At 45.8% G+C, this 106502-nt stretch overlaps 4 protein-coding genes across 45 annotated transcripts; 2 read left to right on the top strand and 2 right to left on the bottom strand.

The window, feature by feature from the left end:
• Positions 1 to 5951: 5951 nt before the first annotated feature.
• Positions 5952 to 8108, bottom strand: LOC135973096 (uncharacterized). Its single transcript, XM_065554635.1, has 2 exons — positions 7181 to 8108; positions 5952 to 6579 (listed from the first exon to the last, which is right to left on the bottom strand). The coding sequence occupies exons 1-2, from the start codon at positions 7719 to 7721 to the stop codon at positions 6077 to 6079; spliced, it is 1044 nt and encodes a 347-aa protein (XP_065410707.1). The 5' UTR covers positions 7722 to 8108; the 3' UTR covers positions 5952 to 6076.
• Positions 8109 to 13205: 5097 nt separating this feature from the next.
• SCYL3 (SCY1 like pseudokinase 3) lies at positions 13206 to 44929 on the top strand. Of its 34 annotated transcripts, none has more exons than XM_065554606.1 (16): positions 13262 to 13401; positions 18905 to 18980; positions 19635 to 19694; positions 19939 to 20227; positions 20722 to 20907; positions 21736 to 21849; positions 22936 to 22992; positions 24751 to 24853; positions 29247 to 29358; positions 30210 to 30287; positions 31992 to 32131; positions 32984 to 33171; positions 34057 to 34228; positions 36904 to 37062; positions 38023 to 38747; positions 43999 to 44125. In XM_065554606.1, exons 4-16 carry the CDS (start codon positions 20063 to 20065, stop codon positions 44059 to 44061), a joined length of 2262 nt encoding a protein of 753 aa, XP_065410678.1. In that variant the 5' UTR covers positions 13262 to 13401; positions 18905 to 18980; positions 19635 to 19694; positions 19939 to 20062; the 3' UTR covers positions 44062 to 44125. The 34 variants fall into 34 exon arrangements, with proteins under 34 accessions (XP_042707309.2, XP_023965857.2, XP_065410700.1 ...); XM_065554605.1 differs by having other exon boundaries at positions 19632 to 19694; XM_065554620.1 differs by lacking the exon at positions 43999 to 44125 and adding an exon at positions 41737 to 42358.
• FIRRM (FIGNL1 interacting regulator of recombination and mitosis) lies at positions 42073 to 80774 on the bottom strand. Of its 6 annotated transcripts, none has more exons than XM_065554599.1 (24): positions 80597 to 80774; positions 77947 to 77987; positions 76714 to 76802; positions 75301 to 75405; positions 74205 to 74345; positions 69531 to 69639; positions 69314 to 69398; positions 68603 to 68741; positions 67978 to 68058; positions 65848 to 65912; positions 59564 to 59712; positions 58335 to 58464; positions 56994 to 57180; positions 55392 to 55474; positions 53981 to 54032; positions 53111 to 53200; positions 51650 to 51835; positions 50184 to 50306; positions 46403 to 46498; positions 45778 to 45891; positions 45241 to 45345; positions 44759 to 44839; positions 43741 to 43860; positions 42073 to 42967 (listed from the first exon to the last, which is right to left on the bottom strand). In XM_065554599.1, the coding sequence occupies exons 1-24, from the start codon at positions 80692 to 80694 to the stop codon at positions 42782 to 42784; spliced, it is 2655 nt and encodes an 884-aa protein (XP_065410671.1). In that variant the 5' UTR covers positions 80695 to 80774; the 3' UTR covers positions 42073 to 42781. The 6 variants fall into 6 exon arrangements, with proteins under 6 accessions (XP_065410671.1, XP_065410670.1, XP_065410674.1 ...); XM_065554598.1 differs by lacking the exon at positions 69531 to 69639 and adding an exon at positions 70888 to 71050 and having other exon boundaries at positions 80597 to 80773; XM_065554602.1 differs by having other exon boundaries at positions 69531 to 69656; positions 77947 to 77986; positions 80596 to 80710.
• On the top strand, positions 80727 to 83782 carry METTL18 (methyltransferase 18, RPL3 N3(tau)-histidine). Of its 4 annotated transcripts, none has more exons than XM_065554634.1 (2): positions 80727 to 80845; positions 82362 to 83782. In XM_065554634.1, the coding sequence occupies exon 2, from the start codon at positions 82621 to 82623 to the stop codon at positions 83722 to 83724; it is 1104 nt and encodes a 367-aa protein (XP_065410706.1). In that variant the 5' UTR covers positions 80727 to 80845; positions 82362 to 82620; the 3' UTR covers positions 83725 to 83782. The 4 variants fall into 4 exon arrangements, with proteins under 4 accessions (XP_065410706.1, XP_065410703.1, XP_065410704.1 ...); XM_065554631.1 differs by having other exon boundaries at positions 80758 to 80899; XM_065554632.1 differs by having other exon boundaries at positions 80773 to 80956.
• Positions 83783 to 106502: the final 22720 nt, after the last annotated feature.

Genomic DNA, 106502 nt, shown 5'->3' with positions numbered 1-106502 from the left:
GTCCCTTTGCAAAATCAAACACTGACAAATAAGAGAGCATGATTTCTAGAGCTGATATAGGGCAATTTGTTCAGCAGAGTGATGTAAGCTTCGTTATGATTGCATCATCCATGACTAGGAATAACATGATGCAATTCATATCATGTATGCCGCAATACCAGCTTCAGATTGCATCATTCATTGTTTTGCCTAAAAAGCAAGTACTGTCCAAACCCAGTCATAGATTTATTCATAGATCCAGTCAAAGATGTATTTTAGTCATTTCTGGTTTAAATTGAGATCCCTTCCCTTTATAACTCACTTATCCTCCGCCATTCCCAAGTCAAGGGTCGTATATACTGACCCAATAGCATATCTTGAAAACTAGAGCCAATCAACAATTTTAAGCATCATTTTCATTCTCAGTGACCCAGAATTAGTAAAGTTTGACTACATTTATTTCAGAAGCATTTTGGCTGTAGAGCAGTGTAACAGGTAAATAAATAAATGAACCTAGAACCCAGCTGGTTCATACAGATCTATGCTTTCTAACAGCTCTGCTTTTATAGATTATAGCACATAGGGCTGTTCTCTAAATGCCAATCAGATCAACCCCTAAGACTAGGGGCCACTGTTGTTTTCCTGTACCAATATCCCTCCAGTAAAGGTAAAGTTGTGGCTCAAGAACATTCTCATTGCATGATTGATGTCTCTTCCTTCTAAAATAAATGCCTGAGTTTCATTTGACCACTTCTGTAACAGAGGGTTTTTATGCCTGGTCTACACTTGAAACTTTTGTCAAGTGGCTTAAGGGTCTGATATTTTCACACCATTTCTATGCTGGCAAAAAGCCTAGCATAGATGCAGTTATACTGGGGAAAAAAATTGCTGGTACAGCTTTTTTGTTTGGGGAACGTATGAGTTTTATTGTAAAAGCACTCTCGCTGGGATAAGCTGAGTCTACACTAGAAAGCAACAGAGGGTCCTGTGGCACCTTTAAGACTAACAGAAGTATTGGGAGCATACGCTTTCGTGGGTAAGAACCTCACTTCTTCAGATGCAAGTAATGGAAATCCCGGAATGGATTTCCATTACTTGCATCTGAAGAACCCACGAAAGCTTATGCTCCCAATACTTCTGTTAGTCTTAAAGGTGCCACAGGACCCTCTTTTGCTTTTTACAGATTCAGACTAACACGGCTATCCCTCTGATATACTAGCAAACCTTTCTAGTGTAACTATATTGGCTAAACAAAACTCTACCTTGAGACAATATTCTTCTATAATGAACCTTAGTGGCCTCATCTGCTCCCTAAAATTTTAACTTAGAGCTTGTCTTCACGTACAGCACTACAGCAGTGCAACTGTATCACTTTAGTGAAGATGCTCCTATGCCAACACGGTAGCTATGTTGATGGGAGAAGCTCTCCTGTTGACATAGCACTGTCTACAAAGGGGGTTAGGTCAGTATACGTCACTCGAGTATGGATTTTTCACATCCCTGAGCTATACCAATTTAGGTGTGTAGTGTAGACCTGGCCTCAGAGTTGCTCAACTGCACTCCTTACCAATACTAACACTACAAATCCAGGAAGGCACCAATTATGCTACAATTCCCGTCTACGTTCATGTTCCATACCAGCCAAATACTGTAAATACCCAAACATGCTCACAGACTCCTCAGCTCCACCACACACTCCCTTCTGGTTTGATCACAATATAGATTTCCGATTGTATCTTTTCTAGGTTTGCACAGTGCTCAGAAAAATGGGGCTGTGATATTGTCTGTGGTCTGTGCATACCCCCATAATAGAAATATTTATTTAACCAGCCACAATGCACACATCCAGTTCCTCACAAACATTCATATGCATAGCCTGAATTCCAAACTCAGGTGGAGTTAAATTACCTATATATAAATTTGTGTATATGTTAGGGCTGTCAAGCAATTTAAAAAAATTGTGATTAATTATGTGATTTTAAAAATTGTGATTAATCGTGCTGTTAAACAATAATAGAATACCATTTATTTAAATATTTTTGCATGTTTTCTACATTTTCAAACACTGATTTATATTTATTTTAATTACAAATATTTGCACTGTAAAAAATGAAAGAAATAATATTTTTCAATTCCTCTATTTCGAGTACTGTAGTGCAAACTTTTTACCATGAAAGTCAAACTTACAAATGTAGAATTATGTACAAAAAAACCTGCATTCAAAAATAAAACAATGTAAAACTTGAGAGCCTACAAGTCCACTCAGTCCTACTTCTTGTTCAGTCAATTGCTCAGACAAACAAGTTGTTTATATTTGCAGGAGATAACACTGCCTGCTTTTTATTTACAATGTCACCTGAAAATGAAAACAAGCATTTGCATGGCACTGTTGTAGCTGGTGTTTTAAGATATTTACGAGCCAGATGTGTTAAAGATTCATATCTCCCTTCATGCTTCGACCACCATTCCATAGGACATACGCCCCTGCTGATGAGAGGTTCTGCCCAATAATGATCCAAAGTAGTGCAGACCGACGCATATTCATTTTCATCATCTGAGTCAGGGTACGTCTACACTACGAAATTAGTTCGAATTTATAGAAGCCGGTTTTATTGAAATCGGTTGTATACAGCCGATTGTGTGTGTCCACACAATAAAATGCTCTAGGTGCTCTAGTCGGCGGACCGCGTCCACAGTACAAGGCTAGCGTCGACTTCCGGAGCATTGCACTATGGGTAGCTATCCCACAGCTATCCCACAGTTCCCGCAGTCTCCGCCGCCCCTTTGAATTCTGGGTTGAGATCCCAATGCCCGGATGATGCAAAACAGTGTCGCGGGCGGTTCTGGGTACATGTCGTCAGGCCCCTCCCTCCCCCGTCACAGCAACGGCAGACAATAGATTCGCGCCTCTTTACCTGGGTTACCTGGGTTACCTGTGCAGACAACATGGAGCCCGCTCAGCTCAGCTCACCGTCACCATATGTCCTCTGGGTGCCGGCAGACGTGGGACTGCATTGCTACACAGCAGCAGCTGCTAACTGCCTTTTGGCGGTAGACGGTGCAGTAGACTGGTAGCCTTCATCGGCGATCTGGGTGCTGGCAGCCGTGGGGCTTGCCTTTTGGCAGTAAATGGTGTATTACGACTATTAGCCGTCCTATTACAAGTCGGGTCATCGCACGTTAGCAGAGTCTTCCCCGAGCAGCCGATTGTGCAATAGGCCTGAAGACCATCGTCATACGCCGCCCCGTATTTGCTGCCAAGCACCCAGAAAGATGCCGAGGGCTATCAGTCACGCTGCACCGTCGTCTTAAGATGTAAAAAATAGATTTGCTCTGTATTCATTTGCTTCCCCCTCCCTCCGTCAAATCAACGGCCTGCTAAGCCCAGGGTTTTCAGTTTAATCTTTGGGGGGAACATTCTGTGTGACAGTTGTTTGTGTTTCTCCCTGATGCACAGCCACTGTTCTTGATTTTAATTCCCTGTGCCTGTACGCCATGTCGTCACTCGGCCCACCCTCCCTCCTTCCCCTAGTCCGTCAGATACTACGTTTGCGCCACAGCTCATAGAGCCGAGAAGCGCCTTTCGCGCCTTTTCTTTGAATTCTGGGTTGAGATCCCAATGCCCGGATGATGCAAAACAGTGTCGCGGGCGGTTCTGGGTACATGTCGTCAGGCCCCTCCCCCCTCGTCACAGCAACGGCAGACAATAGATTCGCGCCTTTTTACCTGGGTTACCTGTGCAGACAACATACCACGGCAAGCATGGAGCCCGCTCAGCTCAGCTGAGCTCACCGTCACCATATGTCCTCTGGGTGCTGGCAGACGTGGGACTGCATTGCTACACAGCAGCAGCTGCTAACTGCCTTTTGGCGGTAGACGGTGTAGCATGAGTGATAGCCATGGGGCTGGCAGCTGTAGGGCTGCATTGCACCAGCCCCTTGCAGGCGATGGTATATTATGATTGGTACCCATCGTCGTCATACTGGTATGGCTGTCAATCATGGCCACCTGGGCAGACATGCTACTGTTTTGATGATGATGGTTACCAGTCGTAATATACTATTTTCTGCCAATTGCCCAGTATTGTCTGCTAAGCACCCAGAAGAGGCCGAGGGCGATGCTGGGTGCTGGCGGACGTGGGGCTGGCAGACGTGGGGCTGCATTGCTATACAGCAGCAGCCCCTTGCCTTTTGGCAGATGATGGTATTTTATGATTGGTATCCATCGTCATCGTACTGGAGAGGCTATCACTCATGCTGCACCGTCGGCTGCCACCTTAAGATGTAAAAAATAGATTTGTTCTGTATTCATTTGCTTCCCCTTCCTCCGTGAAATCAATGGCCTGCTAAGCCCAGGGTTTTCAGTTTAATCTTTGGGGGGACCATTCTGTGTGACAGTTGTTTGTGTTTCCCCCTGTTCCTGTACCTGTACGCCATGTCGTCACTCGGCCCTCCCTCCCTCCCGCCCTCCCTCCTTCTCCTGGTCCATCAGATACTACTTTCGCGCCTTTTTTCTGACCAGGCGCCATAGCTAGCACTGGGATCATGGAGCCCGCTCAGATCACCGCGGCAATTATGAGCACTATGAACACCACGCGCATTGTCCTGGAGTATATGCAGAGCCACGACATGCCAAGGCGAAACCCGGACCAGGCGAGGAGGCAATTGCAGCACGGCGACGAGAGTGATGAGGAAATTGACATGGACATAGACCTCTCACAAGGCACAGGCCCCAGCAATGTGGAAATCATGGTGTCACTGGGGCAGGTTGATGCCGTGGAACGCCGATTCTGGGCCCGGGAAACAAGCACAGACTGGTGGGACCGCATCGTGCTGCAGGTATGGGACGATTCCCAGTGGCTGCGAAACTTTCGCATGCGTAAGGGCACTTTCATGGAACTTTGTGACTTGCTTTCCCCTGCCCTGAAACGCCAGGATACCAAGATGAGAGCAGCCCTCACAGTTGAGAAGCGAGTGTCGATAGCCCTGTGGAAGCTTGCAACGCCAGACAGCTACCGGTCAGTCGGGAATCAATTTGGAGTGGGCAAATCTACGGTGGGGGCTGCTGTGATCCAATTTGCCAGGGCAATGAAAGACCTGGTGATAGCAAGGGTAGTGACTCTGGGCAACGTGCAGTCAATAGTGGATGGTTTTGCTGAAATGGGATTCCCAAACTGTGGCGGGGCCATAGACGGAACCCATATCCCTATCTTGTCACCGGAGCACCAAGCCACCGACTACGTAAACCGCAAGGGGTACTTTTCAATGCTGCTGCAAGCCCTGGTGGATCACAAGGGATGTTTCACCAACATCAACGTGGGATGGCCGGGAAAGGTACATGATGCTCGCGTCTTCAGGAACTCTGCTCTGTTTCGAAAGCTGGAGGAAGGGACTTTCTTCCCGGACCAGAAAGTGACCATTGGGGATGTTAAAATGCCTATCGTGATCCTTGGGGACCCAGCCTACCCCTTAATGCCATGGCTCATGAAGCCGTACACAGGCAGCCTGGACAGTAGTCAGGACCTGTTCAACTATAGGCTGAGCAAGTGCCGAATGGTGGTGGAATGTGCATTTGGACGTTTAAAAGCGCGCTGACGCAGCTTACTGACTCGCTCAGACCTCAGCGAAACCAATATCCCCATTGTTATTGCTGCTTGCTGTGCGCTCCACAATATCTGTGAGAGTAAGGGGGAGACCTTTATGGCAGGGTGGGAGGTTGAGGCAACTCGCCTGGCCGCTGATTACGCGCAGCCAGACACCAGGGCGGTTAGAGGAGCACAGCAGGGCGTGGTGCGCATCAGAGAAGCTTTGAAAACGAGTTTTGTGACTGGCCAGGCTACTGTGTGAAACTTCTGTTTGTTTCTCCTTGATGAACCCTCCAAACCCCCCCCCCCGACCCGGTTCACTCTACTTCCCTGTAAACCAACCACCCCACCCCACCCTCCCCTCCCGCTTGCAGAGGCAATAAAGTCATTTTTTTTTTTTAACATTCATGCATTCTTTATTAGTTCCTTACAGAGGTAGGGGGATAATTGCCAAGGTAGCCTGGGATGGGTGGGGGAGGAGGGATGGAAAAGGACACACTGCATTTTAAAACTTTAAGTCTTATTGAAGGCCAGCCTTCTGATGCTTGGGCGATCATCTGGGGTGGAGTGACTGGGTGGACGGAGGCCCCCCCACCGTGTTCTTGGGCGTCTTGGTGAGGAGGCTATGGAACTTGGGGAGGAGGGCTGTTGGTTACACAGGGGCTGTAGCGGCGGTCTCTGCTCCTGCTGCCTTTCCTGCAACTCAACCATACGCTCGAGCATATCAGTTTGATGCTCCAGCAGACGGAGCATTGCCTCTTGCCGTCTGTCTGCAAGCTGACGCCACCTATCGTCTTCAGCCCGCCACTTGCTCTGCTCTTCCTGCGATTCAGCCCGCCACCTCTCCTCTCGTTCATATTGGGCTTTTCTCATCTCCGACATTGACTGCCTCCACGCATTCTGCTGTGCTCTATCAGCCTGGGTGGACATCTGCAGCTCCGTGAACATCTCGTCCCTCGTCCTACGTTTTCTCTTTCTAATGTTCACGAGCCTCTGCGAAGGAGAAACATTTGCAGCTGGCGGAGGAGAAGGGAGAGGTTGTTAAAAAAGACACATTTTAGAGAACAATGGGTACACTCTTTCATTACAAGGTCGCATATTTCGGCTTGCAGGCAGCCATCGTAGGCCACAGTGTTTTGGCTTTTTTAACCTTCTTAACATGCGGGAAAGGTTGCAAACAGCAGCGCATTTCCCATATCAAGGATGAATTGGGTTGTCCATTTAAAATGGGGTTTCAATGTAAAAGGAGGGGGCTGCGGTTTCCCGGTTAACATGCGGCACAAACACAAGTAAACCACTCCCCCCGCCACACACACACACACGATTCTCTGGGATGATCACTTCACCCCTCCCCCCCACCGCGTGGTTAACAGCGGGGAACATTTCTGGTCAGAAGAGCAGGAACGGGCGCCTCTGAATGTCCCCTTAATAAAATCACCCCATTTCAACCAGGAGAGCTTTCTGGAGATGTCCCTGGAGGATTTCCGCTCCATCCCCATACACGTTAACAGACTTTTCCAGTAGATGTACTGGCCGCGATTGCCAGGGCAAAGTAATCATTAAACACGCTTGCTTTTTTTTTGTAATGTTTACAAATAGTTACAAAGTTACACTCACCAGAGGTCTCCTGTGTGCCCTGAGGGTCTTGGGTGAGTTCGGGGGTTACTGGTTCCAGGTCCAGGGTCACAAACATATCCTGGCTGTTGGGGAAACCGGTTTCTCCGCTTCCTTGCTGCTGTGAGCTACCTACAGTACCTCCATCGTCATCTTCCTCGTTCCCCGAACCGTCTTCCCTGTGTGTTTCTCCAGTGAGAGAGTCATAGCACACGGTTGGGGTAGTGGTGGCTGCACCCCCTAGGATCGCATGCAGCTCCGCGTAGTAGCGGCAAGTTTGCGGCTCTGCCCCGGACCTTCCGTTTGCTTCTCTGGCTTTGTGGTAAGCTTGCCGTAGCTCCTTAATTTTCACGCGGCACTGCTGTGTGTCCCTGTTATGGCCTCGGTCCTTCATGGCCTTGGAGATCTTTTCTAATACTTTTCCATTTCTTTTACTGCTACGGAGTTCAGCTATCACTGCTTCATCTCCCCATATGGCGAGCAGATCTCGTACCTCCCGTTCGGTCCATGCTGGAGCTCTTTTGCGATCCTGGGAGGACTCCATCACGGTTACCTGTGCTGATGAGCTCTGCGGGGTCACCTGTGCTCTCCACGCTGGGCAAACAGGAAATGAAATTCAAACCTTCGCGGGTCTTTTCCTGTCTACCTGGTCAGTGCATCTGAGTTGAGAGTGCTGTCCAGAGCGGTCACAATGAAGCACTGTGGGATAGCTCCCGGAGGCCAATAACGTCTAATTCCGTCCACACTACCCCAATTCCGACCCGCAAAGACCGGTTTTATCGCTAATCCCCTCGTCAGAGGTGGTGTAAAGAAACCGGTTTAAAGGACCCTTTAAGTCGAAAGAAAGGGCTTCGTTGTGTGGACGTGTCCAGGCTTAATTCGGTTTAACGCTGCTAAAGTCGACCTAAACCCGTAGTGTAGACCAGGCCTCAGATGCCACCAGCAGAAGGTTGCTTTTCTTTTTTGGTGGTTCAGGTTCTATGGTGTTGCTATTTTAAGATTTCTGAAAACATGCTCCATACCTTGTCCCTCTCAGATTTTGGAAGGCACTTCAGATTCTTAAACCTTGGGTTGAGTGCTGTATCTATTTTTAGAAACTTCACATTGGTACCTTCTTTGCATTTTGTCAAATCTGCAGTGAAAGTGTTCTTAAAATGAACAACGTGCAGGGTCATCATCTGAGACTGCTATAACATGAAATACATGGCAGAATGCGGGTAAAACCGAGCAGGGGGCATACAATTCTCCCCCAAGGAATTCAGTCACAAATTTAATTAACGCATTTTTTTTTAACAAGCATCATCAGCATGGAAGCATGTCCTCTGGAATGGTGGCCAAAGCATAAAGGCAAGTATCAGGGGGTAGCCGTGTTAGTCTGTATCTACAAAAACAACAAGGAGTCTGGTGGCACCTTAAAGACTAACAGATTTATTTGGGCATAAGCTTTCGTGAGTAAAAACCTCACTTCTTCAGATGCATGAAGGGGCATACAATGTTTTAGCATATCTGGCGCATAAATACATTGCAATGCTGGCTACAAAAGTGCCATGCGAACGCCTGTTCTCACTTTCAGGTGACATTGTATATAAGAAGGAGGCAGCATTATCTCCCGCAAATGTAAACAAACTTGTTTGTCTTAGCAATTGGCTGAACAGAAGTAGGACTGAGTGTACTTGCAGGCTCTAAAGTTTTACATTATTTTGTTTTTGAGTGCAGTTATGTAACAAAAAAATCTGCATTTGTAAGTTGCACTTTTACGATAAATAGATTGTACTAGAGTACGTGTATGAAGTGAACTGAAAAATACTATTTCTTTTATTTATTATTTTTACAGTGCAAATATTTGTAATGTAAGCAGAGTCAGAATGAGCTCTGGTGGTGAACTGTGGAAAAGGACTTCAGGGGCTGATCTCGTTTGCATGGGCACACCCACCCTGCCTGGCATGATGGGACTACTTGCCCATATGTTCACTTTGGCTGCTGTGGGATCCCCAGTCTCTTTGTTATTGGGGCAGGAGTAATAAAGTGTTGTAATCCTGGTTATGTGAATCAAGGACAGTAGAACTATACTTGGCATTTTATGATGGAGGGACTTGTCCTCAACTAAGTAGCACTCGCTAGGCAAGGGACATGGGTTCCAAAGCCCAGTGAATTGAGAGAGGTTGGGGGCACTGGCATATGTACCTGGCAGCTTGGGCACCAAACACCACTTTTAGCCCAGCCCAGCCCAGCCCATTCCTCCCTCCCTCTGGTGTAATAACAGGGCTAATTACGACTCCATTAGGAGTCTTGTTATGTGCTGCAGAGCTGAAATCACTGATTCCTAGGTCTAAGCTGTGACGGGTTGGATCACAGAAACCCCCTTGGGAGCTGCCACCAGATGTGCAAAGACTACCCCTGCTTCTGTTTTCCCTGCCAGCTCAGGACTCCAGCACCCTGTCTTGCTGAGCCAGCCACTCCTGTCTGGCTCTAACACAGATCCAGGGTCTGAATCACTTGTCCCAAAGCTGCAGGTTTACCTGAAGACAGCTCACAGTAGTGTGCTTGTCTTTAGCACTCAGATTCCCAACTCCCAATGGGGTCTAAACCCAAATAAATCCATTTTACCCTGCATAAAGCTTATGCAGGGCAAACTCATAAATTGTTCGCCCTCTATAACACTGATAGAGAGATATGCACAGTTGTTTGCTCCCTCAGGTATTAATACATACTCTGAGTAAATTACTAAATAAAAAGTGATTTTATTAAATACAAACAGTAGGATTTAAGTGGTTCAAAGTAGTAACAGACAGAACAAAGTAAGTCACCAAGCAAAATAAAATAAAATGCGCAAATATATGCCTAATCAAACTGAATACAGATAATTTCCTCACCAGTTCCAGAGTGCTCCCTTTTACAGGCTAATCTCCTTTTAGCCTGGGTCCAGCAATCACTCACACCCCCTGTAGTTACTGTCCTTTGTTTCAGTCTCCTTCAAGTATGGGGGAGGGGGGGTGGAGAGGCTCCTTCTTTAGCCAGCTGAAGACCAAAATGGAGGGGTCTCCCACAGGTTTAAATAGACTCTCTCTTGTGGGTGGAGACCCCCCCCTCCTCCCTCCTATGCAAAGTCCAGCTCCAAGATGGAGTTTTGGAGTCACCTGGGCAAATCACATGCCCCTGCATGACTCAGTCTTTGCAGGCCGACACCATTGTCCACATGGCATCTTGCATGTCTCCAGGAAGACTTCTCATGTGGATTGGAGCATTCCAAGATGCATTGTTCCCCAAGTGTCTCCTGATCAGGTACTTAACCTGGCGAATTCCTTCCTAAAGAAGCTGACCAAATGCCTCACAAAGCTTACTTAGAAATCAAGCAAGCATACAGCCCATATTCTTAACCTTGAGTAGAAAATGATATATATGTACAAATAGGCTGAATAGATATAGTAGACCATAACCTTTACGGAGATATGTTACATGGCACAGGCAGCACAAAACATATTCCAGTTATGTCATACATACATTTATAAGCACCCCCTACCCATAAAGCCTTATGGGGTACACTGTCACATAAGCATTAAACCTAATTTGGGCTAGTGGTTCTGAGTGTGTCAGCACTGAGGCTCCCCTACTAACAGCTGACATCACTAAAGAGCTGAAGTTACTGAGAGCTGTGTTAAGCGGGGATGGGCCTGAAGACATGTTGGTGAGTGGCTAGTAGGATGGCCGGTGGAGAAGTGCGGCTGGTGGTAAAGACTGCAGCAGAACTCCACAGAGAGGCATGGCAATTGGCCGTTGACCGGAGCAGTGGAGCATGTAAGGTGCCCGTTTACCTCCCCAGCCTTTCCACTCAAGCTGGAAGGTAAGCTCTGCAGATGAATTTCTGAACTCTGGGGCTGCACTGACCAAGGGCAGAAACTGTGGGTGGGGTAACTGTTGGGTTGCTGGACTTAAGACCCTGATGGGAAAAGGACACTGCCAAACTTACTTGGAGGTGGGTCTTTTGCTCTTGGTTTGTGTTATGCATCCTGTTTGTGGGGTTTCCCTCGTTTATTAAAAGGCTTTTGCTGCACTCAGACTCTGTGCTTGCGAGGAGAAATATTGCCTTTTAGAGGTGCCCCGGGGGGTGGTATGTAATTGTCCCAGGTCACTGGGTGGGTGCTTGAGCCGGTTTTGCATTGTGTTATTGAAAAGGAACCCCTAGATACTGAACCCGGCCCTGGTTGCTGCTAACTCTGATGGGCAGAAGGGTTACAGTAATAAAAAAATATATAAAGTGAACACTGTATACTTTGTATTGTGTTGTAATTGAAATCAATATATTTGAAAATGTAGAAACATCCAAAAAGATTTAATAAATTTCAATTGATATTCTATTAACAGTGCAATTAACTGTGATTAATCACGATTAATTTTTTGAGTTAATTGTGTGAGTGAACTGATTAATCAACAGCCCTAATATATATTTAATTGGCTATTTATTAGCTGTGGAGGTGAATTCTATAATCTGTCACAAGATCAGAGAGAGTTCAGATTCTGCATTTGAGTGTAACAGCAAGGAAGTGGATATCTGCATTATTGCTAGCTCTATGCTGATCTGTGTATCCTGCATTTTCAAGGCTCTGCCTTCTTCTGAGTTTGCTTTAGGAACCACTGTCAGCCTTCTCCTATCCTCGTTCCCTTCACCTCCAACCAACTGTACTGAAGCCAGGTCAGCCCCCTTCTTCCCTTGGCAGTTCCCCTCTAGTAGGTGTTTGTTTTCTGCATTTGCAGGTAGAATGGTGCTCACTGCTAACACCCTTTCAGATGTCTGGGTAAGGGAGTTGGTCCACAACCGATAATCAGAATTCCTAGGGAGTCATATCTCAGCCTTCCAGAAGAATGAAGGACAGTGTCTGGAACATAAACTACTGCCCTGCCTCACAGGCAGGTTGTGAAGATTATAAACATTAAAGGTAGAGAGATGTTCAAATACTATAGTAATGGGGGACTTGTAAATTCATGGAACACCAGATTTACTATATAAAACTTTACAGTTAACCAAAGGGAACCCCTTGACCTTGCCACTATAGTTCAAAGCTTCCTGACAGAAGCCAGATATGCTGGACACTATGGAATGTCCCTTATAAAACCTCTGGAAATGAAGACGTTAGACAACAACGTTAAATCTCATAGGGCATGTGAAAGCCTAGGCCCAGACAGATTTTAGGTGGATTGCTACAAAACCTGACTCAAAACAGCACAGCAGTGCTACAGGCCAACAGTTTTCTGCTACTGCTCTCCTCTTCAATGAGGATTCAGGTGACACCATTTGCTCATGTGAGGCCACCCCAGAGGTGGAACAATGGATGCAAAATTCACGTCCTGATCATGATGTCAAACAAATTTGTTGCCATGACAGCTGTTGTTGGCCCACCAAACTGCTCTCCTGCACCCAAGGCTGACGAGAGTGGACTCTAGTCCTGGGGGCCTGAGGTCAGTTCACCCACTAATGTCTGCGTAAATGGGGTGAAACGGGAGGTGGTGGGGCCCAGTGAACATGATGTACTAATTTCTCTCATCAGACCTGCCCAGCCCACCCCTGCAGAGTGTGGGGCCCATCCCCGCCCTGGCGTCACTGGGCACTAAAGCAAAGGTGCTGGTTTAGCTCTGCTGTGAGTGGCTGGTGCTGGGGGCGCAGATGTGTCCCAGGACCCTGGGCAGGGGCTGCTGTGGGGGCGCCGCCTTTGAAGCCACATTGCGGGGGGGGGGGGTGACGTCACCCCGGGGGAAGTGCAGGGCATTGCTGCCCCCTCCAGCTCATGGCCAGCAGGCACTGCGGTCTCCCCGCATGGTGACCATAGCGACCCCTGAGGGGATGCTGAGGTCGGGGGAGCGGGGCTGCCTACGTCACTCAGGAGCTGGGTGCAGCCCTGAAGCCGGCCGTACACCCCCCCGCCCGCTTCCCTGCCCCTATCCAAACTGGCCGCCTCCAGCCTCAGGCGCTGGCAGGGCTCCGCACTTCCGCCCGCAGCCTCAACTTCGCCCTGTGCCTCCGCCGCCCTACCCCGGCCCAAGATGGCCGCTGCCGCTCTGCCTGTCCGGGAGGCGTTCCTGCCGCCGGCGGAGTGACTCTATGGTGCGGCGCGGGGCCGGAAGCCGGAGAGGCGGGCGGCGGCTCTGTGGGGAGAGGTGGCGGCTGTCGGCGGGGCTGAGGCCGGCGTGGAAACTCGAGCCCCGACCCCTCCCCCAGCGGAGCGGGCAAGGCAGGTGAGGGGAGCTCCGTGTCCCCTCCCACCACGGGGCCAGTGGGGCCGGGGAGGGGGGCCGTTGGTGGCAGGGGGTAATGGGGGCAGGGATAGGGAGTGGGTGAATGGGGGCGTTATTGATGAGGCAGGCAGAGGGTAATGGGGAGTGGAAATGTGGGGGGGAGGGGCAGGTGGGGGTAATGGGGGCAGGGTTAAGGAGAGGTAATGTGGGGGAGAGGCAGGGGTTATCGGTGGGGCAGGTGGGGGTAATGGGGGCAGGGTTAAGGAGAGGTAATGTGGGGGAGAGGCAGGGGTTATCGGTGGGGCAGGTGGGGGTAATGGGGGCAGGGTTAAGGAGGGGTAATGTGGGGGAGAGGCAGGGGTTATCGGTGGGGCAGGTGGGGGTAATGAGGGCAGGGTTAAGGAGGGGTAATGTGGGGGAGAGGCAGGGGTTATCGGTGGGGCAGGTGGGGGTAATGGGGGCAGGGTTAAGGAGGGGTAGTGTGGGGGAGAGGCAGGGGTTATCGGTGGGAGAGGTAGCGGGTGTGTGATAGGAGGTAGATCCTTTCCTCGCTCAGGGCTAGGGTTCTGCCTGGCAGCTCACCGGCTCGCTGCCCCCAGAGGTCACTAATCTCTCCCTGGGCTATCCCAGTGGCAGCTTGCCAGGGCCCACGAGTCTATCAGGTGACTTTGGGGCACAGGGTGGGATATTGTCCCATGTCCCTGTGATGGCACCGAGGCAAGATCACGGGAGCCAGGTGCACTGACCTCCTTCCCAAGGGCACCTGCTGGGTCTGAGCAACTTTGTCAGGAGATCTCAATGGATGTTTATTTCTTGTCATGGGGTTTCAATGGGTGTTTATTTCTAATGCAAATATGACATTGCAGTTCAGTCACCCTGTGGGAGTTTTGTGCTTTGTGGGGACAAATATGCTTGGGCTGTGATACAACTCCCCTTGACTTCACCAGGCCCCTGGATGACTAAAGTTATTTATAACTTGGCAGCACAGATATTTGATCTCCTGGTACCAAAAATCCAGTCTGGGGAACAATACTTCCCCGGTATACATTCACTCGGTACCCTGGAATTGTTATGGGTGACTTGTCAATAAATAATTTGTAATTTGAAACTGGGTAAGGGGCAGACCGGATGCTTTCAAAGTACCTTTCATAACTTTAAAACATATCTTTTCCAATCCCCAACCTCCAAAGTTTCAGCTGTCCTCAAGGAAGGCTGAAATGGAAATTTCCTTTCTTGCCAAAAGATGCCATTTTCCATTGTTCACATACTATATTTGGTTGTAAGATTGTTCATGAGCTGTCTGTGCAAACTGCAGGATGGCAAGTATCAGGGGGTAGCCGTGTTAGTCTGTATCTACAAAAACAACAAGGAGTCTGGTGGCACCTTAAAGACTAACAAATTTATTTGGGCATAAGCTTTTGTGGGTAACAACCTCACTTCTTCAGATGCAGGATGGCCGTTTGACCCATGCAGTGAGTGATAAGTTTAGAAATTCACTCTGTGCACTACACCCAAAAGAGGCACTGGGATGATTGCTGTTGGGAAACACTGCACTAGCCTGGGCAGGGCATCAGACTAGTTTAAGAAGTTGCAGGGTGGAGGACGGGATGAATGGAAAGCTGCATAATGTTGGATGAGTGGAGATAAAGTTGCATGACGCCTTACTCATCTGCTCCCAAGGCAGCACTGAATGCATCTTTGATTGTGGTGGTAGTTCATATGTAGAGGGCTACAGACTCAGGCAGCAGCCTACTCTTTACTTGGCTCCACCACAAGAGGGCATGATGCCCACCTCCATGGATCTACAAATCAACCTTCAATCCCAAGGATTATACAGCCTTCTGGTGAAAAGGGAAAGGCGGGAAGCAAGCAGGGAATAGGGAGCGAGGAAAGGGGAAAGAAGGTGAGGAGGAAAAAAGATGGAAAAGAGCCAGAATGAGTGAATGGGCAGAGGAAAATGGAGAGGTTGTAGTTGTGCCAGGATATGATATGGGTAAAGCAGTGTGAACGGGCACCGAATCCATCAAAGGGGGATGGGGACCTTCACCAGAAAAAGGTTGGTTAGCTTCTGTTTCAGTATCTCTATCTTGGGGTGCGAGAGAATGTTCCATGGGGCAATTATATGTTTGGAATTCCTTGCATGAAAGGTGATGACATTCTATGTCACTATTTCTGGTTTGAATTGATTTGTTGAAGATGGTCGTCTCTTTCTATGGTAAACTGATCGGTGAAACCAAGATATGAAATATCCTGTTTTTTCCACTCATTCATCCCCTACTATGCTTAGTCTCAAAAGTGCTTTTTGCTTAGATGAAGGGAGGTGATCTTTACACATATGACTTTTTTCCTAAAACTCCATGCCAAGCATTTTTGTCTAAGACCATGAAGTGAGCTTGGTGTTTAGTCAGGTGAGAGAAGAGCTCTCCTGACTCTGGTGGCAGTGACATGAAGCACATGCAGCCTGTTGTATCACCTGCCAGGAGACAATTGGCTGGAGGGACATGTAATAAAATGAGATCTGTCCAAAAGCAAGAATTTCAAGAAGCTGGATTCACTGGGCAATCCCCTTCTACCACAAAGGTAGAAAGTTAAGGGTACTCAAAGTGGTTCTGGCTTTGCAGCTAAAGGATGAACACACAGCTTGCTAGCTGCAGGTTTTTAGTTATGAAGGACTCAAACAAAAAAGAAATGTCTTTAGTGCTTGTAAAAGATGCTCCTTTGACAGTCCTGGAGAAAGAAATGTGTTTATCTGCCTCTTTTGTGTTGAAGTGTGGGGTATTATCAGCATGAATTTGAAATGTCTGCATTACTCTTAAATGGCAAAGCCACACATGACTTACACAGGTTATCTTAAATTTGTGCCGTGTGGGGAGCATAGACTTTTTGTGGAGAATTGGTCAGCCGTTAGGATGATCAGCTGGTATCCACCACCCCATGATCTCCAAGGTGGTTCTGAAGCCGACATTGCTTATTGAAAGAAATAATCAATATGTAATCAACTGTCCTTCAAAAGGTAACTGTTTTTGTTCAGGCACCAGTTACAAGAGGACTATAGAGCAGTTGTGTGGACCACCAGTAGCTGGGCCACAGAGATGCCTCTTGTATTTATCCCTCAGGTCCAGAATCTTGAAGTCTTTGAGGATAAAAAAATCCAAACCACACAGATTTCCAATTGTATCTATTTTATTAACTAAGGCCTAGATATTTTTGCCCCCTTAACATGTTAATGCCTAACTGATTTAGGAGCCTAAGTCTCACTTTCAAAAGTGACCTTAGGCACTAAATCTCTTCGTATCCTAAGTGCTTAAGTTACTTTTGAAAATGAGACTTAGGCTCCTAGGTCAGTTAGGTGTTGAAACGCTGAATGGAGCAATGACTAAATACCTTTTAAAAAAATCTAGGCCCAACTACTTAAGCAAAAACATAAAATAAAGTAGATATAAGCAAATTCAATTTGAACAAAGTGGGTTAATATAAAATCAGTCAGGGTAATAAAATCAAGTCATTATCAGATTGAATAAACTGTTTCAAATAAATCAACAATTTTTGATAAGCTCTCTGTAATGATTTGATATGGTAGCAGTCTTGTTTGACAATGGCCCTATTACTTTGGGATCTGATTGCTAATCTGGATGCCAAGTGATTCAGGTGATCCAGGGAGGGACATATCACTCCCAAGTTGAAGCTAATGTTGAGACTGGCAGCTCCGATGACAATTAAGACAGTGTGCTCAAATTATTTGTGGTTAGGTAATAGAAATCTGTCCATTCCCCCGCCCCCAATAAAGGGTTACATGAAACATTCCAACACAATTCAAGATGACCACAGCTTGTTACCTGTTAATGTTCAAATGTCAAATTTAGGTAAAAACATAATTTCTCAGGATTAAACCTACAAGTCTGGACCCATGAAATGTGTGCAAGAGATCTTTTAGACAGTGAGGTTGTTTAACTGAGGACTGTTTAGGTATTTGAGGAGCTATTCTATAGGCACCATTCTTGAATTCTATGGACTCAGTCCCCACGCTCTCCTGTGCATGCGCACGTACACACTACCAGCCATCTGCTGAAGGTAACAAGTGTCCTCAATTACTTGATTCCCCCATTAAAAGAAGTACTTTCCTGTTTGAAAGTGAATTTTTCTGTTTCTGTAGAAAGTGTTTCACTCTCTTTAATGTCAGATATAAGCATGGTCTGAAATTTGCCCCCTTTCTGCATATAAAGTGACCTTTCAGTCCATCTCCTTCATGCCATCCTGCATCCATTTAGTTGCTACAAGCTGGTAGGCTGTGTGTCAGAGAAGAGAGATAAGAAGCTGTACTACATTCCAGTTTTCAAAGAGACACGAACAGTTCAGTCCCCACATTTGACCTTTATTAAAATAGATACATCCTACTGGGAAGCATATGCAGGATTCTATCTGTTAATTATAGAACAGCCATCTCTCCATTGCTGTCCAGGCATAAAAAGATGATAGTGTTTATGTAAGATTTGTATAAAATCAATACCCCACTATTGTGGGTGCCCCTTGCTGGGCTTCTAGTTTCGGATGACACACTTTCATATCTAGCTACATCTGTTTAAAAAAAAAAAAAAATTCATTCCCAAAGTTCACACTGACTATATGGATTGCTCAACTGGTTTATTGCATAATTAATAAGAATTTATCCATTTAATATGAAACATTTAGACTGTAATGCACCATATTTTTCAAGGCGACCAGTTAGATAACTAATTTTTAATTAAGACAATAAGTGAGAAGAAAACCAAGAACCTATAACCGAAAAATCTCCCAAAACATATCCAGACTAATAGAGAGAAGCCAGAATGGAAGCTTTGCCTTATAAAAATCAGACCAAGAGGTCAAGAAGTGTGTTATATTGCTTTCAGCAATAGTCTGTGTCTCATGCTTCAGAGGAAGGCGAAAACTACCATAATGCAATCATCCAGCTGTGCAAAATAATATACATGGGGTGGGGCAAGAATTCCTTTCTGATCCCCACAGTGCCGAGCAGATGCCCTTGAAGATGAGACATGATTTCCCTTCCCTTAGCCTGCATTTCTACATATTTTAGTTTTTGATAATTTAAGAGAGGCCAAAGTTTTGGGTATATCATGGAGAAAGGTTTGCTCATAGCCTGAGGTAGCCTGCCAGCACAACACTGATTATAGAGCACAGGCCTATCCTACCAATGCTTTTAAAAGGGCTTCTGCCCCCAGAAGAATATTGCGTGTGTTCCACTGTTATCTTCTGGAGCTGGTTCACAAGCAATGAAGTAAAACAAAAATTCTGGTTAACTTTATCTCCACTATAAATATGGTGGTGGTGGGAGGGGGGTTAGGTTTGCCTGCCTGCCAACATTAGCCAGATGGAGAGAAGGCAGTCGGGAGGAAAATACATTCAGTTCTAAGGCGTGTCAGAGCAAGCTACAAATACAAAAAGATGCAAATGGTGGTGGTGGTGGTAGAAACTAAAAGTTGTGTCCAATCAATCCTTCAGTGCTGGTGTCTCCTGCGACTGCCGTTCTAGCAACACTTCGTGATGATGCACCTGCCACAGCTGAGCAGCAGTGGAGGTGAATTTTGCTTGATATACCAAGTATATAAGGCAACACTAAAGAGATTAAGGAACTCCTTCATTTGTCAGTACTGCACCAGCAGGGTGGTGTAGCAGACCTTTCTAATTCCATTTAATTTTCATTGTAGCTTTACCTAATGAAATATTTAGATCTAGGGAGATAGTTGGCTCAGGGGATTTGGTGATGGAAAGAGGAGCCCCTCACCTTGAGATTCCTGATTTGTTTTGTTTTTTTTTTAAATCAGGTTTAGATCAGTGGGGACCAAAAGTCATGACTGTCAGATGACTTAAAGCTATGTCAGTTGTTGCCTTTGGTGAAGATCCAATAGGCAGTTAGTCACATGACAGATCACCATCACCAGGGGGCCACCTTTTGGCAGAGACTCCAAAGATTAAATGGAAACTGAATTACCCTGTAGGGTGAGATTGAGACATAGGCCTTGTCTACACTACTGGGGTAAGTCGACTTAAGTTACACTACTCTAGCTACGTGAATAACATAGCTGGAGTCAACATAGCTTAGGTCATCTTACTGCGGTGTCTCCGCCGCACTGTGTCGATGGGAGACACTCTCCCATCAATTTACCTTAATCTTCTCATTCTGGTGGAGTATCAGAGTTGACCAAAGAGTGCTCTGCATTTGATTTAGCAGGTCTTCGCTAGATCGCTAAATCGACCCCCACTGCATCGATCGCAGCAGCATCAATCCTTGGTAAGTGTAGATATGGCCATATTTGCAGTATCTTGTGGTATAGCTTGCACTGAGCTGTTTGTGCTTTACCTGTTCCATAGCTAAAGTCTCTTATCTCTAGAGCTGTCCAAGCCCTTTATTACCTTTACAACAGAAATGACTGAGTTTTAGATTTTTATCTACTGAAACTCCAGGGAGAGAACTGTTGACTCAAGTACATCAACAAGATGAGTGTTTTTCTGATGTTTTGTTTCACACTTTTCAGAAAATGTTCTGAAGAATAAATTGGACGGTGCCAGTTGGAATTAAATTGTCTGAAAAAACCTCTGTTCACCCTAAGGCCTATTTGACACCGAGAGAGCTTCCACAACGGCCTAATTCTGCAAGTGATGGGCTCGGAGAACAGTGCTTTAAAGAGCTACAAACTGGAAGAGGCGCCGTATACCTTACCAACTGGACTCACAATTTACCCAGCTGTACTGCAAGATGGCAAGCTTGCCTCGGTCTTTGTGTATAAAACAGAGAATGAAGACACAGTTAATAAAGCTGCCAAGGTAGAGAACATGGCCTTGCTGAATAACAGGCTTCTTTCTAATTCTCTCTGCCTTTTCTAGTATCAAAGTCAAGCTATCAGTTCCTGTACATGAATGTCCTCAAAGCCCCTTGGGAGGGAGGAGGAAGAAACAGGTTAATTCAGAATACATTTGAAGGATAATGATCCCTTCTAGCAGATCTCCTTAATTACAGGGACACTCTCACAGGTCCCAAATACAAGTTTTGTTTTATTTTTTTATAAGATTTTGATATGACAAGAAACATTCTACAGTGTGATCAAAATAAGAGCAGTGTGTGGTGGTAGGCATTCTGGTAGGGAGTGGGATTGGAATTTATAATTCCCTCCAGAAAACTCACTTAAAAGGACATTAAGGCTGTGTGGTTAAGCACTTTCATGTGAGGAGATGCCAAAGTGATGAATCCCCACTAAACCCCCTGCCTATAAAGGATGTGGGATATATACCAACTTGTTTCCTCCTTGTCATTTTTGAAGCACCTGAAAACCTTGCGCCACCCTTGCCTTTTGCGCTTCCTCTCTTGTACCGTGGAAACAGATGGGATTCACCTGGTTACAGAGCGTGTAAAGCCTTTGGAGATGGCGCTGGAGATGCTGTCCTCAGATGAGATCTGTGCAGGGATCTATGACTTATTGCTAGCTCTTATCTTCCTTCATGACAGGGTAAGTTCTCAACAGAAACAGGTGTGAATGTGTAAGGTTTGGGCTCCCAGCAGGAACAGGTTTATGTGAGCAGAGGGAAGGCTTTATCAGTGGGCTTACATGGATGATTGTGAGGTATTGGACCTTAAAATCTCACGTTTCTTGTTCCCTGCCTGCTTTTTATTTCACTTCACTTGTGACATGGCATTAGCAGCTATCTCAGACTGATAGAGAATAGTGCTTTATACCATCTGGCAGCTGGTGTTCCAGACTGCTTTTAGGCGCTACAAAGAATTCTCACTAACTGTTTTTGAGGCAATGAATAATGATAAAATGTATCTGAAGAGCCAGAACAGGGAAGATAATTATGAAAATGTCATGACTTTATGGCCTGAGATCGCATGACTTGTCAGAGCTTTGAACAAATGCTGCTGGAAAACGGATTCTCAGCATAACATATTTGTTTATCATCCTGGTGGTACATAAGATATCAGACTTTGTCCCTAGGTCTAGCAGTGCTTTTTAGGCATGTGTTCAGGATTGAATTAGCAAATCCCAGATCTGAAGCCAGTGTAACTTTAAGTCTTTGTGCTCAGATATGGAGGGCCTCTTGTAACTTGCAATTAGAGTAAAAGGACTGTGATAGTTAAACTTGGCCTCCTTTAAAGCCTCAGTCCTTGTGAAAGGTGCCGTTTGGCCTACAAAAACCATTAAGGAACCTGCAGTATAAATGCTGATCTGTGTATTTTTCAACAGCTTTTTCTCAGATCATCAGGGCACCTAATTAGTGCTAACAAGGATTTAATGCCTTCATCGATCCCCAGGTCTTTTGTTTATTTTATATTTTAGGGAAACCTAACGCATAACAACATCTGTTTATCATCTGTATTTGTAAGTGAGGATGGGCACTGGAAACTAGGAGGAATGGAAACAGTCTGCAACCTTAATGAAGCCACCCCAGAGGTAAGAGCCAAACAACCCACTCACAATGCTTGGAACAAGGGTTTCTGGCTTGTTGAGGATCCATCATTAGAAAGCTTTGCTCAAATTTAAAGTGTATCCAATTGCCTAAATTGAAAATTAATATTAAAAGTGTATCAGCCTGCTTCCCAGATCCGTGGCCTGAATGCTTGCTCTAAGGACACAGTTACCATAAATGACCATGTGTGGATAAAGTCAACTAGTCATTCAAGGGGACTAGAAGTGGCTGCAAGGAGGTGTTAGGGTTGGGGAGAGGGAAGGTGGGAACAAGCTTGAAGTCTGTCCTCTTTACTACTGCTGCTACTGGTTAGTAAAAGAGTTTGCTTTCTTTCCCGGAAGCAGAAAAGCTGAATCCAGATTAAAACAGGTTAACATCCTCACTCATTTAAAGGGCACTTTGGTTCTCCTGCTGGCATCTCTGTTGGACATTAGGGAGGAAAATGTCTGTCTTGAACTCAGCTGCATCCTGTGCAGAGTCAATGCTGCAGTGAGACACTACTCAAATACATTCTGGCTTTCATTCCAAAGGATCCCCAAATTCTTCATAAACTGTACCCACATAGCATCGCTAGCAGTTTTACCACCTCCTGGAGAGGGACAGCTGGCCAGGCAATTGGCACCTTGCGTGATGCACAACATTACAAGAGGTGAAATTTTGACCAAGAGCATTGGAGTAAAATCCCACTATTATTAAAGATCCAGAGGTCCAGGTACAGCATATAGGGATATGATTTTAAGACTGAAGGCAGAATTGACTCTAGTAAGATTCAGCAACTGCAGGGCATCTCGGTGTTTTACCCTTGATGCTTAGACCCCAGAGCTATCCCTCCAGGTTGGTAAGGTAATGAGGCATATCCTATACTGAATGTGAAAGGGGGGAACCCACTGTTGTGCATTCAGCCAGTCTTGACTGGCCATGGAGAGAGAGAGGAGCGGCGAGAGAGGGAGAAGGGAAAAAAAAGGGCAAAAAAAGCTGGGTTTCATCCACTGCTGCTTGGTGCCAACTCACCAAGCGATAAATGATTAGCTCAAAACATTTAACATGAAGTTTTCCTTTCCTCTTTCTAGTTCCTGTGTGGTATCAAGTCAGTGAGAGACAAGGCAGCCATCCCTCCTGAAGAGAGGGTGAGTAGCATTGCTGTACTCCGGGTTGATCAGAAGTTAATCTGTTTTTGCTGCAGGATTTTTTGGTTTTCGATATTGAAGCGAAAAAGCCCAGAAAGTAGTTTCAGCCCATATATATCTATAAATGGTGTATTTCTTTAGATTTATATAAAATAGAACATGCTTAGATGTGGAGGGATATGTCCATCTAGATAACTTCAGAATTGTGTTGTACTGTCCATAACTTGTATATTGTGAAAGGGGGAGATGACTCAGCGGAATAAGTTAATGACAGAGCAACAGCCCTAACAGCGAATATTTTTTTACATTTGTGTCCCAGCCGTAATATTTACAACGACCGTGCCCAAAATTTTTCCACCCGAACACTTGCAATTTTTCATATACGCTTACATAATTAATTTTTAAAATAGTGAAATGACAGTATTTGCTTCTATCTGTCTCTTGATAAATAAATACAAAAATACTTTCCCCAACAATAAATATCCACAGTTGAGGAGCTATGCAGTTACAGAGGAGGGCGGTTGTCGGATGAACAAATGCTCAGAGATCTGCCAGAGATTCTTTTGTTTTGATGCTCCTTTTTTTTTTTTTTTTTTTTTTTAACTCTTCTTTATCGGGATGGATCTACATGGAATGTGATAGAACATGTCTTTATTTTATATCTCCAGAACTAGTTCATATCTCCAAGGAAGATCCCAAGTTAGGCATAATTTTCCATTTTCAAAAAAGCATTCTGTACTCTTGCTAGGTACTGGTTCTGTTTCTCTTATGAAGTCTTAAAGTAAATGGCCTGCTATATTATTTACTATTTCTGTTAAAGTGCCAGAGGACCACACAGCTAAATAGCCATAAAAAGACTGGCCAATAATCTTCCAGAACCAACGTCGGCCAAATAAGACTTTGGTATTTTTAATTATTCTAAAGCTGAGCAAATTTTTTTGCACTAAGTTTTATAAGATAAAATTGGGCAGAAGAACAGGCCAGTTCAAGTATTTAAAAGGTTGCTTGGCATGTATAGAAACTGATTATTGAACACCCCTTGTGGCCATTTGAAGGTTGTGGTTGTTTATGTAAATGTTATACTCCCAAGAGCAATCCAGTTACATGTATTCTAAGAATTTAGAAAGTGCCAGTTCTGAAACTGAAGCCAATTTTTGTGCTATGCAGAAAGTCAAACTTGAAGAAGCTGGTAAGCTGCACTCAGAAAAGAAAGTCGTCATCATCTTGAACCTTTGTATTTTAAAACTCACCAATTTCGTTCTGTAAAACTTGGTGCAAACAATATGCTCATCTTTAAACTATAAAGAACCTAAAGCTTCATTCCGCTAACATTTGCTGTGAGAAGTTGTTGATCCTTTTAAAGCTACATAGTTTTGTGTCGCTGTTGCATTTAATGTCCACGTGTTTCCCTTATTAACCAACTGTCATGTCTATAGTGTAATGCAGACTGCTTACAGACTAGAAGAGAGTGAATTCTCTCCCTGGTTAACATTGGTTTCCACAGAAATGTAGAAAGCTTCTGGCTTACAGTTGCTGGATGAACTCATGGGGCGCTGTTTAACTGTGGTGTTCTTGTTTGTGTGTCTAGGCTGTAAGTTCTTTAAGGCTCTAGAGAGGCTTTTGAGTTTTGCATAATATTCCACTTGTAATGCACTGAGTGGAGTAATGGTACTATACAAAGAATCAGAGGGTGTAAGGATAGAGTAGGGACTCATGGAGACTGTATAGCAGGCTCCTGCTTTATGATTATTTTTTCAGTCTGCAGATTTCAAAATTCTTCCTGAGAGCCACGGACATGCCCGGGATGCCTATTCATTTGGAACAATGGTTGAAAATCTGCTGACATTCTTAAATGATCAGGGTGAGAGTCCTCAAAGACAAGGAATAAAATTACTTTATTTTGCTACCTCCCATGCATGAATGACCCAAAGTATTCATTTTCCAATAGGAAAGAGTCTCTCAGAAGAAGCATGACGAAACTTTTATTGCAGAGAAGTGATTGTCCATTTCACTCTCCACGTATTTCAGAAATGAGAAATTTTCCCATAAGAGCTCTTCCTGTTCCATGCTGTCCTTCACAGGACAGGAGACTTCTTGGTGGTTGCTTTTTCTGTATAGCTTGCATAGTGACTGGGAGTCCAATCCAGGCGTCAGTGACTGGGGTGGGAATTTTTTTGTAATGGAAACTAGGGTACAGTGGTGTTAAGGAGGATTGTCCAGCAGCTGGCATCCTGGTTTGGCTGTTGGGATGCTATGTCTGATTCCAAAATCTCACTTCCCCTGTGCATGACTTTGGTAAATTGCATAATCTCTGTCAGCTTTCCCTATCTACAAAATTTAAATAATGGATTTATCTTTTGTAAACAACTTTGCGATGCTCAATCAAAGAAACTATGTAAATGCAAATTACTATTAAGATTGATCCTTCCCTGCAATTAGAAGGTAGAAATGACACAGATTCATGGATTCTAAGGCTAGAAGGGACCACGTTGATCACCTAGTCTGACCTCCTGTATAATACAGGGCATAAAACTTCCCCAAAATAATTCAGAGAGCATATTTTTTAGAAAAACATCCCATTTTGATTTTAAAATGATCAGTGATGGAGAATCCACCACAACTCTTATGAATTGTTCCAGTTGTGAATTATTCTCAGTTAAAAATGTACACCTAATTTCCAGTCTGAATTTGTCTAGTTTCAATGTCTGGTAATTGGATCATGTTTTATCTTTCTCTGCTAGATTGAAGAGCCCATCATTATATATTTGTTCCCCATGGGGGTACTTTATAGACTGTGATCAGGTCACCTGTTAAACTTCTCTTTGTTAAACTAAATAGATTGAGCTCTTTGAGTCTATCACTAGAAGCAGGTCTGCCGACAGCAATTCCAGGCCCCCGAGGCAGAACAGTCAATGGGCTCCAGCCTGCACAGATGCGGTCCACCTGACATTTGGGCGATGCTGCCGGCTGCACAGGCTGATGCCCAGCGAGCTGCCGCCGACTGCCTTCGCCGCTGCCGGTACCACCCTGCACGTGCCTAGGAGCCCTGCCCTGCAGCCTGCCCAGGCAATTCCACATGAAATCCTTTGAAATTGCCCGAGCTCTTGGGCAATTGCCCTCTTTGCCACCCACTGACCCCATTTACAGTTACATTTTGCAACCTATCAGTTAGCCAGTTTTTAATCCATGTAATGTATGCCATGTTCATTTTATATCATTTTAGTTTCTTAATCAAAATGTCATGCATTACCAAGTCAAACCCCTTACAGAAGTCTAAGTAGATTACATTAACTCTATTACCTTTACCAACCGGGCTTGTAATTTCATCAAAAAAATATATCTAGTTTGTCAGAATTTATTTTCAATAACCTATATTGATTTGCACTGATTACATTATCTTCCTTTAGATCTTTATTAATCAAGTCCCGTATCAGCTGCTCCGTTATCTTTCCCTGGATTGGCCTCAGGCTGACAGGCCTATAGTTACCTGGGTCATCCCTTTTATCCTTTTTAAAAATTGGCACAACCTTAGCTTTCTTCTTGGTGCTCCAAGACTTATTGAAAAGCAATGTTAATGGTCCAGCAAGCTGCTCGGTCAGCTCTTTTTAAAACTCTTGGGTGCAAGTAATCTGGACCTGCTGATCTAAAAATATCTAACTTTAGTAGCTTCTGTTCAGCATCCTCTAGAAATACCAGTGGACTAGAAAGTGTGTTATCACTGTATGGTGAGACTGTCATCTGTTTTTCCTCAAATATAGAACAGAAATATTTACTGAACACCTTTGCCTTTTCTGCATTATTACTGCTAATTCTATCATTTCCATCTAGTAATCAACCAATACCATGGTCAAGGATTTTTTGTTCCTAATTAGGGCTGTCGATTAATTGCAGTTAACGAATGCAATTAACTAAAAAAATTAATTGCAATTAATTGCAGTTTTAATCGCATTGTTAAACAGAATACCAATTGAAATTTATTAAATATTTTGGATGTTTTTCTACATTTTCAAATATATTGATTTCAATTACAACACAGAATACAAAGTGTACAATGCTCCCTTTATATTAATATTTTTTATTACAAATATTTGCACCGTAAAAATGATAAACAAAAGAAACAGTATTTGTCAATTCCCCTCATACAAGTACTGTAGTGCAATATCTGTATCCTGAAAGTGTAACTTACAAATATAATTTTTTTTGTTAAATAACTGCACTCAAAACCAAAACAAAGCAAAGGTTTAGTCCACTCAGTCCTACTTCTCAGTCAGTGTTTTCAGCTTTTTGCAGTTGGTCCTTTTAAAACACCAAGTATTACTGGTCTGGATATTCTTCTTCTTGCATATTATAAATCTGAGCAAGTCATGATCACTTGTACCTACCATTAACTTTTAGTTCTGTGATCAGTTCCTCCTTTATAGTTAGGACTAAGTCCAATATAGAATTCCCCCATGTTGGCAGCAACACTTTTTGAGTTAGGAAATTATAGATGACAATGTTTAGAAATCCCAAGGATGTTTTAGTCCTGGCAGCATGAGACCTCCAGCATATGTCACTCAGATTGATGTCTTGTCCCACCCCCTCTCTCTCCAATCACCCAGGTTTCTTTCCTACGAATTATAGACAGGTGTGTATGGAGGTGGTCATCCAGTTCCCTAGTGTGATTTGATGGTCTGTAGCAGACATCAACTAATAATCCTATCTTGTGCTTTATCTGTTAGGACATTGATCCATAAGCATTAAATATCGTTTTCTTCTGAGTTATCAATGACTTGGAAACAGGTAATGCCATTTTTGACATAGAGTGCCATGCCCCTTTCCCTTTTGCCCACTCAGTCCTTCCTAAATGTGTTATAACCTTTGATTTTAACATTCCAATCATGTGACTCATCCCACCCGGTTTTAGTAATCCCAATTAGATTGAATTTATGCTCATAAATGAGCAATTCCAGTTCATTTTGTTTGTTACCCATGTTCCTAGCATTGGTGTATAGGCAATTCAAGAATTTCTTCTTTTCATGTCCTTTGGTTTCTTGATTAATTTTGTTCTCAACATCTTGATTTTGTGCTATGTGCCTGTATCGTCTTTTTTTCCCCTCCCCTTTTGCTATTAGCTTAAGGCTTCCTGAGTACTCCAGCCAGCCTGTCTCCAAGGAGATTGGTCCCCCTTCTACTGAGGTGGAGGCCATCTGAGCTATACAGCCCCTTCTTTCCATAGAAGGTGGACCAATGTTCCACAAAACCAAAACCCTCCACCACTTACCTAGCTTGAAGAATGAAGTTTGATATCCCTTCATTTTTATCCTAGCTACTGTAGCCATGGATGTCAAATAATCCTGAATCGTATTAAACTCTTTGCCTCAAAAGTAATTATTTAGGCACAGTAGGTGTGTGAGGGAAAAAATGATTCTTTAGTGTTAAATTTGCTGCCTTTTGTCATTGTGAGCGCCCTTGTTCTTAACAATAAACTCTTACGTAGTGCTTATCTGTAGCTCTCAAAGCCTTTTAGAAAGGGGGTGAATATCATTATTCCCATTATATAGATGGAGAAACCAAGGCAGACAAAACTGCAGTGACTTGACCTGGTCTCCCAGGGAGGAGTCAGTGACAGACCCAAGTGTTCTGGCTCCCTGGACAATGCTCGATCCACTGGACCATTGTGCCTCTTATCCTATTTACACTCTCTCACAGCACAAGATCATGATTTCACTTCTTTGTAACGCTCCCTATTTTATATACCTCTATCATGTCACCTTTTTCATCTGTTTCCTGAAGAATCCATTTTTATTATCTCTTCACATGGAAGTCTGTCCATGCCTATAATTGTCCAGCTGACTTTAATTATAATGACACCAAATAGAGCTCTTAGTTGAGGTCCTGCCTGTCTTCTCTAATAGGATGTTTGCAGTTGCTGCAGTGGGAATGTGATGTGTGAGGTGTCCTCTTCACCAAGCTTAGGAGAAAGTGTTCCCTTTAGAACTGGCTTTTTATACATTGTATTGTCCATGCTTCCTCCCTAAACTCATCAGCACTTAGTGGCTAGATGGGTCAGGTAGGGAGGAGGTTGATGGAAAATGGCCTTTCTAAAAAAGGTAGAGGCTTATGACAGCTACTAAGCAATAGCAGCGGCTCTGGACTATTTTGCTACCCATCAGCACTTAAACAATAGTAAGTTTGCAGCAGAGGAAGGGGCAGTCTGAGTGTAGTCTGGACCCGGTGCTGGGAATGAAATCTAATGCTCGTTCTGGCTTCAGTTTCAGCGGATATTCTCTCCAGTTTTCAACAGACCTTGCACTGTACGCTGCTGAATCCAGATCCGAAGTGTCGTCCACCACTGTCCAGCTTACTGTCTCATGAGTTCTTCAGGTGAGGGAATGAATGCTTTGTCTGTTTGGCTATAGCTCCCTGTTCCTCACTTCTGTGTTGTTGACATCACTCATTTCATTTTGAAAGGTTGTTGGTGGTTCTTTGATGCATGAAGTGCAAACATAATTACCAAGCTCACAGGCATGTTGTCATGTGGGATCTTTGACAAGGAGACTCCTTAAATTCAGAAGTCCTCATAGCGGGCTGTTGAATTACCAGCAAGATGGTTGAAAGAGTGACACTCCCATGCATCACAAATGTTATCTCCCCTACTTCATACTAGGTGCTGATGGAGGGCATAGAAGACTAGGCTGTTAGAGGTACCTCTATCTTAGATCCATCTTGACTTCCAGTCTCTACAGACCTACAGTTGCCATCACCTAAACATGTTGCTGCCTTGGGATAGTGTTATTGGCCTGTTGTGGGAATTTCCTTTTCTCACCATAATTTGGGTATCCTGCTCAAGAGATTGCAAATGTACTATTGCTCAGTTCATACTGTATATAGCTGCATCATTCAATTCCAGTTGTAGACCTGCAGATTGAGGAAATTACTCTTGGTTTCAGTCCAGCTTCTAATGGACAGATGTCCAAATCACATAATTGCTTTCACCAGCCTCCTTGATAGCCTCAAGAGAGGCTAAGAATGGAATGGAGTGGTTGCAATGGGAGCTGAAGCGCACAGATGCAGTGAGGAATGCAAGAAGCCCAAACTGTCATTCTGATGTTCCCAGTCCAATGTCATGTGACTTGTTACTCCCCTTTCCTCCTCCATGTGCCTGATTAATGCAGGATGTGGCTTTCTTGAATCTCAAGTTCCTGATTCTTAGCCTTCTTTCTTTTTATGGTCAGAAATGATTTTCTAGAAGTTGTGAACTTTCTGAAAAGTTTAACCTTAAAGACGGAGGAGGAGAAAACTGAATTTTTCAAGTAAGTGAAAAGTTTTAAGAGCTTTAACCTTTGTGGAGAGCATTTATTGCGGTGGGAGGGGGGGATGACTTTGTCATGTTCAAAATGGGATCTCAGCAAGACTTTAAAAGGTTTATAGCTGGGATGATCCTTCCTCCTATCTGTGGATCTCCGTCTCTTACACAGAACATCACTGATGTGTTCTGATTTTAATGTAATCTTATACAAACTCCAAGAAGATCCATTGTTAGCGTTGAATAGGATATACCTGCCATCATCTTTGCTGTGTGGTTTGATTCCGAACAACTAATTTTTCTTGGAAATGGTATCTACACAATTTTCTATGTGCTGATCACTGTGGTTGTCACTCCAAGAAAAGTAAAAACCATGTGTAAACTAGGTGAGTAGCAAGTACTTTCATTGCAGAGATAATTGGTCCCGTTGTTCCCTGGGAATGAGCTAGAAAATTTGGACTGTGGTGGACATGGTTGTCTGAAATCTCAGGTGTATTTTAGAGGTCTGATTGGATTCTCTATGGAAACTTAGGCAAAACCAAGGACAGAAGCTTTCCCTTGGGTGGTAGGCTGTTAAGACAAACCAGGTTGTATATTGTCCACTAGCCACAATGGGAAATTTAGTTTAGTTTGTTCAGTACAGACAAGGAGAAGCATGACTAATTTAGCAGAAGGTTTTTTATTTAGATCCCACTTGGTCTACATGGCAGAACTACCCATTTCCCCTTATTTCTGCATCAGCCATGGTGTCACTTTCAGGATATTATTATGCTGTAGCATCATGTTGCCATCGTGTGTGGTGGTGAGGGAAGAAGGGGTGTGATATCATTGTAATGCTGCTCATTTGATGAACTGAATCCAAGACCCTCCTCCCGTAACTAACACTTTTGGCACAACTAGAGCTTCTGGAAGATAAGACTGTCAGAATTTTTTTATTATGGTAAAATGTATTTTTCCCTGGCCTCACTCTTGGAAACAGCTGAACTCTTCTGGCTGAAATTTTCCAAAATCCAGCGGCTTTCAGACCCACTTTATACATGGTAAAGAACCATTTAAAAATAATCCTGTACAGATCACTTCTGAAATACTTTTTGCCTTAGATTAAGGGAAGGTCTTCCTGAGTTGATGTCCTTCCTTGCACGGGAAGCAATCTTGTTCAGGCAATGTCCTGCTGAATAAACATGCTTGTCTGTTACCGAGTGGCAGAAGGGCGACCCTTGTAATGTGTATGGGGGTTGGGATGTAAGTGCATTTTAACTCTAGGGCTTTAACACTGTGATAGTTCATGTGAGCTCCTTGCTCTGAAACACAGACACAAACTGTGGTGATGGACAGTTTTATAAAAGACAGAAATATTCATAGTCTGGCTACAGAATTTGATTGGGGCTTGCTTGGCTGGCTGGCTCTGTCTGGTGTAATCCTTGCCAGCCAGTAGCTTGGCTATGAGGTTTCACAGGATGTATCCATTTCTTTATTATTTATGATTTTGTTTGGGGAATATAGGCCCTACCTCAAATCAGGATTGGGGCTCCATTGTTGTAGGCACTGTACATACACCATGAGATAACCCCTGCCCCGAAAAGCCCACAGTCTAAATAGAGAGGGAGGGGAAAGGGATATTTAATGGAAACTCATTCTGAAACCAAGTCATAATCAAATTTAAGAAAATAAAAAAAGTTACCCTCATACTAACTGCTCTCTCTCAAAACAGATTCCTGATGGATAGAGTGGCCTGTTTGTCAGAGAAGCTGATAGCTTCACGGCTGGTGCCTCTCTTACTCAATCAGCTTGTGTTTGCTGAGCCAGTAGCTGTCAAGAGTTTCCTTCCACATCTGCTAGGTCCAAAGAAAGGTGACTTTGAATATTCTCTCTTCAGAGCAAACACTTCCTCATTTGGAGTGAAATCAGAGGGGTTAGTTAATTTGAACAGAGGTTTTAATAGTGGTGTTTGTTTAAGCCAAGCAAGTACTGTAAGGTAAAGTACCAAAGATTCTGTCATTCCAGATACAGAATAATGGGAGTACCCCCGTCCACCAAACTTTTCATTGTTCCTTTGTCACATGCCTCCTGCGGTTGTTGAAAAGAAGATTAGCAATTGTCTGGCCACCTTCCATGCAGCTATAAATGGCCCTCCCCAGGACTGTGGGGCAAGGGGCATTTCTTAGAGCAGCAGCTGTGTATACCCCCTCCCCTCCCCTCCCCTCCCTTAGCATTCTTGCAGATAACAAGGCTGCCCCCTAGCTTGAGTGTGGGAAGGCAGCAGGTTACTCTGCCACCTCGCTGGCATGGGGCAACTTCTTTCCCCCCAGGAGGCATTCACTCTCCCTTCTTTCCCCTGCTGGAGTGCTTTGTCTCTCTCCCTCAGTAGTTCCTGTGCCCTTTCTTTGCTCCCCCTCCTTCACAATTTTGCCTAAGCAGCCACAGGGACTTGTGTGCCCTTAGCTGCCCAGAGGGGTCACTGTCAAGCAATGCAAATCATTCCTGCCCCACCCTTCTGATGTCCTGAGCATGCTAGCTCTGCAGCACTTCTGGCTCCTGCTGACCAAGAGAGCGTGGCATTAGGACTATGATTCAAACTGGGCTCCTCAGTGATAGACCTAAGCCCATAGGCTGCTGGCCGTGGTGACTGAGAGTAGCGTTAACTTGCAGAGAGTTGTCTTTGGTCTGGGGGGTAGCCTGTCCCATGTTTCAACTCTTCCCTAGATAAAACTGGAGAAAGTGAGACCACCTGCCTGCTGTCACCAGCCCTCTTCCAGACGCACGTCACTCCTGTGTTGCTGAAGCTGTTTGAGGTCCACGAAGAGCATGTGCGAGTGGTGCTGCTGTCTCATATTGACGCCTACGCAGAACTGTTCACGCAGGAAGAGTTGAAAAACATCATATTGCCACAGGTTAATGATGAGGCAGACAACGGGACTGGACATGGCGTATCAAGAGTGTGGGGATTCTGCTGCTGGGATGGCCTCTGTTGCTTATTACACATAAAGATCTCCTAGTCCTGGCAACAGTGAAGCACAGTGCAGGCAAATTGTGTAAGCTTTCCCCAAACACCCAACTCTGCCAAATGCAGCTCAGCCCTGACATGCAGCTCCCTTCACTTATTCCAGGCCTGGCACCCATGCACCTCCTCACAGCTCAGTCAGTTCACCTCCATCCTGAGCTAGAGCCTTCCTTGCTAACCCAGTCCTGCCCCCTCACCCTAGCTACGCCAGGGTACCTCAGTCCTGATCTGGAGCACCCCTTGATATTCCAGTCCTGCCCCCTAACCCTAGCTATGCCAGTGTTCCTGGAATATATAGATATTCCAGTGCTAAGATACCCCTTCTTCCTCCCCTCCCACAACTCATACACATCAAGCTTGATTTATGACCTCCCGCTTATGACAATACACTGCCTCTCCATCCTATGCCACTCCAGTATCTCAGTTGTGGGAGTCTTTTGAGCAGAGATGACTGGTCATTCTGAATTGTGCCAAATGATTTGCAAAGTGGTCCAGTGTTCACAAGGAGCTAGTATGGGTGACCCTTTTTAACTGGTAACATGAATCAGGTTTTGAACCCTAGTGAGGAGTAAGGCTACTTTCCTACCCAGGGAAGTGATATACATATTGAATTTTGTTTGTCAGAGAGAAGATGACACTAATAGTGAGTTTCATAAGTGGTTATCCACATGATTGTCTAGATGAAAGAACGCTGTAAACATCTTTAATGGAAGAGCTAAAGAAAGAATTGCTCAGATTCTTTGCTGTTTCTGATAGCTTTCTGGTCTTGTCCTAGGTGCTACTGGGCCTTCGAGATACCAGTGACTCTATTGTTGCAATAACGCTGCATGGCTTAGCGGTTCTGGTCTCTCTGCTTGGACCTGAAGTGGTTGTGGGGGGTGGAAGAACTAAGATTTTCAAATGCTCCGCACCGAGTTTCACTAAAACTACGGATCTTTCGCCAGCAGGTAGGTAAATGCAAAAAGAGTTTGGGATTGCAGCACAGTGAGATTGGTTTGTGCTGTCCAATCTTTGCCTGTGCTGCTTGGATAGGGACTCTAGGAAGATTCCCTCATGTGGATAAGCCTGTTAAGTGAGGGCCTCTTGCCCTCAATAGTGGAAAAAATGATCTGCAAAGACAGAACTGGGGTAATGTATTTAGCAACAGATTGTTCCTGCCACAAGCTGCTCCAGTGAGATGTAGAGGAATAAACCACCAGTGACAAAGGCACTGTTGAAAGACCACACTGGGAACAGCCATATATAAACAAAACCACAACTTTCCGTTTTGTTAAAGGGACACAGCGAGGAGTATTAGTATTGTAACCAATCCCTCCTAAATAGTTAAAATTTCAGTCAGCTCTATGACTTAGTACGACATGGTATTAAATGGAGCAGTGGACCTTGTGTCTGGCATCTTGTGACATTTTAACTGTTTGTAATTGATCTGTTTCCCCCTTGATGTGGGAGAAATAAAAGCAGAAGCTAATTGGTTTGTCTTGATGTTAGCTGTAGGCCTTGTCTATAACTGTATTTCAGCCTTGCATAGCTACATTAATACAACCCCTCCGGCAGTAGGCAGTTTACACTAGCACAATTTACACTGGTGCAGCTTACCTGGCTTGGAAACGGGGGTAAGTCATGTGACACCCTGGCACCCCACTATTCGCCACTGTCATGTAATTAGGATATGTTTTGCACAAAGTATGACTTGTGAGGTATCATCATTCTAAAAGTCTTGATCTGCTAGACAGTAATATCTTGTTTGATTGTATGTGCTATCGTCATATGTCAAGTTATGAAGTTTGGCTATGTATGTGTTGAAACATGTTGTGAGGTTGAAAACGCCCACAAGCAGCCTTTCAGGTACAACAGTAAAAAGGCCAAACAATGTTAATGGCTCGTTGAGAAAATGCACACAAGCACAAGGATTACCCCAGGAACTGTGTACAATAGAAACCTCTCAGAGATAGCACTACACAATGGGAACCCAGGTCACAGCAAAAGAGCTTTCCAGCAAGTGGGAAGAAGATATAAAAGGGGGACAATGATATCATGATGGTACCTCACTCCCCCTACAACAACACATCTGGAAACACCAGAGGGGCAAGGACTGAACTGGGGGAAATGATGGTCCCAGGCTAGAGGGATTTTTAGCCTGTGTATGAAAACCTGGGAAAGCCAAGGAAGCTTGTGCCTTAAGAATCTGCCAGCCTGTTTATCACTCAGGGTGAGCATTTGCTAATTCATATCCTACCTATTTAGTGTGTTAAACAAAACCACAAACTGAGCTTATTTACTAAAGTAATCTGCTTTGATCTGTTTGCTATCACTTAAAATCTATCTTTTGTAGTTAATAAACTTGTTTTGTTTTGTCTAAAACCAGTGTGTGTGGAAATTGTAACTTCGGGCAGAAAGCTGTTGCATATGTCTCTCCACATTGAGGGAGGGGGTGAATTTTATGAGCTTACGCTGTACAGTTGCCTGTGCAGCGCAAGACAGTATAATTTTGGGTTTGCACTCCAGAAGGGGGTACGTGCCTTAGCAACTGGGAGGTGCCTTACGTGAGCCTTCCCACGCAGAGCTGATCTGAAGCTGCAGCTGGGTGTGTCCCTATCTGTATGCTGATGAAAGAGCAAAGTTGAAGAGCTTGGCAACTTATCACAGCACCACAGTTTGAAAGGGAGCCCAGGCTGGTGGGTCAGGCGAGCTCAGTGGTACCCCAGTTCCAGGTGGCACCCCGGAAGGAATCTGTCACAAGCCACACTGATACAAATCACCCTGTACTGGTGTAAAGTGTGTTACATTAGGGGACTGCATTTGTGCAGATACATAAGGTGACAGAAATCACAGTATGGCGCTCTGCCACCTTGAGTGGTGGCTGGACCTTAGATAGAGGTTGTTGAGCCTGCTATAGCCTTGGCAAATAGACCGGACTCAGGCAGAAGAGACTCCAGCTTTTAAGATCTAGGGCTCCAAGGCCCAGTCCCCGCTGCTGCTGATCCAGTCAGGGTTTAGTGTTACACAGGCAATGCCATAGGGACTGGCTTCATTTGCACCAGTGCTGGCTGCCTGTTGCTGTGTGTGCTGAAACACCTCAATCAGTTGGTTCCTGTACTGAACAGCAGACTGGTTTACGTCACAGCCTATGAGAGGCAGCTGAGAGTTTGTTTTGCATGTGTATGGCAGCGAAAGAGGCGTCAAGGGAGGAGATAACAGGAGAATCCCTGTGGAACCTTGTGACTGTCTGACCTGCAGAGCAGAAGCTTGTGTTGGGGAGACAGATGGTTGAATAAACACTGTTCGCCATCTTAGATGCATAGTAATAGGATGTGAATGGGGCTCATATTACTTTCACTTCATTAAAGTGCGGTGATGGCTGCTGCATTCACCCAGGGGTCTGCAAAGCACCCAGGCCTCAAATGTAGAGCCCAAGTACGTTTTGCTGATTCAAGGGCTGCCTTAGCAAGTTGCCAGGAATCTGAAGACCCAGCAAATTGCAGAAAATGGAGTAGATTGTGGGCCATCTTGGGTTTCATCCTAGCAATTGAATGTAATGAAGATCTCTATTGTGCCTTTGTTCTGAGCAGAGCAGCAGCTATTGAGTGAGTGTCCTTTGTGTTTTTGCTTTGTATCCCTGCAGACTCCCCAACTCACATTAGCAACCAGAGAAGTCAGCTCTCCCAGCCCCTGCAGAACAACTCTTCCAGTGTGTTCCCCAAGTGCCCCATCGCTGGAAACGTGTCCCTCAGCAGCGAGAAACATGTGCCAAGAAAAGACTCTCAGGTGGCCTTAAAGACAGGTAAACCTCCAGAGCTTTCTTACTGGAGCAGTCCTTGCTACTAAACACTAATGACTAATATCCTTTTTGGTGGTAGCACAACAGCGCTGCCTCCTGCTGATTTGAAATGGCTACAGAGGTGCCATTTTCAGTTGAGTGACTCACTGCCATATGTACCTGACAGGTAAAGGAGCTAGGAAATGTGGGGAGTGGAGAGTACAGAGGAAGAACATAACACAATGTTTAGGAGAACAGTTTGTATGTTTAACCTCTGGAAAGCTAAGTACTGGAGGGGGGGCTCTCACTGCTTGATTTGCACGGGAATGGATAGAAGATAATTGAGAAGACTGAAGTAAACAATGACACTGCTGGCAAACTGAGCAACATAGATATGTACCCATAATGGCATGTCTGTTTGCCTTTGCGCCCTGGCCCTTTTATGTGCCCTAACCTTCCCACCTCATAGCTAGGTAGGTGAGCAGCTCCAGCAATGAGCTGAAAGCTGTCATGACTCACTAGCTAGTTGCAATTGGCACCATTCATATACTTGCTGCTTCCCTGTCTTCAGCAAGCTGATCCAAAATGTCCATCTGTTTGTTCTCCTTTGCCTTTGTCCAGTAGCAGCTCAGCAGCCCCTGGGCACTTGCTGGTTAGATGTTCCAAGCTTAGTAACCCTCCCACTGTAGGCAGGAAGCTGGTCACTGCTTCTGAGGCAGAGGCATTTCTGCCCTGCCTTCTCTTCTCCTTTAGCAGCACTTTGAAGCATCAGTATAGATCACTGGTGGAGACAAGGCACTGGGCTATGTGGAGCACTGTTCTGATCTAGTGTGACTGTTCCTGAGCAGGCTGGTGTGGTGTTTCCTTAGTGATCGAGTTAGGGCATCGTGGGAGTTCTAGGTATAACTTACATTCCCAGTTTTATGGGAAAGGCACAATTTAGCACCATCCAAAACAGGTGTGTAATTCCTATGTCTTCCACAGTTGAACAAGACCCTCAGCTATCCCTGAATGGAGATCCTGCTGCGATGAATACTGTGGGAAGCAGCAGGAGCCCTTTGAATACTTCTGAAAAGCCAACAGAGGAATGGCCAGACTGGAGCGAGTCCGAAGAGCCCGAGACTCAGAAAATTGTGAACGTACAGCTCCGGCCTATGGAGCCACATGGCAGCACTGGGCCCTATGTTGTTGATCATAATGTGGACAAGGAACCCTTGGACAACTTTGAGCCCAGCAGCCCTGCTCCTAAACTGTTCTCAGGAAACAGCCTCAATGCTACGAGAGCTGATGGAGTCCAAGTGCAGAGGCCACTCCCTGGTGCCCTTCAGCCGAGCAAAGAATCCAAAAGCTTCAAACCCAGTCCTCCCCCAATGTCCAGCCCTGTGAATTGCTGGAGCAATGACAGCTGGGACCACCCAGACCAGCTGAGAGAAACAGCATTCCTGGAAAGGTCTCCCAAGTCTCCATGGGAGTCTGGCTTAGGAGAAGAGTTCACAATCCAAGTGAAGAGGAAACCAGGGCGAGATCCTGAGTTGGACTGGTTTGCTGACATGACCCCAGATATTAAACCATCTGCAGCTTTCCTGATTTTACCGGAAGTGAGGACAGACTCGGTTGTTCTTAGTCACTTAAGTGCAGTTTCCAGTGGAGAGGATACCTCCCAGATAGTGCAATTTTCATCCAAATTTGCAGCAGCTGAAGTCAATGAGGTGAGAATACGGGGAGTTGGGGGGATTATATTGAGTGATGTGGTAAATTGTAGAAGGAAAAATGCATTTCAAGGAATGCAAAATGCAAGCAGGTCCTGCACAAACCTGCCACTATGCCTCAGTCCTTAGCAGCTGGGTGTCATCTGTGCAGTGCTGGCACAGTGCATGCTGCCTCAGCAGCTTCATCTAGACAGTGGATAACATGGGGGAGAGGAAGGAGTCTTTGCAGGTGAGGAAACAGGTGGACATCAGTTGACTGCTGTAGAGGTGCTGAATGATGCATCTTATCAGGCACTATTGTTAGTTTGATCAGCTCTTGTAGCTGCAGATGTGTGATAAGAGGCACATGAAACTGATTAGTACAGTTTGGGTAAACCTGTGGCCTTTAAAACAATTAGGCACAGTGGCTTGAGGACTAGGAAGGGGATATAAACTTTTCCTTCTAGTTCTTGAGTTCAGATCCAGATAGGGGCTGTTTAGTGGCCTGTGTGAAATATGATTGTCCTAGCCCAGCTTCTACTAGACAGATACTTTCAACGCAAGTGTGACCTTGTAGATTCAGTGGAGTGGCCAAAGATTTGAAGAGTTGGGAGTCTAAATTCCACTCAGCTGTAGCAGTCCTGCTAAAACAGCTGAGGCACATTGTGGGGTCCAGCATGAACCACATGGCATTAAATGGGATGTTTTGCTTCTGGGACTTTCTCATTAGTTATGTAATCCCTTTTAAAAGATAAACGTACTATAAAATAGGATGGGTGGGGAGATCTATGCACCTTGCAAATGAACTCCTTTTAAATGGTTTGTACGATCTGAAAAGAGGAAAGAAACAGCTTGTCCACGACAGCCAGTGGTGCTAGAAACCTGCACATTTTCTGTAGGGAGTTGTAGAGTGGTGTGTAATTCTGGTTTCTGTCATCACGTGCCTGTATAATGTACCAGATAGATCAAAACAAAGTCCTAGGCTGCTTATTGAACTGGGCACGTGACTTGGAGGTTCTGATGGATTGTCACAGAGTCCAAGGACTGCTGCTATGTTCTGCAGCAGTGAGGGACAGGGTTATGGCTCTGCACATGGAACAGTCTGCTTATCTGACTGAGTCCTGGGCTGTGGGTGCTCCTAAGAAGGGGAGAAGCAGGAAAGGCTATTCTCCCTCCCCAAACAGCCTCTGTCTCTGAAATGGAACAGGGTGACCTGTCACAGCCAGTGGTAGTGCTATCGGAGCTGAGGGACTGAGAGGCTGCCTTGCAGGACAAAGCACAATCACTGTCAGTGCTAGCAGGAAAGGGAACATCCCCTGCTTGCCACTAGAGCATGCAGGGTAGGAAGAGAGAGAGGTGTATAGAGACCCCTTCCTCTACAGCCTTTTGGAAGGGAGGAGCCCTCACCTCCCTTAGAGATAACAGTTCCTGTGTTAAGAGCATGTGTTCCTCTGCTGAGTGATGTGGCTAAGAACAGGGGGACTGCTGCTTTTACCCCACCTTGCTGCCATAGTACTTTACTCCCATTTGAGAGTCAAGGCAGGGACAGAGACTGGTTTTAAACCATTGTCTGACTGCAAAATACCTAACTCACCTATCTGTGTTAAATAATTGGTCCAGTGCTAGCTTAACGCACACCACCTTGGAAACCACTGCTATCTAATGTACTGATATGGTGTCCCCGTCCCCCCCCCCCCCCACCATAGTATCTGAGCACCTAATGCATTTATCTGCACAACACCCCTGGGAGGTAGGGAAGTGTTATCAGATAGAGGTTAGTGACTTGCCTGGGTCACGCAGGGAGTTGATGCTTGATCTCCTGTGTCTCAGGCCAGTGAGTGGCTGAACCACATGCAGCACAAGGATTTTATTTCAGTCAGGGGGAACAGTCTAAAAGCTGACCTAACTAGGACAGGGAGAACAGGCTTCACGGGGAGGGCTATTTTAATCTTAGTGCTGAGCTCCATGGTGGCTCCTCACAAAACTGCAGGGAAGGGATGTATTTATGGCCAGGCATGGCCATTGCATCTGCTGCACAGCCTGGCTCAATGGGCTAACCCTAGTGCCTGTCTATAGCGTATAAGTTCCTACTTCTGGGGTGGGAGGTTTCAGGTTCTTAGAAATGATGCACAGAACCTCTCTGCAAACCTGTTTTACCAGGGGGGATTGAAACCTCACCCAAAGTGACATTTTAAAGCAGCTGATGTCTTAACTGCCTACCAACAGTTCCCCCTTAATGCAGTGTTTCAAGTGCTTCGTTTGAATTGTTCTGGAAGGAAGAGATGGCTTGTTTCTAAAATAGCACATGATATTTGCTTATTTTCTGGTACCACAGGGAGTAAATTATTAGAAGTGGGACAGCTGAGCTCTGCTCAGAAAAAATATTGTCACTACAAGTACCTCTGGGTGCTCAGTGTAGGCAAAGTACAGACAGGTCTGGTCACTGATCTAGGTAAGTAGGAGCTGGTGACCCCTTTTTATTTTCAGCCCTAGTAATATTTTATTTAGGCCACTTACCGCTTCATCTACTATGTCTATATAAAGATTTAATGGGGGATGCTGGATTTGGAAACTGCCTGGGGTTTAGGGTGAGAGCTGGTGATAGCCCAGCACACCTGACACTCTTGTTGAGTCTGCTGAGGTGGTTTCTAGTACTAGTGGCCTTGGGGCAAGGACTGTCTCTCTCTCCCCTTTACCAGGCCCTCACAGAAGGGGTGCATGGCATTACAGCACATTCATTTTGCTGCTGCTCCAGCCAGTAACTGACCAGCTGTGCAGTTTACTCAAAGGCCAGAGGATTGCCAAAAACCTGGGTCAGGGAGGTAGAACTCCAACAACTCTCAGCCAGCTGTGAACTAAACAGGAATTCCCCAGGAACAGGGGGCCCCATTGATGTCTGGCGTAGTTATCAGGGGTTGGGTTAATGTATCTATTTTACGTGGCTGGATGTAGCTCTGCATGACTGTCATCTGGTGTGTTCTTACTGACACAGTTTATGTAATTATTCTAGGCTGAAACTGCAGGCTGGGGTGAAGAGGAAGAGGTGAACTGGGAAGATACTAATTGGTGATGGATGGGGAAAAAACAAGGGTGGTCTATGGCCTATTGCTTCCAGGATGTGTTAATTATTACCTCACCAACACGGCAGGCGAGAGCCCAATGCAGCCTAATCTTCCTATACCAGGATGCTCAAGCCATATGTACAAGTGAGGTGCATAGCCCTGGCTAGTGGAAATTGGAACAGCTTGAATGGTTTGTGTGTTGGAGCTGAGAGAGTGATTTATACTTTTCTGTTTCACAAATCATCACTGCTCTGGAAAACTCTTGAAAATAAATGAAAATTGCATTAGTTCAGATAAATTTTATTAATGTTTGTGCCATTTCTTTTTATTAGAAAAATAAGCCACACGGGAGGGGCTCCTTTTAACTTTTTAGATGCAAACTGCAATGATTTTAGACTGTACAGTTTACTTGGATGACCTATTTATTGCTGTTCTACCAGAATGAATGGCTGGGTGGGTGCAGTGTGCTAGGAGACCATTACAAGGAAAGTGTGTTTAACACAAATTGTATCATAGCTCTAAATTCACTGTTCTTTAACCTGACCAATAAAGATTATTTTCAAAAGATCAGTACAGTGTCTGAGTGAAACAGCAGCTCAGGTGCCTGACTTCAATTTAATACAAAAGTGTCTGTCTCTGTAGATGTAACGGGGACAATTACATTCCATTTTCTCTTAGAAAAGATTCAAATACCTTACTACACAAGCCTGTTAAGCTTTCCCTGGTCCAAGTTAGAGCAGCATATGAAATCAGCTCCTTTACACAGCATGGAGTCAGTTAAATTCAACATCTTAAGGCAGAAGGCCTGTGTTCCAAAAAAGTTAACACATTCAGGCACATTAAACAAAACACTATTTACAGTGGGTGAATCAAAATCAGGGTGTTTTGTAGAAGGGTATCACTGGTAACGCCCCTTATTTTCAGTTTGTTCGTTTTCCAGCTGTGAACTCCCCCGGTGTTAGACACTGAACAGCTCAGCACTGGCTTAACACCTTATTGTACAGTGTTTCTTAAGATGGCTACTGCTGTCTGTAGAGCCTCTAATTTCACTGCAAGCCAAGCAGGAGACGGTCCTTTCTGCAGCAGCAGTTTCACAGCTTCCAGTGCTCTCTCGGCAGTGTCTATAGCAGACTTGTACTGCTCCTCACAGGGTGAGTGACAAGCTCTCTTTGCTAAGGGCTGAAGATTAAAACGTGAGATGTTAAACCTCTACTATTTACTTACAATCCCACTGATACAGGCCAAATCCTCAACCTCTTAGATGAAAAATTACCAGGCCATGTAGTCACACACACAAGCCGCTTCAGCTGGGATGTTTCATGCAGGTTTCAACCTCTCAGTTTAAAGCCAGTGCTTAAAGCTGTGAGAATTTCTCTTAACAGTTTTATATGTCTCACTCACTGGTTCAATATCCCAATTAACACAGGGCATGGGGGCTCCTTTCAGTGTTGTAAGGCTGAGGGCCAACAGGTTCCCCTTTAAATGCTCCTCGAGTGAGTACAGGGCAATAGGGCACTTCTAACCCCCCCCCCCCTCTAGTAACAATGGGGGGAGAAGGGAGAGAAATGAATCCTCCCTCAGCAGAAGTGAAATCACATAGCCCTTGCTTATGACAGTCTAACAGGTTGGATAGGACTACCAGAGGCTAATGAAATGGGGTGGGCCAGGACTCCTGACTGGCACAGCTTTTCTCAGCTCCTCTGAGGTGCCTTCCCCCCTTGCTCTCTCCCTCAGCCCAGAAAGAGGAGAGAGTTTGTGGCAGTTGCAAGGGCAGTACAGAGCCCAGCACTGAAGTGCAGCAGGTGGATGAGAGCAAGACTCCCTGTCAGCTCAGGATGGTGTGCCCTCTTCACAGCAAGTGCTGGGAGGAGGACAGTGCCATTCCCCATGGATGAGGGCACGTCTAAGGACTAATACAAACCTAGTCCAGCTGCTTTCAAAGAGACACCTACCTCTAATGCTGAGCCCCATTCTCCATCCATTTTCATTTTAAGCAAGTGTGCACTGCAGACGGCCTTTTCCTGTTTCACTCGTTCTGCCCTTGCTTCTGCAGTCTCCTCTCCCTGCCTTGCCTGAGGGAAAAGCCACAGGAGCGGTAACAACAAACCCAAACACAGCAGCATTTCCAGCCTCCCTGACTCCACCCCTTGACTATTACACTGTGGCAATGGAAATACTCTTTAATCTGTTTTTTATTTTTTAAACTGCAGCTCTTCAGCAAGGCTTCAACCAGCAAACGTATGGCACGAGGCTGGGAGAACAGCTCAGTCTAATGTGGGCTACAACAACTATGCTGGAGCATCATTTCGTGTCTGACATTCGCAGTAGCAGTTGCTTTGCTGCCTCTCCCCTATGCAATACAGTGAGCAAAAACTCCTGTGCTGTCCCCTCTGAAGTGCTGCTGTCCAGTGGAAAGCTGGCACATCAAAGGAGGCAAGGGTTGTTAACAGCAGAGACAACTCTTCACCTTTTAATGGTCATGAGTTCAGTGCATTTACTAGGAAGTACAAAATACTCTTTCATTAGTTTTTTCTCAATGCACTCTGCTAGTCACTTATTTTCATTGAGGTGCCCATTAACTGGTACACACACAAAAATGACACACAGAGCAAAGGGGCTTGAGAATCCGGCCTTTTGCCTCTGAACAGGGGAGCTGCAATCTGTCATCTCACTAATGGATGCCTCTTCACCTTACCCGAAGCACCAGCCAATTTAGTCGCCTTGTACTCAGGAAGGGAATAGCAGGGAATGTTAAATCAGAGTTGAGGCGCACTGGGAAAGTCTGTGGTGGAAACTTACACAGCATTTGCCATCACTGTTCCTCATTCTAGCCAACTTTAGCAAGCATGAAAAGGCTCGAGAAAACAAATATTCAGATTCCAGTTACAGAGCAGTCTTGTGTCACTTTACTGTGGGCAAGAGCCCCTCTTCTATCAAGCAAGACAACAGTAAAATAATTCAATAAGATACCTTGGCCAGAAAGCAAACAACTTTGTTTTTAGTTTCTTCAGAATTAAGGCACTGAGGAACTACATCTTCATGCTTTGTTGTCTGTCAAAGGTTTTGAGCAAGAAAAAGTTGGTTAGTATATTAACGTTCAATGCAGCCATAATAAAAATGAACCGTAGAGCATCTACAAAACAATCTGGAAAATGTTCTGTGTTGAGGATGTGGGTGGGGGGGTATTTAAAACAATATTGGAAATCTGTTCTTCCTTCACTTTTGCTTCCTAGGGCCACTGTATTTCTCTTGCATTTTGTTAATCCTTTTATTTTCGTGCAATAGCACATGGAATACGGAGGTCAGTTTCAAGCATTTTGCTCCAGGATAGATATTGACAAAGTGGAGGGAGTTCAGAGAAGAGCAACAAAAATTAAGATGCTAGAGGAACTGATGTACATATTTAGCTCTGTTAATATTTCCTTGTATATCCAATGTGGTGTCATTCTTACCTCTGCAAACTGAGTGAATGCCTCCAGTGCATGTTGGTAAATCAGCCAAGTCTTGTCAGCCAACAGAGAGGCAAAGAGATATGACAGCTTGGGTATAACTTGCCCCTGAAAGGGGAGCACACACTAGTCAGAGAGCTAATCGGCATATCCTGCCCCCCTGATTCATCATTAAAGAAATATTTCTGTCAGAAGCCTAGAGTCTACAGGTCGAGAGAGTCTGCAACAGCCTTGGCTGGCAAAAAACAGAGAGAACATGTACACAAAACCCATTCCTTCCCATCTGGAGCTCATACATCAGCCCTTCTGTCAAGCTCCTGGGAAATAATATACAAATGATTGCACCCAGCATCCTACGGGCAATGCGAGTAACAGAAACCGTCTCACTAGAATATAAAACTGCCATAGAAGTAGTATGTCCTGGTTTGAAAATAAATGTCTCCAAGAACCAGTGGCACTATACTACATACTCCATGAACACAACCCATTAATAATATATACGAATGGCTCAGGACAAAATGTTGCCTCCAGTGCATTTACCTGAATTTCTTGTGGCATAAACAATTTCCCCATGGAAGAGAGAAGATCGAGTGCTGCCAAGCGAACATGATCTGGGGGATCCAACTCAAGGAGGGAAGCCTGCATTGCAAACACCTGCAGGAAAATAGATCTGGATGAAGCCCCATCAAATAAGAAACAAATACGACAAAAACTCTGTTCAATTGGGGATTGCAATGACCATCAAGTCTGAGTTCATTCAAAGCTAGAGAGAGTTAGATCAGGACAATAGATGCATCAATGGAACAAAAGCAAGTATCCCAGAGCTTTTCAAAATGTTACCCCCCCCCCAATAAAAAAATGGAATCCTTACATAAAAGCCCAAAGTGCATCTGAAAGAGAAACATACATCATACACCATCACTGCCCTAAGCCCAGCGAAAAAAATGAGACTGAGAGTCCCAAAAGTGATGTGAACCAATGTGTAGCAAATACCATAGCAAAGCCATCAAAACAGTGTAGGAAGGAATCAAAATAAAAGTTAAGAATTCTTCATTCTTGCTAAGTGGTAGAAATCAGACCATGAAACAACTCATTAGATGTGATCTCATTTAATAACAAAGATCCAGCATGCACGAGGTAGACTGCATAAAAAGATGTCTTTTACCTGAGTTATCAGTTGAGGGTCTAATGTTTGGATGAAAAATTCCAGTAGTGGAAGGAGCAAGCAAAGTGTCTGCTGGAGGCATGGCTGACTTGAGACCTGCACCAGATCAGAAGAGCATATTATTTAGCATCATAGCACTTCTGTTTACAAGGCAATTTAACTGGTTTATAAAAGGCACGAGACTGCAAATATTGTGCCCAAAGCATTTAACTTCAGACAAATACAGTATAACCACAGATACAATTCCCATGAGAAGCAGTGAGGAAGGCTAGAAGTCTAAATACTAAGAGGGGCAAACTAGAGTGCCTGGTGTTAAGTGAGGACATTGATATATTAGGTATTGTAGAACCTCAGTGGAATGAGGAACATCAATGGGATGTGGTAATACCAGGGTACAAAATACATAGGAATGACAGAGTAGGTCATGCTGGTGGGGGAGTGACGTTATATTGAAAAAAAGCACAGAGTCAAATGAAGTAAAAGTCTTTAAATGAATCAAACTGTACCATAGACTCTCTATGGATAGAAATTCCATGCTTGAACAACAAGAGTATAGCAGTAGGAAAGTACTATCAACCACCTGACCAGGATGGTGACAGTGACTGTGAAACGTTCAGGACAATTAGGCTACAAAGGCAGAAAATGTAATAATAATGGAGGATTTCGACTATCCGCATACTGACTGGGTGCATGTCACCTCAGGACAAGATGCAGAGATCAAATTTCTAGACACCAACAATGACTGCTTCATGGAGCAGCTAGTCCTGGAACTCGCAAGAGGAGAGACAATTGCTGATTTAGTCCTAAGTGGAGCACAGGATTTGGTCCAAGAGGTGAATATAGCTGAACCGCTCAGTAACAGTGACCATAATGTAATTAAATTTATCATCTTTGTAAGATGAAAATTACCAATGAAACTCGCCTCAGTAGCATTTAACTTCAAAATGGAGAGCTATACAAAAATGACAACGCTAGTTAAATGAAAATTAAAAGGAAGAGTCAGAAGGGTGAAATGGCTGCAAATTGTATGGAGACTATTTAAAAACATCGTATTAGAGGCTCAAACTAAATGTATACCCCATATTAAAAAACAGTAGACGGAACCAAAAAAATGCCAGCATTGCTAAACAGCAGAGTAAAAGAGGCAGTTAGAGACAAAAAGCCATTCTTTAAAAATTGGAAGTAAAATCCTACTGAGGAAAATAGAAGCATAAACTCTGGCAAGTCCAGCATAAAAGCATAACTGGGTTAAAAGAAGAATTAGGTAAGTTCCTGCAGGATAGGTCCATCGATGGACCCAATCCTCTAGGTGTCCCTAAACCTCCAACTGCCAGAAGCTGCAACTGGACGACGGGATGGATCACTCGATAATTGCCCTTTTCTGTTCGTTCCCTCTGAAACATCTGGCACTGACCACTGTCAAAAGACTGATACTGGGTGAGATGGATCATTGGTCTGACCCAGTATGGCCACTCTTATGTTCATGATAATCAAAGAGAAGGAAAAAAGAATTGTTTAGGATGGTTGCATATTATAGGATGCTCTACTAGTGATATTTTTATTTAAAATCTATGGCATTTGTATCCCGCCCCTCGCACAGAAACCAAACAAGTAAGATGTGTCTCAACCTATTTTCTCCATAACCATTTGGCAAATAGTTATTCTCCTCCTTCCCCCACCACCCACATCTGAGCACAAACGATGACGACTCCCCTGACTGCACCTTCAAAAGCAGCAAGATATACACTGTTTGTGGGAAGTGTTGGTTAGTAACCTTCTGCTGCAGACCAATAGGAGGCCCTGGGTTTTGGTGTGCTACTCCAGATGGCAATGGTTTTCATTCTGGCTCTGTGGATGAGGGGAAAGCAGTGGACGTGTTATTCCTTGACTTTAGCAAAGCTTTTGATACAGTCTCCCACAGTATTCTTGACGGCAAGTTAAAGAAGTATGGGCTGGATGAATGGACTATACGGTGGATAGAAAGCTGGCAAGATCGTCGGGCTCAACGGGTAGTGATCAATGGCTCCATGTCTAGTTGGCAGCCAGTATCAAGTGGAGTGCCCCAAGGACTCCTCCCTCAGCAAGTTTGCAGATGACACTAAACTGGGAGGAGTGGTAGATATGCTGGAGGATAGGGATAGCATACAGAGGGACCTAGACAAATTAGAGGATTGGGCCAAAAGAAATCTGATGAGGTTCAACAAGGACAAGTGCAGAGTCCTGCACTTGGGACGGAAGAATCCCATGCACTGCTACAGACTAGGGACCGAGAGGCTAGGCAGCAGTTCTGCAGAAAAGGACCTAGGGGTCACAGTGGACGAGAAGCTGGATATGAGTCAACAGTGTGTCCTTGTTGCCAAAAAGGCTAATGGCATTTTGGGTGTATAAGTTGGGGCATTGCCAGCAGATCGAGGGACGTGATCATTCCCCTCTATTTGGCATTGGTGAGGCCTCATCTGGAGTACTGTGTCCAGTTTTGGGCCCCACACTACAAGAAGGAAAAATTGGAAAGAGTCCAGCGGAGGGCAACGAAAATGATTAGGGGGCTGGAGCACATGACTTATGCACAGAGGCTGAGGGAACTGGGATTATTTAGTCTGCAGAAGAGAAGAATGAGGGGGGATTTGATAGTTGCTTTCAACTACCTGAAAGGGGGTTCCAAAGAGGATGGATCTAGACTGTTCTCAGTGGTAGCAGATGACAGAACAAGGAGTAATGGTCTCAAGTTGCAGTGGGGGAGGTTTAGGTTGGATATTAGGAAAAACTTTTTCACTCGGAGGGTGGTGAAGCATTGGAATGGGTTACCTAGGGAGGTGGCGGAATCTCCTTCCTTAGAGGTTTTTAAGGTCAGGCTTGACGAAGCCCTGGCTGGGATGATTTAGTTGGGGATTGATCCTGCTTTGAGCAGGGGTTGAACTAGATGATCTCCTGAGGTTCCTTCCAACCCTGATAGTCTATGATTCACATTAGTAATGGGTTAAAAAAACATGGGCCAGCTCCTTAACTGGTATAAACTGGAATAACTCCACTGAAGTCATAGTCTTCCCACAGTTCAAATAAAGTCAATGGAGTTACACTGATTTACAACAGCCGTGGATCTGGCCTTATACATTTAGATCTTGGAAGAAAGAACAGTAATCACTAGATTTGAACACTGTAAAGGAAATTCTGACTTTATCAAATGTCTCTATGTTCTTTTTTCACCAGTGCAAGGAGTTAAACACATGTTGTTTCTACAGAAGATGGTTATGTTCTGTTTTCTGCACAACCACATCCCTCGCCTGAGCTCAGAATACTGCTTTTGCAGGCAGTTCAGTGCCAAACAGGGCCAGAATTAATCCAATTCTCATCACAAGGAAATCCTATATTACCTTTGTTTGTTCTTGTAAAATAAGGTCATTAAGTTATCCCCAGTGGCTGGTTCATCTGGTTCTATTAATTTGTTTTTTCCCCATTTCTGGGGCTCAATCCCCTTTCTAGACTCGTTTTAGACAACAGTCCATCTAAAACTGATGTGGGGTAATATACGACTCATCACTATATGTACAGTTCCAGCTACATATCACTGGGGGAAAACGTGCTTGTGGGAAGAATTCAATCCCCAAAGCACTGGCAATGGCTCAGACACCATGATGTTTGAAGTTCAGGGACTCAGCTGCACTGCGCTTTAGAGAGCTGCTCCAACCCCAGTTAAATGCCTTGGTAACACACAAATGGTGGAATATCATGAGCCCTTCAGGGTAGCGATGCCTTACATTGTTGGAACAGTGAATTCCCTCACCTGCTTGCCCTTGAGGAGAGCCCAGAGCTGACTAGTAGCTCCCAACACTGCTGCCTGTAGTCCTGCCTCCAGAGTGTCGCCAGCAGAATTGCACACAGACAGCAAGACAGAGAGAGCAACGTTCTAGCAGAGATGGAGAGAAGGGTCAGGAGCAAGGTAAATACCTGGCCTACTGGATTCAGCTGCTAAAGCCTCACAAGAGGCCCAATGTGTCAGTAATGTAATTCTGCTAGTCCACCAGGCTATAAGCCAACTCATGCCACCTTCACAGAGCAAACTCCCACTGACTTCAGTAGGAGTTCTGCACAAATAAGGAGGGGAGGGTTTAGCAGTCTTATTAATCACCACAGAAACATAGGAAGCAGAACCCTGAATTGCTGGCCTTTTAGGTGGAGGTGTCCAGTCACACTCAAATCTCCTTAGGTTGTCAAGGAAAACCAGTGCTTGTCTTTCAGGTATGCCAGCCTCCGAGAACAGCAGAGACTTTATTACTTAAAAGAAATCTTCTAGCCGAAACCACACCAGAAATCTAAGTGAGAACACTGTATGTATGCTCGGCAAGAGATCAAAAAATAATTAAAATAATTATTGATCCGCAGAGCTTTCGCTAACTATTGTTAGCGGACACATGAGACGTGAACACAGCATTGCAAGAGAGGCACTATATGCCCAAAGATGAGCTCTTTCTGATCCAAAAGATTTTCAAAAATAGGAGTCTAAAGTTAGGTTCCTAATTCCATATTTGGGCACCTAAATGAGCAACCTGCCTTTCAAAAATGCCAAATAGCCAGTAGCTCCCATTGTGGCTGCCAGAGCTGTTCAGTAATCAGCCCTCTGGAAAGTTGGTCAAAAGTTGAAACTTAGCTCTCCCTTTGACACAGGAGTTATCTGACATTTTTGCTACTAAGAATTATTAGCCTGCATTTACTGGGGGAGAGGGGAGAAGATAGCTCTCTTCATAATATTGTACTGCAGTGACTCCTAGAGGCCTAGATCAGGGCCTCACTGTGCTACACCCTGTACACATACATAGGCCAGGTCTACACTACACACTTACTTCGCTATAACTACGTCAATCAGGGGTGTGAAAAATCCACACCCTTGAGCGACGTAGTTACACCAATCTTAGCCCGCCCGTAGACAGTACTATATTGGCAGGAGAGCTTCTCCTACCGATATAGTTACTGCCTCTTGGGGAGGTGGAGTTAGTAAGCCAACCGGAGAGCTCTCTCCAATCGGCTTTAGAGTGTCTTCACCAGAAGCATTACAGCAGCGCAGTTGAATCGGTGCAGCTGTGCCATGCAAGTTTGTAGTGTAGACCTGCCCATAATGAAATGACACTCCCTAGTCCAGAGAGCTTGCAATCTAGACATATTGTAAGGGTGCACAATAGGGGAAGAGTAACAATAGGCTCCTTATCGCTTAGGAGCTCTAGGTTTAATGAACAGAGTCACACCTTCCCTTACCACAGGTGGGAGTTCTCCCAGAGTGCACCTGCCGCTCAGCCACTGCCTGCATTGTGTGAGCCCCACCGCACAGAGCTGGTGCGCCACTTGTTTCCTAAGATCGGGAGTTAGGGCCTTGAGAGAAATATGCTGCCACAGGAGCAGGTTCTCTGCTTCTTTGGGAGGAAACTTTTGGGTAAACTCCACCTGCAAGTCAAAGTAAATGTTAATTAAAGAGATCAGGACAGAACCTGGAAGTGATGAGTTGCAAAACCTACAAACTGTACCTTGATTTGTGCTACTCTTGACAGTTGACAAGGAGCCACACATGAGGTGTGTGAGAATGATCTACTGAGGCAGTGTGATTCAGCAAATGGTACTCTCAACCATATGGGGGGACAGCAACAGAGAACAGGGGCCAGATCCTCAGGAAGCATAAATCTGCTTTGCTCCACTGAAGTCACTGGAGCAATGACAACTGATGATCTGGCCACAGAAGTTTGGGGAACAATTCCCCATGGAAAGCAGTCTGATGTTGGGCTCCCCATCACTAATCAATCTCCCTACTACTGAAGAGCCCATTCCTGCTTACATTTACTCACTGAGTAACTTTATCCATGTGAGCAGACCAATGGATTTCACCAAGAGTTCTAAAAGTGCCTCAGGGTTCTCAGGGTCAGCCCTTTAACTCCTAGGCCAAAAGTTTGCAGCAACCAAGGTTGATCCCCTTTGACTTTTTTACAGATTTGCAACTCAGCAGGGAAATGCCACCACTCCCACACTGGACACTTGCTTTTGTAAAGCTTGGTGCATAGAGGAGCATACTAATATAAAACACTGACAAAATCATAAATGTTTTGCTATTCAGCCTTTTCTTATGAAGCATGTAGAGGCTGATTCCCAAGCAACTAAACAACTTAGCTGAGTATCCTTTTTACCCTAGTGATTTCCTGTGCACCATTTATTAATTTACCTCAGCATTGTTGTTTTTTGTTATTACTATTTAACTGTCATTTATTTGCAACCAACACGCCTATTGTGCCTTTAAACATTATATGTACAGCTATGGTCTCCCTTTATACTGTGACTCAAAAGTGATCTAGTCATTATTAGAATAAGCAGAGTTAACTCTCACCATCTCTCAACTGGGAAACAATCTAAAACACAGGGAAAATAGCACAACAAACTCAAAGTAAAGCTGGATCGATAATAAGGAAAAACTAAAGTGGTAAGAGAAGGCACTTCTGGGACAGCACAGGGGCTGAGTTAGTTATTAAGGTAACCCCCTGTGTCCTTTCTGTATTGGTATGTTATCTTTTGCTCTGCTTTATCATCTCACAACATCAGGATGGCAAGAAACCACTGTTTGCTCCACCCTCCTGTTTCTAGTGAACTGAAAATGGATGTCTTGTGTTTTAATGGAGGCCAATTGGATTTCTATCTGGCTTAGCAGAAGACCGGAGAAATTGGTGCGATACTTGCCTGGTGGTCTGGAGCCATCAAGAACAGCATACGCCTCAGCAGGACCCCCAAGACAGAGAGCTGGTAACACTCGCCAGGGCAAGACTTTATCTGAATTAGGATAACAGGGAATTGATCTAATCAAATTAAGAAAAATACACTGCTCCCAGCACATGAATCCCACAGGCTGGCATTTTCAAAGACTCAAAGACTTTTGTGACTCAGGAAAATGACCTAAAAAATTAATATTGAGCCTCTGTTTAGGCAGCAACAAATTCTCCTCTTACACCAAAGATTACATTTCCCTTTTTAATCAAAACATCCCAATGAGTGATCACTGGTAGTTCATCACCATTACAATCAGGTCTTTCCCTGCATTACATGCCATCTATTGGTTTACTGTTTTCTACTTCACTATGCTATTTTTAATGGATATGTATGCTACTTTGCTCTTATTTATCCTTGGGGCATCTAATTGAATTCTTCTCTGTCCATTCCTCTAATTTATCATATAGGATCACTATAGTAACTTCTAAATTAGCAGCTCTTGCATCAGTTTTGCAGTGTCTGTATATTTCTCACCCCTTCCTTCAGATTGTTTACCTACATCACCACTAAATATATTTATAGTGTTACAAGTGCTAATTATTAGTCCTCGGGAGGGAGGGATTTTCCCGAGGGAGGGAGGGATTTGCTGATAGCAAAGATGGAGCACAGAAAGGATGAGAAAATTGTCCAAGGTCACTTACGAAGTTTGCAGGAGAGCTGGAGTTAGAACTCAGGTCTCCTTACTCCCTATCCCTTGCATGATCTGTTCGAAAAAAGCAGAAAACCTGTCTGCCCAAACACACACATGTACATGCATACACTAGACTCTGCCACGCTACTCACCAAATGGGCTATCACAAAGACGTGATGAGCACACAATTCAGCCGTTCCATACCTGGGATGCAACAGAGAGAGGTCAGTAAGCCAATTAGCACAGCTGCCCTGTTCTGCTGGGTCAGAGAGAGTAGTTTGCACTCAGCCACACAAAGCAGAGAAATGGTTTTTCCTAAGGGCCTCTGTATATTTCCTTTGCCAGGAGAAAATTCCAAAGCCATTCTGTGGCCAGAGAATCAAGGAATATAGAGGATGTGCATTAACAGGAGGAAATATGACCCACCTTTTGCGGATCAAAATACAGGACCACTATACGACCAGTGTAGCATTAACCATGATTGCAATGCAAGAAGAAAAAAAAAAGACATGTATACCCAAGTGCACAGTACATGGATGATAAATGCACACTGTTGATGTTAATCATATAAATAATAAACTAAAGTAAGTGTTGTAGAGTGAAGAGAACTTGTATAAAATTTGTAAATTGATACAGATACACTGGACCATTATAACAATGAAATTAATGTAAATATATGGAAATGAAAGTTACATGATACTAGTGAAATATATCTAAGGTTGGTGAAAAATGTTATGTTAATATACTATTTGAGAAACGGTCTGTGATCTTGTCTTTAAACACTAATGCACAATGCATGTGCACCAGGGGGCAAAGTTTTAAGTGGCAAGTGCATCCTTAGTAGCGGCGTATTGTGACTTGGGTGCTCAGCTGCACAACATTAACGTCCTTTAGCTGGAGATTTTTTGGTATGGAATTTCCTAAGGCTGGGTTGTTTTTCAAAGAAAAAATACCCCTAAAAGCAGCAGCACCTCCACATTACAGGATTTTGAAGCTCTGTTGACTTGCCAAAATTTGCCAGTCCCACATGGAAATTCAATAGTTCGGCCAGATCCCACCAGAATGTCCTGTCGCACACACTTTGCAAGGATTGTAACAGAAAGACCCTTTCCTGAGAGACTTAGCAGCTGCACAGCTGAGGAGGTGCATTGCAAGAGCCCTCCCTCAAGCCTTTCTCATCCCTTTCCTTCAGCCCAAGTCAAAATAAAGCCTCATGGAGCATTAAAGGTTCTCTCTCCTCAGAGATGGCCATTTCCATGCCACATTTAAACTTGCTACCTACAGGCCTCCACTGTAGAGCTGTTAGAAAAAAAATGTCAAGAAATCTTTTACAAGAGTATGTTTTCCCCTCATGCTGGAAAAACACCTGAATCATTTCTGCTCATGTTTTTCAAAATAAGCTACACTTTTGAGCAGAGACCAACCCTGGAACATGGCTGCTCTACAAGTTAAACTTTCTGAGAATTATGAGCAATTCAAACCATGCAGTTAGGAAGCCAATGCTCATGCAGCCTGAACAATACTGTGCATCGCTCCTCCCCCTACAATAATTGGGTATCTTACCGGGCCAGGAAGCACCATGAATCCATAGCCAGTAGAGAGGTGATCATACTAGAACCAAGGACTGCATCCAGCAGAGCATGCTCCTGAGGAAAGAATAGAGAAGGCACTTATGAACAGATTGCAATTCTACTCTCTACTGTTAATCCACTTACTAGTGTGACACATAATTAGACTAACAAGGTGGGTGAGGTAATATCTTTTATTGGACCAACTTCTGTTGGTGGGAGAGAGAAGTTTTTGAGCCACTCAGAGCTCTTCTTCAGATCAAGCTTGTCTCTCTCACCAACAGAAGTTGATCCAATATAAGATATTACCCCACCCACCTTGTCTCTCTAATATCCTGGGACCAACATGGCTACAACTACACTGCATATAGAATTAGACTTGTCAGTTTGTGCAGTTAAAATGCCTAGGAGCAAACTGGCTTTAATATCGCATGTTCAGTTATAAAGGCAAGCAAGCAACACTAGGTTTATTTTTAACATTGGCCATGTGTGAAAATTTACTACAGCTGGTTGAAAATTTTCAAATTTCAAAAATTTTCAATGAAAAATAGGGTTAATTTTTTTGCTAGAATTTTGGACAAAAAAGAGGGACAAATTTTTCATGAAAATTTTATCCTTTTTGGGGGGCAGATCTAAATTTAACTTAAGACCAAACGCTATCCTTATTCAGTGCTTAGGCAGGCAAAACATCTGATTGCCTCGGTAGGAGTTTACTCTGAGTGAGGAATTCAGGAGTCAGTCCTAATTTTTGTCTGAAAAGATTTTTTTGTATTATTTATAGAAACATACACACACAAGACTATGCCTTCCTGGACTTATTAATACTTTGCATTTATATAGTGTCCTTTATTCTGTCTACCTGTATATACTGTCCCAAACATAGGGGAATTTCATAAGATCTCAAAGCACTATAAAAACATTAATGACTTAAGCCTCAGAACCCTCCTACAAAGTAGATAACTACTTATTTCCCTTTTATGGCACAGGATTGAACTGGATCACAAAAATACAGTGGTAGACTAGTAGGCCACTGCTCTGATCACTAGATAACACTTCCTCATTTATATGCACTGTGAATGAGTAAAACACTGACAAACTTAATACCCTTGGCTCATGGAATTGTAAATTTCCAGCCAGATGGCCCCAAATTGAAGGTGGAGAACCAAAAGACTTTCAGCCTATGTTACAGTAGTTGTGATGGTCTATCCTCTAGGAGATAAAATCTGAAGCTGGAATTTCTCAGTCTTAGGGAGGTGATCACCTTCAGAACTTGTATTAAAAGAAAGTACTAAACAGCTTTTTTTAAAGAAGCTGGATTTTTGCACTCCTTTTGTGGTTTTACAAACAGATTTCTAATACAACTGAGGTCTCCAACCATGATTATACAGTTGTTTTTGGTAAATGACATTTGCTGCACATTTGCAGTCTTACTTGCCTTGTTTTTGCCTTCTGAAGTAAAGCGAAACCAATTCATGCCTGGACACATCACCTTTAGAGCTCGGTGTGTGAGGAAGGGGACACTTTTTGAAAAAGTTAAAATCCACCAGAAGGAAACAGCTGAAAAGGTGATCAATGGCTAAACCAAAAATCAACCTACCAGCTGAGGAAAGTGTGATGGGGGTGTGGATGCAATGAAGGCACACAAGTGGACACAGAAGTGGTGATACAGACTGACAGGAACCTCAGCTTGTCCATTATCCATCACTCCAGGCAAACAAACAGGAAGAGAGAGCTCACCAGAGCACTGCTGGAAACCGAGAAAAAGGGCTGAGAACAAAGAGAGCCTGCAGAACAATGAAAGAGTGGGGTTACTGCTGTCCACACCTCACACCCCAAGGACAAACATCTGAGCTAGGGGAACTCCTTCTTGTCTCCTGTTGGGAGCTGTGGCAATAACACCAATATATTTACAGTAACAAATTTACAACTCTGATTAACTTTCTGTTTATAAACTCAGGTGATTAGCAGAGGCTTTTGGGGCTGTAACAGGGTACGCTGGCCCTTTACAATTAGAAGGGGCCAGGAGATCCTGTTCCAGGGACACTAGAATAAACAGAGGCCCTGGAAATGGCCTTGTAGCAAGAAGAGAGGAAGCAATCCTGGGGAATTAGTACTTGGTTAGGAAAAATCCAGTCACTGTCCCTTTAAGGGCCTGGATGAGAAGCCCTGTAGTATAGGATTGGGCAGGCTCCCCTCTCCCCTAACCAATCAGGGGGAAGATCTCCGAAGGAGCACAGTATATATATTACTCTCACTCTCTCAGAACAGAGAGTGAGTTGACAGGGAGAAGGAAGCCAGAGCCAGGAGACTGAGTTCCCGCTAGGAAGGACAGGACTGGCAACTCTGTGAACAACAGTCTGGGGTAGAATAAGAGCTCTGCGTACAGCAAAAGAGCGGGAAGTGAGCATGAACTTTTGTGTTGCTGTAATTAACTTTATTCTGGGGACACTGAGAATTACTCTGAACTGCTTTCATCTATTCACACAAACCCAGGTGGCGGGTGAAGGCATCCTGAGAAAAACTGTGGGGAGTTCCCAAAGGGACCCAGGGTAAGCACAGAGTCAGGGCACTGTTGAGGCACCTCTGGCCATGAGGGGGCGCTCAGTAAATGGCATGCCTGCTACAGGGAAATAAATAAACACGCTGACTTGAGGGAAAGTTGACCAATGTTGGAGATAAAAACAAATTCGACCCTGAGGGCCCTCCACATCCTTGCATGAGCCCAAAGGCCATCCCTTCCCTCAACTGACCAGTGCATCTCTGCTTTGTACTGTGCACCCTTGAGGAGTTACATCACATCCACCAGCACATCTGGCCAAGGATCAGACAGTGCGCCCTCAGAGCCTGCTAATGCTACTGATTTGCCAGCTTGAGGGGCCTCTTGAACCTGAACCCCCATGTCTGCCTGTGCAGCTTGACTGCTGTAGGCAAAAATTACCTGGGAACCTCTGCTGAGAACTGGCTTCCTGTGGTCCAGAGAGCCTGCACAGCCTCAGACTGAGAGGGCAGCTTGTCCATTATGGTAACCAGAAGATGACACTGCGGCAGATGCAACTCAGGAGAAAGATCTGCAGGGAATTTTTTTTTTAAATGTGAAGTACATTTGCATTTGTAGGGGACATTTTTGATGGAATCAAAACTAAGCTAGGGCGAGTGATTAACAACAGAAGACTGAGTGAAAAGTACATTAATGCTGCTAATGAAGCTCAAAAGTCACTCAGAGATGGAGCTGGTTGGAAAATGGAGGGGAGGTGGAGTCCCAGAGAAAATTTTATGTTTTCAGCAAAAAATAACTAATCACAATATTTTATCCAGAAAAAAAAAGAATTTTGATTCAGAAATGCTACTGTAGTGCCTCATGAGAGTTGTGGTTAGAGTGCATCAGGCTCCCATGCTCCTTTATGGCCCTGACTCTATGGTCAGACTACATTTCCCATGATGCACCATACTCTCCCCCTTGATGAGAGCCTCATGAGAGTCACATGGCCACAGTGTGCATCAGGGAAGATGAAGGCTGGCTGGGGTAGCCCAGTATAGCACATAGAGGAGAACAGGAGCATGAGGCCCCTGAACTACAACTGCCAGGATGCACTGTGGCAGCATTTCAGAGATATTTTATTTTCTGGTTGAAATATTTTGGGTTTGGCTGAAAAACGGGGGCTGGGGGGACACATGCAATTTTTGGATTTAAAAATTTCCATAGAAAAGACACGGGGGGGGGGGGGGTCAAAAACCCAATGTTTCCATCAAAAACAGTTTTGGCAGAAATTTTTCAGCCAGCCCACTTTTGCGTCGACTTGTGTGTCAGAAGGGCATCTTAACTAAAAATATAACTTGTTCAATATAATAAATCAGTGTTTTAATGCAATTTTCTCACTGCACGCAGAACAACAGTCATAGAGTTAAAGAACCTTTTATGTTGTTTTATGAGGTGTGCAATGTTCACCCCACCTAGTGCTGTAATTGCCTGAAGATCCTTTAGTACCTGAAAGTATTACTTAGGATCCATTATTAAAACTACTCCACAGAAATAAGATACCACATTTTTGACATATGCAGAAGTGTTGTATAGCGAGTGAAGCACAAAAAATCAAGACACCTTGTTCTATTCCTGAGAGATGGCACAACTGTACTATTAAACACAGGCAGTAATATTTTTAAACCTACCTAATTTTTCACTTAATACCTGCTCCAGAAAAGGCCTGAAGGGAAGAAGCTGGTGAATGAGAGGGTCCAGTGCCACCAGAAAAACCCTGGCTATTTCATCTTGATGGGCCTCTGAAATCACCGGAGCATACAGACTAGGAGGAAATTTGCTGGAGGGGAAAAAATACAAAGCTACTCATTAGCACTGCATTTCAAATAAGCATGCAGAGACAAAAATGTGAGTTACTATTATTGTGGAGTAACAGATCTTTCAATACGAGCAAAGGGAAGCATAATTTTCATATCTAACAATGTATTTTAAAATGGAGAGCACGTGTCTATATTCTGCCTTTAAACCAACTACTGAAGGCCTATACTTTATTAACCACAGTACGAAAAACTCTCTAATCTGCTTCTGCTGAAAAACAGTAAAAGTGCATACAAAGAGGAATTTACTCAATAGGTGCACGAGTGGAAAACTTCAAAGGGAAACATTTGTAGGTTCAATTTGTTCCAGATGATGAGAGTACCAACATGCTGGCCTGCAGGTTAGTGAGAACAGGTTAACGCCATTTTGCTTTGCAGGAAATGAAAACTTAGGAAGATTCAGTGAGAAACAAAATATTAAAAAAAGATTGAGTCCAAAAATAAGAAGAGGAAACAGAATGAGGGAAAGCAGCAGAGAGGGAGAGGGCATCAAGTGAAAACCTACTTGTCACATTCTGGGGTGCAATCCAGACCAGTGCGGGGTTCTCTCACCACCTGACCTGCAAATTTGGGTGCCTCACAATGCTTTGCTGTTGTAGCTCCCAACCTGGGCCACTCACAAACAGCAGGCAGGTCACCTCCTGAGTATCTGTGTGGAGCTGCAGTCCTGGTCCAGCATCTGACACCAGCAGCTTGTCAGCAAACACCAGCCACACACTGGCTTCCAGCAGTACTTGGTTACTACTTGCAGTGACCCCAACACACTCCCAGTCCTGGATTGTCCCCAAAATGGGTGTTCTGCACTGTCCAGCCTCTCCAGGACAGTTCAGATATTATCCAATAGTTTGCTACTTTAACTGGAGTTACCCAAACAGTTCAGTTTAAAGACAACACTGGATTACGTTTGGTTAAAAGATAAAAAGTTTATTTATCTACAAGTATAAATATTAAAGTCAGAAATGGTTACAAGAGAAATACAGATAAAATGCTCTCTAGTAGCTAAAACTAAACTAGTCTTGGTTCAAGGTAAAATCCTTATCCCAAGTTCCCAGCAACAGGGCTGACCAGATTCTCAGGTCACGATGCCCTCACCAAGTCAAAGGGCTGGTTCCTTTGTCTTCTTGGGTGAAAGAGAGAGTAAGAGAGAGATAGGAAGAGAAAGCAAGCTATCCAGGGCCGGCTCTAGGATTTTTGCTGCCCAAAGCAAAAACAATTTTGGCTGCCCCCCCCCACCCCCCCCGGTTCTTTAATTACCCCACCCCCGGCCCCGCCTCAACTCTGCCCCTTCCCCAAATCCCCAGCCCTGCCTCCTCCCCCCAGGCTCTCAAGCCTAGGAGGGAGGGAGGGAGGGGGAGAAGCGGCGCCGCGCCGCGGCCACTCGGAGTCTCCCCCTCCCTCCCAGGTTTGAGAGCCTGGGAGGGAGGGGGAGACTCCGAGTGGCCACGGCACAGGAGCCGCTTCTCCCCCTCCCTCCCAGGCTCTCAAGTCTCCCTCCCAGGCTCTCAAGTCTGGGAGGGAGGGGGAGCAGCGGCGCGCGAAACAGCCGTTTCACGTGCCGCAGCCGCTCGGGATCTCCCCCTCCCTCCCAGGTTTGAGAGCCTGGGAGGGAGGGGGAGACTCCGAGTGGCCGCGGTGCGGGCGCCGCTTCTCCACCTCCCTCCCTCCCAGGCTCCCAAGCCGCCGCGGCACGCGAAACAGCTGATTCACGCGCCGCTGCTCCTCCTCCCTCCCAGGCTTGAGAGCCTGGGAGGGAGGGCGAGTAGCGACGCGCGAATCAGCTGTTTCGCGCGCCGTGGCAGCAGCAGCGGAGGTGAGCTAGGGCGGCCGGGGCACATTTTTAGGGGCGGCATTCTGGCGCCGGCCATGCCGCCCCTAAAAATGTGCCACCCCAAGCACCAGCTTGTTTTGCTGGTGCCTAGAGCCGGCCCTGAAGCTATCTCTGGGGTGGTTTTGCTCCTCACTTTTATAGTCCAGTCACCCTCTGAGATGCATTTTCCGGAGGGTTACCCCTAGATCAGGGGTCTCAAACACACGGCCCGCGGTGTTCTTTCATGCGGCCCGCCAAGCTCCCCCCCGCCCACGTGCCCCCTTGCCCCTCTGTCTACCCCGTGGCGCCGCGAGCCCTGCACCGCTCCCTGGAGCGGCTGGAACTATGTCCCTGCAGCCCCCGGCGAGGGAAGTAGAGAGCTCCGTGCTCTCGCTTCCAGGCACTGCCCCCCCCCACAGCTCCCATTGGCCGGGAATGGGGAACCGTGGCCAATGGGAGCTTTGGGGGAGGTACCTGGAGGAGCAAGAGCGGCACATGGCGCCGTCCCCCGCCCCGGGACTTCCTGGAGCGGAGCAGAGCGGGGCTAGGGCAGGCAGGGAAGGCAAGGAGGGCAGGCAGGTAAGGAGCCTGCCCTAACCACGGTGCGCGGTGCTACCACCCCAGAGCCGCTCTAGGTAAACAGCGCAGGGCCGGAGCCCACACCCCGCACCCCAACTCCCTGCCCTGAGCCCCCTGCCACACCCTGCACCCCAACTCCCTGCTGCACCCCTCCTGCACCCCACACCACCACTCCCTGCCCTGAGCCCCCTGCTGCACCCTGCACCCCGACCCCCTGCCACACCCTTCACCCCTCCTGCACCCCACACCCCAATTCCCGGCCCTGAGCCCCACCATACCTTGCACATCTCCTGCACCTCAACTCCCTGCCCTGAGCCCTCATCACACCCCGCACCCCTCCTGCACCCCCTGGGGGCAAGGAGGGGGCAGAGTTGGGGTGAGGACTTCGGGGAAGGGGTTGGAATGGGGGCAGGGAAGGGGTGGGGCCTCATGGAAGGCGTGGAGTTGGCGGGGCCGGGGGCAGCAAGGGGTGGGTGTCAGTGATGCGGCCCTCGGGCCAATGCACTAGTCCTCATGCGGCCCTCGGGGTCATTTGAGTTTGAGACCCCTGCCCTAGATAAAGTTCCTTCCCGCTGTGAGGATAGAGACATGGCATCTTGTGGTGTAAGAGGTTCCATGTTGTTGCTTGTTAAAACGCAGAGCAGGTCTACACTTAAAGCACTGCACCAGTGCAGCTGCGCCACTATAGCGCTTTGGTGATGACACTACTATGCCATCGGGAGAGCTTCTCCTGGCAGCATAGTTAATCCACCTCCACGAAAGGCGGTATCTATGTTGACAGGAGAAGCCCTCCCATCGACATGGCTCTGTCTACATTGGTGTATAACTAACTGCATCGCTCCGGGGTGTGGCTTTTTCACACCCCTGAGTGATGTAGTTATACCAATCCAAATTCATAGTTATACCTGGCCGCAGATCAATCTGTTCCTGCCTCCCATTCACTGCCAAATGGCCACTTGATGGGTGATTTGCCAATCAACTTTGATGACACCAGGCTAGAGGTGTTAGCTTGTCCGTTGTCTCTAAGGAACAGGTTACCACCTTCCCAGATTTGTCTGGTGAAAACATTTCAGTCATAATTTCAGCTTATGTTCACTACTTTACATATTATGTTGCTACACACATTTCACCATGATCTTTTGTACAAAGATTATTACAGTAGTGTGTAGGGTGTGAATACAGAGGTGCATTCGGTCACCCTACTAGTCTAAGAACAGGTTTACGTTACAGACCTGTATCTGGATAACTACGTCTCTCAGGAGTGCGAAAAATCTACACCCTGAGCAACAGTTATACCAATCTAACCCCCCATGTAGACAGCACTATGTTGATGGGAGAGCTTCTCGCGTCAACATAGCTACTGCCTCTCGGGGAGGCGGATTAACTACACCAACAGGAGAAGCTGTCCTGTCAACGTAGGAGCATCTTCACTTAAGCGCTACAGCTGCACCAATGCAGCGTTTTAAGTGTAGGCCTGCCTAAGAAGTAGGCCTAAAGTGTTTTGGGGTGGAGTTTTGTTTTGTTTTTTTTTAAGTTATGAATTTCTGCATCTCCCAGGACTGAAAGAACAGGTTTAACCAGCATCTCCCTGAGTGATTTTTTTTATAATGGTAGATGTTAAATTTTATTTCCACTTTGAAATTGGCATGGGCGTGGCAGTTTTCAGTGTTTCGGTTAAAACTTTTATGTATAAAAAATAAGAATTGCAAAGATATGTTTTTCAAAACTAGAATGGCATAAAGGTGTTGGAAGTATAGGAAGGACTTTAGGGCTATTTGACACAGAGCTATCTACCAGCATAATTATACCAGTATAATTCCCCACGTGCACACTCTTGCTCCCCCACCCCATATCTGTCTGCTCTGATTAGATTGTATGCTCTTCTGGGTGGGAACTGACTACTACTCTGTGTTTGTACAGTGCCTAGCACAATTGGGCCCCATTCTTCGCTAGCCTTTAGGCACTATCATACTAAACATGATTAATAACTATAGCGATATAATTGTACCATTAAATTTCCCCATGCAGACAAGCCCTTAGATACTACTAAAATGAGCATTATAGAAACAGATTACATAGAAACTATGTAAAAATGGCATCTTCTTACTCAATACATTTGCTCAGTTTTTAACACTTTCACTCCTGTAAGCCCTGCCAAGTCAGCACATGCAGAAGAGAGAGCGCATCATCAAAAAAAATGATTAACTGAGAACGTGACCTTGCAATGAAATGTGCACAAGAGTCCATCTGCACCCAACTCACTGAAGAATCTGGGCTTAAATTCCAAGTGCAGCATCAAAATGTGCCCTCAATTACGCCTACATTATGCTATTTTCCTCATTGCCAGGGCAAACTGAATAAGTATCCTATCTCAGAGAAAAGTGACAAGCAATTTAAAGTCCATGATATTATGTATTGTCTGCAGAGCTGCAGCAAAGTGTGTTTCAGCAAGGATTAACCAGCCTGGCATCTTCCCTTTTTACAAGATTACAGTATAATACACGGGTTGGCAACCTTTCAGAAGTGGTGTGCCGAGTCTTCATTTATTCACTCTAATTTAAGGTTTCACGTGCCAGTAATACATTTTAATGTTTTTAGAAGGTCTCTTTCTATAAGTCTATAATATATAACTAAACTATTGTTGTATGTAAAGTAAATAAGGTTTTTTAAATGTTTAAGAAGCTTCATTTAAAATTAAATTAAAATGCAGAGCCCCCCGAACCGGTGGCTAGGACCCAGGCAGTGTGAGTGCCACTGAAAATCAGCTCGTGTGCAGCCTTCGGCATGCGTGCCATAGGTTGCCTACCCCTAGTATAATTCTAAGGCCTGAATGTTCTTTAGTGAAATTCTATTTTCAATCCCTCATTAAATTTGTTAAATAAATAAAAAAATCTGCTCAGGCAGAATATTTCCATGTTCGATCATAGTGAAAGAACTATTTTACAAAATAACTGTTGCTGAGGTGCATAAAATGTGGTTTATGTTTTCACCAGAATGCAACTAAAATAAACTAACTGTCCCACCACACACGTACTTTCAATTAAAAGGAGAAAAAGCAGGTCTCATTGTTAAGTGATTACGTAATAACAAACTCTGTCACAGTGCAAGCACCAAGCAGAACAGAACTATGGTTATTGTGGGACAATAATTATTTCCTAGCCTTTGTGGGGTTTAATTTAACCTTAATAGTGCATTAAATTTCTTTTGCACTTAACTTTTTTTAAAACAAAATGTTGCCTCGTTATTTCATTGCAGAGGCCCTGTAGAGTGAGTAATCGCAAGAAAATCAGTAGTTAAGGGCTCCATCTGCACCGTAAGGTCTACCCAGGTAGATCCACTGATAGGACCTATTAGAAGAAAATGCAACAGAATGAGGAGTTTGGTAATCATGGCACTGATTCCTTTTCTGGTGGCATTTGGCGGATAGGTTAAAATGACTAGTAGCTACACAGACAAACAGACCACACTAAAGCACCCAAAATAAGTTTCCCATGAGGAAATACAAATTTCTCTGACCTCCATACACCAAAGAAATTCTATACACTATTGCTATTTTACATATAACAAATCAAAGAGTGACTGCTGCAATCTTTTATTTTTGCAAGTCTTGTAACGTTTGGAACTGCTGTAACTACGACAGACACTTTCAGAGCTGATACAGAGATATTCCACTGCAGTGGAATCAAAGAGCTATTCTTTGTGGTTCACTTACCTATATATCTGAAGATACAGCTGGTGTAATCGACAGCAGGAATCAGAGAGGAAAGGAATAAATTCCTGCAAAAGCCACCAATTTTTAATGGTATTTTCAAAATGAAATAACGATTAAATATATTTTTCTTCTGCTTACTTGAATTTATTTGTAAATGCTTTATTATGAAGTCTAATTTTTAAAAGTTGTAGCCTGCTGTGATGCATAGTGCAAAAGAAATGCAAAATGCACAACACATGACAAATTATCAAGTAAAATTATCATATGTTTCTCCTCTTTAGGAAGCTAAATGAATAAGCTAAGGGTTTTCTTAAACTTCTTTTACAGGAGCAATAACCACAGTCAATCACAAACAAACAAAAATGCACTCTTCACATATTTTAAAGACTATTGATTCTATCCCATGCATAAACAAAAAGATAACTGACATTAACACAACAGACAAGGTGATTATATACCTGATTATCTACTCTGCATTTGTTATTGCTATTTGGTGTGTTACTTAAATGGGTACCAAGAGGTTAAAATAAGAATATCAGAAGAAAGAGGTGGGGGGAGAAGGAAAGGACAGAGAGAAAGAGTAGGAAAGAGGAAAGTGGTTTTCTGTAGTTATCCCTAGGTAGGTGATAGGAGCTTGCAGAAAATCCCAGGAGAAGAAGAGTCCAGCCAGATTATTTATTTTTAAATCTCCTGCTCACATTTGCTTTAAGAGGGAGCTTAAGGTCTTTTTAAAGAGCAATCAAACACCAGAATTCACACATTCAGAGACAGCCTTACACCTTTTTCTGTGTAACAATTTTTCTTCACCCATCTCCATATTTAACTGATTCCTGTTCACCACTACTACACTGCTGCACAAGACTAGCCAGAGGATTTGTGGGGAGGGTTAGGAAGGGGATTCTCTTGGCTACATCCCAAACTTAACTACCCTATTTTATAAAAAGATGTTGGACAGTGATTGAGATCTTCAGGTATCGCCCCACCTCCAGCCTCCTGCTGCAGAAATGGAATCCAACTATTTGTGCTGGTGATATGGATAGTTGCCAACATCTAGACAAATGTTGCAAAGAGCAGTTGTTCAAGTAAGTTGGGGGTCTGTCGATCACTAGGCCCCAAAGCCACTGGTGAACCTGTTTCTCTCTCGCACCGTCACTTGGTAGATGTATGTATTAATATCCCAATTTTGTAGACATGGAAACTATGGCACAGAGACAGGACTTGAATGAAGGAATCCTTTATTCTCAGTCCTGTACTTAATCCACTAGAACAGTGGTTTTCAAACTTTTTTCATTTGCAGACCCCTAAAAATTTTGAATGGAGACATGGACCCCCTTTGGAAATCTTAGACATAGTCTGTGGACCCCCATGGGTCTGCGGGCAACAGGTTGAAAACCACTGCACCAGACCATACTGCCTCTCATGCTATCAAATTCATCCTCCTAGTGGCAAATGATCATATTGGCTTCTCAGCAACTGAACAAGTTCAAATGAAGGCAGTCTGCTAGTAGAAAGCTGTTAGCGGCCCCGTAAAATCAGCAGCCTCCTGGGTGGAGCTACCTCCCTCAGCTGAGAACTAATGTGCGCCCACTGAAAAAAGTTGAGGGTCCTGTGGACAAATGCCAGCCCTGGGATGCTGGATGTGGGACCAGGAATATGTTGTGAACATTATGGATAAATCAGCAACAAGCTTACACCCCTCGCAACTGTTTGTCTGTTTACATTTTCAAGGCAATATTGGTCCCGTGCCAACTGTGAGGGATAAGCACCCCTCTACTGACTCATCAATGCCAATGCCTGCAGCATCTCGCTGCTCCCATCCAGGTACAGTACTGACCCTGCTTAGCGTGTGAAATCTGATGGAGTCAGACAGCATGGTGTTCAGCTGGAAGAATACAGCAAGGCAGCTATTTAGCAAAGGATAGGCAGAAGTAGTGAACAGTATTAGGTATCCAAATTGTATTACATGTGAGATAATAAATCACAAGCAGGTAAGTATGGGTGTTAATTATGCCATCCAGATACCACAGTCATAAGTATGGTGTAGCAACACAAAATACTTGATCAGTGTGTCTATTTGCATAGTACAGAGTTAGTTTTATACTCATGTAGGACCCATATAATAAATCTTACCTTGATGTAGTGAACAAGAGAATTAGCAAAGAATCTACACAGTTTGACTGTCCTCTGGAACAACTTGTAGTCAGTGGTCTCCTATCAAAAAGGAAAGCAGCAATGAAAACACCATGGACAGACTAAGAAGATATCAAAGAAAGCAACATTGCAAGATACATTACTAACAGGGCTAGAAGCTTTATTTTGTTTGTTAAAGGAAGCTTGGATTCCACACAAACACAGCAGAAATTGGGGGAAACCCCTAAGAATGTGTGATGTCCCTGGAATCTCGAAACAATTTTTCACAGGAATCTTCAAAATTTAACTGTTGTCTTTTAATGGACCTAGTGAAAGCAGCAGTATGTGAAATGAATGAGATTCCTGATAGAGTACTGGAGGAGGGGTGGGAGGGAGAATACTCTTTGTATCTACCCAAAGTATCCTGGATGCTAACCAGTGCTATTAGACTCCTTTCAATGTGGTTTTTTAGAGAACCTTGTAAGCAATGTGAAGTACCTAGTGTGTAAAATGAGACTATTTTTTCACCAATAACACTGCAGAGCAAACATATCTATTTTTGCAGTGCTTCCTAACCCAACTCTTTCTCAAGCCCAAAAGTAGTTTTGGGGGATTGTTCATTCACCTGTGTCCCAGACAGCTTCATCTGCTCAGCCAGCTGCAAACAGGAATGGAACGAGAAGAGGGTGTCCTTGCACAGGCCACTGAGGATGTCCTTGTGTTTCAAATGGCTCTGTAGCAGGGAATGGTGCTTGAGGCTTTGCCTAAAAAAGCCAGACAGGAGCAGGATCAGACGCTTATTTGTCAGAAACAAATCAAGTGACAACAGGTCATCATGAGCACTATTCCACAGACCCTACTCTACTCTGTCTAGGCTCCTACACTGCACCCGTCACCATGGTATCTGAGTGCACTAATGCAGCAGTGTCCTGACAAATGCCAAGGAACTCAGAGACAGAACCATTCTAGTCCCATTGTGACTATTTATTGAAGCACAGAAGGGATACAGAATGCGTCAACAAGGTGACAGAATCTAATCCAACAGTGTCGGTGGAATTCCAATTCAGACCCTTGGGGAACATTTAAATCATAATATTGTATTTAGAATTTATTTCCTTAACGCATTATAAAAAAGATCAAAGAGTGTTTCACTTTCTAAGACAAGGCTCATAACTTTTTCCACTGAGAATGCATTACTGGTTAAACTTCAATGGGAATCAGGGCCCCACCTCCCATAGGCACTTTTGAAAAGTCTAGCTTTAAACAAGTTATAAAACAGTGGCTCTAAAATACACTTGGGATACACAAAAGCAACATTCAAAGTATTAAAACATACTTGATTATGAACTTCCATGTGTTGGCATGAAGGGCATGGTCCATGTTGGAAATGACAGAGCAGATCTCCAGCACAGTGTGGATCACTGCAGAGGGAACAGTAAGAGCAAACAAACACCGAGTTTAAATGGACCTGTATATTCAATGCCTGAAAAAAACCAAACACAGCTGTCACATCACTGCATTTGCAAAACCACTTCCAGTTCTGGAAAACTGACCAATTATAAGGTGCTGAACGTCCTTAACTCCAACTGAAGGCAACAGGAATTGAGGGTGCTCAACATCTAGCAGGAAGTGCTCTGCATTTTGGGGGATCAGGCCCACGGTCTGTAGAAAACAGGGGACTGGGTAGTGTGACGGGTTGGATCACAGAAACCCCCTTGGGAGCTGCCACCCGATGTGCAAAGACTACCCCTGCTCCTGTTTTCCCTACCAGCTCAGGACTCCAGCACCCTGTCTTGCTGAGCCAGACACTCCCGTCTGGCTCCAGACACAGATCCAGGGTCTGAATCTCCTGTCCCAAAGCCGCAGGTTACCTAAAAACAGCTTACAGAAGTGCGCTTGTCTTTAGCACTCAGATGCCCAACTCCCAATGGAGTCTAAACCCAAATACATCCGTTTTACCCTGCACAAAGCTTATGCAAGGCAAACTCATAAATTGTTCGCCCTCTATAACACTGATAGAGAGGTATGCACAGTTGTTTGCTCCCCCAGGTATTAATACATACTCTGAGTAAATTACTAAATAAAAAGTGATTTTATTAAATACAGACAGTAGGATTTAAGTGGTTCAAAGTAGTAACAGACAGAACAAAGTAAGTCACCAAGCAAAATAAAATAAAATGCGCAAATCTATGCCTAATCAAACTAAATACAGATAATCTCACCCTCAGAGATGTTTCAGTAAGTTTTTCTCAGACTGGACACCTTCCAGGCCTGGGCACAATTCTTTCCCCTGGTACAGCTCTTGTTGCAGCTCAGGTGGTAGCTAGGGGATTCTTCATGATGGCTTCTCCTTCTCTCTGTTCTCTTCCCCCCCTTTATATATCTTTTGCATAAGGCGGGAACTCTTTGTCTCTCTGGGTTTCCACCCCCCCTCACTGGAAAAGCACCAGGTTAAAGATGGATTCCAGTTCAGGTGACATGATCACATGTCACTGCAAGACTTCATTACTCACTTGCCAGCACACACATATACAGGAAGACTCACAGGTAAATACAGCCATCTGCAGACAATGGGAGTCATCAAGATTCCAAACCATCATTAATGGTCCACACTTTACACAATTACAATAGGCCCTCAGAGTTACATTTTATATTTCTAGTTTTAGATACAAGAGTGGTACATTTATACAGATCAGATGATCACACTCAGTAGATTATAAGCTTTGTAATGATACCTTACAAGAGACCTTTTGCATGAGGCATATCCCAGTTACTTACATTCACTTATTACCGTATTTTCTCTAAAACTATCTCAGTTACATTATATTGACTTATTATCAAGTTTTTATAAAACCATATAGACTGCACAACGTCACAGGTAGGATAAAGAAACATCTTTCATATACACACCTGATACCATATCTACAATACTGTCCTCAGCAGAAGCAGATTCCATAGAGATCATATCAAGCAGCTCCATAAGCTGCTTTTGAAGAGAATAGGTCTCTTTAAACAGAGACTGCAGGAGGTCAGAAATCAAGTGCAGGCACTCACTGTACAGTGACTCGCTGTCCTGTAGGAAATGTGGGATTAGGGAGCGTTAGAAAATGTCTGAGAATCAAGACCTGATGTTGCTGCTGCTGAAATCAATGGGAATTTTGTTACAAATGTCAATGGGCGCAGAATCAAGGCATACAAACATCTACTTCAACTCACACAACCAGCAAGAGCTGTAGATTTTAAATAGCCATCTTTGGTTACTATGCATGAAATACAAAATACCACTCTTAGGGCCTGATCCAAAGACCAGTGAATCAGCAAGAGTCTTTCTAATGATTTAACTGAACTTTGGATCAGACCCTTGATGCATGACTCTAAACTCAGATTTCTACCAAAATCTAGGACCATACCTCATGACAAACATAGTTGTATTCCAAAAGTTTCCCAGTACGTTAAAGTGTTTCTTAATAATAGATTGCCTACTGGAGGAGAAGTCCTTAGCAAGGTATTTAATGAGGCTAATGAAAGGCTGAAGAATAGTGAAAGCGAGACGGATGGGAATAAAGGAGTGGGGATTGACATTACCGTATCCGAGGTAGAAACCAAACTCAAACAGCTTAACGGGACTAAATCGGGCGGACCGGATGATCTTCATCCGAGAATATTAAAGGAACTGGCGTGGGAAATTGCAAGCCCGTTAGCGATAATTTTTAATGAATCCGTAAACTCGGGGGTGGTACTGTTTGACTGGAGAATAGCTAATGTGGTTCCCATTTTCAAGAAGGGGAAAAAAAGTGACCCGGGTAACTACAGGCCTGTTAGTTTAACATCTGTAATATGCAAAGGTCTTGGAAAAAAATTTGAAGGAGAAAGTAGTTAAGGACCTTGAGGTCAATGCCAATTGGGACAAATTACAACACGGTTTTACGAAAGGTAGATCGTGCCAAACCAACCTGATCTCCTTCTTTGAGAAAGTAACAGATTTTTTAGATAAAGGAAATGCGGTGGATCTAATATACCTCGATTTCAGTAAAGCGTTTGATACGGTACCGCATGAGGAATTATTGGTTAAATTGGAAAAGATGGGGATCGATATGAAAATCCAGAGGTGGATAAGAAGCTGGTTAAAGGGGAGACTGCAGCGGGTCGTACTAAAAGGTGAACTGTCAGGTTGGAGGGAGGTTACCAGTGGAGTTCCTCAAGGTTCGGTTTTGGGTCCGATTTTATTTAATCTATTAATTACTGACCTCGGAACCAAATGTAGGAGTGGGCTGATAAAGTTTGCGGATGACACAAAGTTGGGAGGTATTGCCAATTTGGAGAAGGATCGGGATATCCTGCAGGGAGATTTGGATGACCTTGTAAACTGGAGTAATAGTAATAGGATGAAATTTAATAGTGAGAAGTGTAAGGTTATGCATTTAGGGATAAATAACAAGAATTTTAGTTATAAGCTGGGGACGCATCGGTTGGAAGTAACGGAAGAGGAGAAGGACCTCGGAGTCCTGGTTGATCGCAGGATGACTAAGAGTTGGCAATGTGACGTGGCTGTGAAAAAAGCTAATGCGGTCTTGGGATGCATTAGGCGAGGTATTTCTAGTAGGGATAAGGAGGTGCTGGTTCCGTTATACAAGGCACTGGTGAGACCTCATTTGGAGTACTGTGTGCAGTTCTGGTCTCCCATGTTTAAAAAGGATGAAATCAAACTGGAACAGGTACAGAGAAGGGCCAATAGGATGATCCAAGGAATGGAAAATCTGTCGTATGAAAGGAGACTCAAGGAGCTCGGTTTGTTTACCTTAACCAAAAGAAGGCTCAGGGGGGATATGATTTCTCTCTTTAAATATATCAGAGGGATAAATACCAGGGAGGGAGAGGAATTATTTCAGCTCAGTACTAATGTGGACACGAGAACGAATGGATATAAACTGGCCGTCGGGAAGTTTAGACTTGAAATTAGACGAAGGTTTCTAACTGTCAGAGGGGTGAAGTTTTGGAACAGCCTTCCGAGGGAAACAGTGGGGGCGAAAGACCTCTCTGGCTTTAAGATTAAGCTTGATAAGTTTATGGAGGGGATGGTTTGATGGGATAAAGTGATTTTAGTCAATAGGTCAATAACGTGCCATCGCTGGTAATTAGTAACAATGGTCAATGATGGGATATTACAAGTTACTTCAGAGAACTTTTCCAGAAGGTCTGGCTAGAGAATCTTGCCCGCATGCTCGGGGTTCAGCTGATCGCCATATTTGGGGTCGGAAAAGAATTTTCCTCCAGGGTAGATTGGCAGAGGCCATGGAGGTTTTTCGCCTTCCTCCGCAGCATGGAGCAGGGGTAGCTTGCTGGAGGATTCTCAGCGACTTGAAGTCTTTAAATCATGATTTGGGGACTTCAACAACTGAGTCAAGGGAGAGAATTCTTCCAGGAGTGTGTGGGTCAGCATCATGCGGGAGGTCAGACTAGATGATCATAATGGTCCCTTCTGACCTTAGAGTCTATGAGTCTCACTGTGTAATTTGGCTCCATAAGTATTTAAAGGTTCTAATAAGCAAGGAAGACAAGCTCAAAAGTGAAATTGATGCCAGTAGGATGGATGACAAATTACTATGTCTTATGATACTGGCACTGCTTACAGCAGGAAAGGTTTCATGCACAACAATCAGTTTTCCTCCATGTACAGGTGCTGTAAAATGCAACACCAACATGTTTTAATACATAACGCAAAGAATTTAATCCCAATCACAAGTCTGCCTTGAAATTTGCACTGAATCATAGGGTTAATATTAACACATCCATAATCACTGAAAACAATGGGCTTGCACGGGTGTCAATGAGGGCCTAATTAGTTAAACAACTTATTGGGCACAATACAGGAGTAACTGGGTGAAGTGTAATAGCCTGTGATGTACAGATCGGACTACATAATCTAATGTTCCCTTCTCATCTTAAACGGTATGAATTTCATCAGAAGAACCTTTATTACTGGTAATAATACACAAGATGGAAATAATTGAGCTTGGCTTTCATAGGCCACGCTGAGTTTGCAGGGCTGGTAGATGGAAAAGCCATCTTCATACTTGTAAACTGAGCACATTTGATCCAATATTGAGACAAGTATGGAAAGCCACAAATGTAACTTTTCAAAGCAAAATCACATCTCAAAGGATTTTTTTAAATGATCTATAACTAGATCTAGAATAGTTTTTTTCCCTATTAATCCAGAGACCTACCTTGCAGTGCATAAATGTGTTTTTGATTACATAAAGAATGGAAGAAGGAAGGGTACGGATATTCTCTAGAGGCACAGGCTCCTGCAGGGTACAGATGTGTCGCACACAACCCGTCAGAGTTTCCAGCAGCTGCACCATCGTCTGCAAGTGAAATCATCATCATCATCACTGAAGGCACAATCTATAACAGTACACTGCAGCAGTTAATTCAAAAAGCAAAAATTATAAAGCAGCTCTTCCCTTGTGCATTTGGCTAAACTGTTCTCTGTCTTTTAGGACATTAGCAAACGGAAAAGTATTAGGAAGCCAGAAAGATGAATGAAGCTCTGTAAAAAAGACAGCAGCAGTTTCAGACCACAGCTTTTCTGTAATGTGATATTCTCTTTACGTGAGAATCATGTTTGTGACAGTATCAACTAACAGATCTTTCAAAGCACAGCTATACCCTAAAAAGTGATTATGAAAAAAATAGCACCTTCCTAAATACCGGCTCTGCTCCTTGAAAGCATTTAGAACAACATCTGCTTCCCCCCCCCCCCCTTTTTTTTTACACTACTATTTATTCCTGTTAGCACTGCTGACCCAATCCAGATCTTGGAGAAAAAAATGGATTCTATTCTGGCTTACACATGATCTACCAAATTTTTAACTCAATCCAACTGCAGGCTAAATTTTGCCCTCAGTTACACTTTTGTAACATTAATGAATACAATGGAACTGCATGTGTGTCATTAAGGGCAGAATCTGGCCTGCAGAATCTTTATTACTGATAATGGAATATCATATAGAGTCAATGACAGATAACATGAAACCTCACAATGCAACATGATGAAAATCAAGACTAACAATGCTGAGGGTTGGAGGTCTAAGGCCCCAATCCTGAAAGTATTTATACACATGCTGAACTACCCTTTATCAACAGAAATATATGGACACTGCCTAACATATTCAAACTAGCTGAACTATGACAAATCCAGAATGGAATTTTACATTCAGCTGTTACTGGCACAAACACTTCACAAATCTCTCCACGGTTTTGGTAAAAAACATATAATCACCTAACCACTCCCCTTACTGCTCATTTCAATAGACTTACCTGTAAAACATTCCTCACCGCTTTGCATAATTCTATGTTCTGGCTGGTTAGTCCTTTGGCTTGACTGGATAATTCATACAACAAATCATCAAATAATTGTATTGCCTGTCAGAATAAAGCAAATTAAAATAAAACTGATATTATTAGACTCCAACATATAAAACCAGGGCACCCATCATACATCCACTTTCATCTTTGGTATGGAGGTGTGGAATGCAGACACTTATGCTTCATAGCCTAGCTGTTTGAAGCAAGAAGTATTGCATGCAGTAACCTGCAGTTTCCATAGGTCGCAATTATATTTAAGATGAGGGCAGATATCATGTGTTCTGTTATTACACAGAAATGAGTCTCTCTATAGTTTAAAGGAGCTTCCCATTTAACCTCCAACCCCAACTTCAATCAATATTATTAACAACATTACTACAAATTTTATAAAATACATCATACCCTAGCACAGACTTTTCTTAAGTTCAAATCAATCATTTTGGAGACTGAGAGTTTTGTTTTGTTTTGTTTTAAAGGCAGTTTATTATTCTGAAAAGGTTTGGAGGTCATGTCATTTTGAAGATCTGTTTTTCTTTTGGTTGGTCTTGATGCCTTAGAGTTGTTAGTTGTTAGAAAGATATAAGCAGCTCTTTCCAAGCATATACAGAATGTTGCATCGCTGATGTGGTGAAATTACACAGGTTTAGGATATGCACATTATAAAGCAGTTTCTTTCTATGCTCTGAAAATCTGTTGAGGATGATTAATATTGGGGTAGGAACTGACCAGGAGCTCTTACAGACTTCCTGTTGTCTACAATCAGGGGTTCTAGGGAATTAAACTCCTACAGACAATGGGAGCTAGGCAACCCCTATTGTAGTCTCTTCTATTTCATTTAAAATGTGAATATTTAATTTAAGAATTTCAGTATAGCTATAATAAATAGGGAGTATTACATGTCAGGATTGATCATATCCTAGGTTAATTTGGCCTTACAGGTTATTTGTTAAAAATACTTTGGTCTTTGGCCTTGCAATTTATTTAGCCAAAGAAGCACCCTCAAATTATAATAATAAATAAATGATCATAATCATAATAATGTAATTCTGCATTTGCTTATCATCTGTTTTAATAGGTCAATTTTTCTCAAAACAGGCTTTTAAAATTCACTTTGTTATTGACTACATCATGCATAACATCATTGACCCACTCTTCCTGCCATTGAAACCAACACTAAAAATCACAGGAGCAGGACTCAGGATATAAAATCATGAGACCATTTTAGAGTGAAAGGGAACGTATTTCAAACATTAGCTTGATTTCAAAACAAGAATTCTATCATACAAACTACTACAGACCTTGTAGTAACCAGGTTTTTAGTATTGTATTGATGTTTAATTCTTCACATTACGAAAGACATCATACCTTGGGTAACACTTTTGAGAAAAAGGTTTGCTCTAATTCTGAAAGGTTGATATGAGGCAGAAACATTTCAGTCAGAATCCTCAGCACACCTGTGAAGCAAAATATTTGCAGTAAAGGAGAACACCATAAAATGATCAAAAAGATACCACTACCAAAGTCCCGCTATAATAAAAATACTTGCAACTGCACAAGTATTCTTTCTGATGGTACAAGGGGACAGCAACCCTAACAAATAAACTGATAGCCTCAGAGGGTTAGGAGGGAAGGAAGGAATCCCACTCCACCCCCATAACAATGCCCATTTGGAGAGGTAAATGAAGGTAGGGATCTTTACCTTCCCAGGAAGCAACAGTCTGATATACAGCACTATATAATACAGACAGGATACCAGGCCACAATGACTAGTAATTTGAATCACTATGACAACCCTTATAAATAAGCTTACTGTAGGCAAAATCTAAGCATGGACAACACCTACTGAAGCTAATGGAAGTTGCAATTAAAAACATATCCCTGTATATACATTCCCTTCCAGTTCCCCCTCTCTTGGATGATCCTAACACGTGCACTTTTAAAAAGAACAGTGGAGGCACTCGAGCAAACTTTTAAAAAATGATTATCAGAGCTTCCCTAAACTGTCACCTACTGTCTGCATTTTCCTTTCCCCCATCCTTTATCAGAATATTTATAATACAAGTGATCGCCTTTCTAAGTAACCCGCAGATACCCTGTTACCACAATTTGGTTTTTAGAATCAGAGGGGTAGCCGTGTTAGTCTGGATCTGTAAAAAGCGACAAAGAGTCCTATGGCACCTTATAGACTAACAGACGTATTGGAGCATGAGCTTTCGTGGGTGAATACCCACTTCGTCAGATGCAATCTGGTTTTTGTGAGCTTAGAACCACTTCCATTCTGATGACAAATTGTGATACCAGTGTACAAATGAGACAGAAAGTGAAAAGAGATTCTATTTTTAATAAATACCCTAGCAATTATCAATGGCCCAAAAGAGAAAACAAGATCTTCACACACACACATGCATCTATTTCTCTTTTTGTTTTTAAGTTGTTCAGAATGTCTGTGATTGTTGAAGATTGTCCTTACAAAACCAAGGAAGATTATGTTATAGAAGTATTTGTAGTTAACACAGGAGCTACAGTACAATAATTGTAATACAAAATGACTTATAGGGAAGAGGCACTGTAACACCAAAAAAAGTTATCATAACTTACGAATATGCTCGGTCCAGTCATCAGAATTTTGATACATAGAGTAAAAATGTTAAAGAAAAGAAACCCAAATATGTACTGAAGTACAGACTAATCCCACTATGGAAGTTGCTATGACTCCAGTTCTGCAAACACTTAAAAGGATGTGGTAAATCAATGGCACTATTTCCATAGTAGCCTCCACCATAAGCTTAAACCCTTGCAGGATTAGGACCAATATAAATATAACTATATACACACAGATACCTATTCAAAGTGAATTAGCGCAAAAAAAATGTTACTTAACTACTTTAATCAAACACAAAAATGAATAGAATTGTATTTATAATTTTGAATTATTCCTACTTTCCAATGCATTCCAGTAACAGCACTCTCTAGCCTACTTTTAATCAGATTGTCTACATAAAAGATAGTATGCAATGTAGTTGTAGTCGTGTAACGTTTCCAGGATATTAGAGAGACAAGGTGGGTGAGGTAATATCTTTATTGGACCAACTCCTGTTGGAGAGAGACAAGCTTTTGAGCCACAGGTTCTTCAGTCTGGTAAAGGAATTCCCAGCAGCAAAAAACACCCTATCGTCCCTGTGGGTGAACACTTTTCACAAAGCGTTCACTCGGTCTGCTGATTTATGTCCTCATCCTCAAAAGAATCCTGCACAATGCTTTCAAAAATCATGGACCGAAGAGAGAGACTGTGGATTTACGAATTATTACAATACTCTGTAACCTACAAACCCCCTCCTTCGTCCTAGGACTGCAGAGGAGTAAACAAGCCACTTTACCCTTGAATGGTCCCTTCCAATAAGTGCTAACTACTTATGCTAAACAATCTGTTCCACCTTGCATTTTGCTGTGAGGCTGGCAGTTCCTTTCCCAGACCTGAAGAACAGCTCTCTGGCGCTCAAAAACTTGTCTCTGTCATCAACAGAAGTTGGTCCAATAAAAGATATTACCTCACCCACCTGGTCTCTCTACATAGATTAACATTCAATCATTTTAAATAACTAAAAGTTGGTGCTCATAAATTCTTTTACTCATCTTTTATAATTCAGTGTCAGAATTAGAATCTTCTTTTCACTGCAGTTTTCTTTTTACATGTTTATTCTTGTAAAGTGTGTTATTTTAGAGGATTATTAGAATTCAGGGTTGCTAAATTTCAAATTTACCCCTTTGGAATATTGTATTATTTTTAAATTAGATTTTCACTTTACTGCACTGCTGTTACATTTGCTAACCAGGCCCACATGTTCTTTATTTTCAGAACTCTGTGATACTCTGTTATTTTTATTTTGGTAACCTCATCTTTAGAAAAGTTAAACTGAAAAGCCATGACCCTGAAAGCCGCTCTGCGAGGGGGAGTCCCGCACTCATCCCGTGCCCTGAAGGGGCTTAACAGTTTGAGGGGTCAGCGGGATAAGTGTGCAAAAACTAAACACAATACACTGCGATGGGAGTAGGGAGGAAGTCAGAGAAACCGAGCGACAAGTGGTAGCTAAGTGGTAGGTTGGAGAACAGGGTAAGAAAGGCTATGGGCTGCACACAGTGATGGGTGCCTGGCAGTCGGAAACCAACAGTGCTGGGCAATGGAGACCCTGCATTAACCCATCAACCTTATGACTGCCCCAATACTGTCCACCAGCTACCCCACATCAGCTCTCATCAGTGCACAGACACCCGCCCTATCCCTGCCCCCAACACCTGCAACTCTGACCCTGTGCCACCCCATCAGCACCTGACACCAGTTCTATTCCTGTCCCAGCAACACCCCACAGCACCCTGGCCCCAGCAACAGCCCCCAGTGCCCTGGCTCCAGCCCTGCCCCAATGACACCCCCCAGCATCCCAGCCTCACTGAAGTGACCTCCCGCAGCACCCCAGTGACATCCTATAGCACCCCAGCGACACCCTACAGCCTCAGCCCCATCCCTGCTTCACTGGCACCTTGCAGAGCCTCAGACTCACCCCAGTGCCCCATCCCTGCCAGCGGCCCGACTGTACTAATCCTATAACCCCACAGTTCTCATAGTCCCATTCCTGCCCCACTGACATCCTGCATTGCCCAGCCCCACCCATGCCACCCCACAGCACTCACAGCCCCAGTCCTGCCCCAATCAGGGCTGGCTCCAGGCACCAGCCTGGCAAGCAGGCGCTTGGGGCGGCGGCACGTCCAGCTATTCGGCGGCAATTTGGCGGACAGTCCCTCACTCCCACTCGGAGCGAAGGACCTCCCGACGAATTGCCGCCGCAGATCGCGATCGCAGCTTTTTTTTTTTTTTTTTGGCTGCTTGGGGCGGCCAAAACCCTGGAGCCGGCCCTGGCCCCAATGACACCCAGCATCGCCCCAGTGGCACCCCACCGCACTCACAGCCACATTCCTGCCCCACTGACACCCTGCATCGCCCAGCCCCACCCGTGACACCCCACAGACCCATTCCTGTCCCTGACACCCTGCATTGCCCAGCCCCACCCCAGTGACACCCCACAGCCCTATTCCTGCCCCACTGACACCCTGCATCACCCAGCCCCACCCCAGTGACACCTCACAGCCCTCACAGCCCCAGTCCTGCCCCACTGACACCCTGCATCACCCAGCCCCACCCCACTGACACCCCGCAGCCCCTCGCCGCCCTGGCCGGGGCCCGCGGAAGGATATGAGCAGGCGGGGCAGGACGCAGGGCAGCTCCCGGCGGCAGAGCGCCCCGTCCCAGCCGCCCAGCTCCCGCAGCAGCAGCTCGGGGTCCGCCGGGGACATGGCCCAGCCCGGCTCCGTCCCGCCGCCGGCAGCCACGGCGCGCCTCGCGCTCTCCCAGCAGCCCCCGCGGCAGGCGCCGCGCCGTGTGGGGAGGGGCAGAGCGCGCGGCGGAGTGAGGCGGCCGGGCCCGGCTCAGGGGACGGAAGGGCCGGTAGGGGCTGTATGGAGCCGTGCGCGCTAGGGCCGAGGGGGCCCCTGGGGCAGGGTGAGTGACCCCCTCCCCCGCAGCCAGCCAGGGACAAGGGGGGGTCCCCGGGGCACGGTGAGTAACCCCCTCCCCCGCAGCCAGCCAGGGACAAGGGGGGGTCCCCGGGGCACGGTGAGTGACCCCCCTGCCCCGCAGCTAGCCAGGGACAAGGGGGGGCCCAGGGACAGATTTGTTCTGGGGAAACAGCAGATAGAGCATGGGAGTGGGCACCAAGAGACATGGCATCTATTCCCAGCTGTGCCATTGGCCTGTTGAGTGTCTTTGGGCAAGTCACTTCCCTGCTCTCTCTGCCTCATTTCCCCTCTCATCCTGTGTCTGGTCTCTTTAGAGATTGCAAATTCTTCAGGACAAACGGTCTCTTGCTCTACATGTACAGTGCCCGGCACAATGGGGCCCTGATCTTAGACTCTAGAGGCTACTGTAACACAAATAGTAATGTGAGAAGAACAGAGCCCTGGCTCCAATCCTGCAAACATTTATGCACGTGCTGAACTCTGATCACAAGATTGTGGGACTCAATTCAAGACAAGAACCTCCCAAAGCAGTGGGATTGCTCACAGGAGTAAGGTTAAGCATGGGGTGAAATGTGTGCAGAATTAGTGCAGCTGCATGCTAGGGCGACCAGACAGCAAGTGTGAAAAATCACGATGGGGGTGAGGAGTAATAGGAGCCTATATGAGAAAAAGACCCAAAAATCGGGACTGTCCCTATAAAATCGGGACATCTGGTCATCCTATTGCAGGCGGTGCAAGTGGAGAACTAGAGTAGTGCCAGTCTGTGTGGTTGGATCTAGTTTTCAAACTAGATGGAAATGAATATGAGCCATAATATTATTTAGATATTAGAATTGTTATTCAAATTAGAAATTCTCATTTCTGGCACAGTTTCCAACTGATGGTGTCACTTTTATTTTAAAGTGAGGACAAAACCAAACATATAATACCAAGTGAGAATCAGATGCCCTGAAAAAGAACAGGAGAAACCCTAGCATAGTAGTTTAAAATAGAGCAAGTAGAATGCAGAGCAATAATCTTTTAATTTACAGACGAGAATGAGACCACAGTCTGAAATTTGGAACAATCACATTTTCTTGTCGGACAATCAAATTTGAACTTTTAGTTTCCTGTAGGTAAGCGATTTATATCTTCTTGAACTTGTCGGTGTGCTTTGTAGAGAGGAAGGCTGTGACTAAAGCACAAGATTAAATTATTCAGGAGACCAGACTTCACTCAACTGTGCCATTCACTTCCTGCATTACTTTTCACAAATCCCTTAATTGTCTTTTGTTTTCTCCTCTGTGAAATGGGAATAGTAATAATTGCTTACCTCAAAGGGATGTTACAAGGTGGCATTAGATAATATTTGTAACTTATGTTGTCCTTTGGATAGATACAAGTGCAAAGTATTTATCTTTCAATTTAATGAAATGTGATATTTGACATATATTCTCTTTTTATAGAATTCAACAGATGAATTTGCAAAGAAAGTGGACATTATACCTGCAAAGTAGAGACTTTCATAGTGATGACTAATGTAAAGATCTTTGCAGACAGCTTTTAACTATGGCAGAGCAGCCTTACAGCCAGGGAGCAAGTTCTTATCTGCACAAGCCATAGAAGAAAAATCACATTTATATTCACAGTTTCATTGGATGAGTGTCTGCCCTATTGTAACTTTGGATATAAGCTGTGATTTATTTTTTCGTACTTCATAGGAAAATGGCTTTTCAGTTTAACTTCTCTATTGAAGAGAAAGCAGGAAATGAACTCGAGACTCTTGGTGATACAGCCTTGCAGCTGGAATCTGCACAGGCTTCTTTGAACCCAGGCGGATCTACAGAAAAGAGCAAAGAAATTTCATCAGAAGAAAATGTTGTGCACAAGGAGTCTCTGTGTGCACATGAGGCAACACCCAAAACTGCAGATCCAGTAGCAAACTGTAGCCCTGATAAAAGCCAGGTCCAGGTGCTGCCAAAGAAACGAGCCAGCTTTAAAGTTGCCAAAGAGCATAATATTCCTGAAGATTTCAGCAAAGTGTTAGAAAATAAAGTTATGGAAGCTGTACAGGGCCTATACTATGTAAATATTTCTGTGGTGGAAATGACCCTTTCAAATGACTCCCATGAAGAAGACATAGTGTCTAAAAGTATTTCTTCTCACTCTGATCTTATCACAGGCATCTATGAAGGAGGGCTGAAAATATGGGAATGCACTTTTGATCTCATGGATTATTTGTCAGAGGCTGAAATGCAGTTTATCAACAAGACAGTCTTGGATCTTGGTTGTGGGGCTGGGCTGCTGGGAATACTTGCATTAAAGAGAAATGCTAAAAAAGTCCACTTTCAGGACTATAACCACACTGTGATTGATGAAATAACCTTGCCTAATGTAGTGGCTAACTGTACTGATGGTGGTGGTGATGGCAGAATTAGTGAACCTCCTTCAAAGAAGCACAAGAAAGCAGACTTCATACCAGCTCTAATGTCTAAATGCAGATTTTTTTCCGGAGAATGGGCTGAGTTTAGCCAACTCCTGTTAAGTGGCAACAAACCCTTTTCAAGGTATGACCTTATTCTCACATCCGAGACCATCTACAATCCTGACTACTACAGTGCTTTGCATGATACGATTTCTAAACTGTTGGATAAAAATGGCCGCGTGTATTTGGCTAGCAAAGCACATTATTTTGGGGTGGGAGGTGGAGTGCATATCTTTGAGAAATTCATTGAAGAGAGGAATGTGTTCAGGACTAGAACTGTCAAAGTTATCGATGAAGGACTGACGCGGTACATTATTGAAATGGCCTTTAAGATTTCCAGTTAATCCATTCATTCCCCATTGTGCCTGTTAAATATCTTAATAAAGAAGTGATTTATAGCCAGATGTCCCGCTGCCTTTTTATCTGTTGAGTTGTTCTGAAATGTCTTCCTATGGAACTCCTTGCCAGAGGATGTTGTGAAGGTCATGACCATAACAGGGTTCAAAAAAGAACTAGATAAATTAATGGAGGATAGATCCATCAATGGCTATTAGCCAGGATGAGCAGGAATGGTGTCCCTAGCCTCTGTTTGTCAGAAGCTGGGAATGAGCGACGGGATGGATCACTTGATGATTACCTGTTCTATTCATTCTCTCTGGGGCACCTGGCACTGACCACCGTCGGAAGACAGGATACTGGGCTAGATGGACCTTGGGTCTGACTCAGTGGGGCCGTTCTTATGTAGGTCTCTATGACTTGCAGTAAATTGTTTTTTCCAATTTGTCACACTACATACTGATTAATGTATTTTATCCATGTCACTCAAGCCTATAAAAGTTGGGTGCAGGATCCATAATGCTGTCATTTTGACGACATCACTATTCAGTTAAAGGGCAGGAAACCCTTTAAGTTGATGACTTTTTATCCAACAAAAATAGCTTTCATAACAGCTTGCAATTTTTTTATATCAATTATATGAACAGGCAGTCCTGGAATGGTGTTTGAGACATTGCTAAAATTGTCCATATGATGAAAGAGAAGGAGAAACCAGAAACACAAATTTTGGCTGTATCTTGTGCTCTAGAATATAAGCTTATATTTAAAAAAAAATAGCACTTACTAGCCCTTATGACTTGAAGAAGAGATAAAATGACATCTGCCTGAGATTGCAGGCAGCCTGAAAAAACTGCTTTTAAATACCCCACTTCATTTTAAGAGGTAGTAACTCTGAAGCTTAATGATAACACTTAGTTTATAATCAAAGCCTTTCGGTTTTGGTATTTGCTAAAAATTCTCTCTGAAAAATTCCCAGGGTTTTGACAAAGTCAGTATTTGGGTTTTATCAATTTTACTGTTTTAGCTTGGGCCCAGGAATTTTTTACAGGGGAAGTGGATGGGACTGTGCTGAAAGACTGGGGCCAGAAGAGGCTCTGTGTGGCAGGGGGGCCAGTTCTCATGGGGTGCAGCGCTTCTGCTCCGTGTAGGCCAGTTACTGCAGTGGTTGGGCTATCTGAGCTCCCTGCCCATCTCGCTCCCCCATTGCACTGAAGAAGTGGACAGGGTCTGAAAGGCCGGTGTTAGGAGGGGACCACAAGACTGCACTGAGTACTGGCCCCGTCTTGACAGAGCCCCTCCTGACCCTGGCCCTTCAGCAGGGCCCCATCTGCTTCCCCTGGCTGACGGGCAGGGGTCAGGAGGAGAGTGGAAGGCTGCAACTTCTGATTACTGGTGGAGTCAGGAGGGGACTCTGTCTGGCAAGTGAAGCAAATAGGGCTCTGTGCCCTGGGGCCACGCTGAAGGCTTAGGATCGGGAGGGGGCTCTGTCTGGCAGGGGGTCCAGTACTCATGGAGTGGAGCTTTCAGCTTCCCTGGCCCTTCATCTTGGCACCATCTTCCTCTTCACAGTGAGGGAGGAAGACAGGCAGGGGTCCAGGTCCGTGCTGCTGAGACCACCTGCCCCCTGCATACTGTGGGTACCGAGCACCCCTCTCCCACCACCCGCTGCCCTTCATTTTCAGCTTTTACCCATTTTTCTCTGTTTTTTAAATTTTGAATAAACACTGATAAATTCCTGGCAAATTAAAACAAAATAACTGAAAATGAAGAGCCCTGTGAATAATGTTGATATTTACACTACTGGCCAAAGCACAGAAGGGTGATTACGTTATAAAATCTGCCCAATCTAAATTTAATGGCAACTCATTTGGGCATAAAGGGAGGGAGGCTGTGGACAAAGGTTGGCAGAGCATTGCTACTGTTTTCCAATCCGAGTCTCAAAACAGTGGGAACTGGTTGTGTGCAATAATGACCAGTGTGTGTCTTTCACTTTACTATTGCTTCAGGGAGTGAAAAGTCTTTAAGAGCTAAGGGAGTGTATTCCATTTGCACTGGGAGCACGATACGAAAGAGAATCCTAGATGTGTTCTGTTGATGAAAAGGTGCTTATAACCATCTACTACTTTATCGTATCCTTCTGCAAGGAACTTCTTTCCATAATGGAAGAGTTGTCTAATTCCTCCCACTCGTGTCCCCAAAATTATTAAAGAAGACTTCTTTTAGAAAAAAAAAAAAATATATATATATATATATATATATATATATATATATATAAATAAAAGAAAGCCATCCTCCAGTGACAATAAGCCATGGCAGCCTAGTTCTTAGGTTTCTAGTGCAATGCTCAGATAGTTGAATGCATTCAGCCTTTGAACTTGTGCCTTGCAATACACACAATTATTTACTAATAGCCAATTACTGCAAACCTTGAGCTGGCTTACTGCTGTATTCTCCCACATTTTAAATGTCACCAGTCATGCAATGTAGCTTTCCTCACATCCTTTTGAGAACATACTTCGATACATACTAGCTATTATCTTTGGAAAGTCATGGGAGACGGGAGAGATTCCAGAAGACTGGAAAAGGGCAAATATAGTGCCCATCTATAAAAAGGGAAATAAGAACAACCCAGGAAACTACAGACCAGTTAGTTTAACTTCTGTGCCAGGGAAGATAATGGAGCAAGTAATTAAGGAAATCATCTGCAAACACTTGGAAGGTGGTAAGGTGATAGGGAACAGCCAGCATGGATTGTGAAGAACAAATCATGTCAAACCAATCTGATAGCTTTCTTTGATAGGATAACGAGCCTTGTGGATAAGGGTGAAGCGGTGGATGTGGTATACCTAGACTTTAGTAAGGCATTTGATACGGTCTCGCATGATATTCTTATTGATAAACTAGGCAAATACAATTTAGATGGGGCTACTATAAGGTGGGTGCATAACTGGCTGGATAACCGTACTCAGAGAGTTGTTGTTAATGGTTCCCAATCCTGCTGGAAAGGTGTAACGAGTGGGGTACCGCAGGGGTCTGTTTTGGGACCGGTGCTGTTCAATATCTTCATCAACAACTTAGATATTGGCATAGAAAGTACGCTTATTAAGTTTGCGGATGATACCAAACTGGGAGGGATTGCAACTACTTTGGAGGACAGGGTCATAATTCAAAATGATCTGGACAAATTGGAGAAATGGTCTGAGTTAAACAGGATGAAGTTTAACAAAGACAAATGCAAAGTGCTCCACTTAGGAAGGAAAAATCAGTTTCACACATACAGAATGGGAAAAGACTGTCTAGGAAGGAGTACGGCAGAAAGGGATCTAGGGGTTATAGTGGACCACAAGCTAAATATGAGTCAACAGTGTGATGCTGTTGCAAAAAAAGCAAACATGATTCTGGGATGTATTAACAGGTGTGTTGTGAGCAAGACATGAGAAGTCATTCTTCCGCTCTACTCTGCTCTGGTTAGGCCTCAGCTGGAGTATTGTGTCCAGTTCTGGGCGCCGCATTTTAAAAAAGATGTGGAGAAATTGGAAAGGGTTCAAAGAAGAGCAACAAGAATGATTAAAGGTCTTGAGAACATGACCTATGAAGGAAGGCTGAAAGAATTGGGTTTGTTTAGTTTGGAAAAGAGAAGACTGAGAGGGGACATGATAGCAGTTTTCAGGTATCTAAAAGGGTGTCATAAGGACGAGGGAGAGAACTTGTTCACCTTAGCCTCTAAGGATAGAACCAGAAACAATGGGTTTAAACTGCAGCAAGGGAGGTCTAGGTTGGACATTAGGAAAAAGTTCCTAACTGTCAGGGTGGTTAAACACTGGAACAAATTGCCTAGGGAGGTTGTGGAATCTCCATCTCTGGAGATATTTAAGAGTAGGTTAGATAAATGTCTATCAGGGATGGTCTAGACAGTATTTGGTCCTGCCATGCGGGCAGGGGACTGGACTCGATGACCTCTCGAGGTCCCTTCCAGTCCTATAATCTATGAATCTATGAATATCAGAACACACTGTTTTTTTTCCCTGATGTTCAGCATGAATTTTCCTTTGCTTAATTTCCTCATTTTATTCTTAGCTACAGCTTCTTGGAAGCTTGAGCTTTTTATATATCAGACCTTTTAAGGCTTTATACTTGGAGGTTTTATTAGTGCTATACCACAGGCTGTAGAAGCAACTACAAAACAGGAGAATTGACATAGTATAATTAATTTCCCCTTTCCATATCATGGCCCAAAAGTAGATAAAGAAAATAATCCATTTAGGTCATTTGTTTGAGATGAAACCAGCAAAAACAACTCTGGAGTTTCTAAATTCCCTATTCACTTTCCTTATGTTTTATTGTCCATGATCCTACTCCTGCTAAAGTCAGCAGCAACAGTCACGTACTTCAAGGGAGATGGATTTGGCCATTGGTTTTGGAGGTTGGTAAGTCTGAGGTTTGAAGATGGGTATTGTCAAGACTGATTCCCCACTCTGGCACTTTGAGTGCAGAAGGTGGGGCCCACAAGGATTCTAAAAGTTAATACTGGCCTCTCCAGGCTTGTATTAAACTCCCAGGGTTACAGCTTTTCTCTGTCCTTGGATGGGTCATTCCATGCTGCCGTCCAAGCTCCCTTGAGACATTTATCCGCTTCCTGCTCTGCCTGGAACTGCTCCCTTAATGCTGGAGACATTAGTTCCTTGCTGGGTTGTGGACTTGGACTTGGTCCCAATAGAAGTGATGGGGGTGTCTCCATCTATTGTGAACTGCTCTTCTCTGGTGCACTAGGTCGTATTTCATGCTCCGGTTGATTTTTTTGCACCAGTTTAGCTGCTGCTGCAGGTGCAGGCTCTGTGGCGCCCTTTGGTGCTGGCTTTGGTGGGTTTTTTTATGGAGATGTCCTATCTCCTAGAGCTGGAAGGGACCTTGAAAGGTCATTGAGTCCAGCCCCCTGCCTTCACTAGCAGGACCAAGTACTGATTTTGCCCCAGATCCCTAAGTGGCCCCCTCAAGGATTGAACTCACAACCCTGGGTTTAGCAGGCCAATGCTCAAACCACTGAGCTATCCCTCCCCCAATAAGCAAGGTTTGTATCACTTGAAGCTTGTACCTATCTCATAGAACTGGAAGGGACCTCAAGGATTGAACTCACAACCCTGGGTTTAGCAGGCCAATGCTCAAACCACTGAGCTATCTCTTTGTACTTTTTTTTTTTTTCGTGATCCGAGGCCGACGGGGTTCCGCCGCAGCCTTCACCACGAGCCGCTCCACTCCACCAGCTGCCCCATGAGCTGCTCCCGCCGTCCCACGAACTGCTCTGGCAGCTGCTCCACTCTGCTCACCGACCTGTGAGCCACTCAGCTCTGCTCCACTTCAGCCGTCCCTTGGGCCGCTCCCACAAGGCTCCGCTCTGCTCTGCTCTGCTCCGCCCACCGACCTGTGAGTCGCTCAGCTCCACTCCAACCGTCCCCGCAAGGCTCCACTCTGCTTGCTGCTCCGCCAGCCGCTTAGCAATATAGCTTCAGGCTCCCCCACTAGTTAACACAGCCTCAGTGATCTCAGCTCTTGGTAACTTTAGCTCTTTTGTGATTTCAGCTCTTAGCAATTTCAGCTCATAGTAGGGGAGCCCCAGTGCTAGTGCACCATTGGCCCAAAGTGAATTCAGCTCAGCAGTCTGTAACTAGACTTGTAATGGAATCAAAGTTAGCTCTGATATTCAACAGTGGAGAGAGGAGGTAGTGCAATTCGTGTTTCAACCCCTCAGAGAGGGGCCCATCCCATCAGGTACAAATACCTGTCCCCATCCTCTCTTGCAAGCACAGGCTCTGGTGCTGACTGCTCCGCCAGTTCCGATCCTTGGACTGGTTCTGGCTGGGTTCCAGGAACTGGATTTACAACTGCTGCCATAGACTCTGGTCTGGGGTCTGGTTCCACCACCTCTGGCTGGGTCCCCGGGCCTGTGGTATCAGGGGACACAGACTGGGTTCTTCTAGGAGGCTCAGGAATGGAGTTAGGTGTGGAGGCCTGTTTAGCTTGGCTGTGGGTGACCATCCCCACCCTTTTTGTTAGCCTCACATGATTGGCTAAGTTTTCTCCCTGTAGCATGGGAATGGGATAATCATCATAGACTGCAAAAGTCCATATTCCTGACCAGCCCTTGTACTGGACAGGCAACTTGGCTAAAGGCATTTTAAAAAGTTGGTCTTAAAGGGTTGCACCGTCACTTGGGCTTCTAGATCGATGAATTTGGGGTCCACCAGGGATTGGTGGATAGCTGACAGCTGTGCTGTGCTCCAGTGTCTCTCCACGTAGTAATCTTCCTCCTGCTGACACACACAGTTTCCCTTCGCTCTGGGGGTATTTGTGAGACATCTGGGCCTGCCTGAAGGCTCTCGGTGGGAGCCTAGGGCTGATGAGTTGCAGTCTGGTGCTCTTGGGGCAGTTGGCCTTCACATGTCCCAGCTCGTTACATTTAAAGCATCGCTCAGCTCACTGTGGGCTCGGGCGAGGTGGGTGGTTAGAGAGTAGGGTGGTAGGACGAGAGGGCATCTGGGGTTTCCCTGGCTGTGTGGAGGGTTTCTCCTTGTGAGGTGGGGCCTTGGGCTGACTCTGATGGTGGGGTGTTGTCTTGGGTTGCCCTGTCTGGTATCCGCAGCAATTGCTACTAGCTTTCTTCTTCTCTGCCACCTCCACCCATTTGGCTCCGATCTTCCCCACCTCATTTACAATTTTGGGCTTCCACTCTAGGAAGTATCTTTCTGTTTCCTCAGGAACACCCTCTAAGAACTGCTCCATTTGTATTAGGACAGACAGATCTTCCAGAGACTTAATATTTGCTCCTGATATTCAGGCATCCCAATTTTATACAATGTGGTAGGTGTGTTGGAAAATGCCACGTCTGGTTTTCCACCTTAGGGCATGCTCGGGAGTTAGCCCGATCCTAATTCTGGTCTTTTGTTTAAAAAGTTCGTACTCGTTCATGTGTTCTTTAGACATTTCAGCTGCCACCTTTGCAAAGGGTCCACTGACTTGTGGCCTCAGCTCCACCATATACTGGTCTGGAGGGGATTTTCTTGGAATTGGAAGCAGTACCTGGAGAAGGACTGTTAGGGCTACCTGATTGACCTAGCTTAGCCTTTTCCAGCTCCAAGCGCTTCAGCTCCATTTCCGCCACCATGTCAAGGCTGATTCCCCACTCTGGCACTTCGAGTGCAGAAGGTGGGCCCCCAAGGATTCTAAAAATTAATACTGGCCTCTCCAGGCTTGTATTAACCTGTAAACTTGGGAGTTTTTCTCTGTCCTTGAATGGGTAGATGCTGCTACCACCCAAGTGCAAAAAATCCCTTTGGAAACCTTCCTGTGGGGTACCCTTAACAGGGCTGGCTTTAGGACCTGCGGGATCCGATTCCGCGGTCCAGGTCTTCGGCAGCAGGGGGTCCGCTCCGCGTCTTCCGCGGCACTGAAAGACCCACCACCACCGAAATGCCTCTGACGACCCCGGAGCGATACCTCCCCCCCACCCCCGCTGCCGAAATGCTGCCGAAGACCCCGGAGCAGCTCCACCACTGAAATGCCGCCGGAGCGGACCGCCACCGGGTGAGCTTAAAGCACGGGGCCCTCTGACCCACGGACCCAAATTGGGGGAATCGGCCTAAAGCCGGCCCTGACCCTCAAGCCCCTTCACACACACCCCCTCTGAGCTGAGAAAGAAAACAAAGGAAATCAGCTGTTGCCACCAGCTAATTAAACAACCTCTGCACAAACCTCTTAGGACACAAAAACCCAAACCTGTTCTTAAAAAAAAGGTAAATTTTATTAAAAACAAAAAGAAAATAAATACATCTGGAACTTAGGCTATTGCTAGATCTAAAAAGAGCAAATACAATAATTAAGCATCAAGAATGGTTTTCTTGAGGTCTAGCTTAAAGGTTACAAGCAAAACAAAAGCACCTGGGGTTAGCACAGAGAAGTCCACAAGCCATACAGAAGTAAGAGATAAACCTAATCATGTCTTACTAGAGATTTCCTGATCTATTTACATATCTGGCGTTTCAAATGAGTAGTTTCTAGGTATGATTTGATGTTTTTTCATACCTGGCACCAGCTCTTACAGCATAGTTCCAGCCCTATCTCTCCTCTCAGGAGAACAATAGACAGACAGACAAAGGGGAAGTTTTTTCCCAATTTTAAAAAGTTCTTGCCTTCCCATTGGCTCTTTTGGTCAGGTGCCCACTCCCTTCCTTTCACCTATGGACTTTTTAACCCTTTACAGATAAAGCCAGTAGAGAACAGCTACTAACAGGGATTTTATAGCTAACTGGCTGTCTAGGTGTCCATAAAAGGGAGCTACCCCGCTCTTCATTTATCACAGGTATCATTCTTCCCCTTCTGGGTATGTCTGCATAGCAAAAACCTTGCACAGGCTGGCCTACCTGAACTAGCTTGAATCCACCTAACACAGATAACAATAGCAGTGAAAACAGTGCAGAGCAGGCTAGCAAGCCAAGTAAATACCCAGGGTCAATGTCAGGCTTGTACTACCCATGCTGAAGACAGGAAGTACAAGCCTGGCATGAACCCTGGGTATGAACTTGGCTCACTAGCCCACTATGCACTGTCTTCAGTGCTATTGCTACTTATGCTAGCTGGATTCAAGCTAACCCGGCGTGCACACCCTTAGACGAGGAGTGACACTACTGCTTCCCCCAACTGTCAAATCATTACAACCCTATAGACTAGTTCTAAATCATCTTTTCAAAATCTAGAATTAATAGAATTAATAGCCTCTACCCTACCCCCTTCTTCTGGCCAAGTGAGGAATGCAAGTAATCAGTGTTCCCTATACACCACATCACACCCCCCCCCCCGCCCCATAACCTCTTCACTACTAGATGAGGGGATAGAATCCAGAGGTTTCTTCCCACCCAAGTCCCCTTTGTAGGAGCATGATGCACCACTGAGCCATCTACAATGTCCTGTGTGTGCAAACTAGATTGCAGCCCAACACCTCTTTCTCGTCTGCCCATTCCCAGAACTCATCCCAACTCCACCCTCACGTTTTGGAAGTGTGACTTGTATGATCAGAAATCCGGTCTGGCTTTGTCTTTCCAGTAAATCAGTGCTGCAGGGAGACTTATAACAATCCTGTCCAATTCTCTCAGGAAAGTGAGTTTTAAAGATCTTGTTTCTGTGAGAGTTTGCCTTATCTGATGATCTTTCTTTGAAGAGAGTATTTGCTGATTACAGGAACTGAGACCATCAATCAGTCCAACTTTATGCACAGGAACCAGTGAGGCAGTAAAACAGCAGCACTTAAAATTATCTTTTTCTGTTGAAAAGTTTAGGGCAAAAACAAAGGGAAGATGCATAAGGGAAGGCTGACTGGAAAATGTTCTATTTAGAAACAGTTCTGGTTCTCTTACCCCATTCTTGGTTACTAGACACATTGGCATGGAAACATGTTCTGTAGTCATAATCCCTGTAGGGAAATCAAAGCTGGGAACTGTATTATCGTGACCTCGCAACCATCTTGTATGCTCAGCCTCCATAAATTGGAAATATAACTATAGAGTCAGGAGTATTTGGCTTTGGTGTAGACAGACAGAAAAATATCAGCTGCATTACTAACAGGGATAGTTAAATTAAAATCACAGATTCATGGGAATAGAAGGGAGTATGGACAAGATAACCTTGAGTTTCTGCAAATTTCTTACTGGGTGCCTGTCTGAGTTTCTTGTTAAAACTTGCTTTTGCTGATAAGTAGAAATTATGAGGGTTTTCTGTTGCTACAGAAATTGTTTTAGTCCATTAGGGGTTATGATTGGTTAGATTTAGTGTATAGTCATGCTTTCAGTAAAATAATTGATTAAGGTATTGATAAGAAGAACTCTAATTTTAACTATAATGAGGGTCAGAAAATAAGCTTGTTGGAACTCAGTTCCGGGATATAATTCAAGACCAAAGCTGCCAAGACTTTTAACCCCTGTATGACCATATTGTGCAGAACCCAGAGCCCCGGACGAGAGCAGATCCTGACTGGCCATTGAGAGACATCCGTCTGTTGTTGTTGGGAGTGGTAGGCATTAGATGCTTGGCATGTGTATTCCATTATTTGTTGCTAATTTCGAATAAGTACATGTACATGTTTAAGGATATTCACCATGTGAAGGTTCTTTCACTGGGAAAAAGCCCTGCAGACCCATAGAGCCCTGAGCCTACATAGGAATAAGTTGGGTCCCTTGTCCCTGAGTACCCACGAGGACAGGTAGCAGATGGGATCCTTAAATTGTGCGGGTAATAATAGGTCATTCTGTGGAGAGGAATGGCGTGGAAGGAAGATACTGAGAAGATTATGGGATATGTTAGTTAACAGGGAATTAAGGATAACATCACTACCATAGGAAGGGATGGGGAAAGATGCAATAAGAGAAGACTTCAGAGGCAATCCAATGTAGAGATATGTAACGCCTTGAAGGCTAGGACAAAAAATGTAAACTTAATGCCACGGAGGAGGGGAAGTAAGTATAGAAATTTGAAGAGGAAGGAAACATAGTGAGCTTAATGGTAGAAAGAGAATGTTATGGGCCATAGTCTGTATGGAATGGAGAGTTGCAAGGCAAGTATTACAAAAGCCAGAGGAGGATGTCGTGGTTGTCAAGATGTGATAAGGACAGACATGGCCAAGATTTTTAGCTGGAACGGAAAAGAAGGGTTGCATCTTCAATATGCTGTCAAGTAAGTGAAAGATTTGGACACAGCCTTAGATGTGTCAGGAGCAGAGAGAGGAGTCAAAGATTTGCAATTTCTAAGCATGGATGGTGATTGTCAGCAGTGACATTGAATGAGGGGAGCAAAGAATTTTAGAGGAAAAAGTCAAGAGGACAGTTTTCACCGTGTTAAGTTTAAGCTGATGGAAAGATATCCAAGCAGGTGATGTCAGCTAGGTTGAGGAGCAGGATTGGAGGAAGGGAGACGGGTCAGAAGTGAAGTACTAGATTTGTAAGTCTGGTGTAAGTAGCAGTTGAAGCCATGCGACCAGATAGATTATCCTGAGAGAAAGCACAAAGGAAAAAGAATGGGACCTAATTCTCAGCAGGAGAAGCTGGACAAACATTCTATACAGGCTTCAGGAGACACACACCTACCTGAGCCTGAACCAGCCCAAAATTTCTCCAGAGGGAGCAAAGAAAATCTAGCCTGGCTTGACCCTGCTTATCTTTCCAGATTAGGCGAGATCAGGCCTGTTCATGGAAGTTATCCACACAGAAGACTTAGATAGTGAGGTTCATGAGCTGTAACTAAACATCTTTCTCTCACAAATGTAGATCTAATTTATATTGCTTTCCTTTGGCCATAGAAATCTTGGCATATGGGGATTGCTAACAATTTAATCTGGACTATTTTAAATTGAAGCAGAATCAAACTATTAGGTTTTATAAGAACATAAGAAGGGCCGTATTGTGTGAGACCAATAGTCAGTCTTGCCCAGTAGCCTGACTCGGACAGTGGCCAATGCCAGAAGCTTCAGCAGGAATGAACAGAATGAGGCAATTATGAATGATCTGTGCTATAGACCAGTCCCGGATTTTGCAGTTGGAAGTTTAGGGACACTCAGAGCATGGGGTTGAATCCCTGAACATCTTGACTGTTCTATAACCCTGATCATTTTTGTTGCCCTTCTCTAATTCTAATGATCTTTTTTTGAGATGGGGCAAACAGAACTGCCTGCAGTATTCAAGGTGTGTTCATAACAGGGATTTATATATGGTCCGGTGTGGGGGTCGGGCCCTCTCAGGGGCCGTCGGGAGCCAGGCCGCCTCACTAGACGGCCCACACGCTACCTCAGGGCGGGCAACACACAAGGGTTCAGGGGGGCTCAGAACCTTCCTGAAGGCTGAGCACTCACACAGTTAGTAGTTGAAGCCCGGCCCTCAATCAGGGCGGGGCGGCACACAATAGTCCAGGGGGGCTCAGGTCCGTGGCATAGGAGCTGAGCACTAACAGTTAGTAAGCCCAGGCCCTTAGTCAGGGCGGGGCAATAAACAATAGTTCAGGGGGCTCAGATCCGGGTCGCAGGAGCTGAGTACTAACAAGCTCAGGACGCCCCAGGCCCTTAGTCAGGGCGGGGCAACAAACAATAGTTCAGGGGGCTCAGGACCTTGTGTCAGGAGCTGAGCACTAACAGAGTCAGTAGGCCCAGGCCCTTAGTCAGGGTGGGGCAACAAACAATAGTTCAGGGCTCAGGACCTTGTGTCAGGAGCTGAGCACTAACAGACTCAGGACGCCCCAAGCCCTTAGTCAGGGCGGGGCAACAACAATAGCCCAGGTAGGAGGCTGGAGCGCTGGCTGGAGAGGGAGGCTGCCACCCGTAAGTGGGGTGGCAGGGGGGACACAGGCCCACCCACTCCACTGTGTCCCAGCCCGGGGCCCTAGGAGCGGCAGTCAGTCTGCCGCTGTGTTGGTGGGGTCCTGACCGCAACACACCGACATTGGCTCCTCTGTTGTAGCCAGACTGGGGTCAGCTACCCCCGGGCTACTTTCCATCTCCCCCTCCATTAGTACCTGCTCGTCGCTGGGCTCGGCAGCGGGGTCCCACACCATGGGTTCCTCAGCTCGCAGAGGGTCGTCTGGGTCGGGCTGCTGCTCCGGTCTCGGGTCAGGGGGGCGCTTGGGCCCCTCCTCGGGGTACCGTGCTCGGGGAAGGCTCGGCCAATCCCTTTCGGGGTACCTGGCTCTGGGGAGGTCCGGTCGGTCAGCGTCCGGGTATCTGGCTCTGGGGAGGCTCGGTCCGTCCGCGTCGGGGTACCTGGCTCTGGGAAGACTCGGTCTAGCTGGAGCTCGCACCGGCACGTCTGTCCTCTCCGGCCGCTGGGCTCCAACTGAGAGCTGGGGCCTGGCTTTTATACTTCCTGTCCCGCCCCTTAACTTCCGGGGGTCGGGAACAGGTGGCGGTGGCTCCGCCCACTTGGGTGCCTGTTCTGGCTCCTCTCTCTTAGGGGCCGTCGGGAGCCAGCTGGAGCTCTCTGTGCTCCCTTCTCCCTCTGTCCCTTCCCGGCCCTCTCCTGCTGCTGCTGTTGCTGCTTTGCTGCCGCTGCTGCGTGCGTGAGTGAGGAGTGCGGTGGGGGGGGCCTTGCCGGCCTGCCCCCCCCCCGCCCTCTCCTCCAGAGGGAGAAGCACCGGCTCCCCAACACCAACACCGACACCATCTGGGGGCCCACCTGCCTGCTTGCTTGCCTGCCTGGCCGGCTGCCCGGCCGGCTGACTGCCGCTCGCTGCTGCTGCTGTTCCTGTGTGGGAGCCGCTGCCTCCGTCGCGGAGCGCGAAGAGACTGCGTCCCTGGTTCGAGAGATTGTGGAGCTCGGCCCCTTGTTTGTCCGTCACCGTGGGCCGCGAGGACCCTTCAGAGGCCCCGCAGGAAGGTGGCGGCGGCTTGGCCGCTGCCTCCCCCTCCGCGCTGCGGGATGAGCTGCGCCTCTTTCTATCAGATTCCCGTGGTTCCCAGGGTAAGGTGCAGCTCGCCCTTCAGCGCTGGGGGGACTTCCATCTCGTCCTCCGGGCCGTGAAGGCGCTTTTGGGGGAGGGGCGGGGGTCCGGTCGGCGGGACATCGCGGCCTATCGGCGGGCCCGCAGATTCCGTGACTCCCTTTTGACCTTCGGAGTCGAGACCGGGATCTTGCGGGGCCCGCTGGGGGCCGATGGTCCCTCCGCCCGTGAGGATCTGCCCCAGCCCTCCGCATGACAGCTACCACCTTTGCATCGTTGAACGCCCGGGGCTGTAGGGTGGGTCTCCGCAGGAGCCAGGTGCTCTCCTCCCTTCGGGAGGGGGGGTACTCTGTGATTTTCCTGCAGGAGACCCACACGGCTCCGGCCGTCGAGGCTAGCTGGCGGCTGGAGTGGGGAGACGGGGTTTATTTTAGCCACCTCAGCGCCCACTCGGCAGGGGGGGCCACCCTGTTCTCCCCGAGGCTGCGGCCTGAGGTGCTGGGGGTCGCCGAGGTCGTGCCGGGCCGCCTGCTGCACGTCCGGGCCCGTGTGGAGGGGCTGGTTCTGAACTTGGTCAACGTCTATGCCCCGAACACGGGCCAGGAACGAGTGCCTTTCTATCAGCGGGCGGCGGCCTTCCTCGGCACTCTGGATTCTCGCGAGTGCCTGGTCCTGGGCGGGGACTTTAACACCACCCTCGAGGACCGGGACCGCTCTGGGCTTGAGCATTCCCAGGCAGCCGCGGGCGTCCTCAGGGAGATCGTAGACCATCACTCCCTGGTGGACGTCTGGCGCGAACACCACCCGGACGACGACACCACCTTCACCTATGTCCGGGTGGAGGACGACCGGTCGCGCCACTCCCGGTTGGACCGGATCTATCTGTCCCGCTTTCATCTGGCGCGGGCCCATGCCTCCAGCGTCCGGCCGGCCCCGTTCTCGGATCACCATCTGGTGACCGTGACGATCTCTCTCAGTTCCGAGCGGCCGGGGCCGGCCTATTGGCATTTTAATAATAGTTTGCTGGAGGACGTGGGCTTCGTGGCATCCTTCCGGGAGTTCTGGCTGGCCTGGCGGGGGCAGCGGCGCGCCTTTCCCTCGGCGCGGCGGTGGTGGGACGTGGGGAAGGTCCGCGCACGGCTCTTCTGCCGGAACTACGCCCGGGGCGCCAGCCGGCGGCGGGATGCGCTGATAGGGCAGTTGGAGCGGGAGGTCTTGGAGCTGGAGAGGCGTCTGGCCTCCGGCCCCGAGGATCCACCCCTCTGCGCGGCGTACCGGGAGAAGCGGGAGGAGCTCCAGGCCCTGGAAGACCACCGGGCCCGGGGCGCGTTTGTTCGATCCCGCATCCGTCTCCTTCGGGAGATGGATCGCGGCTCCCGCTTCTTCTACGCCCTGGAGAAACGGAGGGGGGCCAAAAAGCATGTCACCTGCCTCCTGGCGGAGGACGGCGTCCCCCTCACGGATCCGGAGGAGATGCGTGGCAGGGCCAGGGCCTTCTACACCGCTCTTTTCTCCCCGGATCCGACCGACGCCGAGGCCCGCAGGGTGCTCTGGACCGGGCTCCCGACGGTCAGCGCGGGCGACCGAGACCGGCTGGAGCTGCCTCTTTCTCTGGCCGAGTTCTCGGCAGCCCTCCGGCTCATGCCCACTAAAAAATCTCCGGGCATGGACGGGCTGACCGTGGAGTTCTACCGCGTGTTCTGGGACGTCCTCGGCCCAGACCTCGTCACCGTCTGGGCCGAGTCCTTGCAGGGCGGGGTCCTCCCTCTCTCGTGCAGGCGAGCCATGCTCGCCCTGTTGCCGAAGAAGGGGGACCTCCGCGATTTACGAAACTGGCGTCCCGTCTCGCTCCTCAGCACGGACTATAAGGTCGTAGCGAAGGCCGTCTCGCTGCGGCTAGGGTCCGTGCTGGCGGACGTGGTCCACCCCGACCAGACCTACACCGTCCCGGGCCGGAGCATCTTTAACAACCTGTACTTGGTCCGAGACCTGTTAGAGCTGGGACGTAGGGATGGTCTGTCGTTCGCCCTCCTGTCTCTGGACCAGGAGAAGGCGTTCGACAGGATGGACCACGGGTACCTCCTGGGCACTCTGCGGGCGTTCGGCTTCGGGCCCCAGTTTGTGGGCTTTCTCCAGGTGCTGTACACTGAGGTGGAGTGTCTGGTCAAGCTCAACTGGACCCTGACCGAGCCGGTCAGCTTCGGGCGGGGAGTACGGCAAGGGTGCCCCCTCTCGGGCCAGCTGTACGCTCTGGCGATCGAGCCCTTCCTCTGCCTCCTCCGCCGGAGGTTGGCGGGGTTGGTGCTGCGGGAGCCGGAGCTGCGGCTGGTTCTGTCGGCGTACGCCGACGACGTGCTCCTCGTGGTCCAGGACCCAGAGGATCTGGTGCGGGTGGAGGCCTGCCAGGCCGTTTATTCGGCCGCCTCCTCTGCCCGGGTCAACTGGGTCAAGAGCTCTGGCCTGGTGGTCGGGGACAGTTGGCAGGCGGGCTCCCTCCCACACGCGCTTCAAGCCATTCGGTGGAGCGCGGGTCCGCTGCTCTATCTAGGCGTTTATCTTTCCGCCACGCATCCTTCTCCGTCGGAGAACTGGCTGGATTTGGAGGCCAGGGTGCGTGAGCGGTTGCGGAGATGGACGGGACTGCTCCGGTGTCTCTCCCTGCGGGGGAGGGCGCTGGTGCTGAACCAGCTCGTCCTGTCCATGCTCTGGTACCAGCTCAACACCCTGAGCCCGACCCCGGGACTCCTGGCCAGGCTCCAGAGGATGGCCCTGGAGTTCTTCTGGCCTGGGCTGCACTGGGTCTCTGCAGGGGTTCTGAGTCTTCCCCTGGAGGAGGGGGGACAGGGCCTGGTCTGCCTTTGTAGCCAGGTCCATGTCTTCCGCCTCCAGGCCCTGCAGCGGCTCCTTTATGGCGCAGGTAGTCCGGCATGGAGCACGTTAGCGCACGCCTTCCTCCGCCGTCTCCGAGGGCTCCGATACGACCGGCAGCTCCTTTTTCTCCACCCGAGAGGTCTTCCGCGAGACCTCTCGGAGCTGCCGGTTTTCTACCAGGACCTTCTCCGGACCTGGAAGCTTTTCTCGACGACCAGGTCCACTGTGGCCACTGAGGGTGTGGATCTCCTCGCGGAGCCCCTGCTGCACAATCCCGATCTTCGTGTGCAGGTGGCGGAGTCATCCTCGGTGAGCCGGAGGTTGGTCCTTGCGGAAACCACCAGGGTCGGAGACCTCCTGGACTACACCAGAGGGGACTGGGTGGATCCCCGCGCGCTTGGTCGGCGCATGGGGCTCTCCACCCTCGCAACCCCTCTGCGTGTACTCCAGGAGGTGGGCGCTGCATTGTCACCTCCTGCTCTCGGCTTCCTGTGGCGGGCCCTGCGGGAGGGCGCTCCCCGCCCACCCCTCACCCCGGGCCCTCCGGACCTCTTTCTCGGGCCCCTATTCCGTGAGCCCCCCCGGTTTTCCCGCTCCCATAATCCGAGCCGGCTGCACGCTCTGCAGCCGGTCCGGTTTCGGACCGCGTCCAGAGACCATCTGTACACGCTCGTGCTCCACACGTTGCATCACCTCACCCTCGTGTCCCGCCCCGACACCAAGTGGAGGGACTATCTGCTACCTGTGGAGGGTGAGGAGCCCCGGTGGGCCAGCCTTTATTCCACCTTAGTTCCCAGGCCCGCCGGGGACATTGGTTGGCGGCTCCTTCATGGAGCCGTGAGCACGGGCGTGTACTTGGCGCGGTTCACCCCTATTCCCGAGGCCTGCCCATTCTGCGGCATCAGGGAGACCCTGGCGCACGCTTACCTTGAGTGCGCCAGGCTGCAACCCCTTTTCCGGCTCTTCCAGAACCTCAACCTCTTGTTGAGGTTCTGGCTGCACTTTTCCCCACACTTGTTTATTTATGCACACCCTATCCATGGCCCCACTAAGTCGCGGGACCTCCTCGTCAACCTCTTCCTGGCCCTGGCCAAACTTACCATCTATAATACCAGGGAGAGGATGTTGGACGGGGGGGTGCTCTGCGACTGTGGGGCCTACTTCCGTACCTCTTTGGTCTCACGTCTCCGGGCGGAGTTCCACTGGGCAGCGTCCGCTGGCTCCCTTGCCACCTTCGAGGAGCAGTGGGCGCTGTCCGGGGTTCTCTGCTCGGTGTCCCCATCCGGTTCCCTGATTTTGAACCTTTGACCATCACCTCGCTCCCTGTTTTTTTATTAGTTGTCCCAAGTAATTATTTGGTACTGGGTCTAGTGGTCCCTCCCGCTAGGCTGGGGGAGGGGCCTTTAGTAGTGGGCGGGTGAGCCCGCCCACTTCCCGGTTCACCAATACGGCCTCACTACAGGGCATAACAGGGACTATATATATATATGGGGGGGATCGATCTAAGTTACGCAGCTTCAGCTACGTGAATAACATAGCTGAAGTCGACATACTTATATCGACTTACCGTGGTATCTTCACCATGGTGAGTCAACTGCTGCTGCTCCCCCGTCAACTCTGCCTGCGCCTCTCGCCGAGCTGGAGTACAGGAGTTGACGGGAGAGCGCTCAGGAGTCGATTTATCGTGTCTAGACTAGACACGATAAATCGACCCCTGCTGGATCAATCACTGCCCGCCGATGTGGCGGGTAGTGAAGACATACCCATAGAGTGGCATTATATCTATCCCCTTCCTAATGATTCCTAACATTGTTAGCTTTTTTGATGGCTGCTGCACATTAAGCAGCTGTTGCCATGGATAATTCTCTGAAAACTCCAAGATCACTCTTACTTTTTCTAATTTGCATTTGTCAGTTTGTTGTCCAGTTACCCATTTTTATGAGATTCCTTTGTAACTCTTACCGGTCAGTTTTGGACTTAAGTATCTTGAGTAATTTTGTATTGTCTGTAAATTTTGATATCTCACTGTTTACTCCCTTTTCCGTTTCATCTATGAAATGTTGAACAGCACAGGTTCCAGTACAACTCACTGCTGGATTCCACCATTTACCTCTCCATTGTAAAAACCAACCATTTATTCCTACCCTTTGTCTCCTGTCTTTTAACTAGTTCCTGCTCCATGAGACGACCTTCCCTCTTATCCCATGACTAACTACTTTGTTTAAGAACCTTTGATGAGGGATCTTGTCAAAGGCTTTCTGAAAGTTCAAGTTCACCATATCCACTGGATCACCTTTGCCCACATACTTGTTGACACGCTCAAAGAATTGTAATAGACGGGTGGGACATAATTTCCCACTACAATACTGTGTTGACTCTTCCCCAACATATCATATTCAGCTTTGTGTCTAATAATGCTGTTCTTTACTTTTTTCAACCAGTTTACCTGGTACCAAATTTAAGCTTACAGGCCTGTAATGACCAGAATCACCTCTAGAACCTTTTTCAAAAACCAGCATTATATTAGCTACTCTCAATCATGTGGTACGGAGGCTGATTTAAGCAATAGGTTACAGACCACAGTTAATCATTCTGCAATGTCATAGTTGTATTCCTTCAGAACTCCTGGGTGAATGCCAGTGTTCCCTCTAATTTTTCCTACCCATGTGTGGAATGAATTTTGTTATGTGCACCAATATGGAGGGGACGTGTGACACATAACAAAATTCATGTGGTGGGGATGGGGCCGAGGGGTTCGGAGTGTGGGAGGGGTCCCAGGGCTGGGGCAGAGGGTTGGAGTGCAGGGGTGTGAGTACTCCGGCTGGGGGTGCAGGCTCTGGGGTGGGGCAGAGGGTTGGGTGCAGGGAGTGGGGGCTGCGTCTGGAGGTGCGTGCTCTGGGGTGGGGCCGGGGATGAGGGATTTGGGGTACAGGAGGGTGCTCTGGGACTACGGTGGGGAGAGAGGACTCCCCCCAGCCCTCTCTCACCGCAGCAGCACCTGGGCTGGTGGGGGAGAGGCGGCTCTCTCTGCTGCGGCAGCTCCAGGCCTGGGGCCACAGGATAGGTGCCACTCCGCCAGCCCTGCAGGTCTGGCTAGAATTAGGTTCTGGGAGGGGCATGCCGGCTGCGACAGGTCCGGGGCTGGGTTCAGGGCGGGGTGCCCCGTGACAGGTTTGGACCAGGCCTATCCCAGTGGCAGCCGGGGCCAGACCACCCAGGTTTGCGCTGCGCTGCCCCAGCCACGGCTGGGGCCGGACCATAACACACCACCCCAGCTGGGGTAGGGGCACCCCAGCCGTTGCAGGTCTGGGCTACGGCATAGTTGGGGCTGGGCCGCCCCAGCTGTGGCAGGTTGGGGGCTGGGGAAGGGGCGCCCCGCCCTCAGGAGCGGCAGATCCCCGGGCGGGTTCCCTGAGCACCTGCGTAGCACTAAATAGGCTGCTGCATCGTCGTGCAGCTTACAGGGAACTTAGCTAAATACTATCTGGGCCTGATGACTTATTACTGTTTATCAATTTGTTCCAAAATCTTCTGAGGAATTGCCTCAGATTGAAGTGACAGTAGAGATTTGTTACCTAAAAAGGTGGCTCATGAGTAACAATGAGCCCCAAATACTCTAGAGCAGCAGTTCTCAAACTTTAGCAACCCGAGGACCCCCCTTTTGATTTAAATTTTTCAGGGACTCCCAACCCCCCTGCTCAGTCTTGCTCTGCCCGTCTTCCCTGAGGGCACACCATTGTCCCACCCCTTCTCCGAGGCCCTGCCCCCTGTTCACTCCATGGGTTGCTCACTCTTCCCCACCCTCACTCACTTTCACTAGGCTGGGGCAGGGGGTTAGGGTGTGGGCTCTGGGGGAGAGTTTGGGTGCAGGAGGGGCTGTGGGCTGTGGGAGGCAGTTTGGGTGAGGGAGGGGGTGTGGGGTGCATAGTCTGGGAAGGAGTTTGGGTGTGGGTTCTGGGAGGCAATTTGGATGCCGGATGGGGTGTGGCGCTTACCTGGGGCAACTCCCAAAAACGACCGGCCCCTCCATCTGACAGCGGCTCCTGGGGCCTGGGCGGGGGTGGGGAAGCCAGGAGATCTCTGCATGCTGCCCCTGCCTGACAGCACCGCCTCCGCAGCACCCATTGGCTGCAGTTCCTGGCCAATATGAGCTGCAGAGTCGGCACTCAGGGCGGAGGCAGCGCGCTGAGACCCCCTGCTCCTCCCTCCCCCCCAGGGACATGCCGGCTGCTTCTGGGAGTAGTGCGGAGCCCGGGCAGGTAGGAAGCCTGTTCCCCAGCGTGCTGAGAGGGATGGGGAGGAGTTTCTCAGCATGGCCCACAGACCCCCTGGTGTACTCTCAGGGACCCCCGGGGTCCACGGACCCCAGTTTGAGAAAAACTGCTCTAGCGTAAAGACAGATGCAAAGAATGCATTTAGCTTCTCTGCAACAGCCTTGTCCTGCTTGAGTATTCCTTTAGCACCTGGATTGTCCAGTAGCCCTATTGACTGATAGGCTGCCTACCTCAGATGTATTTACATTATTTTGCTGATTGTTTGTCTTTAGCTAGTTGCTCTTCAAATTCTTTCTTATTATACTTTTAACCTTGTCAGCATTTATGCTGCTTTCTGTTTTCCTCGGTACAATTTCTAAAGGATGGAGAACACACAAATCTTTTTATTCAGATAAAGCTAACAGTGATTTATTTGAACACAATGTAGACTTCAATTCTATATCAACAGCTAGAGTGCAAATTGCTTTGTATTTCAGATTCCAGAGTAGTTTTTCATTTCTTGTCATCTGACCAAGTGATTTCATAGTCTCGGTATACTTTTTTCAGTATCTCTACGGTCACTGCATGATCTGCTTTACCATATCCCTGCAAAAAAGATAACAAAAGATTTTAAAGGGATGCAAAATATAAGGCTACAGGCGTATCAAGTTCCAGTTAACATTTTAAATATCCCGATTTATGGCCTTGTGCTTCCCCCTGCACAGAAGTCCCACTGAGGTGAACCAAGTTCTGTTTATTACCTTTCAAGAATATCTGAATTAAAATGTTTCAGAGTTAGAAGCCAGGAAAATCAGAGGTAAGGTTGCACTTAACAAGGCATTAATTCTCACCACAAGAGCCTTAACTCTGCTCCAAGAGGACCACACAAGTAAATTGGCCTCTAAACTGCATGTTATACAACTAATACAAAAAGTTGTTTTCTACACAATGGTTTGCCCACATAAACAAGCATGGCTATATCAGACATAAGTAGCCTTGAAAGAATTAGCTTTTTAATTGGTAAACATTGATTTCACCATATACACAAAAAATATTTTCATTGATAATAATCAGAATGTACAGATAGGCAAAGAAAGAAACATGCTGCTTGAAAACTTAGTTTGATTTAAGGATATTTACTTTGTATATTTTGACATGTGATGTTGACCATTTGTGTTTTCATGGTTAGAAAGCTTGAACTTTTTGCATCTGAACGTGTACTGCTATTAAATTATTGTCTAAGCCGACTACCACCCCAATAATGTAGGAAGCTAGTAGCTGAGCTCCAGTGCTGTCTCAGACATTGCTTTACAGGGGACTGGGGAAAGGTACTATCATTGCCTTATAGTGAGAGCCTCAAGGAGCTCAATCTATTTAATCCCAGCCACAGAGTTCACTTCAAAGAACTCCTCAAGCATTTCTCTAATTCTCATCGTTTATCCAAGAGCTAAGAATCAATGGCCCCATTTAACATAACTACTTCCCTATTTTTAAAGTCACACAACAAAAAACCAGGACAAGAGCCAAGTTGCTTTGATTTACAGGCCAAGATGTAACCCGTTATTCCAGAGTGCCAATCAGCTTTTCTGTATCTCCGTTTTTCTGTCTGACAAAGTGAAACTTTGCAGTTACGCAGCATGCTTCTGTACAGTTCAGAGCACTTGACAATGGTGGGCAAACAAGGTGTGGGGTATAGCTGACTACCCCTTCTCCCACTATCTTGATGGCAGAAGAGAGAGATGCTGCTGCCTGTGCTGCACATCACCACCATTAATCCAGGAGTTTGGTCATGAATTGTTTGATTCTGCCACGAATATTGAGCAGGCTCTAGAAGACCCCTAATGTTGCATGCCATCTCCCCTCCCCATAGAGCTTTGCCCCCACAATATGATATCTGAGAAAGAGCCCTAATTAAAAAAAAAAGTTTAATCCGGTTTGGGGCTATAATTGACCTGGAGGAAAAGTGACCTTGAAGAACTGCTACTTTCTATACAGGATTCAAATAACATGTCTTTACATCACATGCAACTAGTCTGCTCTTGTCCACATCAGTAGCTCAAGAAATCCTTGTTTCTTATCATCTACTCTCTGCAGTGGTGAGGTGGGATGGAGACTGCAGTGTGTTCCACATATATGGATAATTCATTGCTTCTATTGGTCATTTTATAAACAGAATGTATTTACATACTGAACCATGT

Source organism: Chrysemys picta, chromosome 8 (genome assembly GCF_011386835.1).
Source record: "Chrysemys picta bellii isolate R12L10 chromosome 8, ASM1138683v2, whole genome shotgun sequence".
NCBI lineage: Eukaryota > Metazoa > Chordata > Testudines > Emydidae > Chrysemys > Chrysemys picta.
Note: the sequence above shows the minus strand (reverse complement) of the source record. Positions and strands in the feature narration are given on the sequence as shown.

Bases quoted from the DNA above. Each gene is read 5' to 3' on its own strand.
- LOC135973096 (XM_065554635.1), bottom strand. From the start codon at position 7,721: ATGGAGTCCTCCCAGGATCGCAAAAGAGCTCCAGCATGGACCGAACGG. The intron at 6,580-7,180 runs GTGAGTGTAACT...CTCCTCCGCCAG, and splicing joins GGGCACACAGGAGACCTCTG to CTGCAAATGTTTCTCCTTCG.
- SCYL3 (XM_042851400.2), top strand. From the start codon at position 20,063: ATGGGCTCGGAGAACAGTGCTTTAAAGAGCTACAAACTGGAAGAGGCG. The intron at 33,172-34,056 runs GTTAATGATGAG...GTCTTGTCCTAG, and splicing joins AAAACATCATATTGCCACAG to GTGCTACTGGGCCTTCGAGA. The intron at 38,748-43,998 runs GTGAGAATACGG...TTTAAACTGCAG, and splicing joins CAGCAGCTGAAGTCAATGAG to CTCTTCAGCAAGGCTTCAAC.
- FIRRM (XM_065554598.1), bottom strand. From the start codon at position 80,694: ATGTCCCCGGCGGACCCCGAGCTGCTGCTGCGGGAGCTGGGCGGCTGG. The intron at 68,742-69,313 runs GTATGTTTTAAT...TGGCTTTTTTAG, and splicing joins ACATGGAAGTTCATAATCAA to GCAAAGCCTCAAGCACCATT. The intron at 57,181-58,334 runs GTAATTTTTGCC...ATTGTTCTGCAG, and splicing joins TTCTCAGCAGAGGTTCCCAG to GCTCTCTTTGTTCTCAGCCC.
- METTL18 (XM_065554634.1), top strand. From the start codon at position 82,621: ATGGCTTTTCAGTTTAACTTCTCTATTGAAGAGAAAGCAGGAAATGAA.